Source organism: Anopheles moucheti, chromosome 3 (genome assembly GCF_943734755.1).
Source record: "Anopheles moucheti chromosome 3, idAnoMoucSN_F20_07, whole genome shotgun sequence".
Taxonomy (NCBI): domain Eukaryota; kingdom Metazoa; phylum Arthropoda; class Insecta; order Diptera; family Culicidae; genus Anopheles; species Anopheles moucheti.
Genome location: NC_069141.1, coordinates 83,246,654 through 83,389,599, shown reverse-complemented (window position 1 = coordinate 83,389,599; position 142,946 = coordinate 83,246,654). Strand labels below are relative to the sequence as shown.

At 45.6% G+C, this 142,946-nt stretch overlaps 11 protein-coding genes and 1 pseudogene across 13 annotated transcripts; 10 read left to right on the top strand and 2 right to left on the bottom strand.

Moving 5' to 3' along the window:
* Positions 1-55,252: 55,252 nt before the first annotated feature.
* On the top strand, positions 55,253-95,587 carry LOC128300212 (kazrin). Its single transcript, XM_053036196.1, has 14 exons — positions 55,253-55,465; positions 62,963-63,127; positions 65,999-66,509; positions 66,597-66,815; positions 66,905-67,393; positions 67,477-67,617; positions 67,690-67,777; positions 67,845-68,402; positions 68,498-68,661; positions 68,753-68,914; positions 69,119-69,263; positions 82,532-82,646; positions 93,742-93,765; positions 94,485-95,587. Exons 1-14 carry the CDS (start codon positions 55,433-55,435, stop codon positions 94,920-94,922), a joined length of 3,252 nt encoding a protein of 1,083 aa, XP_052892156.1. The 5' UTR covers positions 55,253-55,432; the 3' UTR covers positions 94,923-95,587.
* Positions 95,588-99,005: 3,418 nt separating this feature from the next.
* On the top strand, positions 99,006-100,592 carry LOC128304318 (dnaJ homolog subfamily C member 22). Of its 2 annotated transcripts, none has more exons than XM_053041493.1 (4): positions 99,006-99,026; positions 99,111-99,690; positions 99,763-99,967; positions 100,037-100,592. In XM_053041493.1, the coding sequence occupies exons 1-4, from the start codon at positions 99,006-99,008 to the stop codon at positions 100,512-100,514; spliced, it is 1,284 nt and encodes a 427-aa protein (XP_052897453.1). In that variant the 3' UTR covers positions 100,515-100,592. The 2 variants fall into 2 exon arrangements, with proteins under 2 accessions (XP_052897453.1, XP_052897454.1); XM_053041494.1 differs by having other exon boundaries at positions 99,006-99,029; positions 99,117-99,690.
* Positions 100,593-100,972: 380 nt separating this feature from the next.
* On the top strand, positions 100,973-102,774 carry LOC128304658 (apyrase-like). Its single transcript, XM_053041867.1, has 3 exons — positions 100,973-101,335; positions 101,400-102,249; positions 102,320-102,774. The coding sequence occupies exons 1-3, from the start codon at positions 100,973-100,975 to the stop codon at positions 102,772-102,774; spliced, it is 1,668 nt and encodes a 555-aa protein (XP_052897827.1).
* Positions 102,775-103,593: 819 nt separating this feature from the next.
* LOC128303063 (apyrase-like) lies at positions 103,594-105,448 on the top strand. Its single transcript, XM_053039917.1, has 3 exons — positions 103,594-103,974; positions 104,050-104,899; positions 104,981-105,448. Exons 1-3 carry the CDS (start codon positions 103,594-103,596, stop codon positions 105,430-105,432), a joined length of 1,683 nt encoding a protein of 560 aa, XP_052895877.1. The 3' UTR covers positions 105,433-105,448.
* Positions 105,449-106,420: 972 nt separating this feature from the next.
* LOC128301880 (chymotrypsin-1-like) lies at positions 106,421-107,353 on the top strand. Its single transcript, XM_053038543.1, has 3 exons — positions 106,421-106,508; positions 106,575-107,140; positions 107,204-107,353. Exons 1-3 carry the CDS (start codon positions 106,457-106,459, stop codon positions 107,351-107,353), a joined length of 768 nt encoding a protein of 255 aa, XP_052894503.1. The 5' UTR covers positions 106,421-106,456.
* A 691-nt stretch (positions 107,354-108,044) lies between these two features.
* Positions 108,045-109,018, top strand: LOC128301230 (chymotrypsin-1-like; annotated as a pseudogene).
* A 19-nt stretch (positions 109,019-109,037) lies between these two features.
* On the bottom strand, positions 109,038-117,577 carry LOC128301228 (E3 ubiquitin-protein ligase listerin). Its single transcript, XM_053037601.1, has 13 exons — positions 117,494-117,577; positions 116,764-117,362; positions 115,340-116,693; positions 113,567-114,697; positions 113,228-113,500; positions 112,938-113,164; positions 112,666-112,849; positions 112,410-112,593; positions 112,254-112,336; positions 111,708-112,181; positions 111,527-111,641; positions 109,509-109,912; positions 109,038-109,430 (listed from the first exon to the last, which is right to left on the bottom strand). Exons 1-13 carry the CDS (start codon positions 117,524-117,526, stop codon positions 109,203-109,205), a joined length of 5,289 nt encoding a protein of 1,762 aa, XP_052893561.1. The 5' UTR covers positions 117,527-117,577; the 3' UTR covers positions 109,038-109,202.
* Positions 110,031-111,493, top strand: LOC128301229 (uncharacterized). The gene is made up of 2 exons (XM_053037602.1): positions 110,031-110,363; positions 110,429-111,493. Exons 1-2 carry the CDS (start codon positions 110,052-110,054, stop codon positions 111,491-111,493), a joined length of 1,377 nt encoding a protein of 458 aa, XP_052893562.1. The 5' UTR covers positions 110,031-110,051.
* Positions 117,578-117,976: 399 nt separating the features above from the next.
* LOC128301459 (nucleolar protein 11) lies at positions 117,977-120,394 on the top strand. The gene is made up of 3 exons (XM_053037957.1): positions 117,977-118,151; positions 118,225-118,792; positions 118,855-120,394. Exons 1-3 carry the CDS (start codon positions 118,020-118,022, stop codon positions 120,297-120,299), a joined length of 2,145 nt encoding a protein of 714 aa, XP_052893917.1. The 5' UTR covers positions 117,977-118,019; the 3' UTR covers positions 120,300-120,394.
* On the bottom strand, positions 120,367-121,522 carry LOC128301460 (UPF0389 protein CG9231). Of its 2 annotated transcripts, XM_053037958.1 has the most exons (3): positions 121,346-121,522; positions 120,814-121,092; positions 120,367-120,729 (listed from the first exon to the last, which is right to left on the bottom strand). In XM_053037958.1, the coding sequence occupies exons 2-3, from the start codon at positions 121,089-121,091 to the stop codon at positions 120,507-120,509; spliced, it is 501 nt and encodes a 166-aa protein (XP_052893918.1). In that variant the 5' UTR covers position 121,092; positions 121,346-121,522; the 3' UTR covers positions 120,367-120,506. The 2 variants fall into 2 exon arrangements, with proteins under 2 accessions (XP_052893918.1, XP_052893919.1); XM_053037959.1 differs by lacking the exon at positions 121,346-121,522 and having other exon boundaries at positions 120,814-121,094.
* Positions 121,523-121,879: 357 nt separating this feature from the next.
* On the top strand, positions 121,880-122,632 carry LOC128304342 (uncharacterized). Its single transcript, XM_053041520.1, has 2 exons — positions 121,880-122,258; positions 122,321-122,632. The coding sequence occupies exons 1-2, from the start codon at positions 121,989-121,991 to the stop codon at positions 122,507-122,509; spliced, it is 459 nt and encodes a 152-aa protein (XP_052897480.1). The 5' UTR covers positions 121,880-121,988; the 3' UTR covers positions 122,510-122,632.
* A 14,066-nt stretch (positions 122,633-136,698) lies between these two features.
* LOC128304868 (uncharacterized) lies at positions 136,699-139,772 on the top strand. Its single transcript, XM_053042109.1, has 4 exons — positions 136,699-136,710; positions 139,221-139,328; positions 139,419-139,493; positions 139,590-139,772. The coding sequence occupies exons 1-4, from the start codon at positions 136,699-136,701 to the stop codon at positions 139,770-139,772; spliced, it is 378 nt and encodes a 125-aa protein (XP_052898069.1).
* Positions 139,773-142,946: the final 3,174 nt, after the last annotated feature.

The following is a 142,946-nucleotide window of genomic DNA, read 5'->3' as shown; positions in this document are numbered from 1 at the left end:
ATGTATTTAAGCATTCATTTCGCCAAACGTTTTGAAAATTGACATCAATTTTAACTATTGAATTATTTACAGGCGTTTGCATTGGTTACAAACATTCAATCATTCCTGCAAATAAACCCGTTTTCTATTGATATACGCCAATTCCAGGTTTCTCCATTGCCAGCAAATGGAATTTCCATCGCTGCACTCGCCCTCGTGAGCACGTACAAAGCATTTAATTTTGCTCATTAGCGCCCGAAATGATGTAAAAGCCAATTACAATCGCATCATTCATCCAGCATTCTGCGCAAGCTTTTGATAAATCCTTCCCGATTACCTTGCGTAGCGTACGGCGAACGGCGTACGCTGCGAGCGAAAGTAAGCGAACTGGAACTGGAGTGATTTTTTGTGTTCACTTCCCTCGGTCCCTTTCAGTAATCGATTAAAAGTAACATTCTTTTTTTTCTACAAACCTTACCCCGGGCGGTACCTAGCAACAGCGACGCACATCGGCGCGACAAAACCACCCGTTGCACCCGCTAAAGCACCGACCCAGGGCAAGGCCTGCCGGGCCCGGGGAGGGAGTTTTGGGAATTCCTGATTGAATTTTAACCGACCCGGTCTACCTACCCATTAGCATTACTAATTTCGGCACAATCGAATGACGTAGGTTTCGGCGACTCATTTCCGCGCCGCAAGGGAAGCGTCTTAAATTAGCACTCAGCGACAGAGAGTTGGCCCATTCGGCTAGGGATGGAAGCTAATCAACTAAAATTAGCATCTTTCGCTCCACCGTTCCTCCGACCACTTCCATCGAGCCTGTATGTGTTTGTGTTTTTTGTTTTTGCTTTGTCTTTCATCCCTCGAGATTCGTTGCGTTTGATCGCCATGGGACCGAACAGGAACGAACTGGGAACAACATGAAAATGTGTCACTATACGGTATCTTTCTGTTATTCACTGATTAGATTAGCTGTCGGAAGTGGTTATACTGTGCTGCAAGAAAGCTAGCCACAAGTCCGGTACATTCTCCTCCAGCACCGTTGGACCGCTTTGTTGTTTTTTTTTTTGTTTCCCATGTAAAAGCCTCCAAGTGGAGTACCATTTCAAAAGCAATCAATCAACCATTTGTGTTTCTTTGCACTGCATTCCTTGTTTGTTTGCCTGTGTATCCGTTCACCAACGATGTACGATATCGTTGTAGTTGTTTTTTTTTCTTTCTCGCAAATCTTACGCGGATCGGTATTTCAACGCAGTTTCCACCGTGTGGCTCTGTTCCTTTTGCCACATAAAAACAAACGCTTCGCGTTTGGGTGAAGAAAAAAACGAAATGGAATGTGACAGAGGGCAAGGTCTATAAAGGGGTTTTCTTTTCGAGTTCAAGTGGCAATGTTGAAGCGAACTGTGGAATTCTTTCAAGTTGAGCTGGAATGTTTCGAGGCAGGTCTGGGATTCCTCTTCACCATCTGGAACGTTTGCGTGCTGATATCGATTGCGTTCGAAGCTTTCTCGCTCGACATACTTGGATGGTTTGCAAATGTGTGAATTGTAATGCTTTCGAATTCCAGCAAGTGAGAAGGACTCCACTTCTATCTCCTTCGCTATCGGGTTAGTTCAACTTGAAAAGTGCGTAGAATTGGCTCCAACTGTCCCACTTTAAATCGAACTTGAAAGCCCTGTGCTAGCTTATCAAGCAAACGTTAATTGTAAATCGAGCTTGAACGTAAGGTCACTCTGATTTTTTTTCCATTTGAAAATTATGTTTAAACTATGGCAGTTGAAGTTGGTATGACTCTATTGCAAATGCAGCAGTCGTTGTTGGTTCGAGTTGTTCATACAGCAGTATGCAGCATGCAAAAGCATTTCAAAGCTCAGTCTTTATGTGTTTTGATTATCGTTTGCTTCATTGTGTACGGTTCTCAATACATTCAGTTACACTTTTTCCACCCCGCTTCGAGGCAAAATGTATCCGTGTCCGTATCGTGATGTTGAAAGCCATCGTAAGTGTTATGCTCGTTTTGCTCTTTTTTTTTGTGCTTGGCCTCGTGCACTACACTGCTTTAACGACCGATGACACTGATGATTTTTTCTTTCTTTCCTCCATCCCGTCTGGCACAATCGATTGTTGACGAGCTGAAGTCTGAAGGGCTGCGCCGATATCGATAAGCGAATCTACGTGCGTATCAAAGTTGATGAGAGATTGATGGGCGTCTCCGAAATGGGCTCTGCTGTCGCCGATGTTTGTGCCGCTCGTGCCGGTTCTCCTTTTTGCCACAACGATTTTGAATCCCGATATCATAATATCCTTTTTCAAAAAAAAGGCTTCTCGAATGCATGGCTTCCCCTTTTGGTTCGCCTCCTACGGCACAGCTCGGTAGCGGAACAATAAAAAAATCCCGCACAAACAATGAGACATCGGAGCGTGTTTCAATCAAGGGCCAACGTGTAAGCACTGAAAGGGAAAGGGAAACAGCAAGCGCAAGTAATGCTTCTTCGTTCTTCGTCAGGTTGGTGCACAGCAGTGGCAAGAAAAAGGGTTTATTATTTTCCCTGTTACGCTCTGTTGCTTTGTGCATTCCTTCGCAATGGCACACGTCACAATGCCAGCGGGTTGACGATTGATTTGAAGCGAAGAGAAGCGGGCACGTCAAAATGGCAGAAATGGTGGATTGTGTTGACTCTTGGGCGATCCTTCGCGGAAGGCAACCCGCGTTCATGTGACGGGTGCCAAACCGCAAAACGGATCGATTTTTATGCTCCACGCTCCACGGTTCGTTTGCTGCTTCATGTTTTCGGGGGTGTGCAAACGCAAGTTTTGGGCAGTAAAGTGTTTTGCGAACGTGCTGCCACTAACCGGGAAAACCGTTCCGCCACCGCTTTCCAGTGTGTCCATCGCTCTCCCCGGCAATAGAATGATCCCTGTCGACTTTCCACCATCGATGATGATTACGTTGTTATGGGCTAATTTTTGACCGAAAGTTTTGACGGACTTTTGGGTAAACTGTGTGTGTGTGTGCGTGTGCTTTTGTTTTTTGTTTTATTGCCGTGCTTTCCATACCGTAAAACCTTTCACTCAACCCAACAGAGCGAACTTTTTCGAGGAACACTGTACGACGGCGATAATAATGAGGCCGAAGAAAAACCGCACCAAACGTACCCACAAAACTTTGCGTTTGATGTAATGCTTCAACTCACCCAACCATGGAAAGCTTTCAGAGCAAAAGGTATCACCGGGCGTAAAATGATGGGGTATGGGAAAATTTGATTACAATCCTTTCAGCGCCGTTCTGTGTCGTTAACTGTCGGTTTTTGTGATTTTTTGTTTCTTGTTGTGGTTTCATTTTTTTTTGTGTGCCCTTCTCTTCTTTCTGCATTTATTTCAGTTCAGTTAATGGAATAACAAGCGCATCGTCTATCTGTTTAATTAGCACCAGTACGCGCGCTGTCACTGTTGACACATTTAATGGTGCCTCGCTATGGCCAAGTCGCCGGTAAATGAGTGAAGACACTCGCACAGCTCGTAACATGAATTGAAGAATGGAAAGTGGCTGCGTGTTGGGTGAAAGAATTGCTGTATTATTTTCTTGTTTTGCTCCTTCAAAGTACACAACGAACGACAACGCGGCGTACGCCTTGTGATAGAAGCAGTGTAGCAAATTATGTGGCTTTCGTTACATTTTTTCCCCCTTTCTTGTTTGTTGTATCACATCTTTTCACCTTCTTCACCAGGTTCTATTTTGAGAAATATTTTCTTTATTCCTTAGAAATAATTACATTTCCCTGTGCCTGTGATGGCCCCGCGAAAAGGAACGTTATGGGAAGCTTCCAATTTTAGTGCTTCTATGTTTTTAATTATTTAATTTCCAGCAAATGTGCCGGTCCCTTTTAAACCCCTTTTCATTTTGGCTGCCACTTAACGGCACAATGGGTACAATGGACGGGAAAATGCCAATATTAAATTAGCTTTGTGGCAACCGAGTGTTTGCCAGTGAGCAGTATGGAAGATGCGCGTGTGTGTGTTTTTCTTGGTGGTTATAGCTTTTTTGCACAAAGTTTTGCGTTTATTTTCCACAGCAGCTTTTGCTCGCTTGGGCATTGTAATGTGTTTTGCTCAGCAAGAAATCTCGCATATGATTGTTCATGTTAGTAGATTGGCTTATTAACCGGGGCGCATGGGTGCCAACCTCCCCCCAAAAAAGGTGGCATCCGTTTGCTTGGGCCCGACGACACGAAGGTTGTACAGGGAAATATGTAAGAATCTGCATGCACTTAAGATCTCCTGTTTAAGCCGGTACGTGTAGGTGAATCTTCCAAATTCTGGGTTGGCGTTGAAATGAAGTTTGGCCCAACAAGTTTTTCCATTTACATAATCCAACTTTTCCTTGCAGGAATAGAGCAATTTGAACCCTTCTCTTAGCCAATCGATACCGGATCAAAATAGTGGAGTACAAAAACAATACAAAAGCTCCGAAAAGCTTTACTGCATGTTTTTGAATTGAATTCTTTAAATTGTTTTTTGTGCAACATCATTGATTGAATTCTTGATAGGAAAAGGGCAATATGTTTGCAAGGAAATGATATCCCTTTTCTCCAAAACTGTTCATTATTTCTCCGAAGTTGTGAAGATTCTTAATTTGGAATAAAATTATGTTTCCTGAAGCTACATTCGAATTCCATGACTATTGCAATTCCATTGAATCCTCAATTTTCTTTTCCCAGTCATTCTTACCCCGCAAAAGTATGATCCCCTTTCCACATTTTTATCCAGTTCATTGGAATGCCTTCAAAGCAGCCTGTTGTCTACAGAAAAACTGTTCCACGTTTTAAATGACTTCTGCGAAACCGAAACCGTTCCATTCGCCGCTTGAGCGTATTACAGCATTGCCGATCATTACCGTCTCTAATACCATTGATTACACTTCCCATTGTCATTCCACTAAATGTTTGTCAATTCGGTGCATGATGATGATGATGCTGTTGTCGATGTCGAATACCGCCAATGATGATGGTGGGGGTGTTTGCCCCTCCCGGCTGCATAACTCCGTAGTGGCTGAAATGTGGGACGGACGTTTTGCACCTCGTAATAAGGTTCACCATGCCGTTACAAGCTTGGTGACAGCATTCTCCGAGAGTGGGCGACCGGAAATTATCCATTCGGTAGTTAGACCGTACTGCCTCGTTCCATCTGCGAGCGGTAAGGACAAGTCACTCATTAAGCTGTTGGGCGATTCGCTTGGATGGTTCCGGGAAGGGCTGTAGATGAACATTTCTCATTGTGCGTCCCACACTACAGCAACACGGAATCGGAAACTCATTAAAGCATTATTTGATCATCATTAATATTTAACACTTTACAGACATGAGCATGAATTCTAGCTCTATGTCCCGAAAGGCAAACAACACAATCGGTAAAACCCTCACAGGCCAGCAGTAAAGACAAATGGGCCACAACACGAGACATCGGTCCCAAACCTAGCGTCGTAAAAAGTACGACCAGAGACATCTTCGGTACCATCTTCCCCGAAACTCCCAAACATTCTTTCGGTTTGCTTCCAACCGCATCCGTCCCTTTTCCAGTGCTGCTAATTGTGCACGTGGCACAAAGCACAAAAAAAATTGGGCCTAAATTGTTTGCGCTCACACGAATGTCCTTTTTTCTGGCAGGAAACGCAACACAAAAGCGCTCTTTGCTCTGCCATTTTGTCACCATTCCCGGACGTGGCCTCGCACGTAGAAAACAATGGTACGAACCACTACCCAAATAGTATGACTAATCGTTAAAAATAATGATTATTAGCGAATGGTGGAGCGATAAAGGACGAAGGAATGCCCACTGGCGCTGGCAATTGGTGATTGTGACAGCCCAGACAAAAAAAAACAGAAAAGCGTTGGAGAAAAGCGTTCGTTTCTTGTGCCCTTTCTTAAACTGCGCTAAGGAAGGAAGCAACAAAACGGAGCGATCGTAACGCCGGGCCGTCGATAAGCAAAAGCTCCCATTAATCCATTTCGCGTGCGTGCGTTTGGTTCACGAAGCTGGCTTCGGTTTAGTTGTACTAAGCTTTGCAAGTATGTTGTGGGGTTTCGGAGTGTCCCGTACTATAAAACTACCCCGATATGACATGTGAAACCACACCAGCACCACGGTGTGGGTGAGACCAGCTGCTCTACTCGGTACTCTTGCTTGCTGCCTAAGGATTAAGTTTGGCATGATCACCACCACCACCACCAACATTACCCTCGCGCCCAGGTGGGACCGATTTCGACGAAATTCACCCATTAATTAGCGTAAACCAAACACATTGAGCTGTGTCGGGAAATGGGCCGATTGCGTCCTAAAGCGTGCATGTACAGTGCGGGTAACTCGATAGCAACTAAAACCGCGAGAAGATAACGGTGAGGTTAGTGGACCTGGTTGCCTCAACTATGTACAGCTTCGCTTGTAAATAATTATGTTTGCGGGTTATTTGACTACGTGTGTGCGAGGTTAAACGACATCTTCTGCAAGGTACGAAGGTACGATGTGCGTGTGTTTGTAGCTGGGACATGTGTGCATGCCTACGTGTGCGTTTGACGATCGTGTGACGCTATTCCGAGTGGTTAAAATTGAATTTTCCCACGTAATATGATCGTGACGAGACCGTTAATCTGCTTACCGTATCTAGCATGTAACATAAAACTTTGGATGTAATTAAAACATACGCCTTGCAGGACTTATCAATAAGACCGCGTGTTCTTGAGAGAGCAATGAGGAAACTAGCAACAATTTGTTATGAGCCAACTGTAAACACATACTAACATGCAAATGTCGTAAACTTGCTGTAAACATTGTTCGTGTGTAAGGTAGCCAAATTTAAAAAAAATAAACCACTGTGGATGTACACTTAAAACCGAAACAGCGAAATCAACCCGTAACCACTCAGCAAATGCCACCGAGAGTTTAGTTAATAGTACACTTAGGTAGAAATCAGAACAAACAAGGGTTTAAAGGGTAAAACGTTACGCAGCAAAAGGAGGTATGAAATGGTTTAGCAATCTAAACTTCTTTTAATGGTTGTTACAACTCCTGACGTGGTGTAGGAGGAAAACGAAAAAAAAAAAACAGGAACAATCTTCCAAAGCTACCGATGGAGTTGAATGTGTCTATAGAGAAAATTCTACAAATATACATATACATAACAGAGAGGAAAACTTTAACCATACGTACATTTACTATCCAACAAAATGGAGGAATTCACAGAGAGCGAGAGTGGGACGATTAAAACAAAACTGACGTAGCAGGATGGTCAATATTTATGTACATTATCAAACCAAACATAATGAAAACAAAAGCCACACAGACACACACACAAACAAAAACGAACGATGCGGGATGTTTTAGTGTAAGAAATGCGAACGTTGGCGACACTTATTTCCTGACCAGTGTTCTGATGATGGAGCTGTGCATCGAAATCGTTACCGCATTAGTGTTTAGTGTTGAGAAGCAACACACAAAGAAAAGCTCGTCTGAATGTAGCAAACATGCCAAATGATGTTTAAAAGTAACGAACAGACACACGCACTCACAAAACGGTTATCGCTTAATGGACGTGGGTGCAATGGTAGATTAAATATATATATTTGAATAAATCAAAAACTGTGCTAGGTACTATGAGTGAAAGGCAGGCCACCATGGCGAACGAGGAGAAGCTAACATTGCACCCGAATTTTGTGGTGAATATGTACATAAACGTATATCATGTATGTGTCAGTTAAACATGGGCGGAGGCAGTGTTCCGCAATACCTACATCACCACTATGGGATGGGTAAGTGTAAATAGGGTTTGAGGGAGATAAGCGAAGCCGGGGTAGACGTGATGGTTCTACATCCTTCAGCTAGGTTAGGAAGGTTAGATTGTTAAGCTACACCGGATGGGTTGAGCCGTGTATGTGTATGATGTACCATATTTTAAAGTAACGCATAAGAATTGTCCTGCATGCCGAAGAATTGAACGATGAACGGACAAAAAGCTGTTCGTAAAGTGTAAAAGAAGACCAACGCCGGGTGAATTGTTATTCGCCCACCGTAGCTCAATCGATATCTGTTCCAACCTGTAGCTTGATTGAATTCAGAGTGCGATGGGAAAATCGGGGGCTGGGAGGCGCTGAGGTGTGCCATTGCCAAACTTCATCATAGCTTACATTCAACTAAACACACATGCACACATAAATGCACACATGCATTGTTTGGTGTAGAAGTGAAGAATGACGAGGGTGACGAGAAGAAACAGTCGAAGAACAAAACAGATCAAAACAACTAGCCAAATAGTGTAATCATTCGAACTAAACCAAACAATGCAAAACGTAAAACTAATCAAAAGCGTACTTAAAGATTTGGCAAACATACCGCCACACAGAGAATGACACGGGATAATACACGAAATGGATGTGACGACCTGTGGCACAGAGCAAAAACAAAAAGCAACAAACTAAGGATTGTGAATTTGTTAAAGGTTATTGATTATATTGTTAAGATACATGTGTGTTTAAAACCGAACCAGAACGTACGTACTATAGCAAAACGACAGACAAGTAAAATAAACAAAACAAAACAAGCAAACAAAACGAACAAACAAATAAACAAACTTTGAATAAAGACACAGAGAAAATGTCTACCTTCTGTTTCATATCTGATTGTGTTTGTATGAAAAATGATATAAAATGTTGGAGGTACGTGGGTAAGTAAATTGTTTGTCTCTCTTTTGATTTGTACAAAGTGACTCGATGAAGTTAATCTTTTTTTGTTGGTTTGTTTCTCAGTTTTACATATTATTTTCTATTTTCTAACTTTACTTTGTTTCTTCGGTTTGTTTAAAATAATAATTTGTTATATTTTTTAATTGTTCTTTATTTTATTAGTACCTCAAACATTTAAAGTAACACATTCAAGCTATTTTTATTGCATTTGCATCTTCATTATGGTATTAAAATACAACAAGGAAAGATAAAACACATTACAAAAGACTTGCTGTAAGAAAAAGAAACATTCAAAACCACATCTTTTTCCGTTTTTCCACATTCAAACAGCGTCGGGATTATTATTTGCCTAATCCAATAACGATAAAGCATCCCAGTCAGTGGCAAAGAGCGGAAAAGCTCTAATTGCAGATTTGTGCCGCAAAACTTTCCTCCATTTCATCCATTTTGTGTCCTACGGCGGCACATCCACGCCAAAACCGGGCAGAGATAGTGTCAGTGTAATAAATTTCACGCAAAAGCAAAGGCAAAATGTTTACTTCTTCAGGCTGAAGTGTGTGCGCCCGCGATCGGAATACGTAATGAAGTGGCAGTGAATATTCATCGGTCCATGATACGCGTACCGTTCTTGGTGGTGGGTTCACCTACCAAACGACGCGGTACGGTGTATCACTTGGAACGCTCGTTCGTCCACTGACACGGCGGGGTCATGCTTTCCACCCACTGGCGGAAGAGTACGTTGTGAGCACGGAATGAACCAGTGCTCCGTGATTAAACGCTTAATGGATTATAATCTCTTCCTGTACCGGCGGGCCTATTACGGGTAGCACCGACCGCATTGTACGAATCAAACACAAAAAACGTACACCCGGTCGTCTAGACGTACGTGCGGAATGCTGTACTCTTATTGATCGTAGCGAGTTGCTAGGGTTTGACACTCCGTAGGCTCGTGAATGCAATCCGAAGACAAGTAGCTTATGCTTAGCATGAAGCTGCAGAGCTGATAGCAAGCTGCTTGAATTGAATCTTAATTTAGTGTACCTGGTGCAGTGGAGGATCAATCCCCTTGGAGGCCCAGGGCGGAATTATAGTTGGAGCTTCTAATTGTAAAAACGATGCAGAAGAGAAGAGGGACATTGAGGGGACTTGAAATGAGACAAGGCGAAAAGCGCAGTAAGAAGGGGCCTACTCCGCCTACCGTTTGATCCGCCGCTGGGCCGTCCCTAACCATCTTCTTCAAATGGTCGCCAGGGCCATCACCATCTTCGAATACAATATCGGAACCGGCTATATCTCCACCAACACCAGTTACCACAGTACCTGCACTCTTCTAAATGGAGCTACAATTATACGTGCGCCAACTTCGAGAAGCTGCACGTGGTGGAATTTACAACTACATCATCCAAGGAACACTTTGCCATCGAATTGGTTCGCTCGCTGTGCTTCCGGGAGATTCGCCATGCAAAACTCAGTTATACTTCTTCGATCTTAACATAACTTAACAAAACACTCAAGCACCAGCATTTGGTGGTGAACTTAATCGCTATTGTCTATCCTGTATCCTGGGTATTTATCATACGCAATCCACTAACATGGATGTTCAGTCATACATATGAACGCATGTCTGTTCGCGATGAGCTGCGCCTTTGCCTCCTTTCACGTATACCAGGTATTGACCAGTTCCGGAACAACACACCGACTGCAGGTGAGATGGGTCATGTGTGTTTGTGACGATATCACCGGTAGCACGGTATATACACGGGAGATTGTGCTGCAACATCATGCTACAGGATCCTTAATGCCAGTGTATGAGACCATCCAGATGATGCGTCCACTACAGTACCCGATCCTGTTTCCACGGGGTGAAGCCGGTTGTACTCATGGTATGTTTAAGATACACCGACGAGGAAGACAGCCGAAACAATCGAGCACAGGGACAAACACAGATAGTGGTGCCGTCATCAATGAGGATGATCCCCAAATGGAGCCGAATGCAGAGGAAAATTCATCCAATCAAATTACTCCACGTGAATATGCCGCATATTGCATATTCTGATGGTAGATCGCTCATTCTCTGATGCATTGTGAGGGGTAGTCACCCATCATATGTTTTGCAATACAGAATGAGCGAGTTACTAAGTTGTGAATTTCGATTTTTTTGTTTATTTATTGTTTAGTGGATTGTTTAACATTGTGTTTCCCATTAAACAAACAACACAAATTTTATATAATTATAATAATTTGTGTTATGCACAGTCGGTTAGATTTGCATAGCTTTCAGCATTTGAAAACTAAAATGCTAGGTCAAGTTTTTGTGTTGAAAGACTACCTCCATGAACATTCGCTCACGTCGATGTATTAGGCGATGAACAAAAATTAACGGTTGATTTCTGTAGTGAGCTTCTACTTACTGAACTTTTTCAACAAATGATCATGTTTTCATCACAAATTTGTCCAATGACCAAATCAGCTGGTCAACTGTGAAAACCATTATACCGTTACCACGCACACAATTGTTTTCAGATTTCCGATAGGAGAGCATGTTTTCAAGAGGTGGAATAAATTTGCCCATCACTATTGCATTGCATACTATCAAACCCGTGAGAGTGTACACTAGTTTAAGGAAGATCGATGAAACGGAAAACATCCATCATTTCGCTCAAACTTTCCATCGGCTGGTACTAAATTCCATACAAACCAGCTATTTTCAGATTGCCAATATCATCCACGGCACAGGTAGCACCTTGTACAGCAATTTTGCTCGAAAATCGCCGAAAGGTATGCAATGTTTAAACACTAACTTTCCCGTTGGTCGAGTAAAATTTTGCAGCAATTTTGCTCAAAAACCGCCGAAAGTTATGCAATGTTTAAACACTAACTTTCCCGTTGGTCGTGAAAAATTTCATCGAAAACTACCAGTTTTCGAATGTATAATACCAGGAGAGCATCCACGGAAGAGGTAGCTCCTGGTACTGCGCCGTAAAGTATGCAATGTTTATACACATACTTTGCAACCAATTTTCCGCCGTAAGGTATGCAATGTTTATACACATACTTTGCAACCAATTTTCCGCCGTAAGGTATGCAATGTTTAAACACTAACTTTTCAAACAAACCAGCTGTTTTCAGATTTCCGATACCAGGAGAGCATGAACTTCAGGAGGTGACATCTTCCATCCCCCTCCCCCCCTTCACCAACCAAGATGGCGACCAAGATGGCGGCCAAAACGGCGGCCAAGATGGCGGCCAAGATGGCGGACAAGATGGCGGCCACAAGATGGCGGACAAGATGGCGGCCAAGATGGCGGACAAGATGGCGGACAAGATGGCGGACACAAGATGGCGGCCAAGATGGCGAACAAGATGGCGTACAAGATGGCGGCCAAGATGGCGGCCAAGATGGCGGCCACAAGATGGCTGACAAGATGGCGGACAAGATGGCGGACAAGATGGCGGCCAAGATGGCGGCCAAGATGGCGGCCAAGATAGCGGCCAAGATGGCGGCCAAGATGGCGGACAAGATGGCGGACACAAGATGGCGGCCAAGATGGCGACCAAGATGGCGTACAAGATGGCGGCCAAGATGGCGGACAAGATGGCGGACAAGATGGCGGACAAGATGGCGGCCACAAGATGGCGGACAAGATGGCGGCCAAGATGGCGGACAAGATGGCGGACACAAGATGGCGGCCAAGATGGCGAACAAGATGGCGTACAAGATGGCGGCCAATATGGCGGACAAGATGGCGGACAAGATGGCTGACAAGATGGCGGCCAAGATGGCGGACAAGATGGCGGACAAAATGGCGGCCAAGATGGCGGCCAAGATGGCGGCCAAGATGGCGGCCAAGATGGCGGACAAGATGGCGGACACAAGATGGCGGCCAAGATGGCGGACCAAAATGGCGGCCAAGATGGCGGACAAGATGGCGGCCAAGATGGCGGCCAAGATGGCGGCCAAGATGGCGGACAAGATGGCGGACACAAGATGGCGGCCAAGATGACGAACAAGATGGCGTACAAGATGGCGGACAAGATGGCGGCCACAAGATGGCGGACAAGATGGCGGCCACAAGATGGCTGACAAGATGGCGGACAAGATGGCGGCCAAGATGGCGGCCAAGATGGCGGCCAAGATAGCGGCCAAGATGGCGGCCAAGATGGCGGACAAGATGGCGGACACAAGATGGCGGCCAAGATGGCGAACAAGATGGCGTACAAGATGGCGGCCAAGATGGCGGACAAGATGGCGGACAAGATGGCGGACAAGATGGCGGCCACAAGATGGCGGACAAGATGGCGGCCAAGATGGCGGACAAGATGGCGGACACAAGATGGCGGCCAAGATGGCGGCCAAGATGGCGTACAAGATGGCGGCCAATATGGCGGACAAGATGGCGGACAAGATGGCTGACAAGATGGCGGCCAAGATGGCGGACAAGATGGCGGACAAAATGGCGGCCAAGATGGCGGCCAAGATGGCGGCCAAGATGGCGGCCAAGATGGCGGACAAGATGGCGGACACAAGATGGCGGCCAAGATGGCGGACAAGATGGCGGCCAAGATGGCGGCCAAGATGGCGGACAAGATGGCGGACAAGATGGCGGCCAAGATGGCGGACAAGATGGCGGACACAAGATGGCGGCCAAGATGGCGAACAAGATGGCGTACAAGATGGCGGACAAGATGGCGGCCACAAGATGGCGGACAAGATGGCGGACACAAGATGGCGGACACAAGATGGCGGACACAAGATGGCGGCCAAGATGGCGGACAAGATGGCGGACAAGATGGCGGACACAAGATGGCGGCCAAGATGGCGGACAAGATGGCGGACACAAGATGGCGGCCAAGATGGCGAACAAGATGGCGTACAAGATGGCGGCCAATATGGCGGACAAGATGGCGGACAAGATGGCTGACAAGATGGCGGCCAAGATGGCGGACAAGATGGCGGACAAAATGGCGGCCAAGATGGCGGCCAAGATGGCGGACACAAGATGGCGGACACAAGATGGCGGCCAAGATGGCGGCCAAGAGGGCGGACAAGATGGCGGACAAGATGGCGGACAAGATGGCGGACACAAGATGGCGGACACAAGATGGCGGCCAAGATGGCGGCCAAGAGGGCGGACAAGATGGCGGACAAGATGGCGGACACAAGATGGCGGGCACAAGATGGCGGACAAGATGGCGGCCAAGATGGCGGACAAGATGGCGGACAAGATGGCGGACAAGATGGCGGACAAGATGGCGGACAAGATGGCGGATACAAGATGGCGGCCAAGATGGCGGACAAGATGGCGGACAAGATGGCGGACAAGATGGCGGCCAAGATGGCGGCCAAGATGGCGGACAAGATAGCGGACAAGATGGCGGACACAAGATGGCAGACAAGATGGCGGCTAAGCTGGCGGACAAGATGGCGGCCAAGATGGCGAACAAGATGGCGGCCAAGATGGCGGACAAGATGGCAGACAAGATGGCGTACAAGATGGCGGCCAAGATGGTGGACAAGATGGCGGACAAGATGGCGGCCACAAGATGGCTGACAAGATGGCGGCCAAGATGGCGGCCAAGATGGCGGACAAGATGGCGGACACAAGATGGCGGCCAATATGGCGGCCAAAATGGCGGCCAAGATGGCGGACAAGATGGCGGACAAGATGGCGGACAAGATGGCGGACACAAGATGGTGGCCAAGATGGCGGACACAAGATGGCGGCCAAGATTGCGGACAAGATGGCGGCCACACGATGGCGGCCACAAGATGGCGGCCACAAGATGGCGGCCAAGATGGCGAACAAGATGGCGGCCAAGATGGCGGACAAGATGGCGGACACAAGATGGCGGCCAAGATGGCGAACAAGATGGCGTACAAGATGGCGGCCAATATGGTGAACAAGATGGCGGACAAGATGGCGGCCACAAGATGTCGGCCAAGATGGCGGCCAAGATGGCGGACAAGATGGCGGCCAAGATGGCGGACACAAGATGGCGGACACAAGATGGCGGACAGGATGGCGGCCAAGATGGCAGACAAGATGGCGGACAAGATGGCGGACAAGATGGCGGACAAGATGGCGAACAAAAGATGGCGGCTAAGATGGCGGACAAGATGGCGGCCACAAGATGGCGGCAAAGATGGCGGACAAGATGGCGGACACAAGATGGCGGACACAAGATGGCGGCCAAGATGGTGGCCAAGATGGCGGACAAGATGGTGGTCAAGATGGCAGCCAAGATGGTGGCCAAGATGGCGGACAAGATGGCGGACACAAGATGGCGGCCAAGATTGCGGACAAGATGGCAGACAAGATGGCGGACAAGATGGCGGCCAAGATGGCGGCCAAGATGGCGGACAAGTTGGCGGACACAAGATGGCGGCCAAGATGGCGGACACAAGATGGCGGACAAGATGTCGGACAAGATGGCGGACCAATATGGCGGTCAAGATGGCAGCCAAGATGGCGGACAAGATGGCGGACACAAGATGGCGGCCAAGATGGCGGCCAAGATGGCGGACAAGATGGTGGACAAGATGGCGGACAAGATGGCGGACAAGATGGCGGTCAAGATGGCAGCCAAGATGGCGGCTAAGATGGCGGACAAGATGGCAGACAAGATGGCGGACACAAGATGGCGGCCAAGATGGCGGCCAAGATGGCGGACAAGATGGCGAGCAATTTGGCGGACAAGATGGCGGACAAGATGGCGGCCAAGATGGCGGACAAGATGGCGGCCAAGATGGCGGCCAAGATGGCAGACAAGATGGCGGACAAGATGGCAGACACAAGATGGCGACCAAGATGGCGTACAAGATGGCGGCCAATATGGCGGCCACAAGATGGCGGACAAGATGGCGGCCAAGATGGCGGACAAGATGGCGGACAAGATGGCGGACACAAGATGGCGGACAAGATAGCGGACAAGATAGCGGACAAGATGGCGGACACAAGATGGCGGCCAAGATGGCGGCCAAGATGGCGGCCAAGATGGCGGCCAAGATGGCGGACACAAGATGGCGGACACAAGATGGCGGCCAAGATGGCGGACAAGATGGCGGACAAGATGGCGAGCAATTTGGCGGACAAGATGGCGGACAAGATGGCGGCCAAGATGGCGGACAAGATGGCGGCCAAGATGGCGGCCAAGATGGCAGACAAGATGGCGGACACAAGATGGCGGCCAAGATGGCGGCCAAGATGGCGGACAAGATGGCGAGCAATTTGGCGGACAAGATGGCGGACAAGATGGCGGCCAAGATGGCGGACAAGATGGCGGCCAAGATGGCGGCCAAGATGGCAGACAAGATGGCGGACAAGATGGCGGACACAAGATGGCGACCAAGATGGCGTACAAGATGGCGGCCAATATGGCGGCCACAAGATGGCGGACAAGATGGCGGCCAAGATGGCGGACAAGATGGCGGCCAAGATGGCGGACACAAGATGGCGGACAAGATAGCGGACAAGATAGCGGACAAGATGGCGGACACAAGATGGCGGCCAAGATGGCGGCCAAGATGGCGGCCAAGATGGCGGCCAAGATGGCGGACACAAGATGGCGGACACAAGATGGCGGCCAAGATGGCGGCCAAGATGGCGGACAAGATGGCGAGCAATTTGGCGGACAAGATGGCGGACAAGATGGCGGCCAAGATGGCGGACAAGATGGCGGCCAAGATGGCGGCCAAGATGGCAGACAAGATGGCGGACACAAGATGGCGACCAAGATGGCGTACAAGATGGCGGCCAATATGGCGGCCACAAGATGGCGGACAAGATGGCGGCCAAGATGGCGGACAAGATGGCGGCCAAGATGGCGGACACAAGATGGCGGACAAGATAGCGGACAAGATAGCGGACAAGATGGCGGACACAAGATGGCGGCCAAGATGGCGGCCAAGATGGCGGCCAAGATGGCGGCCAAGATGGCGGACACAAGATGGCGGACACAAGATGGCGGCCAAGATGGCGGACAAGATGGCGGACAAGATGGCAGACAAGATGGCGGACACAAGATGGCGGCCAAGATGGCGGCCAAGATGGCGGACAAGATGGCGAGCAATTTGGCGGACAAGATGGCGGACAAGATGGCGGCCAAGATGGCGGACAAGATGGCGGCCAAGATGGCGGCCAAGATGGCAGACAAGATGGCGGACAAGATGGCGGACACAAGATGGCGACCAAGATGGCGTACAAGATGGCGGCCAATATGGCGGCCACAAGATGGCGGACAAGATGGCGGCCAAGATGGCGGACAAGATGGCGGCCAAGATGGCGGACACAAGATGGCGGACAAGATAGCGGACAAGATAGCGGACAAGATGGCGGACACAAGATGGCGGCCAAGATGGCGGCCAAGATGGCGGCCAAGATGGCGGCCAAGATGGCGGACACAAGATGGCGGACACAAGATGGCGGCCAAGATGGCGGACAAGATGGCGGACAAGATGGCGAGCAATTTGGCGGACAAGATGGCGGACAAGATGGCGGCCAAGATGGCGGACAAGATGGCGGCCAAGATGGCGGCCAAGATGGCAGACAAGATGGCGGACACAAGATGGCGGCCAAGATGGCGGCCAAGATGGCGGACAAGATGGCGAGCAATTTGGCGGACAAGATGGCGGACAAGATGGCGGCCAAGATGGCGGACAAGATGGCGGCCAAGATGGCGGCCAAGATGGCAGACAAGATGGCGGACAAGATGGCGGACACAAGATGGCGACCAAGATGGCGTACAAGATGGCGGCCAATATGGCGGCCACAAGATGGCGGACAAGATGGCGGCCAAGATGGCGGACAAGATGGCGGCCAAGATGGCGGACACAAGATGGCGGACAAGATAGCGGACAAGATAGCGGACAAGATGGCGGACACAAGATGGCGGCCAAGATGGCGGCCAAGATGGCGGCCAAGATGGCGGCCAAGATGGCGGACACAAGATGGCGGACACAAGATGGCGGCCAAGATGGCGGCCAAGATGGCGGACAAGATGGCGAGCAATTTGGCGGACAAGATGGCGGACAAGATGGCGGCCAAGATGGCGGACAAGATGGCGGCCAAGATGGCGGCCAAGATGGCAGACAAGATGGCGGACAAGATGGCGGACACAAGATGGCGACCAAGATGGCGTACAAGATGGCGGCCAATATGGCGGCCACAAGATGGCGGACAAGATGGCGGCCAAGATGGCGGACAAGATGGCGGCCAAGATGGCGGACACAAGATGGCGGACAAGATAGCGGACAAGATAGCGGACAAGATGGCGGACACAAGATGGCGGCCAAGATGGCGGCCAAGATGGCGGCCAAGATGGCGGCCAAGATGGCGGACACAAGATGGCGGACACAAGATGGCGGCCAAGATGGCGGACAAGATGGCGGACAAGATGGCGGCCAAGATGGCGGACAAGATGGCGGCCAAGATGGCGGACACAAGATGGCGGCCAAGATGGCGGACAAGATGGCGGACACAAGATGGCGGCCAATATGGCGGCCAATATGGCGGCCAAGATGGCGGACAAGATGGCGGCCAAGATGGCGGACAAGATGGCGGACAAGATGGCGGACCAAAATGGCGGTCAAGATGGCAGCCAAGATGGCGGCCAAGATGGCGGACAAGATGGCGGCCACAAGATGGCGGCCAATATGGCGGACAAGATGGCGGCCAAGATGGCGGACAAGATGGCGGATAAGATGGCGGACAAGATGGCGGACAAGATGGCGGACACAAGATGGCGGACAAGATGGCGGACAAGATGGCGGACAAGATGGCGGACAAGATGGCGGACACAAGATGGCGGCCAATATGGCGGCCAAAATGGCGGACAAGATGGCGGACAAGATGGCGGCCAAGATGGCGGACAAGATGGCGGACCAAAATGGCGGTCAAGATGGCAGCCAAGATGGCGGCCAAGATGGCGGACAAGATGGCGGCCACAAGATGGCGGACAAGATGGCGGACAAGATGGCGGCCAAGATGGCGGACAAGATGTCGGACAAGATGGCGGACAAGATGGCGGACAAGATGGCGGACACAAGATGGCGGCCAAGATGGCGGACAAGATGGCGGACACACGATGGCGGCCAAGATGGCGAACAAGATGGCGGACAAGATGGCGGACACAAGATGGCGACCAAGATGGCGTACAAGATGGCGGCCAATATGGCGGCCACAAGATGGCGGCCAAGATGGCGGACAAGATGGCGGCCAAGATGGCGGACACAAGATGGCGGACAAGATGGCGGCCAAGATGGCGGACAAGATAGCGGACAAGATAGCGGACAAGATGGCGGACACAAGATGGCGGCCAAGATGGCGGCCAAGATGGCGGCCAAGATGGCGGACACAAGATGGCGGACACAAGATGGCGGCCACAAGATGGCGGACAAGATGGCGGCCAAGATGGCGGACAAGATGGCGGCCAAGATGGCGGACACAAGATGGCGGACAAGATGGCGGCCAAGATGGCGGACAAGATAGCGGACAAGATAGCGGACAAGATGGCGGACAAGATGGCGGCCAAGATGGCGACCAAGATGGCGTACAAGATGGCGGCCAATATGGCGGCCACAAGATGGCGGACAAGATGGCGGCCAAGATGGCGGACAAGATGGCGGCCAAGATGGCGGCCACAAGATGGCGGACAAGATGGCGGCCAAGATGGCGGACAAGATGGCGGCCAAGATGGCGGACACAAGATGGCGGACAAGATGGCGGCCAAGATGGCGGACAAGATAGCGGACAAGATAGCGGACAAGATGGCGGACAAGATGGCGGACACAAGATGGCGGCCAAGATGGCGGCCAAGATGGCGGCCAAGATGGCGGTCAAGATGGCAGCCAAGATGGCGGCCAATATGGCGGCCAAGATGGCGGCCAAGATGGCGGACAAGATGGCGGCCAAGATGGCGGACAAGATGGCGGACAAGATGGCGGACCAAAATGGCGGTCAAGATGGCAGACAAGATGGCGGCCAAGATGGCGGACAAGATGGCGGACAAGATGGCGGCCAAGATGGCGGACAAGATGGCGGCCAAGATGGCGGACAAGATGGCGGACAAGATGGCGGACAAGATGGCGGACAAGATGGCGGACACAAGATGGCGGCCAAGATGGCGGACAAGATGGCGGACACACGATGGCGGCCAAGATGGCGGACAAGATGGCGGACAAGATGTCGGACAAGATGGCGGCCAAGATGGCGGACAAGATGGCGGACCAAGATGGCGGACAAGATGGCAGCCAAGATGGCGGCCAAGATGGCAGACAAGATGGCGGCCAAGATGGCGGACAAGATGGCGGACAAGATGGCGGACAAGATGGCGGACAAGATGGCGGACAAGATGGCGGCCAAGATGGCGGACAAGATGGCGGCCAAGATGGCGGACAAGATGGCGGACACAAGATGGCGGCCAAGATGGCGGACAAGATGGCGGACAAGATGGCGGACAAGATGGCGGCCAATATGGCGGCCAAGATGGCGGACAAGATGGCGGACACAAGATGGCGGCCAAGGTGGCGGACAAGATGGCGGACACAAGATGGCGGCCAAGATGGCGGCCAAGATGGCGGACAAGATGGCGAACAAAAGATGGCGGCTAAGATGGCGGACAAGATGGCGGCCACAAGATGGCGGCAAAGATGGCGGACAAGATGGCGGACACAAGATGGCGGACACAAGATGGCGGCCAAGATGGTGGCCAAGATGGCGGACAAGATGGTGGTCAAGATGGCAGCCAAGATGGTGGCCAAGATGGCGGACAAGATGGCGGACACAAGATGGCGGCCAAGATGGCGGACAAGATGGCAGACAAGATGGCGGACAAGATGGCGGACAAGATGGCGGCCAAGATGGCGGACAAGATGGCGGACACAAGATGGCGGCAAAGATGGCGGACAAGATGGCGGCCACAAGATGGCGGACACAAGATGGCGGCCAAGATGGTGGCCAAGATGGCGGACAAGATGGCGGCCAAGATGGCGGACAAGATGGCGAACAAAAGATGGCGGCTAAGATGGCGGACAAGATGGCGGCCACAAGATGGCGGCAAAGATGGCGGACAAGATGGCGGACACAAGATGGCGGACACAAGATGGCGGCCAAGATGGTGGCCAAGATGGCGGACAAGATGGTGGTCAAGATGGCAGCCAAGATGGTGGCCAAGATGGCGGACAAGATGGCGGACACAAGATGGCGGCCAAGATGGCGGACAAGATGGCAGACAAGATGGCGGACAAGATGGCGGACAAGATGGCGGACAAGATGGCGGACAAGATGGCGGACAAGATGGCGGACAAGATGGCGGACAAGATGGCGGCCAAGATGGCGGACAAGATGGCGGCCAAGATGGCGGACAAGATGGCGGACACAAGATGGCGGCCAAGATGGCGGACAAGATGGCGGACAAGATGGCGGACAAGATGGCGGACACAAGATGGCGGCCAAGATGGCGGACAAGATGGCAGACAAGATGGCGGACAAGATGGCGGACAAGATGGCGGCCAAGATGGCGGACAAGATGGCGGACACAAGATGGCGGCAAAGATGGCGGACAAGATGGCGGCCACAAGATGGCGGACACAAGATGGCGGCCAAGATGGTGGCCAAGATGGCGGCCAAGATGGCGGCCAAGATGGCGGACAAGATGGCGAACAAAAGATGGCGGCTAAGATGGCGGACAAGATGGCGGCCACAAGATGGCGGCAAAGATGGCGGACAAGATGGCGGACACAAGATGGCGGACACAAGATGGCGGCCAAGATGGTGGCCAAGATGGCGGACAAGATGGTGGTCAAGATGGCAGCCAAGATGGTGGCCAAGATGGCGGACAAGATGGCGGACACAAGATGGCGGCCAAGATGGCGGACAAGATGGCAGACAAGATGGCGGACAAGATGGCGGACAAGATGGCGGACAAGATGGCGGACAAGATGGCGGACAAGATGGCGGACAAGATGGCGGACAAGATGGCGGCCAAGATGGCGGACAAGATGGCGGCCAAGATGGCGGACAAGATGGCGGACACAAGATGGCGGCCAAGATGGCGGACAAGATGGCGGACAAGATGGCGGACAAGATGGCGGCCAATATGGCGGCCAAGATGGCGGACACAAGATGGCGGACACAAGATGGCGGACAGGATGGCGGCCAAGATGGCAGACAAGATGGCGGACAAGATGGCGGACAAGATGGCGGACAAGATGGCGGACACAAGATGGCGGACACAAGATGGCGGCCAAGATGGTGGCCAAGATGGCGGACAAGATGGTGGTCAAGATGGCAGCCAAGATGGTGGCCAAGATGGCGGCCAAGATGGCGGACAAGATGGTGGACAAGATGGCGGACAAGATGGCGGACACAAGATGGCGGCCAAGATGGCGGACAAGATGGCGGACAAGATGGCGGACAAGATGGCGGCCAATATGGCGGCCAAGATGGCGGACACAAGATGGCGGACACAAGATGGCGGACAGGATGGCGGCCAAGATGGCAGACAAGATGGCGGACAAGATGGCGGACAAGATGGCGGACAAGATGGCGGACACAAGATGGCGGACACAAGATGGCGGCCAAGATGGTGGCCAAGATGGCGGACAAGATGGTGGTCAAGATGGCAGCCAAGATGGTGGCCAAGATGGCGGACAAGATGGCGGACACAAGATGGCGGCCAAGATGGCGGACAAGATGGCGGACAAGATGGCGGACAAGATGGCGGACAAGATGGCGGACACAAGATGGCGGCCAAGATGGCGGACAAGATGGCGGCCAAGATGGCGGTCAAGATGGCAGCCAAGATGGCGGACAAGATGGCGGCCAAGATGGCGGTCAAGATGGCAGCCAAGATGGCGGACAAGATGGCGGACACAAGATGGCGGCCAAGATGGCGGCCAAGATGGCGGACAAGATGGTGGACAAGATGGCGGACAAGATGGCGGACACAAGATGGCGGCCAAGATGGCGGACAAGATGGCGGACAAGATGGCGGCCAATATGGCGGCCAAGATGGCGGACACAAGATGGCGGACACAAGATGGCGGACAGGATGGCGGCCAAGATGGCAGACAAGATGGCGGACAAGATGGCGGACAAGATGGCGGACACAAGATGGCGGACACAAGATGGCGGCCAAGATGGTGGCCAAGATGGCGGACAAGATGGTGGTCAAGATGGCAGCCAAGATGGTGGCCAAGATGGCGGACAAGATGGCGGACACAAGATGGCGGCCAAGATGGCGGACAAGATGGCGGACAAGATGGCGGACAAGATGGCGGACAAGATGGCGGACAAGATGGCGGACACAAGATGGCGGCCAAGATGGCGGACAAGATGGCGGCCAAGATGGCGGTCAAGATGGCAGCCAAGATGGCGGACAAGATGGCGGACACAAGATGGCGGCCAAGATGGCGGCCAAGATGGCGGACAAGATGGTGGACAAGATGGCGGACAAGATGGCGGACAAGATGGCGGTCAAGATGGCAGCCAAGATGGCGGCTAAGATGGCGGACAAGATGGCAGACAAGATGGCGGACACAAGATGGCGGCCAAGATGGCGGACAAGATGGCGAGCAATATGGCGGACAAGATGGCGGACAAGATGGCGGATAAGATGGCGGACAAGATGGCGGACAAGATGGCGGACACAAGATGGCGGACAAGATGGCGGACAAGATGGCGGACACAAGATGGCGGCCAATATGGCGGCCAAAATGGCGGCCAAGATGGCGGACAAGACGGCGGCCAAGATGGCGGACAAGATGGCGGACAAGATGGCGGACCAAAATGGCGGTCAAGATGGCAGCCAAGATGGCGGCCAAGATGGCGGACAAGATGGCGGCCACAAGATGGCGGACAAGATGGCGGACAAGATGGCGGCCAAGATGGCGGACAAGATGTCGGACAAGATGGCGGACAAGATGGCGGACAAGATGGCGGACACAAGATGGCGGCCAAGATGGCGGACAAGATGGCGGACACACGATGGCGGACAAGATGGCGGACACAAGATGGCGACCAAGATGGCGGACAAGATGGCGAGCAATATGGCGGACAAGATGGCGGACAAGATGGCGGATAAGATGGCGGACAAGATGGCGGACAAGATGGCGGACACAAGATGGCGGACAAGATGGCGGACAAGATGGCGGACACAAGATGGCGGCCAAGATGGCGGACAAGATGGCGGCCAAGATGGCGGTCAAGATGGCAGCCAAGATGGCGGACAAGATGGCGGACACAAGATGGCGGCCAAGATGGCGGCCAAGATGGCGGACAAGATGGTGGACAAGATGGCGGACAAGATGGCGGACAAGATGGCGGTCAAGATGGCAGCCAAGATGGCGGCTAAGATGGCGGACAAGATGGCAGACAAGATGGCGGACACAAGATGGCGGCCAAGATGGCGGACAAGATGGCGAGCAATATGGCGGACAAGATGGCGGACAAGATGGCGGATAAGATGGCGGACAAGATGGCGGACAAGATGGCGGACACAAGATGGCGGACAAGATGGCGGACAAGATGGCGGACACAAGATGGCGGCCAATATGGCGGCCAAAATGGCGGCCAAGATGGCGGACAAGACGGCGGCCAAGATGGCGGACAAGATGGCGGACAAGATGGCGGACCAAAATGGCGGTCAAGATGGCAGCCAAGATGGCGGCCAAGATGGCGGACAAGATGGCGGCCACAAGATGGCGGACAAGATGGCGGACAAGATGGCGGCCAAGATGGCGGACAAGATGTCGGACAAGATGGCGGACAAGATGGCGGACAAGATGGCGGACACAAGATGGCGGCCAAGATGGCGGACAAGATGGCGGACACACGATGGCGGACAAGATGGCGGACACAAGATGGCGACCAAGATGGCGTACAAGATGGCGGCCAATATGGCGGCCACAAGATGGCGGACAAGATGGCGGCCAAGATGGCGGACAAGATAGCGGACAAGATGTCGGACAAGATGGCGGACAAGATGGCGGACAAGATGGCGGACAAGATGGCGGACACAAGATGGCGGCCAAGATGGCGGACAAGATGGCGGACACACGATGGCGGCCAAGATGGCGGACAAGATGGCGGACACAAGATGGCGACCAAGATGGCGTACAAGATGGCGGCCAATATGGCGGCCACAAGATGGCGGACAAGATGGCGGACACAAGATGGCGGCCAAGATGGCGGCCAAGATGGCGGACACAAGATGGCGGACAAGATGGCGGCCAAGATGGCGGACAAGATAGCGGACAAGATAGCGGACAAGATGGCGGACACAAGATGGCGGCCAAGATGGCGGCCAAGATGGCGGCCAAGATGGCGGCCAAGATGGCGGACACAAGATGGCGGACACAAGATGGCGGCCAAGATGGCGGACAAGATGGCGGACAAGATGGCGGCCAAGATGGCGGACAAGATGGCGGCCAAGATGGCGGACACAAGATGGCGGCCAAGATGGCGGACAAGATGGCGGACACAAGATGGCGGCCAATATGGCAGCCAATATGGCGGCCAAGATGGCGGACAAGATGGCGGCCAAGATGGCGGACAAGATGGCGGACAAGATGGCGGACCAAAATGGCGGTCAAGATGGCAGCCAAGATGGCGGCCAAGATGGCGGACAAGATGGCGGCCACAAGATGGCGGCCAATATGGCGGCCAAGATGGCGGCCAAGATGGCGGACAAGATGGCGGATAAGATGGCGGACAAGATGGCGGACAAGATGGCGGACACAAGATGGCGGACAAGATGGCGGACAAGATGGCGGACACAAGATGGCGGCCAATATGGCGGCCAAAATGGCGGCCAAGATGGCGGCCAAGATGGCGGACACAAGATGGCGGACACAAGATGGCGGACAAGATGGCGGACACAAGATGGTGGCCAAGATGGCGGACACAAGATGGCGGCCAAGATTGCGGACAAGATGGCGGCCACACGATGGCGGCCACAAGATGGCGGCCACAAGATGGCGGCCAAGATGGCGAACAAGATGGCGGCCAAGATGGCGGACAAGATGGCGGACACAAGATGGCGGCCAAGATGGCGAACAAGATGGCGTACAAGATGGCGGCCAATATGGCGGACAAGATGTCGGACAAGATGGCGGACCAATATGGCGGTCAAGATGGCAGCCAAGATGGCGGACAAGATGGCGGACACAAGATGGCGGCCAAGATGGCGGCCAAGATGGCGGACAAGATGGTGGACAAGATGGCGGACAAGATGGCGGACAAGATGGCGGTCAAGATGGCAGCCAAGATGGCGGCTAAGATGGCGGACAAGATGGCAGACAAGATGGCGGACACAAGATGGCGGCCAAGATGGCGGCCAAGATGGCGGACAAGATGGCGAGCAATATGGCGGACAAGATGGCGGACAAGATGGCGGACAAGATGGCGGCCAAGATGGCGGCCAAGATGGCAGACAAGATGGCGGACAAGATGGCGGACACAAGATGGCGACCAAGATGGCGTACAAGATGGCGGCCAATATGGCGGCCACAAGATGGCGGACAAGATGGCGGCCAAGATGGCGGACAAGATGGCGGCCAAGATGGCGGACACAAGATGGCGGACAAGATGGCGGCCAAGATGGCGGACAAGATAGCGGACAAGATAGCGGACAAGATGGCGGACACAAGATGGCGGCCAAGATGGCGGCCAAGATGGCGGACACAAGATGGCGGACACAAGATGGCAGCCAAGATGGCGGACAAGATGGCGGACAAGATGGCGGCCAAGATGGCGGACAAGATGGCGGCCAAGATGGCGGACACAAGATGGCGGCCAAGATGGCGGACAAGATGGCGGACACAAGAGGGCGGCCAATATGGCGGCCAATATGGCGGCCAAGATGGCGGACAAGATGGCGGCCAAGATGGCGGACAAGATGGCGGACAAGATGGCGGACACAAGATGGCGGACAAGATGGCGGACAAGATGGCGGACACAAGATGGCGGCCAATATGGCGGCCAAAATGGCGGCCAAGATGGCGGACAAGATGGCGGCCAAGATGGCGGACAAGATGGCGGCCAAGATGGCGGACAAGATGGCGGACAAGATGGCGAACAAAAGATGGCGGCTAAGATGGCGGACAAGATGGCGGCCACAAGATGGCGGCAAAGATGGCGGACAAGATGGCGGACACAAGATGGCGGACACAAGATGGCGGCCAAGATGGTGGCCAAGATGGCGGACAAGATGGTGGTCAAGATGGCAGCCAAGATGGTGGCCAAGATGGCGGACAAGATGGCGGCCAAGATGGCGGACAAGATGGCAGACAAGATGGCGGACAAGATGGCGGCCAAGATGGCGGACAAGATGGCGGACACAAGATGGCGGCCAAGATGGCGGACAAGATGGCGGACACAAGATGGCGGACAAGATGTCGGACAAGATGGCGGACCAATATGGCGGTCAAGATGGCAGCCAAGATGGCGGACAAGATGGCGGACACAAGATGGCGGCCAAGATGGCGGCCAAGATGGCGGACAAGATGGTGGACAAGATGGCGGACAAGATGGCGGACAAGATGGCGGTCAAGATGGCAGCCAAGATGGCGGCTAAGATGGCGGACAAGATGGCAGACAAGATGGCGGACACAAGATGGCGGCCAAGATGGCGGCCAAGATGGCGGACAAGATGGCGAGCAATATGGCGGACAAGATGGCGGACAAGATGGCGGCCAAGATGGCGGACAAGATGGCGGCCAAGATGGCGGCCAAGATGGCAGACAAGATGGCGGACAAGATGGCGGACACAAGATGGCGACCAAGATGGCGGACACAAGATGGCGGCCAATATGGCGGCCACAAGATGGCGGACAAGATGGCGGCCAAGATGGCGGACAAGATGGCGGCCAAGATGGCGGACACAAGATGGCGGACACAAGATGGCGGACAAGATGGCGGCCAAGATGGCGGACAAGATAGCGGACAAGATAGCGGACAAGATGGCGGACACAAGATGGCGGCCAAAATGGCGGACACAAGATGGCGGACACAAGATGGCGGCCAAGATGGCGGACAAGATGGCGGACAAGATGGCGGACAAGATGGCGGCCAAGATGGCGGACAAGATGGCGGCCAAGATGGCGGACACAAGATGGCGGCCAAGATGGCGGACAAGATGGCAGACACAAGAGGGCGGCCAATGTGGCGGCCAAGATGGCGGACAAGATGGCGGCCAAGATGGCGGACAAGATGGCGGACAAGATGGCGGACACAAGATGGCGGACAAGATGGCGGACAAGATGGCGGACACAAGATGGCGGCCAATATGGCGGCCAAGATGGCGGCCAAGATGGCGGACAAGATGGCGGCCAAGATGGCGGACAAGATGGCGGACAAGATGGCGGACACAAGATGGCGGCCAATATGGCGGCCAAAATGGCGGCCAAGATGGCGGTCAAGATGGCAGCCAAGATGGCGGCCAAGATGGCGGACAAGATGGCGGCCACAAGATGGCGGCCAAGATGGCGGACAAGATGGCGGCCAAGATGGCGGACAAGATGTCGGACAAGATGGCGGACAAGATGGCGGACAAGATGGCGGACACAAGATGGCGGACACCAGATGGCTGCCAAGATGGCGGACAAGATGGCGGACACACGATGGCGGCCAAGATGTCGGACAAGATGGCGGACAAGATGGCGGACACAAGATGGCGACCAAGATGGCGTACAAGATGGCGGCCAATATGGCGGCCACAAGATGGCGGACAAGATGGCGGCCAAGATGGCGGACAAGATGGCGGACACAAGATGGCGGACAAGATGGCGGACAAGATGGCGGACACAAGATGGCGGCCAATATGGCGGCCAAAATGGCGGCCAAGATGGCGGACAAGATGGCGGACAAGATGGCGGACCAAAATGGCGGCCAAGATGGCAGCCAAGATGGCGGCCAAGATGGCGGACAAGATGGCGGCCACAAGATGGCGGCCAATATGGCGGCCAAGATGGCGGCCAAGATGGCGGACAAGATGGCGGATAAGATGGCGGACAAGATGGCGGACAAGATGGCGGACACAAGATGGCGGACAAGATGGCGGACAAGATGGCGGACAAGATGGCGGACACAAGATGGCGGCCAATATGGCGGCCAAAATGGCGGCCAAGATGGCGGACAAGATGGCGGCCAAGATGGCGGACAAGATGGCGGACAAGATGGCGGACCAAAATGGCGGTCAAGATGGCAGCCAAGATGGCGGCCAAGATGGCGGACAAGATGGCGGCCACAAGATGGCGGCCAAGATGGCGGACAAGATGGCGGCCAAGATGGCGGACAAGATGTCGGACAAGATGGCGGACAAGATGGCGGACAAGATGGCGGACACAAGATGGCGGACAAGATGGCGGACACACGATGGCGGCCAAGATGGCGGACAAGATGGCGGACAAGATGTCGGACAAGATGGCGGCCAAGATGGCGGACAAGATGGCGGACCAAGATGGCGGACAAGATGGCAGCCAAGATGGCGGCCAAGATGGCGGACAAGATGGCGGCCAAGATGGCGGACAAGATGGCGGACAAGATGGCGGACAAGATGGCGGACAAGATGGCGGACAAGATGGCGGCCAAGATGGCGGACAAGATGGCGGCCAAGATGGCGGACAAGATGGCGGACACAAGATGGCGGCCAAGATGGCGGACAAGATGGCGGACAAGATGGCGGACAAGATGGCGGCCAATATGGCGGCCAAGATGGCGGACTAGATGGCGGACACAAGATGGCGGCCAAGGTGGCGGACAAGATGGCGGACACAAGATGGCGGCCAAGATGGGGGCCAAGATGGCGGCCAAGATGGCGGCCAAGATGGCGGACAAGATGGCGGACAAGATGGCGGACAAGATGGCGGCCAATATGGCGGCCAAGATGGCGGCCAAGATGGCAGACAAGATGGCGGACACAAGATGGCGGATACAAGATGGCGGACAAGATGGCGGACAAGATGGCGGACAAGATGGCAGCCAATATAGCGGCCAAGATGGCGGTCAAGATGGCGGCCAAGATGGCGGACACAAGATGGCGGCCAAGATGGCGGACAAGATGGCGGCCAAGATGGTGGACAAGATGGCGGCCAAGATGGCGGCCAAGATGGCGGCCAAGATGGCGGACAAGATGGCGGACAAGATGGCGGACACAAGATGGCGGCCAAGATGGCGGCCAAGATGGCGTACAAGATGGCGGACAAGATGGCGGCCACAAGATGGCGGCCAAGATGGCGGACAAGATGGCGGACAAGATGGCGGCCAAGATGGCGGCCAAGATGGCGGACAAGATGGCGGACACAAGATGGCAGCCAAGATGGCGGCCAAGATGGCGGACAAGATGGCGGACAAGATGGCGGACAAGATGGCGGTCAAGATGGCAGCCAAGATGGTGGCCAAGATGGCGGACACAAGATGGCGGCCAAGATGGCGGACAAGTTGGCGGACAAGATGGCGGACAAGATGGCGGACAAGATGGCGGACAAGATGGCGGCCAAGATGGCGGACAAGATGGCGGACAAGATGGCGGATACAAGATGGCGGCCAAGATGGCGGACAAGATGGCGGACAAGATGTCGGACAAGATGGCGGACCAAGATGGTGGTCAAGATGGCAGCCAAGATGGAGGCCAAGATGGCGGCCAAGATGGCGGACAAGATGGCGGACACAAGATGGCGGCCAAGATGGCGAACAAGATGGTGGACAAGATGGCGGACAAGATGGTGGACAAGATGGCGGACACAAGATGGCGGCCAAGATGGCGGACAAGATGGCGGCCAAGATGGCGGCCAAGATGGCGGACAAGATGGCGGGCCAAGTTGGCGGACTAGATGGCGGACCAAGATGGCGGTCAAGATGGCAGTCAAGATGGCGGCCAAGATGGCGGACAAGATGGCGGACACAAGATGGCGGCCAAGATGGCAGACAAGATGGCGGACAAGATGTCGGACAAGATGGCGGACAAGATGGCGGACAAGATGGCGGCCAATATGGCGGACAAGATGGTGGACAAGATGGCGGCCAAGATGGCGGACAAGATGTCGGACAAGATGGTGGACAAGATGGCGGCCAAGATGGCGGCCAAGATAGCGGACAAGATGGCGGCCAAGATGGCGGACAAGATGGCGGACACAAAATGGTTACATACATTCGGAAACTGGTAGTTTTAGAAGAAATTTTTCTCGACCAACGGGAAAGTTAGTGTTTAAACATTGCATAACTTTCGGCGGTTTTTGAGCAAAATTACTGCAAAATTTTACTCGACCAACGGGAAAGTTAGTGTTTAAACATTGCATACCTTTCGGCGATTTTCGAGCAAAATTGCTGTGCAAGGTGCTATGTTACCGAGATTACAACAATGTAGTTTGAACAGTATTCTACAAGGGGATTTGATGAAGTGTTTGGACAGTTTGAGATGGGTGGACATAAGCTGAACCTACAATCCAGCTTCGAATGAGTAATAATCAAGAAAGACAGAAATGGTATTCCAAGAACCATGAAGTATCAAATATCGAACGGAAAAGAAAGTTCTAATGATTGCAATATGATTTAATTCATATTCTATGACAATGCTAGCTATTTCGTATTACAAGACATATTGTGTCGTTTATAACATCATTTCCGGCTTGCAATCTTGCAGAAATTGTGACAATCGAAATACTAAACACAATACTCCACCACAATAATGTTTCGAAACACGTAGGCTGGATATTTTCACGGTTCAATCGGTGAGAGAAATCAATACCACACCACGAGTATCGCAATGGCAATTACTGGCGAATATTGCGGAAGTGAAAGCAAGCATGGTTTCTATTCTAGCATCTAACGATAGGATCATTTACGAACAGATGCAAAAATTCCTTTCAAGAAATAGAATACATGAACAGGTTGAAGTAAAAGGGCATCTAAGGGTTCACGGGCGGCCAGATGGTGTATTGGTAGCGCAGCCGGTCTGGACAAGACAGGACCACGGAAAAATTTCATTTGGACCACCAAACCTCCGTACGCAGCACTGACTATCCTACGGGTAAATAAAGTAAAATATAAATGGTAGGCTTAAACATCCTGCAGATGTCGTGCCGATAAAGAAGAAGGAGTTTGAATACACTGCATACTTCTCTTGCGTAGCGGTGTAACCGGGCCGATATAGCTAATCAAATAAAAAAAATTATCTAACCAAGGATAACCAATTTTCTACCTTTTTAATTAGATTTAATGCTGTAAATTAACTCTGCTGCTAAATTTCCAAAAATCGCACAATCGGCACAAGTTGTTTGGGGCCCCCAACACGGCGAGGCCCTAGGCGACCGCCTACTCCGCCTACCGTTTGATCCGCCGCTGACCTGGTATGTTCTGTTGCTATATTAGGAAGGACAAAATGTACGTGTAGTGTTCACTCTCACTAGACGGTTGGGTTCGCTAAATTCCTTATTAGCATTCATGGATCCATATTAATAAAGTAATTTTATTGGCATTACACTTGTGACGATAATTAAAAAATGAGACGCACATTAGTTAATAATCAAAATATCTAACTATAGCAATTTATTGTAGCTGAAGTCAGTTCGGAGTGTGTTTTAGGGTGATATTCAGTATTCCCCAAATGAGCACTCATTCATTTATTCAATTCAAACTCGAAATTGAATCCACGTTCAAGCTAGGTTAATAAATTATGATAAATATGAGATAATTAAATAGCTTAATTTAAAACGAAGATGTTAATTTACATTGAACATATATTTTTAAACTTGTTCAAAAACCACGTGTTCCAACTGCAATTTACCAATTCACCACAAATATTTCAACACCTTTGAAAACTTTCATTGCGCCCAACCTTTCAACCGACAAACAGTGCGTGAAATATTTCACCCACGTGGTTTCCCAGCAACCGAAATCAATTGCTACTTAAAAAATCTGTTTATCGGTTAACCTCAGTTAAATTAATTTGCTGTTGCTTTACTTAAATAATTTTTTATTTGTATCTATATTATAAAGTGTTTGTCATTCTAGAGCGGTCTATAAATCACCTTTTCAATTACTTGTTAAGTATCATTACTGTTTTAATTATGTCATATCATGTAAGGAAATTAATTTCATATTGCTGATTTTGGTGTCATACTTATTCATTTTAAAACCTAAGATTGACCTAAGATCGTAGGTACTGGTCACATTGTCTTTCCTATAATTCATTCCGGTAACTGAAGACTTCCAGATATAAAATCAGTAAGTGTTACAACTATGTTCAATATGGCCTATTTCTTTCTTTGTATCTATGCACAATAAGTGATAAGCGCGATGTAAACAATAACATCACCCCGCATTGTTGCAACACGTCAGACACGTTCGGTTGATCGGAAGTAAGTTCCGTTATCACATACACAATTCCGCTCTCTTTCTCTTCATTCTCTACTTTAGAAATGATTTCTTCCAGACGAAGCATGATTGCCTCGTTTGAACGATTCTCTCTTGCCGACTCCCAAACAACAGAAATTGTGTCAAACTGCCACAATGACGACGACGCTGGTGACGACGAGCGGAAACATAAAACGGACGGAAATCAATACCGACTGTGCACGTCTTAGAAATGTTCGAGACCTGCCTTATCGTATTGGCGTTGGCGGCGCATGCCCTTTGCCGATTTGGTAAGGGAAGGCGCGTAACCAAGCGAAGGGTGTGAGCGTCTCATCCGTTGCAGTCGGACGTGGTTTGCATTTCATGTGACGCAATCGACCTCCGTACCCGGCGTGTTTTACATGTTGCATACTTCCCTTCGGGTTTGTATGAGTGCGTGCTGAAGCATGTACACTGAAATTGCGCCAGTTTTATATACTTTGTACAGTCAAACGGTGCTAATATTAACTTATACTATAAAGGGTTGGTTTGAACGAAATATTTTGCGTAATAAATGCTAAAGCTATCATTTATTTTGTTTGCTGAAAATTAAATTTATTTTATATTTCTGACCGCGACTTATTATTTCCCACTGCACAGAAAAGTAAGAAGAACCTGCTCTATGCATTTTTTTGTGTTCAAGCAAACAAGTTGTTGCACACGGAATGTTACCATGACACTGTTGACAATTTGGCGTCCACGATGAGTCATACATTGGTTGTCGGTTCAACCCGGCCGAGTCGGGAAACAGTACCGACCCAACCGCTAGCGTGCAACCTGAGCTGATAAGCTACGCGGTTCGCTAGTTGTCACAGGCAGCAAACATTCGCCCATGTTTGACGTACGCTGTGTGGACCGAGGGGAAACAATGGAAGAAACAAAACAGCACAGGGACATGTGAAGGGACAAGTTGGCACATGCGCATGGGCGGGAGATAGTGCGTCGGATTCGTTAGTGATTTTTGGTGGAAGCCATCCGACATTCACCTGCTGTCGTGTGCGCTGATACCAAACAATGACATCCGCAGCTGGGGCACATTTAAGAGAGCCAGAAATAAATGGAGAGATAGAGAGAGGAGAAGAGCGTATGTAAGTTGGATTGTTAGTATGAGTGTGTTGATATGGAGAAAGGAACTCCAAGGCAGACACTTAGTAGAAGACATCCAGTGTGACACTATGAAACAGTAAATCTTTCTACAAGATCACAAAATGTGGAAATTTTGTATAATCATTGTTTTCACTGGCCAGTGAAAATTATAGAGACAGTTTAAATAGCACTTTAATATCAATTTTAACACCAATTATGCCATTTTGTAGCTGCTGCTAGATGGAAATTGTTTTCCTTTTATGGAGATTAAATCGAGAAATTGTTTGGTTTTCAAATTTAAATTGCATATCCACGAGCACTTTCATCGAAAATATCGTTATGATAATGCGAATAACTTAGCTGTTAAATATTTTGTGAAGTTTAAAAAAATCCTGTAAATCTTAATTTATTTAATTATTGCGTTTTGTTTCAATGACAAAAAAGAGCAATGATATAACGTTAATTTATAAATACAATATTTGCATTTGCTATGCTTCATTAGCTTCAAGAATTTTGTTTTGAAATTGTTTTTTTGTTTTTTTGTTTTTTTTTTTTTTTTTTTTATTTATTCATGGACGGCCAGGCCGTATTGCTTTTTTTTGTTTTTGTTTTGAATAATTGAAATCATATTTCCCAAACCCATTTTTAAAATTCATCTTCAATCTGTCTCAAAGTGCAATTCCACCCACCCTTCTGGGAGGGTGAAATAGAAACTAATTTGAATGATAAAGAATTCCAACCCCCGTATCTGGGAGAGGAAATGAGACTGTGAGAGCGAAAGATACGCAGCGAGAATGAACATCAGCGCGAGAGATGGAACACATTTGCGCAACTTCTCGCGTGCGTGCGTGCGTGCGTGTTAGGAATCCTGACTGGCTGTTTGGGATTGCCAACTCTCTCCACGACGGAGCTCAGTTCCGTTCTTATCGCGTACGAGCTCGGACCGATTTTCTTACCAAACCCCAACTGCCCCTGCGAGTGTATGTGCGTGCGTATGTGTGCATCAGCAGTGTGTGAAAATTAAATTCCGGTAAGCTAAACGCAGCTGTGTATTTAAAAAAAAAAACCCACATTCCTTGAAGAAAAGTGTGCGTAATAGTGGTGAGCGGAAACCTTTCGGATCATCCTTTCCGGAATGATGACCTACCACCCACGCTCCGTCGCCAACCTCCACCCGTAACTGTTTGTGATCGTGTCCTCGTTTTTCCGCATCGCAAGCGTGTGTGTGTGTGTGTGTTTCTCCAATTTTCCATTCATTCCTCGCGCAGCAGCTCGCGCTAGCTTACGGTTTTGCATTAGCCTGCAGTAGTGTTGGTGAGAAAAAAGGGGTTTTCAGTGTTTGTGGTGTTGTGCTGCTGTGGATTGCAAAAATAAATACTACATGCAATGTGTTGCTACTAACAGCAGGGAAGTGAAACAACGCCATTTCAGATGATGCTTAGGGGGTTTTCAACCAATATTCACCGCGCAAGGATTTGCAAGGATTTTCACCACCTCGTCTCATGTTTACATTCAAACTTATTGTTATTAAAGCAGGATTGTTTACATTCTCTATAATTATATTCGATTTTTCACATTTTTGAACATCTACTTTCCGCGTTGTAAGTTTATGATTAATTGAATATCCTTTTAACATGATAACTTTTACTTGTTTTGTGTAACGATGCTCTCCTTCGTTTTTGCATCTTTTCGAATTTTCAAAGCAAATCGCTGATGCACTTAAATGTTTTAAGTTAACCCACTACTACCACTGTTTCCTATGCAAGTTCGGTTCGGATTGCCCTGAAGCCACTTTTTTTGTGCGTGTACACACTTGTGACAAGCGATTGGAGCGGGTGCTGTGCGGTGTGTGCAAAGCATCCGAAACGTTGTATGTGTGCGTGTGTGTACGTGTGTGTGTGTGACTGCATTTTTTTCCTATGCGTGCGCATTGCCAGTGTGTGTGTGTGTGTGTGTGAGTGTGTGTATTTTCGCGGGGGTGGGCCATCTTTCCCTCGCAGTTTGAAACCATTATCCTTTCTATCCACCACACCAACGGTCTGTGGCCCCCACAATCGGCAGTGCATCGGCAGTGAAACCGTGGTTGTGGTTGTGTGAAATGCGAGCAATGAACGAGCACAAAGAAGGTTGAAAACAGTGCGTTTCCTTGCGATGCGTGTCCTTGATGGGTATCCTTTTTCCAAACCAGCAGCACCAGTGATTTGTAGCGGTTTTGTGACACCGTGGAGGTGGTAGTGTGAATCATCCGCATGTGAGGCAAGCATTCCTGACGGCGACAACGAAACATTCCAACCTTGGAAGCCAAGCTTTGCTTTCCAACAGCGTGACAAAGAACATCGAAACCAACCGAGGTGGAAGACAAAAGCAAAGCTATCCCTTTTCTCTGCTGCTGACGGAGAAGCCATTTACGGCAACAAAAAAGTAAAACGAAAATTGTTAACGAGGTAAGCTCTACTAAACTTACCCTAGACACGCAACCGAACACAACACCGGGCCGTTGGCTTAGTTAGAGGCAAAATTGTTTATTTCCCATTCGCTGGGAAGCGCGGCATGGAATTTACACATAAAATGTAATGCTTTTATTGCATCCAGAACGTTGTGGTGTATTGCTTGTTTACTACTCGCCTCTCTCTTAGTTTGTAGTTTTTTGTATTGTACAAGCGCTTTTTTGAGTTATGACATTTCCACTTAACGTAAAGATCGATATCAACCGTACTCGTATGATAAGAGGAAAACTTTGCCTTCGTGCAAGGACGCATTGAAGTTACTTTCCAAGAAGCGATTTATCAAATGCAAAGGTGTTTTTATGTGTTTTATTTAAATTTATTATTAGCTTTTTTGATTCCATTTTATCAATTACCTCAATGTTATTCAATGAAAACCTTTAATTTTGTTAAAGCTTTTTACCTAACACGAATGTTATCTTAAAGCCTTTTTTCATTTATAAAAAAGACCCAAAAACAACTTTGTCATTGACCTTTTGTTCATGAAAAATCCAATGCAAACGAGACAAACAACACCCAAAGCAAACCAATCCACACCACGCACTTCGTCACGCACTCGAAGCGTATTTACATTTACAACGAACTGCTGTACTTTTTTCTCCATCATACACCCTTGTACACCACGGGTGAACGAGAGTGTACACTGATTATCATTTTATTAGCTACCGAAACAAACCCTCCGGCCACAAAACAACGGCACAAAGGGTGCGCAGCAGTGCAGTGTGTGGCAGCGTACGGCGAACGCTAACTCTAAATTGAAGGGTCGCAATGTCGAACCACTTTCACCCTCTATGGACATGTTTTGCTCTTTTTTTTGTTTCCTACTCCCGCTCGGGGTAAGATGGTAATGGTCTAGCAGGCTGTTACCGCCTACTATTCCTTTGCAATGATGCACTTCTAATATTGCACTGGCTGTAGCGTGCTAAAGTCAACTGTACTAGCTCACTTAACTGTTGATAAAGATAAACAATTGTGCAATAATGTTTTTGCAATAACTTATAACGAAAATAATGTTTCATGTGCAAGAGTATTGAAATTAATAGCAATTTCATCCAGCACAAAATGCAAATACACATTGCCATTGCATTGCCATGACTATTTTCTTATCCCGCGGGTCTTATTTGTCAACCTCCTGAACCTCCCATCCGAACCGATGCACATGCGGAAATTGGAAGGCGCTTGCGTGAAGTTTGTGGTTTATGAAAGCGCATTCTTTATGGTTCGATGATCCGGAACGGCAAACAAACGAGCAGTACTGCATCATTCTTGTAGTAGTTGGCTCGAAAGGGTTGAAATTCTCCAATAGCGTAGTTTCACCTTACCATAACATCCGAAATGCAGTTGACCTGAGCGCAAGGCAACGAACCCTCACGGGGGCAATAGATTGGGAAGGGATTACATGGTGAAGGAGGGCCATGCGTTCGACAGGATGAGCGAGTCAGTAACGATATTCGATAGGAAATTGAAATTAATTCCCATCACTTACCGATCGATATTGTTCTTCATTTTGGACATGGTTTAAATTTCAGCAATCAATGTAGTGTAGTTTGTATTGCAATTCGAAAACGGTTGTTGAGGATGGCCTTATCACTGTTCATCTTTCAACCTGATACACCTTTAGAAACAAATGTTTAATTAAAAAAGTCTCTACAGAACTGAATGCAATACGAAACTTAGCAGTATTAACAACATCATGCATACCTCAGTACTCCTCAGAAAATTTCATCTACTTTACGCAATAGAGCTACATTCCTGATCACCTCAAGAACTACCATAACAAACTTCTATCTTTTCTCCAGCACCGTTTGTTTGTAACCCAAATGTCTGGAATTTAATGCGACCAAAAGCTGCCCGATGGAGAGTTAATTGTGTCTGCTTGCACTCTCAACGGCAGTCGAAGTAGAGTGAAGCATCTTTTGTGGGAATTCTTGGGACCTTTCCCCACCCGAAAGGACACGGAATCGCATCGTTTACTCTGCAATGAGCACATAAAAACCGTTTCCAGACACAAACTTCAAGGGACCGAAACACTTTACCAGCAGCGCGGAAACAGCCAATCCCAGCTGTGTTGCGTATTGGGCCGGATGTCACTCTCGATTCTATTTCAAGACGATTTGCCACTTCAATTGGGTGTGTGTGTGTTCGGGCTATGGATGGCCACCGTCCAGACACAGCCGTCAAAAGGAATGCCCCAAAAACTAACCATCACTTAGCTTCAATTGCTATATTTACAGCAGTAAGAGGTTTCGTAACGGAGTGGACAGCTCGCACGAACATTTATTTGCCATGTCAAAAGGTGTGCGATTAAGCAGTAAAAAGCAGCAAATTGAGCACAAATGAGCCCGTTATGTAAGACCGTGTTGTGTCCATTTTCACAATGTAAAAGATTAACGTTGGCTGACTTTATTCCACCGTCCAGTGGTAGAAGCAGGAGTCTATTGTGTCCATTTTAAGGCACAATTATAGATTCCGTTTGTGAATTGTTTTCCCCCTTTTGGAGTGCAAAAAACGGTTGAAACGAGCTACGTAGGATTAACTTTACAGCTTAAAGGGCCATAGAGCGGTGTTGTGGGGTGTCACAAATGTGGCATAATGAGTGCTGAAGTAATCATTTTATCAGCCAGGGATGGTATTAAAGAAAGAGGATGGCATGGATTTTTAATATAAAATGGAAGCTCTTATCATTAATTTAATTGTTTTTTTTTGTACTGAAACCATGTATATGTTTTTCTGGCAAGAGAAAGTGGGTCGAAAAAATTCAAATCATTTTACTCGTAGAGCGATTTAAACTGTTTAATATATCATCTTTCTATAATGCTTGTTTATGTAATTCCACACCAAAACCCTTCAATTATATCATATTTATTTAGCAACGTTAGCTTCACATCACGCCAGTGTCATAGTAGCCTTTTGCCCACCTGAGCTGCTACACCTACGCCACGAATAACGGTGACAAAGGGTGGGCGATTAAATATCCGTTTATTAAATAGTCTGAAATTTCACATCCAGACCGGTATGAATGTAGCCCGTTCGATGCTACGTTTTGTCACGTTTTGAGCGTAGCGTAGATAGACGAGACCTGGGCTATCATATTTGCACAAACACCTAACCGGTAGAAGCCGGTCATGGTCATACCGTCGCACGTAAACTTCCAACGCTTGGATTCATGTTTCGGCGATGTTTCGACTGGTTTTATTTTATTATCGTACAAACTTATTCCTAACAGCTGGCTGGGTTGTGCCGTCAGCCGAATGGAATGCAATTCATCACTGCTCCAAATATGCACCCCGGTACAGAGATTGATATGAACTCCGATCCATAAACCAAACAAGATTTGTGTTCACATAAGCGTACAGCACCACGGTCGAACCGTATCGCAATGGCATAGTTTTGTAGTTTCAAATATATTGCTTTTTCATTTCCTGTCGCCCGTGCCGCCTTCACCGAACAGCCTTGTCACTCCCGTATTTGTCACGGCAAACTGCAGGGTGAGGTTCGTATCGCAAAACGAAATCGTGTCTTATCTCCTCCGCGCGACAACGCTGGCATCGGAACGCTTGGCACGAAATGCACCGCTCAACGTACATCCCGCTCGATCAGATGGTTTTGCGGTCGTTGCGGACCCACAACGTCGACACTGGCAGGGTCGAGAATTGGAGCGTGAATGAGCGGGATGCTGTGGTGCATACTTTTTTTTCCATCCCTGGGCCGCATCTCGCAAACTCTCGCGCCGGTGAGGCAGCTGTGATGATTCCATTCCCTCACCACCATAAACGACCACCGGCTCTCAGTCATAATCGTGTTCCGTAATTTGATTTGATTGTACAATAATGCTTCGGTACGGTGTGCGACGATTCCGCACCGCCACTGGCACCGACCTTACGAAGCGAAAGGATGGAAGAACTTCTTTCGTGGATGGCACTTGACCAAATCCGTTGCTGGAAGCTTAATTGAACACGGCCCGAAGGAAACACGTCGTCGCGGATGTTGTCGCGGACGGTGCGAGCCATCGAACCTGTTGGATCGCCTCGCGTCACGCGGACAATGCACCCGGTGCAACAGACAGCAGGGAAATGGAAATGTGTACTGATTAAGTATTCCGGCTTAATAGGAGGAGAAAATGAACGAATCTAACTTCGCTGGAATGAGTCCAAACGGTAGAAATTATACCAATTTCTCATGACCGTTTGTCGCGGTGGATCACGCAAATCGAATTAGTAGCTGAGTGATAAAAATAGTCTGTTATTTAAACGATCTTCTTGATTGCTAGTTGACATGATTCTTGAACTATGCTGTGACCATCAGAAAACGTTCATTCTTCATCTATCTCAGCTCAGTTGTCTTGCTGATTTCTCGGACTTTTATATTCATAAATATCTATATGGCAACTTGCATTTGTATAAGAAAACTTACGTAAAGACTCAACAACATTGTCGCATCGGCAACTAACTGAGAATAACTCATCAATATGACACAACAATTTTCTTATTACAACATTAATTGTAACACAATAAAGTTTTTCATAATAGCTATTTCTGTTTTGTAGTATGTATATTAATTTCTCCTCGACAACATCAATGTGAATAAGCTATTCGAGTATTATCTAAAAATAACTTTAAAAGACTTGAAACGATACAGAAATCGTAGACATCTTGCACACACTTTCGGCAAAAGAACAAAACGCACTTCGCTCGATCACTTTGATCACAACCAGACACTCCTCTCACGGACACTCATTCTGCCACCGCACTGAAAAACATGCCCAACCAATGTTCGCAACGCGAAATGCCTCCGGCCAACAACAAAGCCTCGTCTAGAGAATAGCCCAAAATCCCACGACGATGGTTTTGGCTGGCGCTATCAGTGCTAATGAAGCGGCAACAACAGCTCGACATCGACAGAGCAATTTCACCTGATTTTCTCCCATTTCCACCAGCTGAATGTCTTTGCATTTCTTATTCAGTTACATCTCGAAAAGAGATCTTTGAAACGATTCCTTTTTTTTTCTTTCTTACCTATCTTATCTTTTCAACTACATTGCTCCAGGTCAGCGCTGTGTTTGTGCGTTTGACCCCGAGCAGGAAATAAATAACGAAAAGGAAGAAAAATCCACTCGCTCACATACAGCACAATCAAATCGCAAGATGGTGGGCTAGAATATTCAATTATCCTTCCGTCAGAAAACATCCATCATCCGGTCGGTCAAGCGGAACCGGCCGCGGCTCTTTCATGCCGACCCTCCCAAAGTGATCATAAAGCAGTGGATTTTGTTGTTGTTTTTCCTCCGTTATTATGCTGGGCCAAGGTACCAAGGTATTTTATGCCATCCAGGTGTGGCCGGTGTCTGTAAGATTTGGTTAGATTTGAGTTCGAGGCAGTCGCCGGAAAAAAAAGGAAAACCAACCAACTGCCGCATAGAAGCAATTCTCTCTGATGTCACGGAGCATTCGGGGAGCGAGTAAGGTGAAGGTAGGAAAACACACCTACACGACCTACCAAATGAAGCTTAACCTTGAGCTTGCCGGGTTTTATTTCCCCATTCCAGCGCATAGGGACAGTGTATATGAGCAGGAAAAGAGGAAATGGCACCCTAAATTCCCCATCGACTCAAAGGTAAATAGAGTGCGTAGATTAAGGACCGGCATCCGGTGTTCGTGCATTAGCCTTCCTGAAAAGCTTTGCTCGTCCAGCTAATTACTCACGGCTTAGCTACGGAGGATTTAGCGACGAATGAAAACAGTGCAAACAAATGAAATAGACGAAAATTAGTAACGGTTGGTTATTCCAGTTCACATAAAATAAACATATACCCACGAAAGGATGGCACCAGCAGACCCTTATTTTGCATATAAATATTTAGTTTACATTTTCAATTAATGTTGCACATTAAAACGAAATCAAGAACCTGTTAATGTTTCTCCATCCAAACGTCCACTTGTTTCACAAACATTTCAATAACCATTGAAACCCGTTTGCCTTCTGGGTTCATATTTCATAAGCTGCTTTCCAAACATGGGCTCACGAATTATTTATGGGCCTCATTTCGATCGGTGGCACTGAATAAGTCCCGTTTGCCAAGTGCATAAGTTCCGGGCAAACGCATGTCACCGCCGTTCGACTTTTGATGGCAAGCATCGTTTGCAAGTGGTCGAGTATTGCTATGGTGCTGCAACTGCTGCTACTGTTGCAGTCAAAGAAGCCACCGAAAGGCTAAAACCTTCAATTGCAAGCTTTTCAAGAGCAAGTCGCCAGTTAAGTCGCAACCTTTTAAGGCTACTTTGTACGTACGGGAGTTTGCATTTCTACGCCGTCGTACACTGGCAGATGGTTGAAATTGGAACCTACGAGCGTAGTAAGGAACCTTGACTCGACGAACAACTTGCGGTTTGGAACGAGCATACTCTACGGGGGAAAGGATATTCTCGCAAACCCTGGCTGCAAACAGTCTTCACATGTGACGAGTTAATGCCGCACTGGCAGAAACATAAATTCATGCAACTAGCAGCGTAAGGTAAAAGAATCATGAGCAGAACGCCCGCTCAGGTGCGGTGTGCTGCGAAACGAAAAGTGAACCCGACGCAAGCAAGCACCAATCTCGGAAGGGGTGGCCAACACACCTCATTTCCGGGATAACAACGACCGTCGGTTCGAGAGCTTGCCGCTATCAGCGAGCGTATAAAGTACAATTACATTATGATTGCCCCGTCTAGATAATTGTGTTGAGTTTCGAGCGCTCCCTCGAGGAAACATGAGGTGCACAGGAGGAGTCCTACCCGGGCAAACCTCCTCAACCACCCAAAACCGGAACTCGCTGAAACGATCGCATTCGGACACTCAGGAAGTGTGCAGTCAGAAGTTATGGTGCGATGAAATATGGTTAGACACGACTAGCACAACCGATGACTCATCCTTTTGTGTTTCACCGGACTTAGTAGGCGGTTTTATGTTGCTAGGGATTGTGTGGGTGTGTGCGTGCCTGTGCTAATAATGCATTGTCCAGCTGTATTTCGCACAAACTTCGCGCTGCACCTGGAACAAAAGGAGTAGATTGTCAAAATATTAGCCTCCAGTGCGCATGAGCTTTGCGTTGGAAGGTTCATCGACGATTGCCGACTGGTTGCTAATCTCGGGATAATACGAATTGAATTGAGCTGTGTATTTGTGAAGTTGTTCGATTAACAGTGCATCATAATCATAACCTGAATCTCGCATGAAAACATCGATGGAGCTAATTGAATGTGGCTGTGTAGCTAGGTTCTCCAACTCTCCAAAACTCCAACAAACACATTATGATTCCTACGTAACCTGTTACTAAATTTGTTATACAAGTAGAACAGGCTTTTTTCGCAGGTACAGGGTTTTTAGTGCACGGCGCTGTCTTCAATAGGTTTCAATAGGCTTCTCATGTATGTCACTAAAACAAATACCATATTATCGGACGACCAAGCCTTTTTCTGTAACAATTCATGAAGGCTGTTGTTACAAAAAAGTCTCGTCGTTAAATAGCATCTCTCTTTAAAGTTCAAAAAATAAGGAAGCAAAATAACGCTTGATGTGTTTTCAATAAACCCATGACCTAATTCTTTTTATTGAAAAAGGATACACAAATATAACAGCGCAATGTAACGTCTCTTGCAATATTTATTGTTGAGAATACGCACGAACATTTTCCACATACAGTTTTTGTGCATAAAAAGGACGGGTTTTTAATCGCTTTTACGAGGTTTGGGTTGTCATAAAAACGATTCAATTTCAGTTTTGTTGTCACTGTTTTACTGAATGATGTTTGCTTGCAACAATTTATGATAACTATAGATTTTAATGGAGGACTTTTTTGTTTAATAAAAGCCACTGCAATAATCAGTCCAGTAATGTAGCATAATAAAACTTACACAAATGTCAGTTCCTCTGTGTTTGCTACACAGCAGTACTTCAACAAAGTAATAATACACTTAACGCAATTTAAACACGCTATTTACATCCCACCGAGCGCAGTTACAAACATTTCATCGTAAACGTAATTAAAAATGGAGCCCATGTTTATGTGCGAACCTCACCGTGAAAGTTTCATCCCATCGGCTAAACATTATCCTTCGCCGAAGTTATGGTCGGTTCCGGATTAATGCGAGCTATCGCGCGTACGGTGGCGAATGTGCAACAGTGTTTTGTTTTAGTACACATTTCGCCGAAGCACAGCAGTGTGTGGCAAATACCGAACGGCAGCAGAATAGGAGTCTCGGATCGATCGCACAGTGTTCGGGATGAGTGTACTGCAAACCACCAGCCCGGAAACAACGGATGGAACGAGCGAACGATGCTAAAAAGCCATAAAAACTGACTTACTCATTCATACCACGAAGCGTCCTTCACTGATCCAGCCCCCCTGCCTGCTTTGTGCTTCGGCAAAAAGGATCGATTTTTTCCCATCGCACAGGAAGGAAAAACATTGGAAACATTGAACGGTACAAAAATCGGTGGAGACGCCTAATGTTTTGAAGCTCTTCGCTTACGTTAGCGAGAAATATTCCCTACCACATCGTCGTGTCGATGATAGCGCACTGTAACTGTTTAAAAGCTTTCAATTTATTTCAACAAATAAATGAAAAAAACAAAAAGAAACATCATTAGAAAATTATTTGTATTTGTGTATTCGCCAGCCAGACCTTCGAAATTTTCTAAAACTTACCACCTGACTGAATTCCTATTCCTATACCAGCAGCACCATCTGTGGAAGCTGTTCTCCTGTTCCCGAGAATACGAAATGCCCCAAAACTTCTGCATCACAACAACGAAGCAAAACAAAGCGAACGTATCGAAGCTTTTAATGGCAAACCATTGTGTGCGAATTAGAGCTGACAGCGAACATTCACGAGCACTCCGCTCGCCGTTACTGCCAATCGGACGGTGGGCGGTTCGATTTTTCCAAACCATTTTTCCCACCAGCTGGAAAAAGGTAAAACTTTCCACTGGAAAAAACCTTTCGGGTAGAACGGGTGTCCCACATCTCCCGTCCAGGAAATTTTTTGTTCGGGTGGAAGGGGGGTGGAAAAACTTTTCCCAAAAATCGAGTTCACCCTCGCGTGACACACTTTTCCATTCCTTGGGTTCGATCAATGTTTGTTGCTCTTTTTGTTTCGCTGCCCGCCCGATGGCCATACCGAACGAAAGCAACCAACTCTGGCGATTGTCGATATGACGCTCGAGAGCGCTGGAAAAAGGTCGAAGCATTTTTCAATCGAACCGAGGGAACCTTTTTCTGTCCGGTTCCGGGATGGGAAACACTACTAAAAGTACGGTCCCACTGGAGGAAAATATCATTGCCAATATGCTGCCGTTTGGCAAGAGCATCGAGCAGACGGAGAAAAACATGTACCAACAGTAGAAAATAAACCACCGCAAAGCATCATGGAAAAGTAAGATTACTTTTCCATTAATTGAACTCAGGTGGTTTTTATTACTTATGAGAGGTTTTCTCCATTCCGGAAGCAACATCCCGGCTGAATGGGCTGTTTTTTTTTTCGCTTTGGAGTTCCCTATTCTCCATCTATGCAACGGTTTGGAGAAATAGGGATGATATCAACAGCATCAGAGCGTAATTTCTCTTTTTACCATCCTTCCCAGTGCGGGGGTTTTCCTTCTTCTCCCACAACTGAGCAATGATTTAATCCAAAGATATTCGCTTTTCATTTTTCCATTACAACTTCATCCACAGTGGGGCTTTTGGTGGCGTTGCTGTAGATTCAGTTTTTCAGTTAGCTTTGGGTGGCTTTTCATCACTATTCAGCAAAGCTGAACATCAAACAAACATCATTATCTTCCCTGTTTGATAAGCTTCCGTTGAGTATGCTAATAGTATGGGTTTGCAATTAATCCTGTAGAGCTTTTATGTTTTTTCCCCCAGTTTAAGCGACCAGTCAAGCAGTTTAATTGTGCCTGAAAAAACAGACTAAACGGAAGTGCTGAGCTTAATTTAAAAGTTCCGATAAAGTTACCAACAAGCGAAATAAAACTCAGCGAAGCTGAATGAATTTTAAAAGAATTAACCGCATCATGGAAATGGCTTGCTAGCTGGCCGTTAAGCCATCCGTAGCAATACTTTGTGTTATTGTTACTTTAATATTTAAACTTTATAAACAATCCCTTTTGAGGAGTAAACCCAATACAGTCAATATTAAATGATCGCACCATAAACTTTGTCCCCCAAACTAGAATACTAATGTGTTGACGAGCAGCTTTTCCGCAGCTTAACACAGCCATCAAGGGCGCACTCACGGGTCGGGGCATTGTTGTACATAAATTTAGGATTATTCAAATGAGTTTACATAAAATTCAACGAGATGGATTTTAGGCCGCTTCCAATCGGTATGATTTCCCGCCAAAACTCTTCAGAATGGAATTTAACCGAAAACATTTCATCCCTTTCCCTTTTATCCCACAGTTCGGGTGGGTTCGGATGAAAGACATTTTCAAGATTGTATCTTGAAGTCGGTCACTTTAACAGGCAAAACGGCTAACAATCGCACATTTCGGCGGGTTAAGAAAATAACAACACCGCCAGGGAAATAAAAACCCTTCGTCGATGGGCTTCGTCGAGTGACCGGAAAAGAAGTCCTCGAAGGTTAACCACCAACCTCTAGTGGAGGATCAATCCCCTTGGAGGCCCAGGGCGAAATTTTTCAAGGGGGGCCCATAATTTTGCTACGACATTATCGGTGTTAGGGAGATGTACTTCAAACATGATGTAACAACACCAGCAAAGTCTCGGAAAGAAAGCTCCCTTGCGTACATCTCAGAGTTCTGTTGCGTAGCCCTGTAAACGGGCCTAGTAAGCTAGTCTCTATATATAAACGTTTGTATGCGCTAAGGAGAACCATAACGCCACTACTTGGATCGCCATTAGCTGGTACGAAATTCCATACAAAACCAGCTGTTTTCAGATTGCCGATACCAGGAGAGCATCCACGGAAGAGGTAGCACCTAGTACAGCAATTTTGCTCGAAAACCGCCGAAAGGTATGCAATGTTTAAACACTAACTTTCCCGTTGGTCATGAAAAATTTCTTCAAAAACTACCAGTTTCCGAATGTATAATACCAGGAGAGCATGCACGGAAGAGGTAGCTCCTGGTACTGCGCCGTAAGGTATGCAATGTTTATACACTAACCTTGCAACCAACTTGCAATGCAAGTTTGATGCAAGCAAGAAACTTGCAGCAAGATGGCGCGCAAGACGGCGCCCAACTTCGTACTTGCATGCAACAAACTTGCATGCAAACTTGCATGCAAGTTCTTGCAAGCAAATTCTTGCATGCAAACTTGCATGCAAGTTTGCATGCAAGTTTGTATGCAAGTTTGCATGCAAGTTTGTATGCAAGTTTGCATGCAAGTTTGCATGCAAGTTTGCATGCAAGTTTGTATGCAAGTTTGCATGCGAGTTTGCATGCAAGTTTGCATGCAAGTTTGCATGCAAGTTCTTGTATGCAAGTTTGCATGCAAGTTTGTATGCAAGTTCTTGCATGCAAGTTCTTGCATAAAAACTTGCATGCAAACTTGCATGCAAGTTTGCACGCAAGAATTTGCTGGCATGAACTTGCATGCAAGTTTGCATGCAAGTACGAAGTTGGGCGCCATCTTGCTGCAAGTTTCTTGCATGCACCAAACTTGCATTGCAAGTTGGTTGCAAGGTTAGTGTATAAACATTGCATACCTTACGGCGCATTGCGTTGCAAGTTGGTTGCAAAGTTAGTGTATAAACATTGCATACCTTACGGCGCATTGCGTTGCAAGTTGGTTGCAAAGTTAGTGTATAAACATTGCATACCTTACGGCGCAGTACCAGGAGCTACCTCTTCCGTGCATGCTCTCCTGGTATTATACATTCGGAAACTGGTAGTTTTCGAAGAAATTTTTCTCGACCAACGGGAAAATTAGTGTCCTGGTCCTGGTGCATTTTCGTTTATACTTTAAAGTCACAAAGTCGATATTCTTCTCTGCATTTAATTTATCACATAGAATAAAATGTTTTATTTAACCAAGGAAGCTATTTTTGATCAATTTTCTACCTTGCAAAATTAAGTTTTTTTTGCTATAATTTAACTTTGTTTTAAAATTTTCAAAAATCGCACAATCGGCACAAATTGTTTGGAGCCCCCAACACGGCGAGGCCCTAGGCGACCGCCTACTCCGCCTACCGTTTGATCCGCCGCTGCCAACCTCGATCCTCGATTCAGCCACGCCTGTGTGCGTGTGTTGGAATGAGCGTGTAGAAAGGCAGCGAAACCAAAGATCACAACTTGTGGAGAGTACATAAAATTGCTTCTCCTCTCCTGCAAAACCCCAGCAAGATGGTTCGCGTGCTATAAAAACTCAAACTCCAAGCAGAAGAAAAAGGGCTATCTCGGTTCCGTACCATTCTCACAAAGGCGAATGTAAGTGTGTGGGTACGCTTAGATGCACAAACTGAGTGAATGGCAGTTTTTCAGCGTGGGATCTTATTACCATAAAACACCCGTGCCTTCCACAGCTTCCCAACCTCCAGCTCGCTCTGTGCGAGAACCGCACAGATTTTCACCGTCCGAATATTAACATCACGATAAGTTTTGGTTTCACAGGCTGCCGGCAAGCAGTTGAAAAACGCACGGATTGTGTAATCTGTGTTGTGTTATTTTTCGCCACTCCGGGGTTTCGGTTTTTTTCTTTTGGCAAACCCATTCCTAACGGAAGCCATTTTGTGGTGTGGGCTGAAATTTTAATGGTTCGTTACGGTTTTGATTTCACCAACCCGAGTTGAATCGTGCTTCACAGCAAGCGTCATCATTTTGGCGCTTAATACCCGCCGAATGGCCCGAATTTTCCTAACGATACTTCACAAACCTCGCCAACGCGCCCCGGGTGTCCTCACAATGGAAACACCATCGTCACACATTGTTTGGTTAAGCAATTAAAATATGAAAACCTACGGTGAGAAAACTGTCTGACTTTACAAAACATTCAAAGCCGCCCCAGCCGGAGCGTGTGGAGCGTGTTGTAAAAGCTTCGCTTGCAAAGCTTTCACCATCATTAGCATTCTAATCGGTGGTATTAGTTTTCAGCGTAAGAGAAGGAAGAGAAATAAAACATACGCCAGCGCAAGCTCGTTCAACTCACGCTCACCCACCCACAAACAGACCGTATCCCGAATGGAATGCGTCCATGGCTACAGCAACCTTCCCAATCAACGACGGTCGATGATGCGTACCCGGTTTCGTGCCACATTTCCCACGGTATTCCCAAGATATGCGGGCCAGCAAAAAAAAAAACCGGATCCACTGGTGTTGAGCTCGCGAAAAGGAAATGACTTCAAAAGGCGAACCAAATGGTCGTCAAACAAGGGCCGGAATGTGCGAGTGTCCTAATGAAGCTGGCTCGTTACGTGTTGGTTATGGGATTCGCGATTGGAACAAAGGGGCAGAATGCAATCGAGTCGGGGATATTTCCCGGGATAAAGGTATTAAAAATGATCTTTTGATCTGCTGTGCGGTTATTGCATGCTGAAACTAATAGCCACAATTCAAGCTTTGGAAAGATGAGCCCGACGACAAATGTAAATAATATTATTGTTGCAATCATTAGCCGTGCTGAAATGCCGTGGATCAACTACCAATGATTTCCACAAATGTTATTTGAGAATCATTCAACGTTATTTGCTTTTATAGCATTATCAATTAGTCAAAATTGTGTGTAGAATATCCGATGACATAAGGATCTTATTTACTCGCTTACTTATTATTATTGTTATTCGTAATAAGTTCGTCTGATAAGTTTAGCCGAGTATCCTAGTGGTGAATCCTAGTTTCGGAATTCCCGCCAATAGTTTCCAACTATCTCTTCTACGATAGATATGATAACATAATTTGGAAAGTCAGAACTTGTTGTGAGTCAGCTGCTCTACAGCGGAGATTACATCCATAACACACTATCATAGCGGTACAGAACGCCATCCTATTTTTACAAAACAATATTTCTTGATTCAAGTTGGATTAATAATCGTCTTTACATCATCTTCATAACTTAACTTCCAAAAAACGCGTCAAACAGTGCACCATCTGCAAAGGCGATGCGATAAGAAAACCCCCCCACCAATTACAATTATTCCCACCATGCAGATAAACTAATGGCATAGACGGTACTTTCCAAAGCAAGTTTGCATATCTTTTACCATATGCAAAACCTACCACGAGCACTGCTACATTCCCGGTAAAGAACGTTTCGATTGCAATTACTTTCGCAACCGGGCAACTCCCAACCCCAAAACGCACCCATTAGTATTCATAGCACCTTTTCCCTTCACACCATACCAGGGTGCGCATTTAAATCTCCTATAGCTCCAAGAACGCAAGCGGCCAAAAATTAAACACCTCCCCGGCGTCAGTCCAAAAGAACAAACTCCTGCCTAGACCACAAGTCCGATGGAAGTGAGCGAAAGCAGAAAATGCAAAAAACTATCCAAACTCGGCACCACTTTAAAGCGACCCAAAACGGGCCACCGTTTCACGGTGTACGGTGTGTGCCATTTAGGGCAAACCGTCCCATTAGCACGTAGCGACCAATCTTACCGCACTTCTGTATTACGACCGGCGGGGGTTGGGATTGCGCTCCGAACAACCGAACAACACACGGGGCTCATTTCCTTACCAATCGCGGAAGTGAGGCCGTAATTCTCGGTAAAGTTTCCCGTAAAAGCTTTTCTACAAAATAGCAGAAAGAACCGTACAATGTAGCGGGTGCGGTGGGAAAACAAAACGGGATGATGGTAAATTTAAATGTCTTACCTTTTCCGTAATGGATGGTTTTCACTATTGTGGCACCAACTACCGGACCAAGTTACTCGTTTATGCCGACAGCTTTTAAATTTGGTGCACTGTGAGTTAGTTTACATCTAGGTAGGCATTGGAAATATTTTGTATAGGATTTGCTAAAAGTTACCTTCTTTTGTCTACTTATACAACTCAAGCTTCTTTAAAGTTGTTTTGAGAAATAAAAATAACACACACCAACGCATTGATACATCGTTGTTTCGTACAGGAATGAGCCCTATTATCACAGAAATCCTCATTTTATACATAATAATAATCCAATCTACCGCCCTTTACAAACTCACTACCCATTGCCGTACGGTGCTCGCTTAAGGATACTCTGATTATGTCGTAATGTCTCTTCACGAAACGTACCCCACCGTACCATCCCTGTCCCAACCTGCTTTAACGAGCATGTTTTTCCCGACACCAACGTACAAGAGAATCTACTCTACTGTGTCCGTTAAATAAATGTGATCGGGTGTGAGCGAGGACACACACCCACACACACACATATGGCCATATCTTGGAACCACTTCAACATCCGGACGGATCTTGAACGGGCGTGTGCCGTAGATTAACATCCACATTAACATCCTTAATTATCCGTCCGTTGCGTTTTCAACGGTGCGATGCTGCGGTGGATCATTTGGCAGAAAAGCTTCCAAACCAGACTCACCAATTCATGTGTGCGCTAAAGTGTTGTATGTGTGTGTGCGTGTGTGTGCGGTTGAGATGAAACCTTTATAAATATAGCAACCCAAGCCCCAGACATGCTTGAAGTGGTTGTTACGCAATGAAACTTTGTTATTTTTGGTGGTTGAAGCGGAATTATTGCACCACACGGATAGTTCCTAGCGCTACTTTCGTGCAATATGGCGCATATGAGAGGCTTAACACACGATTCAACCAGCTGTATTGCTTCTCTCTCTCCATATTAAACATTATTTACCTGGATGAATGCAGGGCGAGTGATATCATAAAAAAAACTTTTCTGCACGAGAAAAAGCAAACTCATTCTGCAGTTCATATTCAAACTCAAGTTGTCATTTTCCACGTTGATTAATTTAATTAATTATAGTCTTACATTTGCATTGCGGTCTAGTTTCAAAAAAAGAGGAAAAAACGATAGAGCTTGTAACAACTAACTGCGCAAATGCGCAAGCACTCGAACAGAATAGCGACAAAAGCGCAACAAACAGTGTTGACAATAAAACCATGTCCCTCTAACCCTACTGACTCTGGAGCCTGGAGTGAACGTGCGTTAAAGCACAGCACGGTGGTACACAAATTTACCCCTGCTGGCAACCATTTTTCACAATTAACGAGCTACTAAATACACCGTTTGCTCACATTCGCACCGGGCGGTCATCTTCTCCAGTGCGCCGTGAGGTGCCTGAAGGTTATTTGCTGCAGGAGTTTTCGACTGTTCGAAGGAAGCAGTTTAAGGCACTCTACACAAAACGGAATACGGAAGTGCGAGGGTGCGATGACCTAGTTAAAGTTTTGGACACGGTTGTATATTGTGATATAGAGACCAATAATAATCTAAAACTATTTCTATTAAATCCTAATGACGTTCATTATATTCATTTAGCACGCTAGCTCAGCCTTATTGCAATTAAAAAAAACTGGATCACTAGATCCTAATTAGATTTCAATCCTTTCATAAATCCTTTTACCAGCTTCGACTGATCATAATAATTCATAAGCTCTTTTCCTACTCTTTCTTGGGCGTTCAACAATTTTCAGCTTACCGTCCGCTATAATTCATCTCCAAAGCGAATGGTTCAAACTGTGCTCCAGATGGTTTGAGGATTAGTTTTTCGCTGCAATTTCGTTTTTCACTCGCCTGTTCTCTCGCGTACTCTATTCGTGTCGAACTCTTTGCAGGATTACTGCTGGCAGGGGGAAAAACTTCTCCAACTGTGATCCGCCATATTATGCGGGATAGTAAAATTCTTGTTGAGTAAAATTATGCTACCCACTTGATCCTCCCACAGTTGCAGTTGTTATTTTTCTTCATCCAATTCAGCGAGAGAAGCTACAAAGCCGAGCTAATCGATACGAAGTGGATTAGTGGATGGCGCTGGTGGTGGGTAAACAGTAAGCAGGAAATTCATTTTATACCACGTCCGGAATCGGAACGTCTTCCACTCCTGTTAGTTGTGGAATGAGTAAGTCTGCTGTTGATGCTTTGCTAGTGTCTTATTTGCCATTGCTTTTAACTGGGTTGATGCTGGATGTGTACCATCCATCCTGGGAAGAAGCTTTATAGGTAACTTATTTTGTCCTACTCAAGTGCTCTACCGTCATTGTGGCACTGGAAAACAGTGTATTACGTAAAGTAGGAACATCACCACCAAATATACATAACGAGCCAACCACTTCAACTGGCACACCATACCACCACCGAGCCGTATCTCTTACTGTTGTGTCCTCTGATTTGAAGGAGCATATACCATTGACGTAGTTTTATGGTGTCGCCATAAATTGCGCAAGCTCGACTATCCTCGACTACTTTATTGTCCCCAATTGGCAAAAGCACTGTGCACCTATAAACTTACCACCACTCTCAATCTTATGGTAACGCAATAACGCATCAAAAATATTTCTCTTTTGCTGGGTAATATTCCCCGAACGGTTCGGGGGTTTTGTGAAGTTTTCCACTAAAACTATCAAACTCGGTGAAGTGTGTATAAACTTTCCGTACTTTGGTATACTATAGAGGGACTCTTTATGCTGAGTTTCCTTTTTTCTCGTACAAAACTATCGGTTTTAATGCAATGATTTGCGACCCAAAAACTCAATTATAAACTAAACAACTCATTTCACCTTTGCGTTTCATTTCAGAAATAGACGAAGACGTATCGATAGCCCTCAAAATCCAGACTTCATCAGTGACGAGTTCGAGTAGCGTACATAACGTTCCAATCCAATCGATATCGAACCAGTCTCCATTCCATCCCTGCTGCAAGGTACGTAATTATGATTTCCTTCCTTTCCAGGTACTACCCGCAGGTGAAGTGTTCCGTTATTTAACTTCACTTCAATCAACTACCCCTACTCGAACCAAACTCTGCCCGTCCTGGTTGCCCTGCTTTGGTTCGTAAACAAATTTTGCATCCCGTATCAGGATTTGATGCTGTGTACCTGTATCATTTTCTTATTATTTGATCAAAAACTATGAAACTTGTTCCAAGAAACTCCTTCCTCTCCAAGTCCCCGGTCAGCTAGAGGGGGATAGCTATCCTTCCATTCGGTTTAGAATATCACATCCTACAAACGCTGTAGTGCCAACTTTCCATAGCACCACCGATCGTCCGGGTGGGCAAAGTAAAGGAAAGCCATCGTGCGTACCACTCTCTGAAGAAGTACTGGAACTTATCATATTTCGTTTTTATGTCCACTTTCTCCCCCCGGTCTGCGATGAGTAAGCAAATGAAAACTTTGCCGATTTCCGGTCCAAATTATAACCGGTCGTTCGAAAATCGATCATCTTCTGGTGTGATCTTCGTACCTTCGCTTCCAAAGATTAATCGCTCCCTAGAAAGAAGGCGGTCACACCCGGTCGAAGGATTAAGCGGAGGCGGTTGTGTTGCGTGTGTTTTGCTCTATTTCCCTTGCTTGTCCTCTTTCTTTCCCTGCCCATTCCTAGCAGTGGTGCCAACTCATCGTGACAAGCTCCAAAAACGCGGCACTGGCTGGCTGAAAGAAGCTGAATGGGACGCCCAACAGCCGACCAAGCGATACCCTGCCAGGCGCAGGCAAAGAAGTCGAACGATAATTGAGTTCCGGTCGGTGCACCGGCACGATCAAACCAGCTCACTTCTAAGCGCTTCGTTTGCTTCCTTCCCGCACTGATAACGTGAACACCTCGCCCCAACCAAACGCCCCACACGACCGTTCGATGCTGGGAGAGTTTCACCGGATATTTGAGAAGGTTTTTAAAACTTTAATCCCCTTCAAGTTTCTTTTTTTCTTTCTGCGATCGTGTTCACTAGTGCCGTGTAGCCGTGTTGTGGTTCTTATGTGCGTATTTCTTTTTCATCTGTTCTTTTTTTCTGTTATTGTATTTTTCACCTTCCAACTGCTTTAACCGTTCCACTGTTTTGCTCCTTTTTAAGTCGTGAACTCGTCGTCCACGTCTAACCTGTCGTTTGGTTGAGGTTAGGTTTTAGGGCATTGGCACGCTAAGTGGCCATTTTACAAACTTTTGACGCTGCTCAGTTTTTATTTTTAATATTCTTTTATATCAAATCTTTTACATTTGCTTGACAAGTTTCTAATAGTAAAAAGCAGCAAGTGTGTGTTATTTGTCCTTAAGTCTTTCTCTTGTTGGAGCATTATGTACCACATGAATTCCTGGTTAAAGTCCTTTCTCATGGTTAACGAACCTTTTATCCTGCAATTACTATAAGCTTTTCCATTGCAATATTCCCTGCATAGCTGGATGTGCTTTTTCCTCTAACAAATAAACGTGCTTAGCAACTTCGATTGCGTGGACATCCCAGAGCACTAGGAAATTGCTCGTCTAGATACCCATACCCGTTGCTACAGCTCCGCAAAGGCTTCCTTCGATTGAATCAATTTCATCCATTTTCCCCATTTTAATTGGCTTGCCCTATTCGTTCGCCCTACGCTTTCCTGTCCTTCCCACCAGAATGTCCTAGTTTTCAGTTTGTTGTATGCTTTATTTTCTTCTTTTTCTCATCATATTCCTATCTACTTTCATTTCATTTTCATTGATTTTGTTTTGCACACTCCCTGACCCGGGACAAGTGCCGCGATCCAATTTTCTCTCCAGCTCTCTTCACTTAATACTTGTTGGGTTCTTCGTTCGTTTATCACCAATTAAGTTTTGATTGCCTTCCGTACCTCTGTGAGTATGGCTCAAATCTACTGAAAGACCAAAAAAATGGCAAAACAAATAAACACTCAAAATCAAAAGTCCCAGTGTCCGGGAAACTGTGGCAGCGAGCAAAGCAATGTCAGGTTTTGTTGATTTTATCCAATCTAATCTATTTAAATCGTTTTCTAGCATTTTTTAGGCGAGTCGTTTCGCAATGGTTTCGCTTAGTTTCAGTATGCCTCACTGTTTTGAACGATACTTTCAGTAGATTTGTGCAACTTGTTCCTTATTATCCTGTTCTTACTTATTTTCGTATCTACTTTATTCGCTTTTTCTGTAGTAACATTATGTCGTTCGGCCTAATTAGCTAGATGGTGCGATGTGCTTTAGATATGGAAATTATTACTCTACATCCGCCTTGGTATGGCAGCAATTAATGGTGGAAAATGGCGCCAATGTTTGATTGCTGCTAATCATTGCGGATGTGGTTATAATGTGGCTCAATGTTTTTGGCTTGTTTATGGAAAATTATAGCTAGCGTAGAGCAGAGCATCAAAATTTTATAACTAAACATATAACTTTCGAGCTCTTTTTGTGTTCAAAATTTCGTTCTTATGTGTCTTAACTATTTTTTGTTTGTTACACACATTTCATATGTTTTATAAAATTGTATAAACACCACACCTTCCCACGAAACACCCTGCAAGAAAATTATTTCCTTCCTCAAAAACCAACAAAACATTTTCTATAAAAACAACAATTCATTTGCTAACTTAAACAGCACATAATCTTCTTTTCTCCTTCAATTTACTCAATTCTTAACTACACAAAAACTCATTTTTAACCATTAATCTGGACGAAAGGGCTGTGCCGGCATCAGCATTCAATCATAAAAACAAACTGGACGGAAAATCCTTTACAATGCTGGCAAATAAGTTGCTCTTACACCAGTTGTTTTTGCGCAGTGGCGAGTAAAAGTTAAGCCTGTACAAAAATACACCGATGGATGGCAAAGCTGATGGTGGCAAACAGCAACGCCCACCGCCATTCAGGGCATTTGGATGATTGTAAAGTATCAGGATTTATCGTGAAAGTTTATCCCGGTGAGATGAACAATTCCACCGAAACAGCTTGTGCTGATGGGTGGCAGGATTTTGGTTAAACTTTGCCATACTTTGCTCTACAACAGTTGGACCGGTCGGTTCGGTTCGAACATAATCTACAAACATCGACAAATTTTAGTTACAAACATACAGCTCCCTACAACAATGGAACAATGGAAGCTTAAAAGCTTCACAAAAGTGACGCAAAAACCATCCTTGTACAGCATCCATTTGGTCAGCAGCGCTATCGTTAGGTAGGCAACCACCTTCGGATGGGGTTGCCACCTGTTGTTGGGTACGCTCGGTGGAAGTTTCAATTCGCTTCTCATAACACTCGGCAGAAGAAAATGTTAAAACGAACAATGCTTCGGTCGAGTGTCACCTGAAGGGAAAAGCGCCTGGGTATTAAATACAACAACGACAGCAAGACACAAAAAAACCCAATTCTTTCCACGCCCATTCCCACGCGTATGCGGCTACCCAGGCGACGAACAGAACCGAACACTTCCACTCCTGTCCTGTAGTCTGTTGTAGTCTCCGTCACCATGTTTACACCCTCAAGTGTACGGCCTCGGGTAAGATTTGTGCCTTCACCGCACAAACAAGCTCTCTCGGCCGTATTAACAACATCAGCAACAACAACACCACCACCACCACCGCCCATTTGGGCAAACAATGTGCCAACCTCAAGAGCATAGAGAGCTCGTGTCGTTCTCGGATAGAATAGGGGTGGTTTTTCCTTTCATCGCCGGTTGTTTTTCACGGTACGTATCGGTGCCAGAATGAAACCCGCTTCACCGAGCCACCGAGTGGGTCAGTATATCCGCTGTAAGGACACACTTCGTACACCAGGCGGTTCAATTTGATCAGATTTATATCGATTCGAGCGTCAGCGTGAGGGTTTTGTGTGGCGTAATGTGAGACGTATCTGTCGATACGTCAACGGTTCTGGTTGCCCCGGGAAAGAGAAAGCGAAAGTGGAGAATAAAAGCAATTCCGAAACCCAAATCAAGCCCTGCACGGTGATGGATTTCAAGGGAATACCCGGCACATCCTTGAATATGTGTGAGCACCGTGTTTGTGGCTTACGTAGTGTAATGGAACTGCCGGAGAAAATCTTGCACCGGGTTGGGAAAATAAATCTTGACAAATCGAAGCGACGCGCGGGCGCGATTATGTTGACCCAGATGTGGCCCCCGATTGTCGAGGCCGATTAATGGGAAGGATTTTGCCACACCGCAAGGATTCGGTGTTTTTTGATTGACGGTTCTATTTTCGGTGGTTTGGTAGTACTGCATAGTGGACGCTTAGTTTTCGATTAAATGTATGGAATTATTCATGTGCCAATAATGACTGGAAAACAGGGCTATAAATAAGATTACAATTTTCATCCCCATTTGTTTGCTGTATTGTACGTCACATACGATATTTCGTTCTAAACCTTTTCCACGGAAAAATGGTGCTAAAACAGTGCAAAGAAACTGGGGCCACAATTCCACACAAGCCAAAGGGAAATAAACTCCAGCCTGACAATCAATCAGCCCTTTTCTTCTGTTACAGCCATTCTACCTACGCTGCTGGTTGCTCTACAAACAAAAAGTGCAAATCCATCATGCTCATCTTTCGTCTTTCGACTGTGTCCTTCCTTTTCATGGAATTGTCATTTAACATGTATTTCATGAAATACATTTAACTTTTAAATATTTATACCTTAGTCTTAATATATATCGTTTGATTGTTTCGTTGCGCTTCTCGTTGTGTTTTCAATTCAAAAAACAACATTTTAGTAGCAGAACGGGAAACTCCCTTCGTCATTCAGTGTTCAAATGAAAATAAATTATAACTTATACAAACATGAGCTAGCAGTTAAACACAGTTATGTTCAATTGTTCAATGGAAACACATGCAGTACACGGTACCACACTTGTTCCCAGCGGCACACCGGGTGCGTTCGATCAATACATCTTCATAAGACTCTTGAGCGGCAGTTTATCCACTTAGCCCACCTACCCGACGCAAACGCTTCAACCATTACATTGCAATCCATTTCCATCAAATTCGGTAACTGTTGCAAAACTTCGACTGTTTTTTTTTTTTTTGTTGTTGCCACAACACCAATCGCCATCCTTCGTTCTCTTCCATCTTATCGATGTTGATGGAACATTTTTGCAACGACCCGAAATTATTTATTCAACCACACTGCACGGTATGTCCAGGTGCTCATAGGTCACGTGCCTTTCCACCCGGGCCCAAACATTTGACTTATCGATTTGTGCTGGACGGAAGGAACGTTTCCTAACACGCTTCGTCCAATAACCGTAGGGTCTGTGTGGAACATGCTTACGCATTTTACGCACGAAAGTCCAATAAATGTTCGACCAGCAGCATCGTTTGGTTTGTCCAACAGACCATTTCCCGGTTCGCCTCGTAGTGTATCTTCTTATTTTCCCTCCTCCTGAGGTGTGTGTATTTCAATCTCCAAGGAAACTCCCGCGAGAGTTAAGGAGAACTCTCCAGCCAATAAGCCCAACCGATGTGTCACGACAGAAGAGCGAAGGATGCGGAAGAAGGGCGCAGTTTTCCGCAGGTTCATGCACGTCAATGGGGAAAGAAGAGCCCCGTGTGACTTTGAGTACCGTTTTCACGATACGTGACTTTAACAAAAGGACAAGAAAATGACAATCTGCTACAAGTTCCCTCGAACCGTACTTCTACGTTGCGTTAATATAATTATTTTACTATAAAATGTTCACCCAAATCACCACAAACCCGTCCCGCCATCGGGTTTCCTTTCACTTGAGGCTTCGGCCCGAGAAAAACGATGCTGATTTATGATGTCCACAGTGTAAGGGGCAACAGCTTTCGGTGCGCCGGGAAGGTAACAAACCCGCGTTCATTGCGACGCCCACGAGTCAAGCACGGCATAAATCACCGAGGGTGCAATCATGACTGGAACGATGAAGAACCACCACCGAAGAGGGATGCTCTTGTTGGAAAACCTTGTGGACTTAAATGGCAGTTTGATGTAACCGTAACCGTTGGATTGCGGTCGTACCGGGGCTATTCCAAGCACAAACGGGGACATCGTGGTAGACTTTCGCCATCAATCTTTCTTCCGTCGGTCGTTCGGACGGAAAAGGTGCTCTTTGCAGCAAACGCGAAACCGGGTCATACCGGGTACTCGTATCGTCTTTCATCAGACCGTCGTGAAAAACGGGCACCGGCTACACTGTTTTCCTGGAATGTGTGCGCCCTTACTCACTCTCTCACACACACACACACACGCGATTGCATGTATACACGGTCAATAGTCGATTTTTCCGGGTAGGTTGAATAAAAGAATCTGCGCGTTGCGCCAGTGGAAGATTTTAAACATTCTATTAAACATCTTTTGTAATGCAAGGGATTGTTCAACGTGATGTGGATGGACTTTTTCTTTCCTCTTGCTTGGGCAAAATCTCAATGCAAAAAGTTCTTTTATTATTTCAAAGCACTTAGCTTAGCTTTCTTTACGAGCGGTGGAAAGTGTGTGCATTTTTTCAGAGAAGATATATTGCTCAAGCTTTTTCTCCTAGTCATGCAGAAATGTTGAAGAAATGCATTACATAATATAACAAGGACAAAGTTTTCAAAAAAGATTATGTAAAGCTTACATGATATGATTTTAAATATGAAACAATCATTTTAGTTCCATTGAGTATTCATCTACTTTTCCTATATTTCATTACACACAAAAGAAAACGAAAAAAAATTAAATTATGCATAAAACTCCTCTCTTTCTGCCAGCACATCAAACAGTTTATTCATGCGAGCTTTTACTTGTTATGAATGAAAAATTATCTCGATTTATTGCTTCCCTCGCAGGAAAGTCCTTTAACAATGGATGTCCAAAACTAGTCAAAATCTAAAATATGTTGCACAAATTTGCAAACGCACACACAGGCACACCCACCCGAACGGCAACACATTCCAATCTAAAGCTAACAGCACGAAGTGGAAAATAAACGTTTGATTTTCTGCTCCGGCTCGGTACACTTGGTCGCGCAAATAAATAACCCACCGAAGCAGCTGGAATTTGCTTAAATTAAAACTCACCCTCACTGAGCCTCACTCTCAATGCACGTTTCGCTTCGTACAGCAAAGAACACGTTGAAGATCCGGAAACGGGAAGCTCCAAACGGAACGTTAATGTTGGTGGGTGTACATGCAAACTAATAAAAATTCCTTGCGCACCATTTCTTATGTGCCTTTCTTCTTTTTTTGTTGCTCCCCGCTGGTCCATAACTCATCCATTTCGTAGCTTGCAACGTGGAAAAGCTCGGGCAAAGCTGAAACAGAGCGTACTGTATCGAACGGACCGAGAGTGCACTTTTTGCCTCCAGGTGATGGAACCGGATTTGTGCCCTAATTAGAATCGATTCGGAGGAAAAATGCCGTCAGAAGAAAGAGAGAGAGACCGAGATCTGCCTATTCCAATTAATGTCGTCTATTCGTTGTAAGGGAAAAACTTTATGCTGTGGGTTTTGTGCGTTGGTTACTTTCCGGAACCACAACCTTCTTCCGTGTGTCTGTTTTCGTTCAACGAACTTCCTGCACATGCATGGCAACTGGTTTCACTGGCTGTGTCTGGAAGCCAATCGTATGGCAAAACCGACCCAGTTGAGCAACAGTTGTAGTTCTATCTATGGTTTGCGACCAGAAACTTTCCCGTCAGTGCGGCTGTCAGAGCAATTGCAGAACTTTCCCGAGCTTGTGGTGTTGGGCTGGGCAAACGAACAAAACGTACGGTAAGAGGCAGACACTGACAGAAATAAAGCATAATGTAAAACTTTTGGAACTTTTATCATGAAATACGAGAAAGTATGTGACATGTCTGCTGTGCGTAATGTTTAATAATATGGAAATTGTTAAAAGGCTGAGCGTAGAGACAATTTATGATGTGTAAGTTATTTGAATTGGTAATAAAAATAATATAATTCTATTATTAGTTTTTGAACCCATTCTGTGGGTAGTTAAGACAAGTATCAAATTAAGTTTTAATTCGATAAAATGGAACAAAACATAGCTGCCCTATATAGCAACAATCACACTACTGAACTTCATGTCCAAACAAACAATACATAACACGCGTTGTGTGGTTATAAGTTTACTTGAGTTATTCTAAACCAAAATATTTGAATTAAAATCATTTCTCCAATTTTGTCTCGAAACAACATCTTCTTTGTCACTCCTCTTTATTATCACACACAAACACTCCTTTCGTCTTGATCTCTCTTTCACTCTATCGTGGAATGATCCCTTTAAGTGAGCTTGAGAATGTTTGCTTAATCGATTAGAATCCTTACATACCGTTTCCGTACCGCATCATCGTTGTCGTGTGGCCAATTGCTGTACTTGTTTGCTGCACGGCTACCTTAACGAACTGCTCCTTTGCCGGTACACTGCGTGGCCTTTCGGTACTGATCCCGTCCCGACTCTCTTCCAGACTGCCATCAACGATGACACAGTGAACTCTTTGCTGCGCCTGGTTGGAATGCAGTTGAACGGAACGGCCGGCACCGTGACAATGGCCGCCGCATCGGAACCGCCCGAGCCGCCACCGCGGAATCCGGACAAAATTAACGCATCGCTCAAGCAGCTCGCTGAATCGGTAAGTAAATCTGACGCTTTATTTAGTCAATTTTTTAATACTAAATATATTACTTACTTTTAATTATAATCGATTAAAGTAAGACTTAAGACACCCAAGAAAATTATGCTCTACTCCACTCATTCAGTTGTTTAACAAACATTCACGTCCTTTTTAATTGTGTATGGTTTGAATGTGAACAAAACTTTCATCTACTTAAAATTATACCATCATCTAAGGCCAGAGAGACAAATTTTGTCTTCTTTACTGAACCTCCTCAACAACATCGTTTTAATCATATAAATTTCTTCTTTTTGAATTCATCCGCATGCATGTTGCATTGCGCAATATGAACGTTAATTCTGTGTGGATCCTCACAGGATGCTTAATCTCGGTGATTTCAACAATCCCACCTGAGCAAACAGTGAGAGAGATAGAGAGAAAGAGAGTGAGAGGCACATAGTAACGATATTACCTTCATCTCCATCATGGCCTGCTACGAACAACTTCATCCTTGTCGGTTGTCGTTGTTGTCACGGATGTTGAGCACATCCTACAATCGATACCTTCGGGCCGAATACTGACTAGTGTCTGACTGCTTGCATACAATCATTCCACTTCCAACCATGTCGGAATAAATCGTTCGTCGTTGTGCTGGCTCTATTTCGGAATTGCTTGCAGCCACTAGCACTAACTACACGCTGTTGCAGAGCGATGGATGGAACGAGTTGCTAAATTCCTACCCGTGATTCGATTCCAATGAGCTTACCATCGAGTTTGGCTAAAGCCTAGGGGATGAATTACGAACGAGAAAAAAATGCAATTACATTCATTAGCGAACGGGCAAATCCTGCCAGGGGGCTTTAAACGCAACACGAAGTGTATTTCGATACGCTGCACTCAGTGATGCCGTGGACAATGATTGTAAAATCTCTACCAGGGAAATTTGCTGTGACTTTACAAAACAAGAGATATTTAAAGTAGTTTAAACCACCTTAATGTTTTGTTTTATTGAAAGTTAAAGTTGAAACCAAAAGCAGCTTTCGCAGCGTTATTTAACGCAAACACAAAAGCGAACAGATTTTCCACAAGTTTTCATCCGCAAATCCTGACCCATTACTGTCGCACGTACATACATCAACGCTAACGGTCTCGCAACAGAATCCCAAGTAAACACGACCTTTACGCTGATCGGCGTGATCGGAATGATCCTATAACATCAAACGATTTAATTTACAGCCCATTGTTGTCCGTGTACTGCGACCGGTGATCGAGAAACCTCCGAAATTCACAGCCAACGAGCAATTAATGCTAATTTGGAACGTTTATTTGTTGCGCCGCTTATCGGTCGCATCGGTACGGTGGAATGGTTGGCCAAACGAACCTTCCATAGCGTACCGTCACTGCCTGCAAAACCGAGATTTATCCAATCTTCAACTGCTGTCGACGGACACATTAACCTAGAAAAGCAATCCGAAACACTGGCTGTGTGCGCTACACAGGGCAAAGCCATCAGGCCATTACGAGCTATTTCGAACATCTCGCTGGAAAATTGTCATCAGCGGAAATGGACCTCCGGGAGCTTCCACCGATCCCCGGGACTGGGTTTCTCCCGCTTCGCTTCGCTAACACAGTTTGCAAACCGAAATCGATGCTTCGCTCATTATCCGATTCTCCGAGATTTTAGCAATCGCGCACAGTGTCCTCCAGCGAAAGAATCCCACTGCTAGGCATTTCCGTGTTTGCACCCGGAATGGCATGCCACCCTCCGATCACCGGGTTCCGCCGTGAAAACCGTACAACATCCGCAGCCAACTAACTTCAATTGATAAAATTTACATATAAATTAAACTGCTGTCACAACCAACCACTATCCTGCCCGAACGGGCCGGGGACGGGGCTATTATTTGGTGCCGGTGTTGCAGTCACGTTGCACCGTCCTTGCAGTCAAGTCGCCCGACGAGTGAAGCAGTGAAGAGGCTTCGATGGCAGGAAATTGTTTTCCCGTCGATGGTTTTACCGTGTTTTTTTTTCTCTCGTGTTGCTGATTTGATTGACGATAACGATGAAACTGGTAAGCGATGGTGGTAGTGATGGCTGTTGACGGTGACAATTGCACTGTGATCTGGTCGCTTTTTGCAAACATTCTTTAATTTAATCGCTTTGTTTCGTATTTACTCATTTGCGCCTCGACCATTACGAACTCTCAGTTGGTCGCAAATGGAGGCGCAGAAAATTGCGTGGAAGTTCATTTGTGGAACTATTTTCAATAGAAGATAGAAAAAGGCTTCGTTGCCTAGGACACCATCATCAGAGCTACGTCCATAGTTGCAATCTGTTTTCATGCTTTAATTACTCCGATTGCTTGCATTAGTTGTCAATGTGGTATCACAGTCCGACAAGGAATAGTTTTATTTGGTTCGATTTTCAACCATTTTGTAATTTTGAACCTTTAAATTGTTTTTGGTAGAATTTATAAAATGTTCTATAATATTTACTCGACAAAATCATGGGAATTTATGAGATTTGTGGCAAAATATCTTGTCTTTTAATTTAACTTATCGGTTGTAAAGTGATGCATATCGCAACTTTGAAATAAAATTTAGATGACCTTACAGTGTAAAGAAAACGAAACATCAAATATGGTATAATTAAATCCAAAACTCTTTTTTAATATATAAAGAAGCGTTAAGTTTTTAAGTAGTTTTTATTGAATATTTCGATTTCATCGATTTACCATATTCAGACAATCGACAATACTATACGACATATGTATTAAGACAATACTACCAAACCTTTCACTGACAAAAAAACAAAACTTGGGAAACATAAGCATTAAAAACGAAGACTTTTCCGTTATATATATATTCTTCGACTTACCATACTTCACAGAAAACACGTTCACTGGACACCGGCGATAAGACGGGAGCACCGAGCACGACCAGCAACGGTGGCCGTCCGTTTCGACCGATCCTATCACTAGACAATGCCAAACCGACCAAACCATTCGAAGTATCCGAACGTGGAACACCCACATCCGCACCGGCCGCTTCATTCGGAAGTACACCCGGAACCGACCACCAGTCGGCAACCGGAAGTAACCATGCGGCTTCCGAAGCCGGTGCTAGTACTAGCGGTAACAATAGCACCACCACCGCCAGCGGACAACGACAATCGAACCAGCCACTGTCCTGCTCATCGTCTTCCTCCGGTGAGGCGATGGCAACGACGGCAAATGGAACAGCTGGTGAAGCCATCGGGCCACATCCTTCCTCCTCCGGTAGCGGTGGCAGCTCGCAGGACAAAACTAATCTCGGCCAGCAGCAGCAGCAGCAAAAGCAAAGCAGTCCAACCCTCGCAGGAGAAGGCGATAATCTCTTCAAGAATGGTGTTAGCGACCTCGGTACGATGGTGCTGGCCAAAGGGAGGTCCTACTTCTATCCGTCCCAATAATCTGTTCGCATTGTTTCTCTTTCTCTCGCACGCTCAGAATCACCACAAACGACCAAAATTCGACTGGAGAACGAGCGGTTGTCGGCAGAGATTACGCGACTGAAAAAATTGCTGGAAAACTCGCCCGACGGTGCAGTCGGTGGAATTGATCTGCTTTCCCAGAGCAACAGCTTCGATGTGCAGTCGGCCGAGGACAGCAGCAACCGGATGGAAAAGCTGGAAAACGAGCTACGAATATCGAAGGAGCTGATTCAGAGTGAGTGAAGCATTAGATCTAGCTAGATGAATATTAATCACCCTTTTGCGTAAATACTGAGCGCGTCTGTCGTGTGTTTACGCCTCCAGGTTTAAAGCTCGAACGCAAGAAGCTCCGCGCAGACAAGAACGATCTGCTTTCCCAGGTCAAGCAGCTCTGCTCCTCGCTGCAGGAGAAGGAACAGGAGCTGCGCAACTTCATCCGCAACTACGAGCAGCGAATACGTGAGTCCGAATCCAACTCTGCCAAACAAAACACGGACCGGGAGCGGGAAAGATGGTCCCTGCTGAAACACGCACGGGACGAAGCCGAACGATCAATTGCACTGGCGGCACAGCTGAATGCACGCGACCTGCAGCTGCAGCGCACGCAGGAACAACTGCAGGAAGCTCGCCGCCAGCTTTCCGGCTGTATGTCGGATCAGGAGAGTCTAGTGTCCGCCGCCCCACTGACACCACCATCGGGACTGATGGCGCACAATGCGGCAGCACCCGCCACAACACCCGGCGTGGGGTACAGCAACATTAGCGGGACGCCCGGGGATCGTGGATCGTGCAGCGCTGATTCAGGTGTGAGAGGTAGGTTCCTTATCATTTCGAACCCTCAGGAAGGACCGGGGGAAAGTTAGGGTCGTGGACGAATGTTGCCTTATCAAAACTAGACTTTGTTGCAGGGAGTAGCGATCGGGAGAGTGCCGCCGGTGATCTGAATCTGAGCGATGGTCCGTGTGAGAATGGACCCTGCATACAGGTGGATTCGGATTCGGTGTCCCTAGTGTCCAGCCATCATAATGTGTATCAGTGTAAGTGTTTTATAGAACAGGCCACGGTGTTACTTGTGTTGATGGAAGCACTCACTTTCAAACTCTTGACAGATGGAACGCCCAAGGAACGAAGCCCTACCCTATCACCACTGAACGCCGGAGCCTACTCGAGGTCTGTTGATAGTGCGGCCCTGTCTAGGTAGCTTAGAACCTTTGAGCAGGACGTCTAGTTTCCCTTCGTGTAATCAACACTCTTTTGCCGGCAGCTCTTACAGATCCGTGGAGCAGTTGGGTTCGCCCGTGGACAATGAAAACCAAACCTTCGCTCGAAGACTGCAGCAGCAACAATCGGCCGGAGCTATATCTGCCTCCGGGAAAGCGCAAAGCACGGGCCTAACTGGACGTGCCGGTCGGGGCGGTACGTGGGGTAGCATATCGCGCGTCTTCGCCCGTAGCCGTAACCGCAACAAAAATGCCCCGATCGACACCGAGGCGACTGACTTCCAGTGGAGTCCCCTGACGGAGGAAGGCTACGCGGAGAAGCTGCGACTTCTGCGGGAAGCTTCCGCGATGCCCATGGAACGCTGGAGAGCTTCACAGGTGCTGGCCTGGCTGGAGGTAGCGCTCGGCATGCCGCAGTACAGTGGACGATGTGCGGAGAACGTCAAGAGCGGCAAGGTGCTGCTCGAGCTGAGCGACGCCGAGCTGGAAACCGGTCTCGGGACAACCCATCCAATGCACAGGAAAAAGCTTCGGCTTGCCATTGAGGAGCAACGACGGCCGGAGCTGGTACGCTACCCAACCATCGGCCAGCTGGGACACACGTAAGTACCCGCGCCCTTTTGGAAGCGTTTTACTGGTGGCATTCGAGCGAAACTATTTGACGCCATCTTGCTGTCTTCCACTTCCCTTTATGCAGCTGGGTAGCCTCGGAATGGTTGCCGGACATTGGACTGCCGCAGTACGCGGAATCGTTCATGCATTCGCTCGTTGATGCGCGCATGCTGGACACCCTGTCGAAGAAGGAGTTGGAGAAATATCTGGGCGTTACCAGGAAGTTCCATCAGGCGAGCATAGTGCACGGTAAGTTTCGAGACCCAAATAGTTGAGACCGCCGCCTCCGGGTGTCCCGGGTGCACCTTCATCGTTGACCGGAATGTTTTCTCTATTCCAGGCATTCATGTTCTTCGCATCATGAAGTACGACCGGCAAGCGATTGCAATGCGGCGCCTGCAGTCGGAAAACGTAGACACCGATCCGATCGTGTGGACCAACCAACGCTTTATCCGCTGGGCACGCTCGATTGATTTGGGCGAGTATGCGGATAATTTGAAAGGTATGTACTATCGTTACTGGTGGTGTGATAAACGAGTTCTGAGTGATCCATTTCCTTTCGGGAAAAGTGTTTGAATTCTACTATTCTACTGTGTGAGTGTGAGTGAAGCTCATTGCAGTCAATTTGCTCCTGCCATGTAAAACCTTATTTCCGTCTAAATGCCTGCTCATCATCCTGTTGACTTTCGATTTTCCATCCCAACAGACAGTGGCGTTCACGGTGGACTGGTCGTGCTGGAACCTTCCTTCTCCGGGGACACGATGGCGACGGCCCTTGGTATACCGCCCTCGAAGAACATCATCCGCCGCCATCTGGCAACCGAATTTGAGGCACTCATCCTGCCAGCAAGGTAAGCGCTCACCATGCCGGACACTTCCGCCATCGGTTGTCCGACTTTTCCCGTTACACCCGTTTTGGAGGTATCCCACCGCCATCCGTTTCATAGTCACGTTACCCGTTCATTTTCGTTCATCCCGTCTATCATCGCCCATAAAAACCAAAAGAAAAAAAAAGAAACCATTTCACAAACTCTCGCTCCATTCTGTCCATTACTCAGTTCGTTTCCATCTTTGATGTCGTTTTCGTGCCAGTTTTTGGACCCAAAATTTTCGTCTTATCTCAAATGTTTCTCTCTCTCTCTCTCTTCTCTTTCCCATTTTCTTCCCAACCCTATTCGCAATAAAATAAAACCCACACGTACACATTCTAACACATACTCACACACCTTCGTTCCTATTTTCCGAACATGCCGGATATTTGTGGTTTCTATTCGGGGGACGGGTACTCATTTTGGTGGTGGAAAATGGATAAAAAACCACAACGGCTACACAACGGCTGTCGTACAATTTAATCGAAACCCCGTTTCGACACCTTTGTGCGGGGTTTTCCAACCTGTGGTTTTTGGGCTGTGGAATTTAAAACTAATCCTGCCTGGGCACAGGTACGTGATTTTCTGCCAAATGGAAGAATACCCGATGGACAGTACGCGAGCATCTTCCACACTGCACAAAGGCTCGATTAGATAAATTGCTCCAACCAATCGTTGGAGAAAAAGGAAGTAGCGCATATATGGACGGCAACCGCAAACTGTTGCGCCGTAACGTTGCACAACATTATTAGTAAAACAATAAAGAAAATAGCGCCACAGACCTGACCCGACTCATCTTCCCCATTCCTATTGCGTAATGAGCCCTTTGTAAGCTTGTACCGCGAGCAACTTAGAAGGAATACCCGCTAGAACAATAATACTCATTAGTGTCACCGTGTTTCGCTTCCATCTCAGCAAGCTGTGCTGCTTCGGCTCGGTGCGCTCTGGGAAGCATATGAGCAGCGTGGGGGGAAACAGAAGAATCTCACAAAGAAAGGAAACAAAAACTGTGTCTATAGCTGTCTTTATGTGCGTTAGTCGAACAAAACTAAACAAACAAACAAACAAACAAGCATAACAAAAGGCGTATGTGTATGATGCATCTGTGCCTGGCGTTGCAGGGAAAGGCTTTAAGATATCTACTAAGCGTTCCTTCCCATTTTTTGCATCAACCTATCGTGCTTCTCTCCCTGATAGATCCGATGTGAATCTAAAGCCCCGTCACTGTCGGATGGGCGTTTTCTTGTTGTGTTTGGTTTTTAGCTAAGGAAAAGCAAACAAAACTGCATGCGAATTCTTTTTAAATAAAACAAAAAAAAACGACAAGCTTTTGACCCGAATTAGGCTAGTGAATACGCGAGTTGAATCAGAACGAATAATAGTCACACGCGATACGCGTACATACAGAACAAATATTTAAAAGAAGAAAGGAAAAACCTACAGCAAGTAAAAATCAAACGCCAAAATGAAGGAATAATTCACACGATCGTGAAAAAAACAGCACACTCACACACAGATACACACCGGTCTTGGTGTAGGTATGAAGTTTTCTATGTACTAAAATTAAACATTATCCATACAAAAACCAAGCCATAAAGCTTACTTCGTCGCATAAGTCGATTAAGGACACGAATAATCCAACCGAGGCCGATGTTGATGGGTATCTTGCCGGTTTTTTGAAATTATTCATCATGATACAGCACCACTAATAAGACTATCGTTTCTTGAACATCCGTATCCGTAAGTACCAGAAACAGAGGGAAATGAATTATAAAAACCACCAGAAACACACGTACAGACACGCACACACCCACACACACACAGGGGTTGCAGGGTTTTTAGGGTCCAAATTAAATGGTAGCATAACAGTTCAATCATCAAGGGAATCGATTTTGAAAGTATTACATAAACTCCATTACATTTACAATGTAATCCCAAAGAGTCATTTTTCAATAGATTTTATACTCTCAATTCTTTACTTGAAAAAAAAAACAAGCAAAACAACCCATCAAAGTATGTAGGGCTCCTCCAATTATTATGACTTTCATGTTACTTACTGTTATTGTTACAGGGTTGGAGACTCATAATAATTTTCATCATTTTTCGATAATAATTTTAAAAGACGCGTCATAATATGATGAGCACAATATTATACAAAGTAATTTTTAACCATCAAACGATGGCCGAAGTACCAGAGCAACTTTTCTTTGCGAACAAAAAAGATTGTTCCACTTGGTGAAATGTTCATGCTGCCAGTTTAATTCAAACTCGTAAAAATAAGTAGCACACCCAACATCCAACAGACAAACCTCCCAAAACAACGATAAAATCAAAAACAAAAATCAAACCAGCTGTAAGAGGAATTTTTGCGTATCCAAAACCAACATAAAACAACAACTCCACTACCATATGCACCCACTTCCTTTTTAAACGTATCGCGGAGATAGCGGAGACAAAAAAAAGGATAAAAAAGGACACACGAAATCAAACCAAACTAACTAAAAGGCTAACTGTTAAGTAGAATGGAATTATTTATGCGAACGTTCGGAACATACACGGAACGTTTGGCCACGCTAAAACGATGAGATTGAACAAATAAAGTATTAGTTTTCTGTACGGTGCGATACGCTCGTTTCCAAAGTTAATTTCGGGCGGTCTTTACTGTGTCTCCCTATTCGGGGAGCCATTTTGGTTGAAGCCGATGCACCGGTGCTCCCCGATGTGCTTGGCAGCTTGCTGCAACGTTCGCGACAGGTTCGTTCGATTGTGTGTTCCAACGCTGTCTATCTCTGGTGGTGTCTCGATGTCGTTCGTTTCGCTGTTTAGCTGGATAGATATGATATGATTTATGTGTCCTTGTGCTTGTGTCTATGTGTATGTGTGCCTATTTTATGCTTGTTTTAAAATATGTTTTACTTTCTCGTAAACTTTAATGTTTTTCTCTCACGGCTTATTGGAAACAACTTTTCATTTTCTTTCTTTACCTCATTGAAGTGAAATCAAAATTATTAAAACAACAATCAAATTTTAAACACATCCAGTGTGGAGTTTCAACCGTCCTCAAAAAGGGGCCTTGCCTTACAACTCGTCGCACGTCACTCTCCGAGGGATGCCACTTCTAATATTAATCGTGCAGCGAACTGTAAACTCGGGTAAACCATTACGGGTCACTAGGAAGCAACGGTGAGAATCGCAACACCTGCTCAGACACAGCATGCCTACGCCGGGAGGCTTTTAGTTTTCCTCCGCTTCCGGGCAAAATTTCCCAACGGGCCATAGCAAAAAAAGGATGCTGTTACCGTTCTCCTTGAAATGCGCCACGCTACGCTCAGCGATACAGGCGAACGTTTTGTCATGAGCTGTGGCGACGAGAATGACGACGATGGCGCACTGTCGCAGCTAACCATCATCGTCGTCTGTCACCTGGTAATTGCTTTAGCTGCCCGTCACCAGCCCGGCACCTTGCCGCATTAGACGCCCAGAGCACGCCAAATGTAATATTTGTGTGTGTATGTGTAATGCGCAGGTGTTGATGGAACATTTTCACATTCTGCTGTGGAGACTCTACGAAAACGGAAGGCTTTGAAAGTGTGTAGAAATAAAGAGATAAGACGAAGCGATTTGCTCCTTCGCCACCACTATACAGCGGACAAGCTGTTTAAGCATTCAAGTAGACGTGCTAAGCAGCGTAAAGCACTGCAACTGTGGCAGCAAGTGGAAAATGGAAGTTGCTTGATACGGTGTAATGGCGAGCTTGTTATAATTTTAATGCCAACACAGCCCTTTGCAGACGCGAGTGCTCGCGTAGAAAGCAATCAGATTGCAGAGAATATTTGCGTCTGACAACTGTGCATAGTAGCAGAAAATATCTTCTCGGGAATGAAATAAACCTAGTTGAGCTAGCGGGCTGTTGCTTTTGCTGGTGGTAAGCAGCAGAAATACAAAACATAGTTTGCAAGCGCAGATAGTGAGAAATAACGAGAAAAGTATACGGAAAATGTGCACACCTGCAGCAAGTCAAACAAGCGATAACGATATCTGTCGCTTATGCTTTTTTCCATCCCCAGCTGTTTCGCACTCCACTCTCCGGAGTGGTTGAGTGAACATTAAAAAAGTACCAGACGTCCTTTTCGGACGCCAAAACCGCTACTTTGTACGTGCCACACCTTAGAGAGGGTGCAACATTGTGCAACATTCGCAGCCAATGCTTAATGGTTGGTCCGGCCATTAAACAAGGCAGAAGAAAAAAACAAAACAAAACATTAAGCTCATGTCGTTTCACCCCACTAATTAATCGGTTTCGCTCGGTGGAAATTCAATAATGTTGTGGTAAATTCGCACGCGCCCGTCCCACCCGGAAGCACGATGCATTTTTGATGCGTGATTGACACTCTGCCACCGATCGGTATCGATGTGGAAAGGGAAAATTAATATCATACGGCACTGGTTCGGTAGGTTCGGTTGATGCATTTTTCATTAATTTCGGAGTTTAACGTAATTGAACGGTTCCGTGGCTTGTGGCATGTGGCACCATTCGTCCCAACCTGTTCTTTTCCAGCTGTTGTTGAACAGCTCAACGAGCCTGTCAGGAACAACTTATTGCGATATGTTAGACATAGCAAACCAATTAATTTGCTTGCCGTATGAAACAAGAGTCGTTTCGGGATTTAAAATAATTGAAAGTGTCGCTGTAACATTTCTTGGTAACAGAAAACTAAATTAATTATTCAAAAAATTAATTTGTTTATAGTTTGTTAGTTTACTAAACTCAACGCTCCCCTTAAAACATATCTAAACTTCACCACACGTAAAGCGCGCACGAGGGCGCCTTGTCAGCTGCATATATTCCACGCAGCTGAAATATGCAACCGAACTCAAATAGAAACGTGTAATAAAACCGATCGTCAATGACGTGCAGTGCACGTCTGTCAACGGATCGTGTCTGTTGAGTTTGGGGGAAATCTCCATCGGCTATTGAATTATTCAACCGCTCCTTGGACTGGTTGGCTATCACTGGTCCATCACACCGTCGGACGAAAAAACCACCTGTCCGAGAATAGTTCATTTTGCTGATAACATTCACAATAAAAGCAAGGAAGGTTGGCTCAAGTCTGGAGGATGGATTGGAAAGCGATTCCAAAGTGATGGTTGCAGTTCGGGGAAAAATATCAACCATGCACGCGCTTCCTTTCCGTCTCTAGAACTGTTGGTTCATAAAATAGCTACCGAAAAATTGTAAATTCCTACTGCTTCGCTTCCGTGTTGGTCACTTTTCGATCCGTCTACACTACTCAGACGGCGCACATGCAAAAGGGGTTGGAATTTTTCATTTCAACCAAACGGAAAACGTACGATAATTGACATTGCTGCCCGGGTCCATCGTCCTGTTCCGTACATCGCGGGAAATATTCTATCGTCCATTCACCTTCCGGAGGTGTGCATATTTTCCATCTCGCCGTTATTGACAGATCCAGGTCCGTACTCGTACCTGGCACACCCTTTACACACTGTCCCCTTCACCCCGGGGGAACTTCCCTGCCAAACCGCCATCAAACGGATATGGTCCGTCGGAGTTGATTAGTTCGTTTATTAGCTCATTAAATTCGTTCACTGCACATGAAAATTGCCATTTTCGATTGCCTTTTCCGACGATTCCTCTCGCATCCGGATAGGGCCATCTTGTCGGAGGGAGGTGTTACCGTTCATTCATGATCGATCGGCCACGGTCCAGGCAAGGTGGAACTAGTTGAAATCCGCTCGAGTGAGCAGCTAATGAAATTTGCACACACTGACACGATGCGCCGGTCCACTATTGGTTCGCTTCCGCTCGTGACAACGGGTGAATGGACACGTATTACATTAATTTTCCAACATGTGAAGAACCGGCCCGGCAATGTCCGGACTGCTAGCAAAATCAAGTTAAATAATCATGTTAAGTTAACTTTAAATAAATTGAATTTACTTTGCTTACATCAAGCAGAGTGCGTGCGTAAATATTTGTGCGGGAAATTTTCCATCCCACATCCCAGCAGGAATGTGTACATTTTTAATAAAATTTTGGCGATAACAAAAAAAACCCACAGGTTGGAAAATGGTTGAAGAACCTTCTAAACAGCTGCACACCCAGCTTAACCATCGCCGGCCGAGGGCTTTTGCACATTACAAAATTAAACTTTCACCGTTCCATTTATCGTTCCTGCCTGTCCTGAGCATGGGTTTTATGTTTTAATGTTGTACCGTCCAGCATTCCTCTCCACCTGCCAACCGACCACTCCCCACATCGTCTCCGTATCAGTCGGCAACACACAGTTTTCACAAACAAATTTAATAATAACCACGCTTCATGTCACGTTTCCGTTCACGACCGGATGCTGTGGCATCCGCGTGCCCCTTCACTGAACGTCCAGTGAGGAAGGAAAGAAAATGTTCTCACCATAAAAAAGTACGTAACCCAGCAAATAAAACAATCCCGACAGACCGCACTACCAGCAATCTCCCCCCCTCATTTGTGGAGGGCCTCTCGATCTTCACGCGAAAAAGCACTCAAGTTTTCGCTTTCCCAACGCGTGCTAATGACGTACGCTGGGGCAATCAAAAGCTATGGCTCCGTGCCAAAAATAGACAAACGAGGCAACACACAGAATCCATTTCGGGCTCCTGTTTTTCCTTTCGCACGTTGTCTTCCTTTGCGTAAACCGGCTTTCATCTGCAAAAGCGCCAACCAGAACAATTGGGCTAAAGAAAACCACTTCGTGACTCAGCTGTGATTTTTTGGGCACATTTTTCCCGCAAGCGCTTCTGCGAGGGAAGCTTCGTAATCTTCGATAAACACGACAAGCACCAAGGATTCAAGTTTATCCGCCACCACAGCACGATGGTGGTGGTGGTGGTTTGAGCCCGTAAGATGTATTGCTGTTGGGGTTTAGAGTGGTAAACAAATGTGAGGGTTGCCATTTTAGCGATCGATAAGATACGACAAGATAGCTCACTATTCGCGTGTTCGTTCGCTATCATGGATGCGTTATTGAATATTTTATGCCGTGTCGTGTTAATAGTTTCCTAGTGAAATTAGACCATTAATGTATTTTTAATTGTATAATAAATTACAAACAAAGTAGGCGGTTATAATCAATAATCTTTAGCCAACTGCAAATATAGTACCTTGAATAAATACCGAAGTACACTAGCGAGAGGTAATGGAGAGTGGCATCACGAGTCGACTCCGATTATGAACTATTCCGAGTCGAATCAAATGACCCAGCTGAATCGACTCTGAAGCTGATTCCAGCTGATTCTGAAGCTGATTTCAGAATCGAATCTACAGTAATATCATGGATTGAATCTAGATTTGAATCTAGAGACGAATTCGAATTCTTATCCCCAATTAAATCCGGAGTTGAATTCGTAATCGAATACGGAGTCGGAATCCAAAGTTGAATCCCAAGTAGACTAGGAGTTGTATTCGGACTAGCAGTTGTATTGAATCCGGATACGAATCTGCAGTTGTATTTGAACCCGGAGATTAATCCAACGTTGAATTTTACCCATCATTTCAAGTACATGTGACGAATGTGATGAGCACTTTTATGACCTTATTGTACCAACGACCCCGGAAGGTGCTTTGACTAAACTGGACTATAAGTTTATTAAAAGTTAAAGAAGCTTAAAAACCTATTTATGAAGTATCAATGACACGTTCTGCCTCATCCATGCTTGATTGCAATTAAACGTTTGTATAAACCTTTTCCAGTCCATTTCCATTGGATGGTGGATCAATAGAACACACCGAAGCTTTTCGCATCAAGTGTCATAATCAGATCTCGATAAGCTAATAAGACATAAAAAATTACAGTTTGCTCCGGAAACTTTCCCTAATCGGCGATCACATCACAACTCAGACACACACGCCACCAACATGCTGCAAGCGTTGGGAGATGATTGCAAACTTTTGATTGGATAAATTAATTGCATTGCCCACACGAGTGTCCACGGGGACACGGCGCCCTTCGAAACGCCGAAAAGGTCGCACCAGAATGGAAAGGTCTTCGGTTGATTCGGTTCCCACCTCCGTCACTCAAATTCTTGTCCCATATATTACGGGTGCAAAGTTCAACAATCAACCGCCCTTACAACCCATAGGCAACAAACACTTCCTAGGTCAGTCAACGTTCCTTAATGTTTAATGTTAGCTGTGGCTTCGGGGGGGGGGGGGGGGGGGGGAGGAGCCCGCGTCATGTATCTAGCAGGAACTTGACAAAAGATTGTCGGCAAACACGGGGCGATCCATCTGTTGCCAGGTGGTAAAATCGAGTTAAAGTTAGATTGCACCGGTAAAGCGCCATCCAACCGGTGACGATTTACTATCGCATCGTGCCCCGGAATGCGGAGGTCGTTGCGATTTATCGCACGTCACACTTTCGGTGGAGACGCCTGGTGTTTTGTAATCTTCGTTTCTGGTTCATTTTTTTTTTTATTCAAACAAAACGAACAAGGATGGCACCTTCGCTTAAGTGGAAAGAACTTGTCCTTCAAGAAGTAGGGAAGACCCCTCACGAATGATCCTGTTGAGCGTGTGCGGGTTGGAGTATCAAAAGGATATACTGTTTCCCGAGGCAGCGTAACAACTTGCAACAACTTGAACGATGAACGTGAAAGACAAAAATAAAACAGTGCACATAAATGCTTTCGAAATCTTCTTATCTTTATAAACGGGGTTTGGTTGTACAAAGAGTGTCTTAGAGTTATGGGGTCGCTGTCGCTGCAAAACTTGCGCAGCAAATTGGATGGATGGAAGTTTTTATTATCATTCGCTTGCGCTTTTACGCTCGTCAACAAATTACCGGGCATCGTGCCGGTTCCAACCGTTGTCCCTTTCTTTTTTCTTTTTTTTACTGCTGCCACCGAGTCCTCGTTAGCCCTTTCCGTTTGGCGAGTGTTTGCGAGTTGTGAGAACTTGGAACCATCGTGGAAGGAAAACGTATTTTCATCATTCCTTTCTTTGCTGGTGTCCCGAACTCCGCGCACACTGTCTTGCACTGATGGGCTGTTTTGGAATTTAAATGCGCTTCTCAGCGCGAAATGTACCAGACTGGTTCTGCGGATGCTTACCACCGACAGCCCTTCAAAAATGGTTCCCGCGAGAACGATAGCGATCTGTAAATGGAATTTTTGGACGCTCGCCGGTTCTTTGTGGCACATCTAGCCCGACCTGGCCTTGACGAATGTGACTCGTTGAGTTATGGGCTCACAGTACCAACCTTCCCATAAATCGGTCCAAATTATACACACACACCCACACACCCACACCGAAGGCATGGGCATTTCTTCGTCATCACGCCAAACGCCACCAGACTGGGTGAGTGAAAAGCGCCCAGGGTCGTATAAGGTCATAAATCGCGCAAGTCGTAGCTCTATCCGCACAGAACTTTCGCACAGAAACTCCTCCACTCCGTGTGTTGCATAAGTTACAATCTTATTGCGTCCGTTGTCTCCCTGGAAGGGTTGCAAAACGTTTGCCCCTTTTTGCAGTTGCCCATTCTTTAGGACGTCCTCGTGACCCAGCATTAATCGGGTGTTGCCGTTGAGGGAAATGCTTCGCTATGCTCCCGCGTCCTTAAATCATAATCCACGCGAACCTACGCTGACATCCTTCCTTGGGTGTAACGCTGTAAAGTTTTTTTTACACTGAGCAACGAGCAAAAGTTTCTTCGACACTCAAGGTAGTGAACCTTCGCTCATGTGTTCAAGTTCTCAGCTGGTTCGTGCCGGGATAGCAATAAAAAACCGTGGATAATTCGCTTTACTGCCCACGGATCGAACCTCCCGGGACCGAACCGCGTGCAGACAGCGTTCCATCCTTCGACTTACGTATCCTCACTCCGACATATCTTACCCCGAGTGTCACCTGTTTCGTGAGAAACCGAAATATTGGTCTGACCTTTGGCAAGGCGATGGACGGTGGCGTTGCATGGGCGTCTGGTCTGGTTCGTCTGCCGGCATGCCTATGCCGTCGTGCATAATTTATAGTGACAGATAATAAACGAGCACGTTGCGATATCGTTTAAAGTCTAGCCTGAAGCGTAACGGCCATGGGTGGGATTGGTGTGTTGCGTTCGGATCGCACAACAAATGTTCATGTCGTGGCGATGCGTGATCGAGCGTGTCAGCAGCGGAAATGCAATTCAGATAATAAAAGTTATAAGGAAGTAAATTATTACTGCGCATAACATAATGCGCGTGGCAAACTATTCGACTCTTTCCCGCCCAAACACATTTGCGTGAATATCTTCATTCAATATGTGACAGGCGAGATTATTAATTATGCCATCAGTATTATATAGTTTCCAGTTTGTTGTTGTTTTTCCAAGAAATGTTATTCCATTTACTCAATCACAATCACAATGAAACAAGCTTAACCTTTTTACGTAGCGCATCAACACGCTGCAAAGAGTGCAAATATACTTTTAGTCCTACCATTTTCCTAATCTAATAATGGACCAAATAGATGATAGGCACCAAACGAAGGTATTTAAGCAACGTAGAACGGAGAATGAATGCTACTTTATGTTTTCTGTTCGGAGCAAGTGTTTACTCAGCGAACCTTCTATTTTTGTCGCTATTAAAAGCTTTAAGTGCATCGTTCCGATGACCCGCACACCCAGCTCGTATGGTTCGCCAGCCAGTTCGATCGAGAGGTTGTTTATTGGCAGGTACCACGGCATCGAAACCTTTGAGCACCTTTACCCCAATCGTCAATCGTCACCGCACGTGACCGAACATGATCAGGGACTTGGTGGGATATTTTGTGCACCAATGCAATAAGCTTACCGCACATATTTACAATACAAACCTTCATTTAAAACCGGTTGGTTCGTTTGATTTGGATCAAAGCGAAATTAAGGGCGGTTCGTAAAGGGGAAAGCATATGTAATATGCAGTTCCCGGGTCAGCATGTAGTGCAAATATGAGCGCGTATAACTGGATCATTTCGAGTCCAGTTTTGCTCGGATTTGAGAGCACATTAATTCTAGCATATGCACATCGCATACGCATACGTATACGCAGCATACGCACATCGACCATAGCGAAGTACCTTTTCAAACGGGTTAACTCTTTTCAAACGCTCATGCAATTATTTGTTGGTGGCAATTTACCATCAGTATGGTTACGTTTGAAGTCCGATATAATAATATATTTAGATCAAACGAAATGCAAAATGCTGCAACATTGAAGAGTAAAATGTTTGACAAAGTTAAACACCATTAGGTTTACCGAAGCGAAAGTTAATTTACCAAACTAACACATTCAGTATCAAGAAGAAAATTGCATTTAACAATCGCTTCCCGTGTTTCTCCAAACTCTCCAGCACTAAGATGGGATTAAGCTGGGTGGGATTAAGAGCTCTGAAGTCACAATTTGCCATCTCTATCAAATGTCATTCAGCTAATGCATGTCCTTCGGCTACCAGTAGCTCGTAATGGTGCTCGTTTCATTCACTTTTATTCTTCCGGGGATTAAATACGACCAGTGAAGTAGCTCAATACTGTTGGCCGCTTGGAAACATCAGACTCTTCGCATACGTTTTTCACGTACGATCGAATATATTGCACTTGCATATATGTTGTCCACGAGTGGTCTGCTTTACTTCATTGCATTCTTCTACCAAAGCAAAGCTGCCATCGCATCCATATTCGCTTTTCACTGCAAACCTCTTCCGCAGTTCCTACTCGGGAATGTAAATATACACATTCCTGTTTCTTCGTTTTCCAGCATTTCGTCCTTTTGTGTTTTTGCTTGGACAACTCTTTTCAACTATGTTTATTAATACTCCACTGCGCACGAATTCATGCTCGATGTTGTTATGCTACCGGGCGATTTTTTCTGAAAATAGGGACATAGTAATGTTCCCAGATTGAGTATGCAATTTTGTGAACAAGTTTTTTTTTCTAACCACAAAAAAATGTAGCCTGTAAAAATACGTTAAATAAGGTACTATTATATTAGCTCCAACATTGTCTTGATCATTTGCGCCTGGATAGGTATGCAATTTATTGACTGTTACAGCGCCATAGTGGCGACATTATTATTGTTCAATATCATGGTAGCATTGCCAATTGTTTACACCACAAATCACTCTGCGAGAACAGGGTTACTACCGGCATAACTACCACGAACAGGGTTTGCATAACACCCAGCAGGTCTTTGGCAGTGCTCCCAAAAAAAATTTGATTTCATACTTTCAGGCTTTCCTACTCTAAACCTCATCCCCGCTGACACAAATGAAGGAAATATTTGTATGCCCATTGTTCTCTAACCCAACTAATGGCAATTGCAACCCTCACCATTGTCTTCTCTCCGTTACTACTCATTAGAACTAGATTTAGTTATTAAATTTATTGCTTTCATATCTCCTAAATGTTGTGCCGATTTTGTATTTTGGAATGTTATCCCCCTTTCTATGCGAACATAGTTTGTCCAGTTTGTATACTTTCCCTCACTTAACGAAAAAAAAATCCCAATGGACTTATTCCCATTACATCCAATGATATTTGCTGCTCTCTCATTCATTTTACCCCCGTTTTTTGAACAGTTTTGCGATATGTTTTGATTGATGTGTAATGGTTTCTTTCCATAACTGCTTCTTTCTTTTCTTTTACCACTTTCTCTTTTTTCTTCTTTCTCTCTTTTTCTCTTTCTCTCTTTTTCCCGTGCTCTCGTTTTGCTCTCTTTCTCTCTCTCTCTCACGCACACGAACACTCTTCCCATGCGGTTCGCCATCTTTTTTGTCGTGTTTTATCGTGTCACTCGTATGTTTCTGGTAATGTCGAACCGATCGCTTCGAACATTTCTGCGCAATGTGTGCACATAAACAAAAAAAAATGGGATATGCAACGGACCACACGTAAACGAATCACGGTCACAAACGAAAACTTACCCTTAATTGAACCTCGTTTCACCTACATTGCGAACACACACGATGCAAAAACACACGAAAACAACACGATAACAACGGAACAACACAAACGAACCACTCACCCGATACCGACACCTGGTGTATCTGCAACCGATCAACAACCATCTCCGCCACTATCAACAACCAATCCTGTATCAACCAACACCGACACCACAAAACACGCTACACACTAACTATGCACAACCGCGCGGATCGCACGGTAAATGGCCACGGTGGGACAAATGAAATGGATGCCAATGCACGGCGCAAAATAAAACACATGCAAACATCACCCCAGAACGACCATGGGCCAAGGAATACGGACGGGAGGCGGAACGGTAATACCCATCACAAGCGGGATTGGTATGATGTCCGCGACGGGCTGCGATCGCCGTAATACCGGTAGCTTGCGCGTGAGTATACCCAGCTTATTTTAATCCCCATTTTCTACCCTAAGCCTAATTCCTCAGCCACTCATTTTCGATTAACGTTATGCATGTATTTGCAATTAGCCACAGTTGTGTGGCATTTTTATTCAATCCGTAGAACATTTATCTAAATATTATGAACCAAATTGCTCCCTGTCATATAAGCGCTGTACAATTTTCCACATAACGTCAGCTTACGTATGTAAAGTAATTACATTTTTATAATCCCGAACTTAACAAGTTGTAATAACCCTTACAAACAAGTGTCCAATTAGGAGCTAAAGGAAGCTGCATTTAAGCTGCAAACACAACAGGGATTTCTATGAAAGCTTTAGGTGCAGAGCCACGAGAGTTGACAAAATGCTGACAAATTTGTCAAAAATCAGCAGGTCAACTGCGAAAAACCATTATACCGTTGCCACTATAACATTGCATATGAAGTTGCGCGCCATCTTGCTCGGTTGGTACTAGGTGTCACCTCTTGAAAAACATGCTCTCCTGGTATTGGAAATCTTCGGAAATCGGAAACAATTGTATGCGCGGCAACGGTATAGTGGTTTTTCGCAGTTGACAAGCTGATTTTGTCACTTGACAAATTTGTCAGCATTTTGTCAACTCTCGTGGCCCTGCACCTTTTAAAACTACACTGCCATCGTTTACTAGCGTGGAGTTCGTTGCTTAACAAACAATTGCATACCATGCAGGCGCATCAACTGGGGTCTGATCGCTGTTTGAGTTGCAGCTTTAAGTGACCGTTTTTAATATAAATTATCTAGCACTCTCCTTTATTTACACAATTTTAAATACACTTACAGTTATAATGCATTACGTTTCTTACGTTTTCATAATTTAAAGTCTTTAATGTCACTCTTGCGCCATTTTTTATGCCCCTTGAGGTGTTTCCTTACGGACGCAAATGTTCCTTCTTTCACCATCAAACGAATCCTTATTAAATTTATTGCAAAACTGTGTCAAATAATCCCGTCATAGAGATTATCAAATACGCTTTACGCCATCCGGTTTCGATAATCGTTTCACATATTCCATCGACTTCCATCGTGACGATGGTTCACCGCCAGCATCGCCAGCAGGAAAAGCCGCTTAACTTTGCATCATAAATCGGTATTCATGAAAGCTCGGTGCCCGGTGCTTTTCATATGGCGAAGCATTACACCACGGAGTGACTGGTGCTGGGTGCGTTTGTGTGCTGATTTTTCCTCTGTTCTTGTACACGTTCAGAGCCTTTTTTGCTTCACCCAACCGAAGGGGGTACGGGAAAACTCTTCATGCACGCTCAAGCATAACGTTGCACTCGTGCGAGGAATGCTTCCTGGATGGGAAGACACCGCCGTACACACGAACACATTCGATTGATGTAGGAGAAATTGAATTCCAACACTTTCAACACATCGCACAGCTCGCGTCCCGGGCAGGCTGAAAGAATGTCAAACCATGTGTCAGCCAATTTTATATAACACCCGACCGTTCACACTCCCCGTTGCGGACGAATCAAAGTTACGTGTCACGTGTCGTGTGTTGATGCTGGATGGATAAAACTTTTCCACGGCGCTTGTTATGCGGGTTAGGGTTGTGCGGAAAGCTCAACTTACAGCAATCAAACGAGCCCTCGCCAGGAAGAAGTTTCTACCGAACGGGAACGGGTCTTACACACCCGAACGGACAACGTACCGCTCATCAATCCCTTTGCTGAGCTAATCGCATACGACGATAAAATCCACCAAAAGAAAGCACAACACGCATAGGCTGTCTTGTGACGTCGGATGTAACCCTTTTTCTTCCTCTCCCTGCTTTCTCTGTCCCGCGGTCTAATTCATCATGTTAATCCATCCCAAAATGAGGAAATTTCGTCCACCTCCTGCTCGTCAACTCCACAAAAGCTTTTGTTAATCTGTGCGTCCGGCCCGTCCAAAACGGGGACGAAATAATTCCAACTAAACCCCAGAAGATCATCTCGCAACCCTAGCACGATAATGTCCACCGTTGTTGACCCGCTGATGACTTGCTTTCAGAGTCGCTACGTGCGCTTGCACTCAAACCACGGTTACGCCCGGCTAGGACAGGACGAAGATGATGAAAAGCCAACCGTCCCGGAGCCCGACAAGTGTTCCGGGTAGTGAACATTTCTGGGAAGGAGAGGAACCAAATTGGTCCAGGGTCCGGTTTTGAGTCATGCAGTAGATGTTCCAATAGTGTTACGTATGGACAAAAAAAACCGAAATCGTTGCAAAGCTAAGTGAAAACACGCGTATACCCTGAACGGATCAATAACGAACGAATCCAATAGTGTTCCATGTGCACGTGCAACAGCTGACGGGTTCGTAAATCATTCTTCACTCAGTGTGTGTGTGGAGTTGCAGCTCAAAAAGGTCCAACTAAATCATGTTGAATGATGACCCACAGATAGAATGAACCCATGAAGTGTTTACACCGGTCTTAAAGCGTTGGTTTTTATAGTGTGAGAATACTCCTCTCTGTTTTCATTGGCTAAATATGTTCCTATTTGTTATTTGTTCCTATTTGTTATTTTAAATTAATTTTCCCAATCCTTTGTACAGTAAAATATGGTATAATAATATTGAACTCTGTTATAAAACTGTTCGGTACTTTTCTCGATAGATAATTGTTTTCTATGTTTTAAGTTAATTTTATATGTTTCTATTCTTATAGATCTATATTCTTTAAATAAGCCGATGTGATTAAAGCCACTTGGTAAGCTTGTAGTAAAACAGCAATGGAAATTGAAAAATTGATTGAACGCTCAAGTAACTCATAATCTTGGGGCAAAGAAAACCCGAAAAAAACGTATCAATTAAACCGATTTTGTATCCCAATTTGCTAAACGCTGTGATAAGAGAATTACATGGCGTAGCAGCATTATTACTAAAATACTCTTTAAATGCTCTACGGTAACCTCGTTGTTTGTGAGTATATTGAGTTTCCATTAACCGTTCCATAAATTAGAATTTTCCAAAGAAGACTTGTTGCATCTCCATTTCACTCAATACAAATATCGATTTACTAGTTAAGGCAGTTAAAATCATAATTAACTCACCCATAAATCCGAGCAATTGTCGCAATGATGTACTAAAAACAGATACTCTGCTCGCCTGGATATTTGAAAATATTATCTCAAACGTAATACATTTGGTGTCCCAAATCTCAACCTCGTACTCCTTCCAGAGCCATGCGAATGTTGTTGTTTTGATAAGCGTACGTTGGGATATGCAAATAGCACGCTCACACAATCCTGTAAAACATCTCGTCCCGTCCGGGACCTTTTGTGAATTTCATAATTCTCTTTCAAGATGAGTTTTGGCAACAAATCGAAACCTTTCCTCTCACTTCACTGTGAACGGTGAGGTTCAATGTTGTGATACTTTTGTGTAAACAGTCTGCATTGGTGTGTGTGTGAGTGTAGGTTTTCACAGGCGTTTTTGTTACCTTCCTTCCTATAACGCCACATTATCCCTGCCATATCAAACTACATCGCCGTACAGCACACACACAGCGCCCCACTATTACTTAGTGTCTTTAAATGGCGCCACGGGACAAACGCCAGGTACAGCTGCTCCGGAATAAAGTATCGTTGTCCTTTGCTTCCCTTTTTTTTGCAAAGCGACCCCCTCCCTCTACGAGTCGTCCTCTCCACTGTCAAGTGCCTTGCACACACCACTCCATGCCCGGGTGTGGCTTTCGACGTTGATCTACCGTCATTGGCACGACAGCACGTGGATGTATATCCTCTGCGCGCCATATGCGACCCCTGACGAAGGCATACGGTTTGGAAATGTTTGCCTTTTGCCACACACACATGTATGTATGTGTATGTTGTGTGTGTGTTAGTTTTTTTCTCCACTTCTTTTCCATTCTGTCGGAAACGTCGAGCAACGAAGCCATCCAAAACCGTCCATCCATCTCTCTCCGCACCGCCGTGTGGGCACCGCAGTCATGGGGCGCGAACCGGATCAACAACTACATCCTACCCGCACTCCTGCTAGCATCCATATCGAAATGCCGAAACGCTGTGCACCCCGGCACTTCCGGTACGTGCGAACGGGGAACGGGCCAAAGATAACATTTCTGCAGCATTTGTATTTATGTGACTTGCTGTTTGTTTTGACATGCTATGTAAATTTTAGATGAGCTACACCTTTTCTTAAAATATTCACCTCGGGCACGGGTAGGGTGGATGGAGACCGCCCTGGTATCCCCGTTCAGTCCCTTTTTCCCCGGATGGGAAATGTCTCTGCTCGCACCTGCAGCACCTGCACGGCAAATCATTCATCCGTACATAATTTTCCGACGGCCCCAGAAAAAAAAGGTTTTTCCTCCCTCCGCGTGATCGTGCACGGGGGTGTATGTAAATTCACATTAAACCCGTGAAAAGCAAGTGATTCTGAATGAAAATCCTGCAAAACAGCAACAAAAAATAAGGGCAGCACCAACTAAACAACTCGAAAGTGCACCGATCGAGGGCGCACTTTGGAAGGTCCTTTTTTCTAGATGAAATGGAGCAGTGAAAAATGATACACTGCTGCACCGGGGATGCAGTGTGCTAAAAACGATTGCGTATGTAGATGTTTTAGTTTTTGTCGAGAGCTTTTAAAAAAATGTTCCCAAATAGCAATGGAGGGTATGATAAAACATGGGGTTTTCCTAGCCAACCTTTCATACTGACCTGTGTTGACTCAAAAGAATAATTTTAATTAAAATTCACTCTTTTGGAAACATAAAATCTGTACTAGAGTTTCTGTTTTATTTTGGCTATTGATAATCTTTAGTATGAGTTATAGTTATATATTATCAAAGTATCTTTACTTTTTTCTTTTGATAAACTTTTGTTGTTAATTGTAATGAAAAATCTTACTTTTAAATCTTTAGAATCATTCTTAATGACATTAGAATCAAGCTTAATGAATTCTTTATATAAAACTTAAACAACTTGCAGTTTGGCAACCTGTGGCAATAAAAAGAATATTATTCATTAAACATTCAGCAACTCAACGGCGCACACAAACACACATACTCGTTTAAAAATTCATAAGCATAAGCTTTTGAAAGCTTTTCTCTCCCGTTTGGTAAGCCACCGACCGAAAACCGGGGCGTTCTACAACCGTTGTAGTGTGTATCGACCTCCGAACAAAAAAAAAACAAACAACCTCCATACGGAACACCATTTCACGTAATCTTCGTAATTCCTTCCATTGCATTGCACTTTTTCCCCATTTTTCCTGCACTTGTGACGCAGAGAAACGGTTGCTCATCAGCAGGGAGTGACTCGCATCGCACGCGCAGGCGGCAGGCAGCGCCTGTTCGAACGGGAATCATTTCTACCGTTTCTTTTCCCAATGGTGCCGTCAAGGAAGGACTGATAGCTGACGATTGCACTCAGCATTGCACCCCAATAGCGGGAGATAGGGGAACGATACAGAGCAGTTTCATTTGTACTGTGCGCAGCTGTGCTTTCACGTTAACTGAAATGCCGATGCTATTGTGAGTTCTGGTGTCATATGCAGACACACGTACGATAAGATGGCAGGAAATACTGTGCCACTGTGCTGTGTGCCTTCGTTTTGCCAAATGGTTGCTTGGGGCCGTCCGTTACACATGATGCGGGACATGACATACAAAAAAGTCCTCCGGAATGATGTCCTCACTGGCGAAATGCATCGGAAATCGATGGTTTTTGTTTGAAGCCTTTCTGTGCAAATTGTGTGTTTTGTTGAAACAAAATTCTCCAACTTTTACCAACAAAAGTCTCGGTAAGTTCACAACACACACACACACCCCCAACATTTGTCATCGTTATCGATCTATTTGTAACAGAACGCACATCAAAAGATTTGTTGGCGTGCTTCAAAGCGCACGTGCCTTTAAACGGCCTGTAGTCTGTAGCCAGACCATGGAGTGGAGCAATCGGATGCTGGATGGATGGAGCGAGCATGAAAGTTGATAAAGCAAAGCTTTCAATGAACTCAAACACAAGTCTTTCAAACAGCGGCACGTGGATGAAAGTTAACACTGGGACGTTCGAGGTGACGTCCACAGTTGTAAATCTTTGCCCGAATGCTACCTTTGTTCCAGTGTGGATGGCTAAAAGCTCGAGCGAAGCTTCCCCTTTCACCGTGGTGCGTGGAACCAACGGACGGATCAACTGGAGAGTAAACCCATTTGCTCGATTACAGCACAGTATGTGCGAGTGTATCCTCCTCCAAACTAAAAAAAAACAACAGAACCTCACACAAAAATGGAAGCAATTTTCAGTAAAAGCTAACCCACCCGAACCCTAACGACTACCGCCGCCCATTTTCAACAATCGATCGATTGATCGAACAAGATAGCGCACCCATCACACTCGTCTGCCATCTGGATTGGCATCTTGGCGGTTGAGCGATGGTTGACAGTCTTTTCCGCGGTCGCCATTTGCGACTGAATTCTTGGCGATGAACATGGTGGATGGAATATCCTTCGCTGCGGGTGCTTTTGTTGGGTGCTTCACTATGGGAACAGTGTCAAATCAATGTCCCGATGGCGTCTCAATTCCGGTACGGAGTTTGACAGGAGCTGCTAACGCGTTTTCATCTCGGAAATGTATTGTCATCGTGTCTGGCGGCTGACGTTCATGTGTTTGCGAATAGAACCGGGAAAACGATAACGGTTTGGTGTTTTGACATTCAAAATTTTCAATAGTTTACCGCTCGGTGGCTTATTAAAATGTTGATAATTTCTCTGCTGGAACTACTACTTTAAAAATTCATATGTTTGGAGTGGAAGGTCTGCATCGTCCACCCACGCATCAGCACGAACGGGAAACTTTTCCAATTAGGCATCCAATTGTGCTCATCCACGGTGGTGTTCCTGGTGCGCGCTTTCTAGCTTCGATATTAATATATTCCACCGTACAGCATCAGAAAGTGCAGCCAAAATTCAAAAGCTTATATCGATCGACACCAACCACCGTTGGGTTGGTAGACGAAGCCGCTCCGTCCGGTTACGGGTCCATCATGGGCGAGTAGTAGTGTATCATAATTTACGACTTGGCCGGTATGCAGCAGCACACACCCCGGGCGGGTTCCACCAGAGTGCAACCTAATAATATTATATCCCGGCGAGGGGATGGAAACCCCCCTGGATGCGTCGGTGTAGCGCAAGCAGTGTCCCGATGATTTATGCATTGAATGGGTTTTGTCGATGCACCTACTCGCTTCTAACTGAAAGTGACATTGGAATCGTTTAATTGGTCTCCGGAATCAACCAGCCAAGTTTGCTGTGTTAGTGCATGTGTGTACGAAGCAAATGGGTGCCTCTTTAGGGGTATCGGGCAAACATTTATTAGAGTGATGTCGATGAACATTAATGGTGGTGTGTTTTTGGTTGTATACGACATCGTAATAATAATTAAAGAATGTTTTCCTACAGATGCACAACGAGAATTACAAGCCCTACAATTTAATAATATTGTTGCAGTGTTAACTTAAATTTACTTAAGATTAAAGAAGCTTGCTTTTTTATTGAGCTTTAACCTTTCGAAGCGTTTTAAAGCATAATTGCCGCAACAGACAAAGAAACGAACGCCAAGAACATTGTAGCAAAAAAAAAAACAGCATTATAATTGGCAGCAATAAAAAATGTACGATTTTTACAACATCATTTTTACGGACGCGTCTACCGCAAAACGCCAACCACCGTCCATTATCGATTCCATTTTTGCTGATTGCATTCCGGCGTTAATGTGGTGCTAGAACGATCATAAAGCGATGGGTGCTAACGGGTATGACCTCACAGAGAAAAAAAGTGGATCATTATTATGGGGCTTTCCATAATGGACATTGCCCTCCCGTAAAGCGTAAAGCCCAATGCGGAAGAAATCATTGTTATTGCTAATAAACGGTTTAACTACCTTCGTTTATTATTAGCTTCTTTACAGAGCATGCTTGGATGGCGGTTGCTGAAGTTTATATTTGAATTCAAAACGTCTTTATAGAGGATCTGTCAAATAGAACAGTCGGTATCGTGTGACAGAACATTTCATGTCCGGAATGGATTCAAAATTCTGTTGAAACCACGTACAGACGTTAACGTTAAATAACGTTTTAATTTCATTAAAGTTCATGCAATTTGATGGCTTCCACAATATCCAATGATTTAAAATCTCCAATGTTTTAACATCCCGTTAATTTTTTTTTATTGTTTGTATATTTATATAAAACAATTCAAATAATGATAGGTATAAACAAGCTCAAGGTAGTATTATCCCCCATTAGAAGCACTCTCGCACAAACCGGTAAGCTACCCTTGATCATCCTTGCTCAATATTACGTTTCTTTAAAGTCACCACTATCGGCTAATAATGTACTCGTAAACCTATGTCAGATAAACCTTCTCGTGTGGTTAAATCTAAGGTAACTACATCTGAGATCCATTCCAGCTTGTGCTGTACAGTGAACCTGAAATTCAGTCCGCTTGCACCTTTTAGGAAAGACACCGAGCTGCAGCTTTTAGACCATCCGTGACTGCTTGAATATGCAATAGATGCTTGGTTTTGTAGTGCCCTGGGCAGGAAAAGTGGACCATGGCACATAGTACAAACGATAGAATTGCCTCAGCCGGTTCAATTACGAGCAGGGGGGAATCCATTAGGCATGACCATGCTTACGAGATGGCATTGGTTTAGGCATACCACGAATTGCCCGTCAGAATTGACTTGTTCTGGGCTGTGGTTGAAGAACTGCAAGTGAAACCTTGGCCAGAGGGTGGATTAGATTAGCTGGGACATCTGGGTGATATCAGAGCAATAGCAGACAGTTAATCACTTCACCTTGCATGGAGAGAAGCATTGAAGCTAGTCCATTCCGCTTGCTGATCGTCTAGAAGGCTTAAACATAAAGAACTTAAATCGTTAAACTCCAGGAATATTCTTCCATTGATTTCGTTGCTTTTAAAAAACGCTAAATAAAGCATTTTCCACACCATTAGTATTATCCTTTAAAGGAATATTTTCGACACTTGATTCTTATTCTCGCCTCGTGTGCGCTCCAATGCGAACATGAAGCTTCATTAGATCAAAAGCAGCCAATCAATCAACTGGAATCGAATCCATTTTGCATAATGAGTCGAGCCGGAGCGGTGTCGGGGTGTCCTTCCTTGACATTTTGTTTGCCACCATCCGCTGTTGAGGCACCGTTCGTGTTCGTCGCCCAGCACGCCAACAATAGTCCCGTGTCGTTTGTTCTTTATCACGCTACGAACAGATAATTTGCATCCCATTACGATGAAGCGAAGTGTTTCTTCATGATCACCATAAAGCCATTAGATTGAGTAGCTCGTACTCGTGAGCTGCTGCGGTTTCGACTGGTGATGATTCCGTTGCGGTCAGGAGATGTTCGGGATACTGCACCAGAACATTAAAGGCAGTGTTTATCTTATGTACACTACGAAGACACGCACTCGTGGTGACGGGATTTGCTTTTACCGGAAACTATACACAGTTTGTATGCAATCTTGATCCGGTTTCTCTTGGCCGTTCGCGTTGAAACAATCCCGTGACACACTTAAAGGTGTTACTGAATTAAATTTAATGCATCTAGCGCAACGGTAACGGGTCGTTTTATTTTATGCCCATCCTTATCTATCCAGCTTCCGGTCCGGTCACAGCGTACGATTAAAACACTCACTTCAGCTACAGCTCCGTGCCCTTGTCGCAGTAAAGTACGAAACGAAAATACCACAAGCTGTTCAAATTCGTCCCCTCGGCACAGGTTGAAAACGTGTGCAAATGAGCTTCGTGTTGCAGCACGTGGCATTAAAATGTTCCCTCACGCCGTGGTATATGTGTGTTGCTCTTTATCGTCATTATACACGAAACCGTTTCCCCTCCCAAATGTAAACCTTCTTCCAATGGTTCCACTTATTGGATGAACCATTTTTCAACTGGGCTAACAAGAATGGTTGAGTGTAAAAAGAGACACACAAAACAACGTGAAGAGCAGCAAGGACACTTTTGCATCGGGGAGAGGAGAGAAAAAACGTAAATACAAACGGTAAACACTTGAGGAACGTGATTTTCCCATTATGTTGCGTCTTAGCAGTGAAAATAGCAAGGTTCGTTTTGGAACGATGTGCTCATTACAGCTGATGCAATAATGAAGGAGATAATGGACAAAAGTGTACAAAAAAGTGGTTGTTAACAATGGAATATGATGTAACTTTTTTAGAACACATCACTCTTTGGGATTTCATGGGCAATTCAACAATAGTCAATAAGGGTGGCTCTTGTTGTAACATTGTGTTCGTTAAAACTGTATCGTAATATTGCTCAAAAAGTTTTATTTAAATTATTATTTCTCATATCTTGTCGGCCTTGGATCGTTGCTACAGTTGCTGGTCGCGATGAACGGTCCAACTCACGCTCGCCGTTCACCTTGATGAGCGCGAGCGCTTCGCTCAGCTCATTCAGCTACTAGACCAAACACAATTTGTCAACACATATTGCATACTTTTAGGCGTAAACAGACTTTCCTCCGGCAGCATATTCTAAGAACAAACAAGGGGTAAGAAAAGAAAAGAAAGTGAGATGTTCACCAAACAATTTTTTTATGTTAATTATTTCAAATGTTTGATTGAAAACATTTTCACCTTCCGACAGTAAACTGAAGGGCAATTTGGTTCTACAATAGATTGTTTTTTTTTTCGTCGGCATATTTCTGCTTCAGCATTTGTAATATTCTTCTTGTTAAGCACTTAATGTAGATGGCAGAAAATATTATCCATACCTCATAGAACTATTCTAGGCACTGAAAGCTGCATGCTGTTAGCCAACCCAAACTTTAGTTTGTGCACCTCTATCAAAGAAACCTCATTCAAACTCAATATTTTATATCTTTTATCCCACCGTAATACACCCTCCTCACGTTGCTCAACCCCTCCTCCGTACGTTAACAACCCGGAAATGTCTTCTGTGCATGCATTCGACCCTATTCTTCCTATCTCTGGCCAACTGCGGACCGACACCGGTTCGTTCGTCGTTTTGAACTCGAACCCAAACAATACTGCACAACAGTTTGCCGCCTGGAAAGGATCACAGGTACAGTAAAATGCAACAACGAAAACATTCGAGGGTGGGACACTATCTCTTCTCCCCACAACAATTCGGGCATCCGGATGTTTTGGGGGGGGATCTTTGGACCTGCTGACAAACAATTTGCATTTTATTTTTCTTCCGGAACACAAAGATTCTTGAGGGTGAACTTTTATCGGGGCCCTTTTGAGCCAGTTTTCGGCGAAGAACGTTTCAATTGGACCGAGTTCTAGGACAAACCGGAAGAACGGTCGGAACAGAAATCAAGCTTCCGCCTTGCCGCAATCATTAGTCGAACTGAGGCGAACTTGTAAATTTAATTGTTGTAATGAACTGTGGTCCAAGTGAAAAGTTAGACAAGTTTTGCCGCAGAATGTAGTAATTGGATGAATTTGTATGCACATTTTCATTGCACGGTGCAGTCAGCAGTCAGAAAAAGCAGTTTGTTCACAGTTTGTTTGACAGTTATGCAACGATCTGTTTTGAATAAAATCATTCCTGTAATTGATAGACTATTTTTTTCTATTTAAGGTTATATTGTTATTTAAATTAAGGTTTGAATAGGAATACGTGTGTTAAAGATTTAATAACTTTAGAAATAGCAGCATGCATAGTAAATATATTTTGAATAGCGGTTAGCATAACTTTAGGAGTTTACCAAACAAACCTCCTGTTAAATCTATTAGTAGTTCCATTCATTCCATCATTCGCTTACAACATTGCAGGGTTCGCTCACTAAGGCGTTCCGGATGAGCGCCAACTACAAGCCGCGTGGCAGCAACGGTGGCGGCAGTGGTGCCGGTTCCGACAAGAACAGTGTCTACAGCTCGACCTCACCGACACCGTCGTTCAGCAGTAGCGAGGGCGGTATCTACGCCACGGTCGGTTCCCTCCAGAGCCATCCGGCCTTCTTCCATCATCTGCCACCGCCAACATCCGCACCACCCCCAATTCCTGGTATCTCTGCCTCCGTGGGGCTGCGTTCGATCGATTCGATGCCAGCGCCGGGACCGTCGCTCGAACGGGCCAGTGCCATCGCCAACAATCGCGTCAGTGCACCGCCGATGGATAGTGGCCATGCAACACTGCCAAAGTATGCGCAACATCGACGGGTCAAGAGTATCAGCGATATCGAGATACCTTCCGTTGGGCCAGTGGGATAGTGTGCGGGATTAGAGTCGGGTTGACAGACGGAAGCGAACCGTATTTAAGTAACTATTTTTTTTTTGTTTGAACGATGACAATTTCCAACAACTCTGTTAGTTTGTACGATTTAGTTGGATCACTTTAAACGTCCCGTTGAGAGGAAATTGGTCGGTTTGCTATCACTAAACCAGTACTACCAGGAGCAGTGCCAGAAATGGTACTCGTCACACCGAGAACTCGATTGAAAGCTGACCACACATGCAAACCCTTTTCAGCCACAATCGAATCGAGAAACCCTGGGGTTTGGTTTGAGGTTTAAAAGGATTCGCGCTATTGGAGGATGAGCTGAACGAGGATGACTTTCGTAGCCGCCTGGTACGGAAAGTCCGGTGCAGCTTTCGCGGTTAACCACAAACCCATCAACGTTTTGTCAGCGCAACTCGTCTGGTTGAAGTTTGGTGGTCGCCCGACGGGTGCTAACTTCATGATACGGTGTACGGGTCCGCTGTCAACTTCCTACTTTTTTTGGCGCAACCTCAGCTCCAGCTCGTTATGCTCAATACGATATTCTCGTTAATAATAATTTAATGTGTTTCTATTCTAATATTTATTTGCTCCATTGCAGTACATAGTAATTCTATTTGGAAGTAATTTCGTAGAATTTTTCAGGAAGCAGGTGAACCTTTATCCAAAAGTTCCCTGAATTTCATTAAGTGATTCAGTGATTTTGGAACCAATTGCAAACATTCCACGCGATTTCCGCGAAGAAGCTCCTGAACGGGATACCAGGAGCTTAACCACCCTTTCCCCCATTACATCCGCCCGTTACGGGCGATCGATCGGTCAGGGAAGCATTAATAAATCTGCATGCACCAATTAGACCGGCGTGCGTTAATTTGAATTTACTGCGCTCAAATCGATTTGCGGTTGTTCGGAGTGCAGATTTCGCTAATTATATCGGATCCGCACCGGAGGCAGCTGCGAAACCGAATCAATATCGACCACCAATTTCCGTGCCGGGTATTTTTCGCCCTGGCAGTTGTATCTTATCCAATTGGTGCTATTTTAGTTTCGCCCGTATATGGCCGACAGTGTGCAATCGTGTTGTAATCGTAACCAAAAGAGATGCAAAAGGAACATTTGAGGGCATCCACAGTTAGCTTTACTTGTTTAATTTCCCTATATTTAATTCCTTGCAGTTATTTCATTTCGTTTTATTTATGCGCTTTATACTAGGAACCATTTATCACTCCGGCATATTCCTGATTTAATACACACGGAATCCATCGATAGTCTCGCATCATATGAGCCGTTCGTTTACAATGAACGAACCTTTTGTAATGCTAATGCGTTCGCAATCATCATTATCCGGGCAAGGGGTGACAAAGGACAAGCATGTTTTCGAATGGTATACATAATGCTGTTCAACATATCATCGCGCTGACAGTTTGGATGGACGAGCAGAAAGATTACAAATACCGATACATACTAATCTGGATGATTCCATTCCGTGAGAAGGTGGTGATGATTTCACTCACATTTTCCACAAATCAAAAGATAGATTAGGCACACCTCCTTGCTCACCTTTAGTTATCTTACTGCGCGGAACCGTGGAGTGCAATACAACCGTAGTAACCAAGCATTGTAAGCGAGCGAGATAATCAATACTGAAAAAAAACATGTGGAAAAAAGAAACAAAAGTTGTAGGAATTCCGATGATATCTAAAGTGCTATTTATCCATCACTATTTCATCGTCTCATCCACGTACACGTGCGTCTGCGATGGCACAAGTGTAGCAGAGTTAGGCTAAATTTAGTGGCTCAAAACAAAACGGTTGGAGTAACTTCCAACAAAAGGGCAAAGATTTAAACCCGTAATGGAGAGAAGCGACACAAGTATTCCAAATTATAGGTAAAAGTACTGCAGAAAAGCAAGAAATTCGACGACCAAAGTTGCTGTATTTATTGAGGAACTATATTTTGTAGTCATATAAAACTCACTTATCGACGTCAACAATTATTATCTCCCTTTCTTAACCATACCAATCGAATATGAGAATAAAACAGGTTTAAAAATAAACAATTCGTTCTTGAATATGTTTGAAGCTTCGATCGAGAAGAAGTGTTTTTTTTTTTTTGTTATTAACATACTTTAAATAAATCCGAAATTGAAAATTGATTAAATAGCATGCAGAAATGTATAAAAATGTCTTTCGATTCCATGCACGTGTACGGAATTCAATTCATGACCACGTGGCATGAGCTCGATACTGCCATCTAGTGGCGAGTAGCGTAAACTAAAACGGAATGCAGCAGTGTGCTTAAGTCTACCGCAAACGGCTAACATTTTTTAATAAAATTTGGAGAACTTGACTTTTTTAGAATCAGCAGTTGCAAAGTCAGCTCTGTAGTTGCAATTCTTTTAGAAATCGTGCCTAATTGTGTAATTAATATTATTTTTAAAAATACTTTCATAACAATAATCTACAAATTTCAAATTAATTTGAAGTATATTTTTTAAATTTTTCAACGCATGTAATAAAATATTTATCATATGCAAAAGTTCATAAACATACATAACACAAAAGCTATGCATTCTTGGATATTTTAGCGCTCGAAGCAACACTCGTTTACAGTCACCTTTACGCTCTCGCAGTCGGCGGCTCAACATTACACCGCATCATCGTAGGTCAAGACTCTCTCGCGCGAACGATCGCGAACGGACGCACTTTCATCTCAGTGGCTGAAGATCATCTGTCCGACGCAGCAAGCGCATCGCATTCGATCGTTAAATGCAGTTGTGGAACGTTTTGTAGCTCGTGTTTTAGAACGCTTGTATTAAGTTAAACCCCTTGCAGTAAAAAGAAACCCCAAAGGTAAGCATAAATGTACGCGAAACCAACATCTACACTTTCATCAAACCTCGGCAATGTTGCGGTGAGTGAGTGGTGCTTTTGTTGCACGAACGAATGCGTGAGCGAGTGGCGCGCGTAACGGGACTTTCTTCCGCCAGATTGCCCACAAAGCACATACCTGAACGCGGGTATGCTGGGCAGAAGAACATAGGGTGAAGCATAAGACGAAATAAGACTGTACAAGTGAGTGTTATTGTTGGTGGTTGGTACGGGAATCCAGGCCCGTCTGTCGTCATCAGCATCATCATCATCATGTCGATCGTTCGGGTGTAGTCAAGATATGGTCATGCCGGATGTGAACCCAGCAGACGGCAACAAAAACCACACGAAAGAAATTATTTTTCGTTACGGTTCGCCCTTGGAAGTAATGGATTTCATTTGTTTCTAGTGTGTACAATGTATACGTTGAAACTTATTTTCCAAACAGTATTGCAGGTGGTGCAATGTTTTGTTTTAATATTGTAACGCTTTAACTAACGGCCATAGGGAACTTCTCAGCTCCACAAAACTTGTTATTGCTTCTGTTCTTCGGTGCCACAACCGAGGTGACATACTTCGCGCGTACAAAAAAAACGGTTATAGAGTCCGTTCTCCAGTGAAAGTTGTGAATTGATACAGTGCTGGAGTTGTGCTCAATTTCAAATACCGAAATAAAATAACTGCTAAGAATCTAGGTGAAGAACGCCAATGTTACACTTTTGGAACTTATTTTTTGACTCGCAACATGTGGCTGGACATGATTGAAACTGAGTGGCCCCTTATCGATTCCTGGACGTGACGTGTGTTTCGTAGGCAAAAAGAGAAAATTATGCTATCAAACTGTACCGCAAACCAAACCCAGCTGTGATGATGTTTACGCACGTGCATTATACGCAAACGGCTGTGCTGACCATTGGAACACTGACGTGTACCTTCACTACAACACGATCGGATGCAGTCAATAGAAGCTCGAGGCACGTTTCGCATGATGAAAGTGGGTTGTCTGAAGACTGAACATAGTGCAGTGCATAGTGGAGTGTGAAGTTTGTCCAAAACTGTACCCAGGAATTCTTCCAATTTCCCCTGAAAGTTATAGCGAAAATAATTTAATCAAAAGTTCCAATACCCGGCACGTCCAATAATGCAGCTGTGAAGCTCTCATGCTTAATAGTTAAGATATTTTCCCAATACAACCCTCTGTGTGTGATGTATCGACCCGATCGCTTGGTAATTGAATCGCTAGATGAAGGGATTTCTAAGAATTTTTCCCTTCACGCCAATAATTAATCTCATCCGATTTTCTCTTTTCAGCCTCACCAAACTCCCAACATGGGTGAAAAATTGTCCCCCAGTCCGGTGGCGGCTGCCGAAACGGTCAACACCACCAAACACGCGAAAGACTCCAACAAGCCCAGGCAACGGCGTAACAGCAAGGAAGAGAAACAATCGTCCTCCTCATCCAAAAAAACGCTGAAATGGCAACCACCGCTACCAGACGGCGATCAGCAGGAGCGTAAATCCGTCCTAACCGCGTACGTACTGTGGCTGTTTGGCGGTGTGTTCGGTGTGCACCATTTCTACCTACGCCAAGATCGCCGAGCATTCATCTGGTGGAGCACCTTGGGCTATTTCGGCATCGGATGGCTGGCGGAGATGCTGCAGATCCCGTCCATGGTGCGGGATGCAAACGATGATCCACGGTTTGTGCAGGAGTTCAATGTGAAGCTGCGTACGAACCGGAAGCCACCGTTTTCCACCGGACGCTTTCTGCTGGCGATCATGATCGGGTACTGGTGGGGTCAGATGATCATGATTGCGATACCGCAGGCTGTGTTTTTCGGCATCGATTGGGGCTTCCTGCACTGGCTCATTCCGTTCGGTGTGGCTTTAGGTAGGTTTTGGAAGGGGGGCAGCATTCTTCTGCAGAGACGCGATTTAAAACCGGTTGCTTTTCCACCAACAGGTGTCTGGACGGTGGGTAATATGGGGCGAGAGAGGGGAGTCTTCTGGCACTGTCTGCTGGTATCGTACGCTTCGTATCTGTCCCGGTACTTTGTGATGGATGAGGCATACTGGTTTACGACGATGGCATTCTGCAGTGCGCTTGCGTTCGATCACTTCTCCAAGGAATGGAACCTGGAAGTGCCCAAGAGGAAACGTCTAGCTAGGTGAGAAGCATTACAGCAGCCATTTCAAACAAATCCCTTGCTCAACAACTTTCCTCGATTCTTTTCCAGGCGACTAGCCACATTAACTGCAGCCGCCGTCATCTACCTGTCCCTCTGGGGTTGCTTCGTCTACTTCAATGGCACCATCACCGACAGCGAGGGCGATGAGGTTCCGGTACACGAAGCGCTGTACAATTTCCTCAAGTCACCCTGGTGGACGGACCTGAAGCAAACCCTCTACGATACGGTGCAGTTCGCAAAGCATCACGGTTGGGCGGAGGTTTGGAAGCAAATCATCGACTCGATGGATGCGGACGGTGAGCAGAACGCGTACAAGGTGTTGGCGATCAGTGCGACCGCTTCGCAGAACGAAATCAACACGCTGTGCCGCAACCTGTCGAAGGAATCGCACCCGGACAAGGTGAAGGATGAAAGCAAACGCCGTGCGGCGGAAGAACGCTTCATGGAGATACAGCAGGCGTGCGAGGTGCTGAGCAAGACACGCAGGAAGCGTCGTCAGCGAAACAAAAAATCCGATGAGCTGTAGGCAGGGTGATTGGATGATGGTGGGAGCGGTTGTAAATAGTTCTGAAAAATTCACTCTTTACAGATCTGTACCGTAGTGTCTGACTGACAATTAATAAAATATTATGTTATCCAACGATTGGTTGAGTTCTAATTGGATTTTCTTGGCGGAGATGATTGAACCTTCCAGGATTCCATCGACTTAGACTGATAACATACATGGGGGATCCAATGTTCTCCAAACCACCAAACACTTTCATCAGCATTATCATCAACGAAACGTTATCAGACAGATGTGTCGATGAAGAAAAATCCAATTGCAAATTATTCCTTCCAGATAACTACCCTTTTGACATTCACCTTGCCACTATCTCAATATACCTGTCGACCCGCATTGTGACCATCCCTGAAACAGGTACCCGAAGGGCATATTGTTACCATCACCAGTCACTTCTTCGCCGACAGTCGAACCGTACAGAAATGGGTGTGAAGCTGCACTTCAAGCTTCTTCTAGGGTTGGCGTTGGTGCCACTGCTGGCTTCAGCCAACACTACCCACGGTGACCTGTTTCCACTTTCAATCGTTCACATCAACGATATTCACGCACACTGGGAGGAAATCGATACGGCCAGCGTGACCTGTGATCCGAAACGGGAGGAAGCCGCCGATCAGTGTCTGGGCGGCTACGCACGAACGGTGACGGTTGTAAAACAGTTGCTGAAGGACCGCACGAATCCCGTCTACCTGAACATCGGCGATAACTTCCAGGGTACGCTGTGGTACAACATCCATCGCTGGAATGCCACAGCTTTCTTCCTCAATTTGTTTCCAGCAGATGCCGTGGTAAGTTGCTCTGTTAGACATTCGTTCGCTGGACATCAATGTACAACACTTCACTATCTTGCAGACCGTTGGAAATCATGAGTTTGATGATGGAATTGCTGGTGTGGTCCCATTCTTGGAAGCGCTTAAATCGCCCGTTCTACTGGTAAACGTGGACAACTCCAAGGAACCTTCCTTCAGCAAGTTCCGCCCTTCGATGGTGCTTGAGCGTGCCGGACGAAAAATTGGACTGATCGGAGTCATTCTCCGCACCACGTACAATATGGCTGACACCGGAGCGCTGGTGTTTGAAGACGAAGCGGAAACCGTACGGAAGGAGGCGGATCGGCTCGCGGCCGACGGTGTAGACATTGTGATTGTCCTATCGCACTGTGGGCTCGACGTGGATCACATCATAGCGGCTAATGCAGGCCCGAACGTGGACATTATTGTTGGTGGACATTCGCACAGCTTCCTCTACACGGGACAGAACGATAACATTCCGATGACACCGGCTTCCGAGTATCCCACCGTGATCACGCAACCCAATGGACATCGTGTGCTGGTCGTACAGGCGTCGGCCTACACCAAGTTGGTGGGTGACATCGTGCTGCACTTCGATGAGCAGGGAATCATCCAGCAGTGGGAGGGCAACCCGATCTATCTTTCGAACGAAATCGTACCCGATGCAGAGATAATGGAAGCGATCGCGCCGTGGAAGGTAGCGATTGATGCGGTCGGTGAGCGTACGATCGGTTCGACCGCGGTCGATCTTCTCAAGCCACCGTGCAACTTTGGCGAGTGTATTCTCGGCAATTTGATTGCCGACTCGATGGTAGAAGCGTTTGTACCAATGGCGGAACCGGGACATTGGACGTACGCGTCGATCGCAGCGATTGCCGTTGGACGTATCCGGCAAAGTTTAGTTCCCGGAGGTAGGTGTATCTTCACGACCCAATGCCCTGAGTGAAACGGGTTTTTTACATTCTATGTTAACCTCCACAGATATTTCCTTCAAGCATCTGATCGAAGTGCTGCCGTTCGAGAACCAGCTGGTCTGCTACGATCTGCGCGGTGATCAATTGGTCGGACTGCTGGAACATGGTGCCGAGCTGTCCTGGGATGAGCATCGGTTCAATGCGAAGAATCTGATGCACGTGTCCGGTTTGCGTGTCGTGTACAACGTCACCAACCCGATCGGCCATCGGGTGCTATCGGTTGAAGCCCTATGTCAGGACTGTGCCGTACCGAACTACGCTCCGGTGGAACTGTTCAAGACCTATCGCGTGATCACCGTATCGTATCTGGCCGAGGGAGGTGATGGATTCGAGATCTTTCCGAGATACGGAACAAATAAGATCGTCGCGCCGATGGAGGATGTACAGGCATTCGAAGATTACGTGAAACCACGATCACCCGTTGCACCCGTGCTGGAGGATCGTATTCAAATCTTCACCTAAAATCATTCTCGAAGCCATGAAGGCCACAGAAGAATAAAACAAGAGTTCTTTAAATGCCAAATTACTTCGGAAACGTACCCACCACGTGTTTGAGTTGTAATTGCATTCGTGATTGAAGGATGACTGTGCCGAGTGTTGCACGCTCACCGTCTGTTTTCATGATTGAAGTTTATAATCCTCCATTATCTTGAAGACACCTATTCTCTCCAGATGATACACATGACATTTTGTCTCTTCAGTGGCTCCGTATCTTATCTGCTAACACCCTTCACCTAACCAATTGAAGACAATCGTCGTTATCTCGTGCCAAACCAGCTGATTATGATGATGATAATGATGATGATGTCCACAAAGCCATAATTAATGTCTGGAGCTCCTCTCCTGCTCTTGCTCCTGTGTGAGATCTCTGCAGAAAACCTGGACACTTCCGCAGTGGCAATCACCTGGAGAAAACAGTTTTAATGTCGTAAAACTAATTTTACACCCATCATCCCTTTCCACTCCAAAACGTACAAAATAAGTCGCAACACACGGTCGGTAAAACCTGAAATTTTGAAGGGGTATTTCGAAGGCCCCCTACCGGGGGTGCCCAATACATTATCGCTCCCCGTTATTGATCGAGTCTGCAAAGAAACGGCTTACTCTCGGTTACACCCCCTACCAGCATTGCCCGATGCGTGGTGGTGGCATGATGAAGGGCATCCGAACGAAATCGATTCGGTGTCGGAAGCTTTACCGCATTCGCTTGGGAAGTTCCCAGTTTTGCGGTAGATTTTGCACAGTGCGCACACACAACAGCTCGCGCTCGCCTTCTTCGGTATGGCGCACGGCCTCAAGCGAAGTTGTGTTCGGTGTTCGTTCCCACGTTACGTGGTCATTTGCTCGTTTGTTTTTGCAGCATTGGCGGTGTCCGTAAGCAGAGGGCAGGAGTTGTTTCCACTGTCCATCGTACACATTAACGATTTCCATGCGCGGTTCGAAGAGGTTAATGAGGCCAGTGTCACGTGTGATGGAAACGATGGGGAGAAGTGTATCGGTGGGTACGCACGGACGGTGACAGTGGTGAAGCAGCTCCTCGCCGAACGGCCCAACCCGATCTATCTGAATGCGGGTGATAACTTCCAGGGTACGCTCTGGTACAACATTCACCGATGGAATGCCACTTGCGCGTTTCTGAACATGCTTCCGGCAGACGCGATGGTGGGTTTGGGCTCGATGGGACGTGTGGAACTTGAGGCGCCCACTTATGAACAGTGCTCTTATCTTCCCATTTAGACCATAGGGAACCATGAGTTTGACAATGGTGTGGAAGGAGTGGTACCGTTTCTGGAGTCGATCGAATCGCCGGTTCTGCTGGTGAATGTGGACAACAGCAAGGTGCCGGAATTTAACCGCTTCAACAAGAGTCTCGTTTTGGAGCGCTCCGGTCGTCGGATTGGTGTGATCGGTGTGATACTGAGCACGACCGACACCATCGCCAATACGGGTGATTTAATGTTCGAGGATGAGGTCGAAACGGTCCGAGCCGAAGCGGAACATCTGACCACACTTGGGTGTGACATCATTATCGTCCTCTCCCACTGTGGCATTGATGTAGATCGTGCAATAGCGGCCAATGCGGGACCGCTGGTGGACATAATCGTGGGAGGACATTCGCACAGCTTCCTGTACACCGGCGATCATCCTACCATTCCAATGGAACCCGTATCCGACTATCCGACAATCGTGGACCAACCGAACGGACATCAGGTGTTGATCGTGCAGGCATCCGCTTATACGAAGCTCGTAGGCGACATCATTCTGTACTTTGACGATCAAGGCGTTATTCAACGCTGGGAAGGAAATCCTATCTATCTCAGCAACGACATTGTACCGGATCCCACCGTAGCCCAGGCACTGCTCCCTTGGAAAGAATCCGTAGACGAAGTAGGCAATCGTAAGATTGGCGCTACAGGAGTAGATCTGCAAAAGGCCACCTGCGGGTACGGAGAGTGTAACCTCGGCAGTCTAATAGCAGACTCGATGGTGGCCGCTTTTGTGTCGCGTGCCGAACCGGGCCAATGGACCTACGCAGCAGTTGCCGTACTGGCGGTGGGTGGCATTCGAGTTGGCCTGTTCCGCGGAGGTAAGTTGGGAAGGGATCGTCTAAAGCGGGAATCCGCTATTGAAACGTTCTTCAATTTTGGTAAATCTTCTCTTCTCGCAGATCTTGCCTTTAAAAACTTGATTGAAGTGTTGCCGTTTGAAAATGCGCTCGTGTGCTTCGACATGCGCGGTGATCATCTGATCGAGCTGATGGAGTACAGTGTGGAGAAGTCCTGGGATGAGGATCGCTTCAATGGGGCAAACATGCTGCAAGTGTCCGGTATGCGCGTACTATTCAACGTTACCAATCCGATCGGGGAGCGTGTGTTGGCGCTGGATGTACTGTGTCACGATTGTGACGTGCCCAAGTACGAACCGGTGGAACCGTTCCGGAAGTATCGCGTTATAACGAATTCGTTTCTGGCCGGCGGTGGCGATGGATTTACCGTGTTCGAGCGATACGGCCAGCGTAAGGTGACTGGACCAATCGATATTGATGCGTTCGAGACCTACGTACGGGATCATTCGCCTGTGTATCAGGGTTTGGATGGGAGGATTACGGTTTTAACGTAATTTCAGCTAGTGACATTAGATAGGATAGCTAATAGTACCATATCTTATTCAATGATACTTCTTAAATAAAACAAAAAAAAAATCATTAGAGCGAACGCTCTATCAACGAGAATTCATCGTCTTACAGCTGGTTAAGCGATTAATTCATCCGTTCCTTGCATAGCCATTCAATCACATACGAAAACAAGCTTATCGGCATCCAAATAAATAACTCAATTCATCACAATTGATTGGCGATAAGATGATTTATCACGCGCCCGTGGTGGCCACGCGAATGAATGAGAATCATGTCTGCCCTTCCGCCCCAAACCCTATTCAATTGGCGTTTTTGTAATTGACGTATTCCATACGCACTGTATAATTCCTTATCACAGTCACGGTAGACTGTAAAGGGTTCAACTCTGATCGGAACCATTTCAATGGATAACTGTACGTATTGAATGAGTGACTTAAGCGACGATCGATAAGAATGCTTTTGAACGGGGTTAGTACGTACGACGAAGTAAATAATTATGATACTCTATGTGGGCAAATGGGTGAAAGCGAACCGCTCCGTCGAGGGATGGTACCGATCACAGAGATATGCTTTTGTTGTGCAAACAGTTTATAAATATTTCACAAGGGTTTCGAGCACTTCACCATCTCGGGAGATGAGATAATTCTAAAGTCATCAGTCACGTCCTCATCGAGAGTGCTACTGTCCTGGAGACCGCTTAAATGTCGGCCAATGAATAAGTGCGTCTTTAGGTGAAAGCCTCTTCAACTGGAATAATGATACATATCTTCACATATATTGACACACAGCTGTTTTCCGATTCTTGATCTCTTCCGAGTGCATCCTTGTTAAAAGAAACAGATTAAAAATCTACTATCATCGATATCAATCGTTACCCAGAAAGATCAATACACTGTGCGTTTGTTATGGTTCCGTAATACTTCAGATTAATGAAGACATGCTATAAATAAGAATTGAAATTCATCGTCTAGCCATCAGTTACATACCTGTACAGTTGAAGCTTCCATCATGAGGTCCTTCATAGTGCTCACACTGTTTGCAGTGTTCTGTGCCGTCTTCGGTAAGAATTTCTCGGTGTTGTTGATGTTTGAAAAATCTAACCAGCCGTTAAAACGTTGTGAAACAGCTCATCCCACGCCAGACGTCGACAAGGTGAATAATCGAGTTGTAGGTGGTACCGATGCTGCTCCCGGTTCAGCTCCATTCCAGGTTTCTCTGCAAAGCCTGTTTGGACATTCGTGCGGTGGTTCCATCATTGATCGCCAGTGGGTACTCACAGCAGCGCACTGTGTCCAACTAACAACGCCGAAGCTAATGAAAGTGCTTGTTGGCACAAACCTCCTCAATTCCGGTGGCCAACGATATACGGTGGAAAAGTTTTTCGTCCACAGTCGCTACAATAATCCTGCATTTCACAACGACATTGCATTGGTGAAACTGAAATCAACACTGCAGTTAAGCGATCTTGTACAACCCATTGCTTACTCGGAGCGGGAGCTGCCGGAAAATGCAACGCTGACGTTGACTGGTTGGGGGTTGCTATCTGCGGTTGGACCAACGACCAATAAGCTTCAAACGATCGATTTGAAGTATGTGCCTTACGAAGAATGTAAGCGTCTGCACGATAACAGTCCAAATGTCGACATTGGCCATGTCTGCACATTGACGAAGAAAGGAGAAGGCGCTTGTAACGTGAGTATCTGAGGCTCGTACTTAGACATCTCGTTGATGCAGCGATTTACTAACTCGTTACAGGGTGATTCTGGGGGACCGCTCGTGTATGATGGAAAGCTTGTGGGCGTGGTGAACTTTGGTGTACCATGCGCCCAGGGTTATCCGGATGCTTATGCCAGAGTGTCTTACTATCACGATTGGATTCGTACAACAATGGCTAACAATTCATAGATGCTTCATTGATTGATTATGCTTCGATATGAATAAAGAAACCTTACCACCTACACAAACTACCAAACTTTATAATATGTAATATTAAATTAAAATTACTTAGACAGACTCTTCCAAAAATTCAAACAAGGTTACTTCATGGAAAGTAAGTCGATTATTCGAATAGATTGATTTGTTAATCTTGCAATAATACCCTCTGCCATCTTTCTCTTCAAATGTATCTGTTTCTTCTGCTAATAGTGCAGATTAATAAAATATACACAGAGATGTCCATAATAAACACTTTCTACCTAATTAAGATTTTAGCAATTGTACACAATGTTGCGAACATAGTTTACACGCCTATCGGAGATTATAGAAACTGAAACAAACTATCTAAGATTATTAAGGTCCTTGCTAAATATAAATAATCAATACAAAATTACTCATCTAGTTTAAAAGTTGGAATACTCAGTTATCGCTCAAAGCCCTTGTGAAGAGCGGTTCAAATCTTGAATAAAACGTCGTTGAATCCCCAGTTCGTGTCTCATTATGAAAAAGCTGTAACACTCTTCAACTACAACACTTGTTTGCTGAGTTGTTTTCAATGTTCAATTCCTGGACAATAAATCCATGTCTGGAAAAATCAGTTAAATACCCTGCTATCTTATAATACCGTAATACTTCAGATTAAAAAAGACGAGGTATAAATATGAATTGAAATTTACAGTCTTGCCATCAGTTACATACCTGTTCAGTTGAAGCTTCCATCATGAGGTCCTTCATAGTGCTCACACTGTTTGCAGTGTTCTGTGCCGTCTTCGGTAAGAATTTCTCGGTGTTGTTGATGTTTGACGAATCTGACCAGCCGTTAAAACGTTGTGAAACAGCTCATCCCATTCCGGACGTCGACAAGGTGAATAATCGAGTTGTAGGTGGTACCGATGCGGCTCCCGGTTCAGCTCCATTCCAGGTTTCTCTGCAAAGCCTGTTTGGACATTCGTGTGGTGGTTCCATCATTGATCGCCAGTGGGTACTCACAGCAGCGCATTGTGTCCAACTAACAACGCCGAAGCTAATGAAAGTGCTTGTTGGCACAAACCTCCTGAATTCCGGTGGCCAACGTTACACGGTGGAGAAGTTTTTCGTTCACAGCCGCTACAACAAACCTAAATTTCACAACGATATCGCACTAGTGAAGCTAAGTTCGGTACTACAGTTCAATGATCTTGTACAGTCCATTGCTTACTCAGAGCAAGAATTGCCGGAAAATGCAACGCTGACGTTGACTGGTTGGGGGTTACTATCTGCGGTTGGACCAACGACCAATAAGCTTCAAACGATCGATTTGAAATATGTGCCTTACGAAGAATGTAAGCGCATCCACGACGCCAACAGTCCAAATGTCGTTGACGTCGGACATGTTTGCACATTGACAAAGAAAGGAGAAGGTGTTTGTTTTGTAAGTATTGACTGTTTTTTTTTAGTTACACCTAGATCTTCTCGCTGATGTTACTTTTCGTGGATTCGTTTCAGGGCGATTCTGGGGGACCGCTGGTGTATGAAGGAAAGCTGGTTGGTGTGGCGAACTTCGCCGTACCATGTGCCAAAGGTTTTCCGGATGGTTACGCCCGAGTGTCATATTATCACGATTGGATTCGCACAACGCTAGCGAATAATTCTTAGACTCTAGAAAATATGTTTCATTTGTTCGCATATTGATTATTCTTGAATGTGATTTAAATAAAGACATCTTACTATCCTTACAATTTACCTTGCATAACAGTACACGGTATGTCGAATTTGCGTCCGAATTGTGCGTCCTACTCGAAAAGGTCCTTCGCAAGCATTCCAACAAACCCAACACCTCCTAGAAAATGTGTCGGCAAATGGGGCAGGTTGATTTATTGCTCGTGCTGAACCATCGGTACAAGCAAGGTCCGTGGAACTTCTTCTTGCAGGTCTTGCAGGACAACTTTGGCAGTTGGCAAGTATCTTGATGGATAACGCTATAGCACACATAGCACTCCTCTACACCTTCAAATTTGCGATCCAAATTACGTTTCCACAGCGATAGTCCATCGTTGATGGATCCGTTCTAGAGAGATAAACATTCAAATGTCGAAGAAAAAACAACATTAACTATTGGTCAATCGTCAGGGACATTTAAACCTACCTGATGAGTCAGAAAGATGGATAGTTGCATAACGACCTGGCGGGACTGCAGACGACCTCCGATTTGCTTTCCACCTTCCACCGTAACGGCACCGAGCGGAAAGTTGCTCGGTAGTGTAATATGCAGCTCGATCTTTGCTTCGTCTATCGAGTACACTGCCATCACTTGCCGCAAAGCCGAATGTACCTTGATCTGCATATTGTCCTGTCGATCCTTGCGATCGATTAGTGCTTGGAATTCTTCCTGACACAGCAAGCCCGATACGGAGTTGGCCGTTATTTTGCTCACGGTTGATGAATACCGATGGTTTAGTCCGTTGAACCAGCGGCGCAAGATCACGGGCAGATGACGGAGGGTTTGGGCGTAAAGATGACAAGCGTAACGCTCCAGCTTTGTGCTCGGATCTAGTAGGAGAGGAAAAATATTCACAATTAAAATACGCAGTAGCCATTGTTTAGAAGTGGACGGCACAGTTGTTTCAAAACTTTTACACCTTTTGCAAGACACATTCGCCTAGGAAGTCACCTTTTGGACGACACAAACATGGAAAATTCTTGTACACAAAATAAAGCAACCTGTTATGAGCTTTTCCCTCTGGAACTACCCACACTGGACACAGCTCCATCACTCGAGGCAGAACTACGGAAAGGTACGAAGGAGCGGCTGGCTAGCAGAAAATTTGTGGCACAACAAAGAAGGTCCGAAAAACGGCGTGATGTGCCTAGTGTTTGCAAATTAGTATATCCTAGTCCACCAAAGTATCAAAAATGTCAACACAGTGGCAATTTCATCCTGGATCGTGAGGTGTTAAATCCGTCGGATCACATAGCTTTTATCGCAAGCCCTAAAGAATTCGTGAGTGTCTACAGAGCGTAATTCAAGCACACACATTAATTACATTCCTTTTGCTAATATTTTAGATACACCGAAAGAAACCTTACTACGTCAATCATAAGCTCTCATCGGCAACGAATCGTATAAAAACGTTAGCTAGACCTGGCGCAACTCACGTGAAGACCACGCTAGAAAGATATTCGACACAACTTTCGCCGAAACAAAAACAACATTTACAGAGCCTCTTGGAACCGAAACCGTTTGTTACCATCAAGGAATCGATGGGGTATGCAAAGCAGCAACATTCTGATGAAGCTATGTGGCAACGGCATATGGCTAAACAGGAGCGAAAGTTACTTCACAAGATCCACCATTGGGAAATTGAGCTTCTCAGGATTGTAATGGATAGACTATCCAAACAGCTAAGAGATTACTATCTAACTCCCAGCGAACCATCGTTAACAGAAGAGGCAGTACGAATTTCACGAGAAATTCTACGCTATATTTGTCGCTTTTTAGACATAACGATTCCTCGCGTCGACGAACAAGAAAACGTAAAAGATAATGATGTTATCAACGACTTCTACGTAGAATTGTCCAAGAAAATTGGATACTGGGTATGGAAAATGATGGAGCAAACCGGAATAACGTTTGATAAGCAAAAATCTTTTTCGTACGTAAGAAAATCGGAATCTTTCGTATCCGTCAACTCAAGTGTCTTCCAACTGGATTTCCCAACGACTGGTGATGAGGGTGCTGCGCCCAAGTTAGAACCACTAAGTATACTTTCATTGGAAATTATTTACGACTGTCTGGATGAAGCAGTCTTTGCAGTGGAAAGGGGAATTGGTGAAAGCCGCAAAAGTATGTACATAGAAAATGAGGAAACGTCCCAGCCAGTTGAAAACTTAGAAGAATCCGAAACGGACGCTAACAACGATAACATTATAGATGAAGTTGAAGAAGAACAAGTAACGGTAATCGAAAATATTCCGAATGAAGAAACGGATGAAAATGAACAAGATAACATCCGAAGTGCAGACCAAACGATAGATGAAATTGAAGAGAATCAAGTAGCAGCGGTCGAAAAAAACCCGAATGAAGAAACGGATGAAAGTGGACAGAAGGAAGAGAAACCGCAACAAACGTAGGACGGAAATGGTAAGGGTCTAGATTCAACTTACTTTTAATCTGATTCCATTCCAAACTGGAAAACATCGCCTGCCCATATACGGCACAGGAATCCGGATTGCGTAGTATTTCTTGAGGCATCAGTTTAAACAGTACCGGCAGAAGAAGCTGACGAGTATAATAAATAATTGATTATTAGAGCTGATCCGAGCAACATGTTCCAACAATGCCTACTTCTTCGAATTCGTTGCGTGAAATCCACGAAGTGTAAATTGACCGCAACTCGGATGGGGCTTTGGCACAGATACCGAGAATACAGTCCCAGAGCAACAGATACGACAAGCAGTGAGATCTCATTTCTTGCTGCTTTTCACTCTCAGCTTGGCTCTGTGCAGTTTCCGTGTCCGTTGGTTTGTAGTTAAAATCGGTTACGAACTCGTTCAACAAGTTGTGGTACTCATCCAGCTGGAGTTTGAATCGCCGCAAAAGATGCCAGTTATCATCCGGTTCTTCTCCCCCCTGCTGATGGTGATCTGAAGTTTCAGATCGTTTAAGCAGCTGCTTTTGATCGCGTTGAACTAGCCCGATCGACAGGGATTTCAGTATTGCGGTTGCCGCGTACCTGACGCGTTTATTCCAGTGACGAATGTTCGTCAGGCAAAATGTGATCAAATCGTCTAAGGACGTTTTTGAGTCCACTTTATTTGCCTGGCAAAAACGAAATGCAAACAATGAATAATTTATCAAAATGAATTACGCCTGCATTCGTCTAAAGCTCACCTTAAATACGTGATTGAAATCAATCGCCTCTGTATACGAGCAAATGCTTTCAATAAAGTATTGATCAGACTTTCGTTCGCAATCTAAAAATAAGGAATTATAATTAATATCAAAAGATTCTTGAGGCGAACAATCACAGGGCGGGAGGTTTTCTACCTAATGCATTAACAATTCCAATAAACGCCTTTAGCAGTACTAGATTAACATCCTTCGCAAACACATTGTCCCATTCCTCGATCACATTTGTTAACAGTTCCGACGAGCTACGTTTTCTCTCTACGGCAAAGAACTGCATCAACCCACTAAACAATCTAAACAGAGCAGCGATGAAAAGCGATATCTGCAAATAACGAAAGAAAAATGGTTATGAAACTCTGGTACAGTATTCGCCAGCATCATCATTCGCCCTTACATTGTGAGTGCGGTAGTGGGGAAAGCTTTTTGAAACGGAAAGCGTCCATGAGCTAAGCGCAATGCGGATGAAATCCCACTTGGAGATATCCAACTCGGAGGGAAAATGACGCAACACCACCGTTAGCACGTTAGCCACCTCCACGTCCAGAAAGATTTTGTTTTCTTCAGCTTGTGCAAGATCACTACAAGTTTATAGCAAAGACAAAAAGCCGTAAGGTAAAAAAAACTCTCGGAGCGGATGAATGTAAAACTGATTTCAGTATAACTTACCAATTATACAGCAACATTTTATTGGTCGCTTGTCTGGAGATGAGCTCATGCAGTACAATCAAGCAGTTGCCTATGATTTTCCTATCGTTGATTTCGTTGTAGTTGGTGGAGAAATGGTTCTCTATCAAGCAGCGTGCAGACGAAAGCTTAACCATTAAGTCGAAATAGTTTTCGAACAGATTCGGACCGATCGGAAGACATTTGGGTTTCATTTTGGCGCTTAAACACTGCAAACAAATAGGTATTAATCTTCAATAATCTATCAAATTTTACAGATTCGATAACCTTACCTGCACGATATTTATGTACGCCACGAGCTCCTCACTATTATTAGCTACTGTTGATGCGTCCTCGTATAACAGAACGGGTCCATTTTCCTCATCTGCGTACTGATCGATCACAAGAAGCGCATTAAGACATTTTGCCCACAACATACCGTGTTCGTTCGCTAAGGCAAACAGCTTCTGCTTAATCTCCTGTACGATATCACGTGCTACATTTCTTAACAGAAGTGATAGCTTCTCTTGAACTGCGAGTACCAAACATTCCACAACCGATTCAAGCTAACGAGAAAAAAATGGAACATTATTTAACAATGTACCAATGAACATATTACATTGGTTGCTTACCTGTTCCGTATTGTACAGAACCGTATCCCCAACGGAGGCCAAATATATCACAGACAGTACCTTCTCGTAGATCAACTCCGACCACGTGTGTAGAATCCATAGTTCTTCGTTTTCATCGTCATAATTTTCGCACACCTCCATATCGTGGCGTTCATCACCGGCAGGTGGTTGATCAACTTCCATACTTTCAGTTACTTCGCTTTTCATTGGCGGTGGTTTAAGTTTCGCCTTACAGGACAACTTCAAAACGATACTAACGGAACAGAGTGCCCGTATCAGTGAGTTCTTCATACCGGTAACAAATTGTTCCTTGGACAGTGCGGGCGATGTGTTTAGTTTCGATTGCTTCGTAATTAGCCGTCCCTGCAGCAACTCGATGTATTCCGCCAACACTGCTACCTCTTCCGTTTGGCCGCGTACTTCGGATACTCGTTTTTCGAACAGTTGCTTCAACATAAAGTTAATCTGTTGGCTACGTTTGGGTTTGTTGTGTTTGTTAGTTTCGGTGGCACAAGCAATCAATTTGGCGGTAATTTCTGCTACCCTCTCCAGCAGCATCAATATGTCGTCATGAACCTCACCGGCAAGTGTACACAAACGATCGTCGATCGTACCCACGCACAGTGCGATGAGAGTGTCGTCTAGCTCTATATCTTCACCGGACAGTGCATCCTGCCAGGCCGTTGTTGCCTCCCACAGTGTATCCTCCGAAAGGTGATCGCTGACCACATTATGCACGCTAAAATCGAACAGCGTGCAGAATAACGTTCGATGCAATTCCGTCAACCTGGTATCGCTACAAATGACGGGCATAATTTGTGCGAGGAAGCTTATACATCCGTCGTGTAATTCCTTCTTTGTTGCGTCCCGTAACGGGGCTGTAACGGTGGCGATGATGTTCTTACACGTTTCGGCATCGATCAATATTTCACCGTTGCTGGCAACGAAAAAGCACTTTTGCAAGAGTATCATGTTGTCTTTCGTGTTGCCATTTGCGACACCGACAGCACATTCGATTATATTACTCGACACTTCTGGCTGCGAAAGGAACAACTTTATGTTCGGTTCCTGGCACAGTGGATGACTGAGCGCACGAAGGATGATCCAGCTTTGAACGGTTTTGTTCGACATCTGTAATAAGTAAACGAGACAATAATGTTGAGTTAATGGTATACCCAGATGGATATACAAGATAATTATTTCACGCTATAAATAACATATTTATTTTGCTCTCTACCTACACAAAACAGAATCAAAATGTTTAAACAGGAATTAACGCATTTTTTGCAACATTCATAATCATTTTTTTGTATATTTTTGCAGCAATTTTTTAAAGTGCGGCAAACCTCTTTAAAGGTCACTAATAGCAACGGTAAATAACAAAACAAAGCAAAGAACACTCCCTCGTAAAAGGACATCACATTCTTGGCACACCGAAGTGAACCTTCATATTTACGAAACGGTGCGAAATCGTTTTGCTTCGCAAAAAGACAATTGCTTCATTCAGTATCACAACGCTGTCAACGACAAAAGGGCATACGTACATTGACGATTCCTAGCGTGCAAAGGGAGGTTTTGCTCTTAACAAGACGGCAATAAACTTGTTTTGTCTGCAGTTTGGCAAAACATGCCTACAGTCGGAGGAGTTCGCAAAACACGCGATGCTAAAGGTTGATGTACTATTTCATGATTTTGGTGCATTTTGCATGCCACAGTCGCGTGCAAAACGTTGTCCTATTTTCAATAAACCGATGAAGAATGGTTATTACTTACCTTTATCCATTTATTGAGCAGCGCCAATCGTTCCTCGGCGTTTAGATATTTGTACAGGATCATGATCAATTCGACGACGTATTCCGACTGGAGCTTTTCGTTCTGTAGCCATCGGGCAAACGTTTCGAACAGACACTTGATGTTTGGGCTGTCGTATGCCAAGAACACAAACAGCTCCCGGCACTGGAACGCCCGTACCAGATACTCCAGCTGCAGTATGTATCCCTCATCACGATCGACACTGATTTTCGCGATGTACAGCTGACAGATTCGATAAACCAGCAACTGCAACTGATTTTCGAACCGATTCGCATGATCACCGGTAGTCAATGGACAGGTTCCACCATCCACGGCATCGACGGTCGGATTTTCAACCGCAAACTTTACCCGTTTATGCGAAGTTCGTCGTAGGTTCTGCACCAGCTCGATGTGTGAATCGGTAATGCTTGCCGTATTGTCCTTGCAATCGACACTTTCCTTCACGACACCGTACAAACGCTCCCAGAACGTCACGAGCAAACGCACGTACAGCTGATGGGTGGCACTGTGCTGACACCAGTGATCGAGCAGGTTAGCCATGCTCTGAAACACGTACTTTCCCCCTTGAGCGGCTTCGTTCGTAATGCACCACGCAATCACACCGATCAAGTGTTGCTCGAGCATGTTCAAACAGAACTCTTCCCGGGCCGCTTCCGGCATCGTTTCATCGCGCAATGTTTGCAGCACCACGTACTGGAACGCTTCGTAGTACGCCTGAGATACGGCAGAAACATCAGCCCGGCTCGACTGTACCGCTTTCAACCCTTCGTTCATGCTCTCGAAGAAAAGGTTGTAAAACTTTGCTAACCGTTCCTCGCCGAGCACTTCGCGCGTAAATCCTGACACGAGTGGAAGCATGTGTGGATACACGCATGCAGCGTTACCACCACCGCCAGTTTTGAGGAGCTTCCAAAGCTTCGGAAAAACGGCCTTATCGAAGTTGAGATGGTTATGCCACCCGTCTAGATTGGCCTGGATCAGCACGATCGAGCTCCACACGTGTGTCACAACTGTTGGATCCGTTTCGTCTAGGAACTGGAATACACTCGTCGTAATCTGCGCTTGGTGCTGTTCCACCAGGAACTTTGCGTGCTGCAACAGTGCAGAAATAACCTCAAACCAGGCAGATCGAATGGCAGCCGTCTTATGCTTGTGGTACGTCCAGAATTTCGGACTTTCGAGCAATGTTCCATTTTTGTCGGCCGATTTTTTTAGATTCTCCGTCGGAATTTTGCTCAAATAGAGCGCATAGCCTCTCAAGCTGGATATGAGCACGCGTTGGTATTTGTTTTCACATTCTTCCGGCGTGTGTGACCTGCAAAACAACCGGCAAAAAATATTGATTTAATAAACGCAACACCCACTCAGATGTGGAATTCACTCACTTCGGATTGCTTAACGTGATGGCCGTATGGACGGTCAGATTTCTCGTGTAGTACTCCAGGATTTCATTCTCACAAAACACAAACACATCGTTCACCTTTCCCGGTGGAAAAGCGCTATTGAACGAATTCAGGGCTACACTAGCGGCCGGTCCGTACGTATCGTACTGTGAAGAAATCCAGGCCGGAGCGAGCTGCTTCAGGAAGGGTGCAATTTCTTTACCGGCTCGCGTCACTATAGCGGCCTGCGCTTGCTGACTCGCTTCACGCACCCGGTGCTCCGCATCGGTCGACAGATTGACGAACAGGCGGGGCCAAAAGGGCAGCACCGCCTTCACCACCTCCAGCTCGACACTGTTCATCAGCTCGGTAAATTCGAGCAAGGCTTTCTTCTTGGTGGTAGGATCTTTCTTCAGCATCTTGCGCAACACTATTTGCAGCGTATCGTCCAGGTTGGGATCCATCTCGTCGACGCTGTGGTTTGCGTCGATCTGTACGAACCCGGGCACAACCGGCATGCTCGTGCTGTCCAGTGCGGCAAACCCGAACAGCGTCGGTACGGATGTACCGAGCAGTTCCGCACTGCGACCACTGCTTGAAGGCTAGCGAAAGGATCACATACGATGGAAAATCGATTAGCATGGATGGTGAAATTGATACAGCAGCGATACGCCGCTGGTGTTCCGCCTGTACACGTCAACCAGGACGGTACGGAGAAGAGCGTGTCACTTACCTTGGTATTACCTTTAGTGCGTTTCCCACCCATTTTAAGTTGTTATTTCGTTTGCTATGCGATCTGCAGAAAGGGTTGATAATTACGGCTCTCCTTGGATCACACGTTTAATCACAGCCGACCCGCTCCTCGGTATGATTCCAACGCGATACGTTCACACTCAGATCACACCTGTCAAGCACAACTACGGCGCCAACAACACAATGGGTCCCCGAAAACGCAATCAAACAAAGTGGTTTGTACGTTGTTCTTTTCTTCCAAAACACAATCACATTCAAACAGCTAACTATAAAACAAACCATGTGAAACAATGATTATTTGTTAAATCACTAACTTTTATTTTTATTTTACCATTTTTCACCAGCTCGCTGTGCAGCTCGACGTTTGACAAGCGTTGTGCCAAAATTGACATGTTTGCATTTTTCTTCGCTTGGTAAACTGTCACTTGGCTGTCACGTTGTAAAATCACCAAACAAAAAGCACGTTGTTTTTACTTTCCCGGCTGTTCGCGGTTAAATCCTCTGAAATGGCAAAATTACTCGCTTATTACAACCTCTGTCCAATTAATAATATTGAAGATTTCCTTGGCTTGTCGCGGGATGTCGATCCCGGATGTGTTATTAACACGCTCGGAAGAAATATCGTACTAGTCGTCAAGGTGAGTGACTGTTGCCGGACCACTGCTGGAGTGTTGGGTTGCCTAACTTTATTCCTATTTCTTGTTCTTGCAGCTCAGTAACCAGAGACAAATACGAAGTTGGACCGTACTCGACCGCCTCAGCAGTAAAGTGGTGTACGATTTTCGATCCGAACGTTACGTGGGCGTCTTCGGTGGAAGATACATACGGTGCTGGAACCGAGATCAAGACGATATCAACACGGCGAAGAAGGTGAAGCTGTATCGGACAGTGCTGGATCTGTTTACTTTGAGCAATGGCCAAACGTTGCTGCTGTACACGGATGGAAGTTGCGAATCGCTCGAGAGTGCGTTGGAAACAAGAAAGCAAAACAAAGTCAATCCAAACGATGCAGAACCAGCGCTGAACGTGGATTCCAAAACACACACAATACGAGACGTGCAAATATTGGTGTTGGACAATGGTACACCGCTGCTAACGTACTTTGTGCGGAAAGAGGAAGACGGCTCGATGGAGCTATACTATGCACTTCTCAATCCGGCGGATTTAAAAATGCAGAATGGTTTCGAAAAGATTGCACTGCAACGGCACGGCGAAGATATAAAGCTCGTTAGTAGCTGTGTGGTGGATGGAAGTGATGGACCATCGTTGCTGAGTATCTGTAAGTAACGATGTTTGAAGAGTACATCCAGTAAAATGCTAATGTAGGGTGTTCGATTCCAGGGTCCGATAGTCGCATATTTAATCTCCAGCTTTCCCTTGGCCAATCACCAAAGCGCGAAGAAGGTGTGGGCAACTTCATCGAAATGGTACAAACGATCAACGTGAAGCAACCACTCTCGATGGCCAGCATTGGTAAAGACTATGTGGCGTTTTATGCGAACAACAAAAACCAGGACGGTGCCATCCTGGTACTGTTCAACGTACAATTCAAGGTGTTTCAGGCGAAGCAGTTCTTCAAGGTGTACTTCGTGTCGTCCCGCTTTTGGGTGGTGGAAAGCAACATACTGCTAGCCTTTGGACAGACACTCGCTGTGGTACCGTTTAAAATAAGCAAGAAACAACTGTCGGACATGATTGGCAGTATGCAAACATTCGACCTAGAGCACACGATCGACGACGAAAGCATTAACGAAGAATGTGAACTGTTGGACTTGTACGCCTTCGACGCAACAGCGTCCGCAAATGTGGTAAATGTGGACACGTTGAACTTATGCAAAAAAGAGAACAGCGAAAAGGCTGCCAATCCAGCGGTACCACCGTACAAACGATTGTACAGTGAGCATGAAATTGACGAAGCACTTCGAGCGTCTTATCGGGAAAGACTTCTGATCGACGTGATTGAATGTTCATCGCTGCCGAAGGATACGGTGCAGATAAAGCTTTTCAACAATGCCGATTTCACGTTGGGTCCCTTGATTTTGAGTGAAAAATATGAAATCGCGCTGGAAGAGCTGGAACGCAGCGGTTATTCGGAGACAGAGATTAGTGACCGAGTCGTACCGTTGTTAGTGCAGGCACACCAAACCGCCGATCTCGCCAAGTGTCTTAAGCGATATTCGGTCATTACGGAACGAACGATCGTGAAAGCGTTAACGTACGCTTTATCTCTACCGGTTCCAGAATTCGATGCAGATACTTCGGTCCAGGACGGCACTTCGGAATTTCCACCCGAAGATGAATCTGAGCTGCCTAATCAAGAAATCATCGTAGAAGCACAAACCAGCCACGCATCACATTTCGATCTGCTTAATGTGGTTTTGTCGTGTAGCTTTAATCGCAAAGCGATAATTCCGTACCTTCGAAAGGAGCTAGATTTTCCCACCGTTGCAGTTCTGCTGAAGCATCTGGAGTACCTTCTCGTCGACCCGATGGCAACGCTCAGTGAAACCCTGCACAATGTGGAAAATTTCGACAGTGACGAGCAGGTGGTTCAGTGGATTATGGTACTGCTGGATTCTCATTACCAACAGTTCATTCTTTCGACGGAGGAAACGGTGCGCGAACAGTTACAGCGGATCTTGGACATTGTCGAAAGACATGTAGGGTTATTGAATCAGCTGCAAAATCTCTCTCCTTCCTTGCGTCGAGCGTTACAGCGTAAAACACAAAATTCCACAACTGAATCCAACCAGTGGTACAACGTGGAATCGATTACATTATACTAGACAAAAGATTGTATGCATTAGAAGTAACGGGATGTCATAATAAACCCAGCATCATTACGCTTTGCGGTTCCGGTGCCGAAAAACCTTTAAATATTTGAATGGCTTGAGTTGTGTATTTACACGATGGTATATATCATTTTCTAGTCTCTATACATCCACACTTTGAACGTTCGATAGCTTCGAACAAAACAACAATTGGGAAGAATATTACTTCTTCGATGCGGATGCCATAGACGCCTCGTCCTCGGCACGTGCCTTCTCGTTGTATTCCTTGTGCCAGTCGAGGTTCATCTTGGCAACGGATTCACCACGCTCCTGTGCCTTTTTGCCACTGATCACCATCACGATGCATCCGATCGCGGTAGCAATCATCATGTAATTGGCGATCTTGATTCGCACCTGATTACGGACACGTTCCATCTTTTCCTGGCTGCGTAAACAAGAAAATGGAAATGGCATGCAGTTAGAAACACTGCAATTCAAAGGTCAAGCGAAGAAAACGACAACCACCTACCTGACAAAGTTGGGAACCTCCTCAATGGATTTGTAGCGTTTCATAAACACCAACATACGCTTCTCCAACGCATTCGGGGTGTGGGTGTGTGCGCTTATGTTTGCCCCATTGCTTCCGGTGCTTGATCCTGCTGGTGAAGGTTTCGGTTGTTGTGGTTTTTGTTCGATCTGGGAGCAGAAAGATCGAGGAGCGGTGCTACGTGATCTCAGCAGCGTCGCAGATCGTGATACACCTGACGATGTACGTGCGATTTCGCATGCTGTGCGTAAATAGTTCATCCTACGTGCATCCGAGGGAAAGGAAAAAAAGAAAGCAAATCAGAAAACCGGTCCCGGCGATTTGAAAGGAATGGTGGCTTGTGGAGTACCAACGGGGTTTTTTGAATGTACAGAACTGAGGTTTTATGGTGAAATTTAGCAGTAAAAGAAGTGTATAGGACGTCTCAAAGTAATGTTTCAATTTTAATTAAAAAAAAGAAGATAAACATCACAGAAAGAGCACAACAACAAGATTACACAATACAATCACTTACGCGAAAACCACGGATATTGAGAGTTGCTTTCGATTTAAAGCGATTGATAGAGTTCCCAAGGCTCTGCAGCTGCCGGTGCACTTACTTACGATGAAAAAATGAAGATTTTCGTGCAACTTATTGAAATTTAAGTGGGGTTCAATGTATGAATCGCTGGGAATCCCTTTTTCCCCACCAATAAACAATGCTGGACAACAACAATAACAGCATCAAACAGCTGAGGACTGTCATGGCAGTGTACACACTAGCAATGTCATTTGCAAATTTGATCAATGTTTGGGAGTTTTCCATTATTTCATTGTAATTTACTCAGAACAACGTACATTGAAGTTATAGATTAAAGATGTTGCATTGCAGAACAATCGTTATAAATGAAGAAAACGAGATATTGAACTTCTAAATTTAATGATCTCCCGGATTTCACATCCCTCGTAAACGCTACAGTTAAAACGCTTCACATTGTGTTGACAAGCCAGCAGCGACATTTGTTTGTTTACTTTTGTGTTTTCCCGGCGCGTGCATACTCCACGAGAAAATAGTGTAGGGGAAAATTTCATAGGAAGTCTTACTTTATTCCGCATAAAACTCGGTCTCATTTGGCACCAAGTGGAGTTAATTCGCCCCTAACTGTCCCTCTTGGAAAATGGTGGATAAAATAGATGTGGACGCGGAGGAACACGCGGCCGAATACGGTGTGCTCAAGGGAGATCTTGTGTTCATACGCAACAATGAAAACCTCATGCAAACCATCGATGAGATCCAGCAAACGCTAGCGAACGTAAATCGTGAGTACGATAATTATGCCAACTTTACACTAGAGCAAAAGGTTCGGTTCGATTCGCTATGTGCGTTCTGCGTGAACTCACTGTTTTGGATGCACGAGAAGCTGCTTGGTCGTCCGAATACGGTCATGGTAAGTGAAAGCTAACAAGACTGCCTTTAGAGAATGTACTAACTGGTGGTTCGTTTTTACAGGATGACATCAAATCGGATCTCGACCGGGTGCGGGAAGCAATGAAACGGTTACAAATGGTGCACGATAACCTAACCAAACGTCCCCAGCTAGATAAGCCGGCTGCTAAACGGTTCATTCGGGCCGGACTGTACGACAAATCGGACAGTGCGCCACCGAACAAGAAGAAGCGGGAAAAGAATGCAGAATGACCAGTGCAATCTGGTTAAAAAAAAGCATAACCATCAAGTAAATGTGTGTATAAAATGTTAGGAAAAAAGCTGATGAATGATTGTAAAAATTTACGCACTATCAAACAAAAATCGATACTAATAATAAAAATACCTTTAATTAAAAAATAACAAATATTCAAGCATAAAATTACACCAAATCGTTGGTGGAGTCGGCGCAAAATGCGTTCCAGTAGATTAGATGTATAATACGAATGATTTAGTTTTGCGGAAGGAAATGACACACAAAAATGAATGTTTCCGGATGTGAAGAAATGCGAACAATTTCCATACAACCACCGGGTTTCAAACGCATTGCCATCGCCATGGCAGCTGTTCGTTGAAGTTCACTGTAACAGCAGTACTAGCGATAGTAGCAGCACCGTCACGCAATACTACAACGTATCAACAACAATGTCTAATGGCGACGCCTGCGAAATACGACGTGCTCCTGTCGCCGGCAGACGCAGATAAAGCAGCAGGATGGTAACAAAAACTGCTGTGCTAGCGCTAGTATGCTTGGTTCCGGTTGATAGTAACGGTTGGGTCCACCAGCTGGTGGCAAGATGGGTTAGGATGGGAGTGTAAGGATAGTGCATGGGTTTTCTCAACAGTGAAAACAACCAGCGGCTGCACTCGAGGTCGGGAAATAAATGTAAAGTAAATGGAGTTCATACCGCCCCTTTTCGCCGTTCCAATTGCGACGTAATATGAGCGGTAGAAAAGATAAAAATGAATGTTGGAAAATATTTTGAACAAAATGGATAAAATAGAAAAAAACATATAACATAATACAAAATATTGTACTATGAAATTAAAGATCAAATAATACAACATAAAAAAATAAAATCACAAGAAAATGTGCCACAATATTGGAAAGTACAGATAGAAATATAATGGTTCAAACAATTAAATTGAACAAACAAAAAATAAAACAAATAAATAGTACTTAACGAAATTATTTTAATACTTTTTCTACGTTCTATTGATACTATCCTGGAGTGCTCGTTAGCTACAATGAAAATTTTCACTGACCACAGCACGCATCGTTAGAATGAATCGCAACCGATCCGACACTGTGTGTGCTCGTGTATCGTGCCGAATGCTCTGCGCCAGGCACGAGAAAATATGCGTCTCCATGCAGAAGTAAAAGCCATGCATTATGTAAGGGTTGGGCCACAAGCTCGTACGGTGTATGGTTCCTGTTTTTTTTCCTAGCCCCTCTAGAGCAGTCCGCTAGCTGCGATGATGCCTATGGACACAGTGGACTATAGTTTCAAGTGCATGGTTTATGGTTGTGCTTTTCGCACTAGAAAATCCCCATGCAGCTGTAACAGCGGCAGCAGTCTGCACAACATCTCGCTGGTGTCTTCGAGTTAATAGTCTTTCTTCCGTAACGCAGCAGAGGGAAACCAGCAACGGTACGACGCACCATCAGCATACGGTACAAATTGTGTCACGAATGGGTGTTTGGTTTGGGAGAAAAAAGCACAGATATAGCACACCACAATCTAACAGTCGCTCTGGTAGTTTTCACTGGTCTGTGGCCACTTGGCTGTAGCTGACGAAGTGTAACCATTACCGAATGCAGACGGTAGTTAGATTTGATCGTTAATAGATTTTCCGAGTAGGCTTTTGTGGGGTTGCGTTCTGAAGCCTGACTGCCTGAGCAACCAAAATCGCTACCATATGGCACATGTACGTGACGCAAGACGGGAGTCACTGTACGTTACGACCTTGGATGCTGGAATTTTTTGGCCGAACATTGAAAAGCTTAGCAAAAGAAGTAGCTACAAACATTTAAGATATGTTTTGAATTCTCACCTGTAATGATAGGCAATTAAAGATTATTCTCGTGGGAATTACATTAAACCTGAAAAGGAAAACTTGATTCAGGCAATGCTGCTATTTAAGTAAAGAGATATATTTTGTTAATGTACCGTTTAATTCCTTTTAAGCCTCTCCAAAAATCCATAAAGCATTCCGGTATGAAAACCTGAAAATGGAATGGATGGCGATTTCCTTACAAGCAATTCGGATTGCATACTTTTAGGCGAAGAGATCATAGTGTATGTAGCGGTTGCATACTTGCAGGCGCTACAATTTCCTTCATCAAATCAGACCAATTTATTCAATTTTACTCAACTTTTTTATAAAGTGTCTTGAGAAATGAGAGTTCATACTTATTATTACTTGACAACTTTTCTTGAATCAATAAGTTCAACAATTCAATACGCTTTGATAAAGAACATTATCTCGTTTCACTGGGTAAAATATATTCGAATTACCAGCAACAGTATGCAACATTCTTACACTTATACGGAAAAGGCACAAATCTAAGCCCCCCGTTACAAGCAACCATTAATTAATTGGTGCTTCTTGCTAATGCAATCGTCCATTATTAACAATACCCCACCCCGGGAGGAAATGGGTGCACCGCACGAAGCCATCGGAACGCATCTGGCACGTTGCCTTACGGTGAGATTGAACAATTCTCATTACTTCTTTCATTACACTGCTGCAGCTCAACGCAAAATGGTTATTTCGATCATCAATTTCAATCTTTTGCTGTTACAGATACGGAGCACCGAAGAACACGTGTTTTGCAGCACGCAGCAAAATCCTTTCTTTCGTTATTTCCTTGCGGAACATTCAAAGGGGAAAGCAACCATTCAATTGAAAGTTCTACATTCTAATTAATTTTCATTCCGAACGGTTCACTGGGGAGCACTTTCGGTGGAGTGCGCAACGGTCTCTGTTCACGTGCGGCAGAATCATCGACAGCGAACGATGAATCCTCATGTGTTTCAAAGCACCGTGCACAGTGTCAGTGCCCTTGAGTATGTGCGGCTTCATTTGGCAGCGTAAAGAACCGGGCTTATAATAAAAGTTTCACAATATGATTTTTAAGCGACTTTACAAACTGTGTCACACCCCGGAAAGGGATGATCGACGGCAATAATTGCCGGCGCTTTCTTAAGAGCCGCAGAACGGAAAATCCTTAACTCACATTTTCTTCCATTGTTCGGTATCGATCTTTGAGAAATGGAAGGGGGTCGTATAGCAGCCAGTAACATGCTCGTCAGTCGTAACATTTTTATGGCCGCCAAAAAACGAGGTTGTGAATCGGAAAAGTTTATATTAAAAAAGTTCTACTAATCTTTACGCCAGCGGCATCTTTTCTCTAGCGCTAGCCCTGATTAACGCTAGCACTCAATTCATGCACTGGTTGTGATGTACAGAGCAGTAAGCAACAAATCCTTTGGAAAAAATCAATCTAGTTCAAAAAGGAAGGATCTGTGTGAAGCTAAATATTAATTCTTCGTTGTATGAGATGGGCATTGGTATTGGTAAGTTATTGACATTCTTGTGAAATTGTTTTCTCTGAGCATAACACATCTTTCAATCAATTGGTCCCAAAAACTTAAACAACAGTTTAAACGCCTTGAAGCAATTTCCTCTGGTGTCCGAAGAAAATAGACTACAATGTTTGTGATTCTTGTCTCTGTTGAGGGCGAAAATGCGTGGAACATCACGCCTAAAACTGTGCAATCAATGTCATCATTGGTATCACAGGTCTGGATCCGTAAATATGACGTAAGACATTGTGAAGACAATTTAAACCGAGTTCTGCTGTTGATTGGAGTGATTGACGTAGGCAGTTGTAGAGAGCGGAGATAGTCTTGATGCTGCTTTTAATGTGTTTAATGATACTGAACTTACTTACTTACTTACTTACTTACTTACTTACTTACTTACTTACTTACTTACTTACTTACTTACTTACTTACTTACTTACTTACTTACTTACTTACTTACTTACTTACTTACTTACTTACTTACTTACTTACTTACTTACTTACTTACTTACTTACTTACTTACTTACTTACTTACTTACTTACTTACTTACTTACTTACTTACTTACTTACTTACTTACTTACTTACTTACTTACTTACTTACTTACTTACTTACTTACTTACTTACTTACTTACTTACTTACTTACTTACTTACTTACTTACTCGCATCCATTATGGGGAACTTGCAATGCCAACCACATGTAACCATCACAAAAAAGCCTCAGTCACGCCCATTACACTGTTTTACAGATACTTAACATCTCGACCTCATAAAGCTGTGTAATCTTCCAGTTATCCCTACTCGTTCGGATTCCTTTTTCCCTACATTCGACTTTGATCGCAATAGAACAATTCACTTTTAGAACTATAACCCTCACAAAAAAAGACAATACAAGCTCCTGTCAGTCCTCAACTGGATTGTCCATGCCAAAATCGGTATGAAGTGGGCAACCCTGCCGGTGGGGGACCTTTTTTGAGTACCTCAGATCGCAACGATGTGACCCAACGAGTCGTATCATCCAGCAGTCTGAGCTGATCAAAAACTGGACAATCGTTGGACAGAGCACCGACGCTTGCGGCAGGACAGGTTCGAAATGTCCGGGTTGCGGGGTAGCTAGTACATCGTTTCCAAATTGCAGCCATAAATAAATCATAAAAGAGGGATTACCATGCTATCGTTCATTAAAATTCACCTACCGCAGAGATAACAAAAGGGCATCGGGGATGGTACGGTGTCCTGGGACAATACCCGAGTGTGGTGTCAGAATTCATCCGTAGCTTTTCGACCCGCACTGATAAATGGATGCGATGGGAAGCGATGGCGGGATAGGAGGAAAAAGAGGACAGAGAGTAGGGAAAAAAATCCTTGGCCCACAAACCATGGAATAGCTAGAACTAAAATATTTTACCAGTGACGTTGTTTGTGGCTCGGTGTGTACCGAAAACCGTTTCCCAATAAAATATGTCATAAACCCTGTGTCTATCGTCGGCGCTTGGTGGCCCATCCACTTTTACGCTCCATCTTTCTCTCGTGCCGTGCTGATGATAGTGAGACGTACCAGGAGTAGTTGACAGTTGTGAATCTACGGCTTTTTGTGGCGCGCCGGTACGGTTTATCGGAGCCCCCATCTTCCCTCTAAATGAACACTCAGAATCACCCGGCACGGTGGACTGGAACTAGTCATCAAAATCCATTCTTTTATTCTTCAAACCTCCGGCAACATTCCTGGGCAAGGTGCAAACACATCAAAACCCCCGAAGCGCACCCAGGCAGAATGAGCAGGAATTAATTTCATTCCAAACGCCCGAAGGTGGCGGCGAACGGGCAGGGAAACATGAGAAGAAATATTCCATGCAGTAATAATGCCCGGACGTACACACAATGGCAGCACAAACTAAGCCGCAACGTTTTGCCGCCCAGTACCTGACCAGATGTAGGGTTTGTGCAGATAAATAATTCCATGCAATCCGTTAGTAGATAGCCGGTACGAGTTTTGTACGAACAGCGGCTAGCGTTCGTTTTATTTTTCCACTGAAATTGGGATGCATTTTAGAGCGTACACTAGCAATCCGGCGTAGCTTACCTGAGTAATGGCCGGTGTGGAGTTGCATGGTGTTTAGGATAAATTTTTAAACGCAATTAAAACATGTCGCACGATACAATTACTTCAAAAGTTGCACTATTACAAGCCAATCTGGTTGTGGTTGGCAACGAAACTGCTTGCTCGGGAGTTTAGAGTCGTAAAAGTAAGAAGTGTGTAAAATGTTGATTCTTTTATATTGAAGTTTAACATTTTATTTTGATAACTTTTATAGGGTAACTAAGATTTTTTTTTCTATTTTTTTATCATTAAATTTCACAACAAGAATGCTAAGGTTAGACAAACCGCATTTAACATCTTCCTCAGGGGCACATAAATCCTTCCCAATAAACACGGCTAATTTTATGCTTCTGAGACAGTCTCATATAGCAGCTAATAATGTTCTAATGATTAGAACATAGAAATGCTTACAGGAGGACACATTTTATTTAATATCCAATCCCTTCATTACCCTTGATTTACGGGTCGAGTCACGAGCTGGAGACTGATTAAGGGCCGGGTGAGGTGTGGACAACTTCTTGGACATTCGTTGGGAGCGAATGAGATTTAATGGAGCTTGTGGAGAGTTGTGTTACGACATAAACGATATCAACAAAACAATGCCAAACAATCGAGAAACTTTTATGAACACCTCACATAAAATGCGTTCGTCCATTAAAAGCTCCAACCACTATAAATACCCAAATCTCGGCAGCTTTCGGAATGCTAATACGACTCGAGCAAACCTTATCGGTTTATCATCTGCTATTTGCCCACGACAGGCAGGGAAACTTTAAATCTCTGTCCCAGCCCGGGAAGAACCCAAACCCGGCACGGTCGTAGGTTTGGGGCTAATTTCTCGTACAAGTGATAAACTGGTGTAAATACAGGCGTCACAGATTGTGGGACGCATTTGCATGCCTATTAGCAAACCGTTCCATTCTAAACTGCCAGATGATAGGGCAGAACAAGAATAAATATCCGGACGTATAGAAAAAGAAGCAGCCTCCTATTCCCAGCTTACTTATCGGTTCCGATTAGTTCGGAGATAAAGCGTTCATATGTAATAGGGTAAAATGGTGCACGCAGTTGCCATTGTAAACAATTTTATTGTGGTTCCACCATTTATTATCTTTCTCTCACTCTCTCACTCTCACTCTCTCCCACACACTCTATCTTTCGCTCTCGTGCTCCTGATTGCAAGGACAACAAGGAGGCTTTGCTCTGGAATAGCTTTTAGCCAGCAACAAATGGCATGAATTAGGGGATGGAAAGGGCTACATTCCACTCATCCGGCTCCATCCGGGCAACGGAGGTCATTGTTTCGTTATGGTGAAATTATTCAAAAACCAATTCCCTACCCTGCCTGCCGTCTCTTCACGTACGTCTGCACGCAAAGCAGGATACGTGTTCGTCCGAACGAGTGTAGTTTTGATTGTAAATATTGAAAATTTATTGCCTTCCTGTATCACTGTTGGCTAAAATGGTTACCCCTCGACCATCCTACTCTCCATATCGAACATCTAACCAGCATCCGGATCGGATCGAGCTTTTTTTGGGCATCGTTGGAGAGATGTAGCCGCGTAAGAGTATTATAAATTAAATTATTCCTTGCTTCTAAGTGAGCCGTACAGGGCATGCAATGCGTGGTCCGGGTGAGTATTGTTTTCGGGGGTTGTTCCGAGCGTTGAGGGTATGAAGCAAGGTAGCTTGTTCACTTGTAAAGCTTCCATTGGTGGATATCATGTTTTTCACCAAGGATTCACACTGAGCGATCATGCCATCCACACGAAAACTCCTTCAGAAAAGCGTCCTGATTTTTTTTTGCCATTCCAATTCTCGGGATAGCTCGCGCAGCCATAATTTACTATCTCACTATGGGAGTTCCAGTTGGCACGGGAGGCAAAATTGGGGCCGGATGGAATTGGAAGACGAATAGCTGGCAAACAGATTGGCGAAATGGGTTATTAATGCTTCATCACCGTTCTTGTGAAGCTGTCTATCTGTTTTCCGTCAATTTCCATGGCAACAGTTGAGAAGCCCAACGTAGGTTGCCCAACGCTTGCTTTTTCCAATACCCCCGACGGATGAATGCTGTGTGATTAAAAGTTACCCAAATGGGTCATAAAAAGCTTACGCTTATGCTCGTGGTTGTGATAGCCACAATTAGAGCTTTGTAATGAGTTTGAAAGTTCCACGAAGGATTTAAATGGCGGTTTTATTGCTTGCGGATAAGATTAGCACGAGAAGCAGAAGCGTTGTTGTTTACAGTGAGCTGGTACGATAATTAAACTTATTTACGAACGTTAAATTATGTTTTGTATGCATAACATTCTCATTATTGAGTAGCTTTCAATGATACAGCTATATGTTTTTATTGAGAGCTTTTTCGGGTGGAAGGAGGTCACCATTACGATTTATTACATAGGGGGTAGCAATCCGTTAAGGGATATTGTAGAAGGGTTGCCCGATAAGAGCCCTATAACATCCCTTATCGGGCTGAACGATATGAACACGAAGTAAACGTGATAGAATTGTTCACATTATTGTGTACTTGCCAGGTATACCAACGAATCTGTGGCAAAGTGATAAGAAAATAGTTAACCAATCAAATAAAAATAATTTGCAATCAGTTGTGGAAACAAAAGCCGAAAGCCGAAAAAGTTTCAAACATACGAACAAATATTGGAACCTTTCGATAAATAAACCACATGCGGTAAACGCGCAGTAAATTATGCTTACCGTAAGCTCATTTTAAACTATCGACACCCATTAAACTGTCAATTTCAGTAAAGTCCAATACAATACGCAACGAGAAACAAAAAAATACTCCGAAAGGAACCCAAACCTAACCGCCCGGCCGGGCAGTGTGCAATATTACCGTTTACCAATTTTCACATACGCACCGCAATTGACGCGTAGCCGGGCAGTGGAAGTAGGCAAACAAAACATTAAATTGAAAACGAGGCTTCCCTTCCCAACGCAAACTGATGTATCAATTTTGTGTGCGAACGAACGCACGGAGAAACAAAATGGACGAAACGAACAGCAAGGGGAGGCAAAAAAAATCCCATTACGATCCCGGTTTACCATTTGCCAGCCACATTCTTCTCGTGGTGTGTAGTGGTGATTTCGTTTTATGTGTTTTATTATTTTATTGTCACCACTTTGGGTAAAGACCGGTAATTCATGGCGGTACGGCGGTGACACGTTGTTCTTGCCATTTTCCATTGCCAGCATTCTATTGCGTACTGCCGTGCGCGTGCAAGATGATGAAACATTGGAAAGGATTTGGGTTTTCACGGGTTTTGTTTGCTTTGGTCGCGGTATTGGTATGCCATTCGGGGCCATATTCTCCCGGGATTGGTACGGTTATGAACGAACGTGTGGCAGTTTTGCATACTACAGCCTACAGGCCGAAGGGACCCCATCGCCGATACAAACAGTCCGGCGTCCATGCGAGGGAAAGGCGGCGCATGGAACGGCTCAGGGAGGCCAAGTGTTAGTACGCACGCATGCCGCCTTATGCGCGGCTAGTCGAATATTATCGAATTTCGAGAGACAAATCATTTTTATTGCACTGAAAAGCCATCGCGGTCGAACCATTTGGCGTCAGTTGGTGTTAAGCGAATCGGAAGGATTTACCCACTGGCATGGCAGTACGTGTTCCTATCGGCAGCGCGTTAGCAACGCTAAGGACAGGATGAACGAAAAGAACGAAGCAGGAAAAAAAATAACCAAAAAGACTCACCGGCTGTGGGTAGTTATCGAATTATATCACCCGGGAAGCTCAGTTTTCAATCATCAACCGTTCCCCAAACGACTCGATTATTACGATTGGGTGGGCGAGTGTGCGCGTGTGTGTGTGTGCCCTGTTTGGGCGTGCGTGCGTGAGATGTGTGCGAATGTTTTGTCAAGTGATTCTTTTCACTTCTCTCACCGGTGGCAGTAACTTTTCGTGGTTTGACTTTGGCCGGGTCGGGTTGAAAGCTTTAGAGCTTACTCGTTTTCGCTTCTACGCTGTACTGTGTGGGGGGATGTTGTTTGCGGAAACGGCCGGGCTGGGGATGCTGGTGGCCATCGGATGATGTATCGCGCGGAAAAGCTTCGCTGCGGGTTTCGCGGTTTTTATTGGTTTTGTTTGCATACCGCGAACTCAGCGGTGAGCGAATAGCGATAATGTATGATGAAATTATGGCCGTAGGATTTTGCCGCTGCGCTAGGATTTTGTTTTGCTTTTGTGCAATTCATTGTGTCGCGTTATTGAAGCAATGCGATGGTAGAAGCAATCGGAAGAAGGAACAAATTTTTCACAAACTGTTCAGTACGTCAGAATTTCAATACAGTGTGAAAATGAATATATTTATTTTTTATTTTATTTTTTTTATAAATAAATCTTTGGATGTTACGATAAATTTTGATTGGAAAATATTCACATTATCCCAATATTTCATAATCATTTTAAAATAGTAAATATGCAGTTGAAACTTTCTTATTTACCAGTCTCTGCAACTACTTCGCGGGCATGGCCTACTTCCTCGCTTCAGCCTCCTTTTTTGACAGTATCGACTAACTGAAAAGACTTTACGGGTTGGATTGTCCAGTGTCATTCTAATGACATGACCAGAGACCAATTCACTTCTCCTTCTGGAGACCTTCTCTTCTCCAAGAAGGGATCAGCTTTGAACCAAAGTAGATTAAATTTTGGACGTTTTCAAAGATCCACGCTAATAATCCACACTAATTTCACCAGCCGTGTAGAAATTCTGATGAATTCCTTGGTTGTTTTTTTTTTCTTTAAACACTCCCAGTCCACGTAATCACACCTTTCGGCAAAAGAATCCGTTTTCACGCCGGTTCTCCACTGTTTGCAGCCATTTCTGGCCTTTTATTTTTTTTTTGTAAGTGCCTAATTGATTTTCGCTTTCGTTTCTGTTCGACGCCCTCGGTAGAAGCCGGCTGATGTTTAATAGTTGATATAGCACTTTTTCGTTCTCAGTTTTGTAAGGGTGAGTAAAATTGTGCAAATTTGCTGCTAATTGCTTTGATTGCGCCCATTTTATCTCTTCTGCTGGGGAGGTAAGAAAGCAAGGCAGGGCGTGATAGGAGATAACATAAAATGGAGTAATTTATTTTAAGATTTCAATTGCTGAAGTTGATGCTTATCGTGGAAATGGTACAACTCCGCGTTTTGATAAGTAAAACTAATGGGAACGCTATCTTAATGAGAAACCGTTCTTTAACACAGTTGCTGTGCTTTGCAATGTCCAATAACCTTGTTCTACCTCAAGGACTGGCTGCAACGCAAACACTTTCTCGCACCGAAGTCAAACATCGTAAGCCGTCGCGTCCCGGGTTTTGGTGGTGGTTTGATGGTGCTTGGCTGTGGTTTCACCCGTCGGGGCTTTGTCAGTCCGCTCGGATACACGGTAATTGCGTGCGACAGGGATCCGACCGTGATCGTGACATGAACGCGTAGCGCCCAAAAACCGAAAGGTGGAGAATTTAATCGAGATAATCTGATAACAACGTTAACCGTCTCCCTTCCCCGGTCATCGCAACGATGCCCTGCAAGAAATAGCGATGAAATAGGATTAGCGTGCCAACGGTCAGTAGCCCTCGGGCGTGGATACAGATGTTGCTGAACGGTTGGTTTGTTTCGGCAAATTAGTAGTCGAAAGGTGAGTCCACTCGCTAATTATGTTCCACCGTTACGGTGCACGTCGTCACTATGGTAACGCAACTGCCACCCTTGCTGCAAGGACGTAACGAGATAAATAGCCGCGTGTGTAGCGCGATTGTCGCGTCAGTTTTGGGAAGGAGTTCGAACTTTGCGGCAACCGACCAGTCAAACCACTGTTTGACCATGCAAAACTAACCTACACCACACTCGGGGGACCGATTGCTGAATCTGTGCTCGGTTCGGTTTTGGTGTGACTGGATGCACAAATGCATACGCCGGGGCGACAGTTGCGGTCGGTTTGCAGTTGGGTGCATTAGGTTGGCGGACATGGCGAGATTGATTCAACAGTTTCACCGGCCGACTAACTGGCTGACCGGGTCTGCATTATGGCTGTGTTTGTATCGAAATGCCACAATCACTCACATGTGTGTATGTGGTGCAGAACATTAAATTTAATGTCACCTACGGCGTCAGTGGATGACGTAGGGATATTCCGACGACGTCTTTGTGTAACGAATGGATATAATGGCAGGATGAATACAGCATTCTGCTTTGATGATAAATATCAAACCAATTAACGGTGTGAATTACGCGAAATGACATCAATTTTTTTTTATTACACAACTGATAACGACTAATGATAAAAGGTTCTCCTTTAACTCTCAAAACGGTTGTCAATACGGCCAGGCCGTTCTATCGAAACAAAAAAAAAAAACTCTCAAAACGGTAAGGTTAGGAAATAAGTTACAATTTACTAGGAAATCGAGGCGTTGACTTTTGTACTGAAGCGGTAAAGATGAGGTTGATTTAAAAATTACAAAGCTACCTATTCATTTATTACCATTTAATTCCACCCAGCAGCACACTCGGAGAATGATTAGCAAACACTATGGTTATGGTCACATGCTTTTGAAAACAAAACAGAAAATAAAACACTTCCTGTACGGTTCTTTTCATTGAATGTTTGCACGAATGCTGGAATGCAACGCAAGTGACACGCGACAAAGAAACAAAAAAACAGCAACACCCCCCTTGTAAGCTACAGGACGTCGACGAAGGAGCGTTCACTAATTAACACCAAGCGGGTTGAAGTAATAGCATTTTAATAAGCGTTTGCGTTCGTTTGCGTGACTTTGGGGAATTGATTAGAAATTGCCCATTCGGTCATTCACGTTTTTTTGTTTTGTTTTGTTTAGTGTGGCTTATTTTTCTAATGCTATTATGGTGCAAAAAAGGGCAATGTTTGGGTTAATGTTTTTCCCATTTTTTAGTACAACATGCCAACAAGTCTTGTGTTGCACATGTGTTGCGTTGGTCCTAACCTGACCTAACCACATGACCTAATGGAAGTTCCCAGCAGTGCCTCAATTTCGGTTCAGTGACTAACTATCCATCTTCCAAACGATTTAGCCTGAAAGGGCAAGGGCATATTGTAAGGCAGCCGAAAACAGGTGTGCTTTAATCACCTGTTCGGGTAGGTTCACATAACCAAATCTGACCTTTCCACGGTGTTTAACGCACTGTACAAAGAAAAACAAAAACATACATCGAACGCATCATCTAATCTCGCGCTCATCGTGTCGTTGTCGTGAGAATCGTGTCACGCCAAGTAAGTGCAACTCATGCAAGCTGTTATGCTGCGCGTTATCCATTTGGGGTTTATGGGGTGGCTTTGATGTTTTAGCTCCCATTGTGGCGTAATGAGGGAGAACCACAAATGGAACACAGGAGATGTGCTGGTTTTGATTAAACATTCAATTAATGGTTCATTTTAAGCTTGATTACTCGGCCATTTTTTTACGCACGATGTAACGATGCTACCGACAAGAACTATAGCGCACTGTAAACCACCCTGTTTCCATGATGCCGTTAACGCAAGGAACACAAGTGAATGTAATTTTTTTATCACCTCACCGAACACCAACAAGGCTATTCAATTTAAATACCTAAAAGTACAAGTTTTATTCTTTGCTCCGATTCTGGCTACCGGCATTGGCTACCATTACAGGACTTCCTCAATGCGGGAGCCGGTCGAACGTGGTGGTCGCCGTACCAACCGGTCAGCCAGCCATCGTGGAAGCCGGTTAATTAACTCAGCTTGAAGCCCTTTTCATGTGCCAGCCTCCTGGTCGGAGTTTTTATCGCTCATAACCCGTTTTGGGACGAGTTTTAAGCTTGCTATAAAACTGGAACTTGCCGAGTGCCGGGATGCTGCCGGGTGGCAATTGCAGCGAGCCGCACACCGGACGGTTGCTGTGTGTGTAGCGGTGTGTGTGTATTTTTTTTTTGTTGCTTCGTCGACCTTACAGAGCTCTCACTCTCACTTTCTGCACTGCTGTGCTCAGTCAGTGGGTAGCCTGGACGGCGTTGAATCACTGAACCGTTCACTGCAAGTGCAACGGTTCAACGCATTGATACAGTGATGCCGCACAGAACTGGTACATGTGTCTATATTTTTTTTATGCAAAGTTAAACATATTTTTGAGAAAGAAGAAAAAGATGACGGAAAAATTATCTACCAATATTGCAAAATATTCTTTCATTTGATTTAATCAGAATAATATAATAAAGTTTATGGATTATTGATTATTTTCATGTACCAAATCATCTTACAACAACTGTACTGTGGTGGTCAGTCTGTATCGACCACCGCACATTCAACGTCATCGTGCAGATACTGCACCGGCGGGTTCGTCGCTTCGCGTGCGCCAGAGATCCCCCACCCCAAAAACATACCCTCCACCGAACATCATCCGGGGCTGGTGAAAGAGATCAAAGTGGGCTAAAATTTAACGTTCGCAGTGCGACTTACAGTGGCTCAGTACGCTACCCACCGCCGAACCAGTCGCACCGGTATCACACGATCTTATCGCAAACGCAAACGTGTGCACACAGAAGCAAGTCGTCCGATCGTTCGCATACGAGCTTCTTGTCTGTTTCCTCACTTGGCGTTGCGTTGAAGTCACCCTTAGCACTGTTGCTAGTTTGTGTGTTTTTTTTAGACCTCACGCGTGTGAATTTTACATCTCCAGCAAAAAAACAGAAAAATGGCCAACAAAGTAAAAGTGAGTGAAAAAATGTACAGCTGCTAATTGTTCTAAGTGACGGGAAAATTTGGGCTCAATCAAATTCGGCCATTTGTTCTGTTCATTAGCCGATCGTGATCTTCGGGCTTGGGTGTATGTTGATTCAGCCTTCTAACTGGGTCATGATCCAGTTACACAGTTTCGTTTTGGCGATATATTTTTAAACGGTGAATAAGTCAATGGCCGATGCTGGTCACCCTGCGGCCATACATGGAACGAACGAAAGGTGGATGGTGTTACGCAAAAAAAAGTCCAAAACAGACGGTTCGCAGTGGTATAAACGGGTGCACAGTCGAGGTTGGCAGCTTGACGCTCGATAGGGGGAATTGTTTTGGGTGAATGGCACAAAATGAGCGGTGTTGTGAAGTGTTACGATGCAGCGTGATGGTGTTTGCGGGCTGTTAGATATTGCTGGAATCAATGAAAGATCTTGCGGATAAATCAAGCATTGATCAATATTCCATTTTTCGTTGATTAATTAATTTTATAACTTTTATTTGCCGTTATGGCTATTGTTACGAAAATAAATCCTATAATTGCATGAAATGCAGTCTGAGTTCATTTTACAAAATGCAAATATTTGTGTAATAATTCACACACGCGTGTCCAAAGAATTGGTACCAAATTCAAATGAATCATTCTTTCCACATTGGATATATGAATTAATTATGCTTCTTCCGTACAGTGGATCCCATTTAATTGGAATACAGCTTGCAGAATGTATGCCGGCGTTTTATTTCCCAAAGTTTTATTGCAATTTCGCTGTTTATTGATGCAAGAATTTCTTACGCTGGCAACAATATTCAGCGTCCAAACAGACCGGCGATAAAGCAACTTTGTTCCATTCGCTCGCTTCACCACAATTCATGCAACGCATTCTGGACTTTTGGTTTATTTACACGAGCAACCGTACGGTTGGAATTTTTCAACCAAAAAAGCTGCCCACTCGCACGGATATGCTCACGCTTCATCCTTATGCTGGAAGTCCTGACCAACACTCCATCCCAGATTCACTCTCGCTGCAATTAATTAAACAACATTTCCACCCAAGCGACTACCAATTAAGTGGCACAAATATTCGGTGCGCCCGACCGATTGAAGGCCCTCGCCGTGCTGTCACTTTTATAGTTTGCAAATTGTCGACAACGGTTTCCCGCCGTGCCGGTTTCCGGTGCATGATGTTTAATGGGCGGCAGCGTAAAGTAAAATTAGAACCCCGAGACACAGCACACCGTGAAGCAAAACTTTGCTCCGTACCGAATTGGGGAAATCCGGGTTTATCCAACAAAGCTCATCCACGCCGTTCTTTTCCGCCGTACACATGCGTTTGTGGTTGGAATATACGTAGGAATCGTCAAAATAACATCTCAACCACTGTGTCCCGTACACGGATGACCGATGTGGAAACTTTTTTACGACTCACTCATGCTGGTCCGTCGAGAACCACAAGCCGGTCAGGAACAGTGCACTGGCGACGGGAGGAGGGAAATTAATTTTCCAAAATGACACGAACGAGGCTAAGCGAGTCGGTGGTTTTAATCGGGAAGTCAATTGGCCGGAAAAAAATACCACTATCGACCCTGGTTGACGGTATGCAACCAGGCATAATGATCCAAGGGGGGAAAAACCGACAGCGGAAAATGGATGCTGGCAAATGTGTTTTGTGCAGCATCATTTAATTTCAGCTCATCTCGAGGTTAGGCATGCAGTCAATTTATGCTACGCCAGTTCCCAGTCACGTACCGTTGTGGTGCAGGATTGCAGGAAAAGGGAGGAAGCTCCCAGGGAAAGACGTGCGGAATGGTACCAAAGTCCAAAGATGTTTTGGGTTATGTACCATAAAATACGCAGTTGCAAAATAAATTTAAAACATTTTTTAAGGTACCAGTACACTGCAGCAATAGTTCTAAACTAAACTACTCGTTTGTATACACAAGCTGATAAAGTGAAATTCAAAAGTTATGTCCATTGGTCCATTGGTGAAAACTTTGACCTTAAAGAGTTCAGAAATGCATTCAATTATGAGGTCTGAGTATATAATTGCAAAAAGGAACGATAACCTAAACCAGTTTCAAGGATTTAAAAAGCGAACCTTCAACTACGCTATTGAAATACTAGAAAGTGTTTTGTTTCACAATTTAAGCTAAAATGTAATTAGAAGTTTATAGTTGCTAAAATGGTTTCATTTTTTAAACAGTTTTAATAGCTGTAATGCCTAGCTAGATATTATTTATTACCTAGATAATTGTTGAATACGTGCAGAAAATTGATTTATTGGAGCCATTATTTTGAGCATTGAAGAAATAATGCATCCATCCATTGACGTGAAGAGCTTGTAAAATATTTATTTTCTGCGATATGAATTAATTTGTAATTGAAAGATTATTGCCCTCGTCTGCCGGGGCCTTGATGCACTGAAATAACATGTTCATCAAATAATTTGATTAAATTAAGCACCTTCAACCTTCGACCACTGCTTCCAGCTCCTCGCCAGCCGGTGCATCCGATTCGGAGCCATTACGATGGTGCTGTTTGCATTGTTCACCGTTGCACCCTGCAGCGCCCGTCCCGCCATCGAAGGGGACGAGTCGGTAAGCTTCCGGACAATCCGCCGCGGGAAGGGAGCGGACTGGGACGCCACCAACTTGAACGTTCCAAAACTTTGTCTTGGTTTCTTCTAGGCTGACGGTAAAATTGTCAATCAGAGCGCAAACATCAACCTGCCCCGGTCGAGCATACTGGACAACATATTCAACGTAAGTAAGCGCGCCGGCAAAACTTCGCACCCACACTAACCGACCTGGGGTGGGGTTTGTCCTACGTCCGTTCCGCTTTATCGCACCGTATCGCAGATCCCGATCCAAACGCTGAAGGCCGTTAACGATCTGGTGCAGAGCATTGCCGGAAATTTGCAGCAAGCCGGTTCCGGCAGCTACTTCCGGGCACGGTCCAGCAACGTGCGCAACATAAACGTCAACGTGGACGACGACGAGAACGAGGACGGGAAGAAGAAGAAAACGGACGAGAAGAACTAAAAACATGCCCCCTCCCCGGCCGAACGTTTGATTTGCATTTTGCTGCGAGGTCGCTAATTGCATTGCGGCCAGTACGATGGTGGAAGAAGCAAAATCAAACAACACAACAAACATCGACGCTAATCGTATGCGCAAGAAACGCGGCGGCATATGTTGGCGGCATTGCACGCATTGGGGCCTGATTGCACGGTAATTGTTATTATTACCGGCGTAATTGTAAATACTGTAAAGTTCTGTGATCGATTGCGAGGGTTCATTTTTTGTTTTGCGGATGGGCACGAAGGTTTTGCTTCAAGCTGATCGGAACGGTTGTGCGTTTATGCAACCGATGGATGATGGTAGGGCGATTTGGAAAGAAAATGGTTTTGTTTGCTCTGAAAATAATAAAAGAATAACCGCCATATCATCGTAGCTCTCAGCAAGTGTCTGATTTACTCGGATCAATCCCAACGATGTCAAGGTGTTGGAGTGAGGTGGCAGTTTTTGGTTGTAGACAGCACCCTGGAGAACCATTGGAGGGTGGTTTTAATCGCAGATATAGCACCAGAAGTAGCAACAGTTAATTGCAACCGTTGGTTCACCTTGGATAGTGAGAACACAATCCGATCCGCAACCGTGCGGCAATGGAAGGTTATTGATGCATCAACACTTCACTTACAGAATGTTCTTGAACCGTGGATCTCCAATTACTAGCAGCGTGGCTAGGGTTTAATGTTTTGGATGTGATCGCCCGCTAAAGGCAATGAGCTGAACTATGTAATGAAATTAAAAAACCTCACCTCGGGAGAACACACAAAGATTGTAACCAAACTATATCTCAACAATATCTCGTAATTCGGGGAATTTTGAAATTACTGACGAGCTTCCAATTCTTGTGGAACTGTTTCCGAAAGGTTATTTCGCATCTTTAAACCACAAACATGTGTACTTTTGAAAATTGTTGTAATTTTGACAAAGTATATGTAAGAGAATTTAAAAATATTACTCATATTCAACTTAAAATCGGAAGATAACCAATTTTAGAATACTTACCTTTCACCTTTAAGAATTGTCACGTCATAATAACATAAAAATACTAAAATTTTGTCCCCCAAAATAGTTGAAAGTTTGCTAACGTTCTGGAACCTGTTTCCAATGCAAATTTGTAAGAAAATTACATGACTTCTTATCTTCATCTCAGCATTTGCATGAGCTGCGCTGAAACAATGCGAGATGCATTTAACTTTCGATCGCACTCTCACAAAACAACACAAGCAAAATGCAGCATGCGATGTACTACCATGTTGCCATTCTGCCATTAGCCATGAGTGGCAACATAAGCACCATAAGCATACACGGAATTGCATCAAGCGCATCGAACCATTAACCTCGTGGTGTTTTCTCTCTCTCTCGCTTTCAATCCTCTTCCCATCGGCAATGTTTGAATGCTTCGATCGTGTCGATCGTAATGATGGCCGAAGGTCAATCAGTCATTTTCCTCTCCCATAATCCTTCCATGCTAAAAAAAAAGGTCAGAAACATGACGGTATGGGGAAAACCCACACATTTTGGTTTTCCCCGTAAAGCTCAGCGGTTTCGCCGGAAGAGTGCATCGAACTGCATCGGATTTCGTGCCGCAAACCAACTTTACGTTACACAAAACCGAACGAAGAAGAGAAACTAGTGAAATTAAACCAACCAGGGTTGTTTATACGGTTGAATTAAGAGTGGTTTAAACGAGGGTTCAATGACATGTCACGGTAGTATGCACCCTGAAGAGCGACGTGGAAAGTAAACGGACTGGAGTTTATGTTTATCATTGCGATTCCTGCTTCCTCTAAGACGAAAAACACTCATTTGTCGTCGAGTCTGCATTCGGCCAGCAAATCAAACAAAGCACAGGAAATCTTGTGTGCTGCACGGGAAGGGACAACAGCGCAGGAGCTTTGCATGCAACAACTTGTGCAGTTCTGTGTCGTGGTTTGATGCTGCAAACGGATGCCATGTTGAATGGGTACAAAAACACATAAATAATTGAACACACAGCCGTGCAGAGGCAACCCACTGTAATGGCTCGGACCGGGTGGTAGCATAACAAGCATACTATTATTGCGTTTTGTTTCCGGTGCACTTTATTCGTCAACAAATGTAGAACAACAGTGGAGTTTGTCTGCATTGTTTATGATTGTTTTGGTTGTGTAAAGTGGCGCTTTTACTGCAGTCGTGGACGGAAGGAGTCTTGGAAACAAACATCAAAAGCTGCCGGAACGATTAAGAATACATAATGAGGATCAGTATTTTTTATTGTGAAACCGGAAACAACATTTGAGAAAGGTTAATGTTCTTATTTGTATTTCGTATGCTAAAATGAGCTTCTTTTTAATGTTGTGTGATATGAATTTAAATATTTAATGGTTACTGTGCAGCAATTGCAGCAAAGCTCCCGGGAGTAGCTGAAAGTGGATCGAGTCAAAGTTTAGTTATCTAACTCAGTGACACATTTGAAGCAATTTTCAATATGTTTGAATGTGCTTAAAAATGTGTTATATTTATTAAATAAATTTAATTCCAAACATATTTGTTTTATTCAGATTTAGTAGAAGAAAATTATGTTTTATTTATATTCTTAGTTTTTTTCTCAATTAATTTCACGAAACAGGTTTTTTTTATGCGTGATGTATTACGAAGTTTTCACAAATTACATGTCCAACATGTATTACGATTTTAAAATCGAAATTTCAATTGAATTTTGGAGTAATCGTTTAATCAAAAGATAAAATTCTTCCAAATTTACCTCTAATTTTCGGCGATACCAATATTGCTTTTTATATGAGCACAATTATTTTCTAAAAATTGTATGTAACTGAAAGTTGTTTGATTAAATCGTTAACCATAGAAACGCACACAACAGTTCCTGGTTGATGCATTACCAAAAAATCATTTAATCAAAATAGTCCCAATGCGTTCAATATCCAGGAAGAGGTATAAATCACGCAGTAATTAAGCCATAGCCATTCCAAACTGGCATTGGCGAAAAAACCAAAACAAAATGTATTTTCCATTCCAGCCTCACAATGATGTTCCACTGCCACGGCATTCTCTCATCCCTCAAGTTTCCCATCAACCCAAAATGCTAACCGTGAGTACCATAGTCGGGCAGCCATTTCCAACCAACGCCACATAGTTCACCGGAAG

Excerpts from the sequence above, each read along its gene's own strand:
- LOC128304318 (XM_053041493.1), top strand. The coding sequence starts at position 99,006 with ATGTATCGACCCGATCGCTTG. Across the intron at positions 99,027-99,110 it reads TGTATCGACCCGATCGCTTG|CCTCACCAAACTCCCAACAT; the intron begins GTAATTGAATCG and ends TTCTCTTTTCAG. Across the intron at positions 99,691-99,762 it reads TCCGTTCGGTGTGGCTTTAG|GTGTCTGGACGGTGGGTAAT; the intron begins GTAGGTTTTGGA and ends TTCCACCAACAG.
- LOC128301228 (XM_053037601.1), bottom strand. The coding sequence starts at position 117,526 with ATGGGTGGGAAACGCACTAAAGGTAATACCAAG. Across the intron at positions 117,363-117,493 it reads GCACTAAAGGTAATACCAAG|CCTTCAAGCAGTGGTCGCAG; the intron begins GTAAGTGACACG and ends TCCTTTCGCTAG. Across the intron at positions 112,850-112,937 it reads AAAATGTTGCTGTATAATTG|TGATCTTGCACAAGCTGAAG; the intron begins GTAAGTTATACT and ends ATAAACTTGTAG.
- LOC128301460 (XM_053037958.1), bottom strand. The coding sequence starts at position 121,091 with ATGAACTATTTACGCACAGCATGCGAAATCGCACGTACATCGTCAGGT. Across the intron at positions 120,730-120,813 it reads GAGGTTCCCAACTTTGTCAG|CCAGGAAAAGATGGAACGTG; the intron begins GTAGGTGGTTGT and ends TTGTTTACGCAG.
- LOC128304658 (XM_053041867.1), top strand. The coding sequence starts at position 100,973 with ATGGGTGTGAAGCTGCACTTCAAGCTTCTTCTAGGGTTGGCGTTGGTG. Across the intron at positions 101,336-101,399 it reads TGTTTCCAGCAGATGCCGTG|ACCGTTGGAAATCATGAGTT; the intron begins GTAAGTTGCTCT and ends ACTATCTTGCAG. Across the intron at positions 102,250-102,319 it reads GCAAAGTTTAGTTCCCGGAG|ATATTTCCTTCAAGCATCTG; the intron begins GTAGGTGTATCT and ends TAACCTCCACAG.
- LOC128301880 (XM_053038543.1), top strand. The coding sequence starts at position 106,457 with ATGAGGTCCTTCATAGTGCTCACACTGTTTGCAGTGTTCTGTGCCGTC. Across the intron at positions 106,509-106,574 it reads AGTGTTCTGTGCCGTCTTCG|CTCATCCCACGCCAGACGTC; the intron begins GTAAGAATTTCT and ends GTTGTGAAACAG. Across the intron at positions 107,141-107,203 it reads AAGGAGAAGGCGCTTGTAAC|GGTGATTCTGGGGGACCGCT; the intron begins GTGAGTATCTGA and ends AACTCGTTACAG.
- LOC128301459 (XM_053037957.1), top strand. The coding sequence starts at position 118,020 with ATGGCAAAATTACTCGCTTATTACAACCTCTGTCCAATTAATAATATT. Across the intron at positions 118,152-118,224 it reads ATATCGTACTAGTCGTCAAG|CTCAGTAACCAGAGACAAAT; the intron begins GTGAGTGACTGT and ends TTGTTCTTGCAG. Across the intron at positions 118,793-118,854 it reads ACCATCGTTGCTGAGTATCT|GGTCCGATAGTCGCATATTT; the intron begins GTAAGTAACGAT and ends GTTCGATTCCAG.
- LOC128303063 (XM_053039917.1), top strand. The coding sequence starts at position 103,594 with ATGGCGCACGGCCTCAAGCGAAGTTGTGTTCGGTGTTCGTTCCCACGT. Across the intron at positions 103,975-104,049 it reads TGCTTCCGGCAGACGCGATG|ACCATAGGGAACCATGAGTT; the intron begins GTGGGTTTGGGC and ends CTTCCCATTTAG. Across the intron at positions 104,900-104,980 it reads AGTTGGCCTGTTCCGCGGAG|ATCTTGCCTTTAAAAACTTG; the intron begins GTAAGTTGGGAA and ends CTCTTCTCGCAG.
- LOC128304868 (XM_053042109.1), top strand. Across the intron at positions 139,329-139,418 it reads CCATCGAAGGGGACGAGTCG|GCTGACGGTAAAATTGTCAA; the intron begins GTAAGCTTCCGG and ends GGTTTCTTCTAG. Across the intron at positions 139,494-139,589 it reads TACTGGACAACATATTCAAC|ATCCCGATCCAAACGCTGAA; the intron begins GTAAGTAAGCGC and ends ACCGTATCGCAG.
- LOC128300212 (XM_053036196.1), top strand. The coding sequence starts at position 55,433 with ATGCTGGGAGAGTTTCACCGGATATTTGAGAAG. Across the intron at positions 66,816-66,904 it reads ATCGAAGGAGCTGATTCAGA|GTTTAAAGCTCGAACGCAAG; the intron begins GTGAGTGAAGCA and ends TTACGCCTCCAG. Across the intron at positions 68,662-68,752 it reads TCAGGCGAGCATAGTGCACG|GCATTCATGTTCTTCGCATC; the intron begins GTAAGTTTCGAG and ends TCTCTATTCCAG.
- LOC128301229 (XM_053037602.1), top strand. The coding sequence starts at position 110,052 with ATGGAAAATTCTTGTACACAAAATAAAGCAACCTGTTATGAGCTTTTC. Across the intron at positions 110,364-110,428 it reads TCGCAAGCCCTAAAGAATTC|ATACACCGAAAGAAACCTTA; the intron begins GTGAGTGTCTAC and ends CTAATATTTTAG.
- LOC128304342 (XM_053041520.1), top strand. The coding sequence starts at position 121,989 with ATGGTGGATAAAATAGATGTGGACGCGGAGGAACACGCGGCCGAATAC. Across the intron at positions 122,259-122,320 it reads GTCGTCCGAATACGGTCATG|GATGACATCAAATCGGATCT; the intron begins GTAAGTGAAAGC and ends TCGTTTTTACAG.